This window comes from Mauremys mutica, chromosome 2 (assembly GCF_020497125.1).
Source record: "Mauremys mutica isolate MM-2020 ecotype Southern chromosome 2, ASM2049712v1, whole genome shotgun sequence".
NCBI classification, from domain to species: Eukaryota; Metazoa; Chordata; order Testudines; family Geoemydidae; genus Mauremys; species Mauremys mutica.
In genome coordinates, this window is record NC_059073.1 from 236,435,890 (window position 1) to 236,568,772 (window position 132,883).

General features: G+C 44.5%; 1 protein-coding gene, 1 long non-coding RNA gene and 1 pseudogene across 2 annotated transcripts; all 3 read right to left on the bottom strand.

The window, feature by feature from the left end:
- Window positions 1–1,818: 1,818 nt before the first annotated feature.
- Window positions 1,819–65,801, bottom strand: LOC123363991 (ATP-dependent translocase ABCB1-like). Its single transcript, XM_045005672.1, is given in 26 exon segments — window positions 1,819–3,601; window positions 5,095–5,241; window positions 7,959–8,165; window positions 9,041–9,238; window positions 11,473–11,629; window positions 12,130–12,270; window positions 14,230–14,330; window positions 21,256–21,459; window positions 29,875–29,958; window positions 35,226–35,303; window positions 36,214–36,318; window positions 37,272–37,418; window positions 38,879–39,118; window positions 40,041–40,202; window positions 43,710–43,880; window positions 44,745–44,948; window positions 46,969–47,094; window positions 49,499–49,609; window positions 56,845–56,958; window positions 58,856–59,033; window positions 61,157–61,281; window positions 62,026–62,197; window positions 63,283–63,474; window positions 63,670–63,736; window positions 64,984–65,137; window positions 65,671–65,801. Coding segments are annotated over 25 exon segments (3,750 nt in total). The 5' UTR covers window positions 65,105–65,137; window positions 65,671–65,801; the 3' UTR covers window positions 1,819–3,403.
- Window positions 65,802–66,159: 358 nt separating this feature from the next.
- LOC123364005 lies at window positions 66,160–74,006 on the bottom strand. Its single transcript, XR_006576968.1, has 3 exons — window positions 73,908–74,006; window positions 67,658–67,764; window positions 66,160–66,208 (listed from the first exon to the last, which is right to left on the bottom strand). It is a non-coding gene; the product is annotated as an uncharacterized LOC123364005 (long non-coding RNA).
- Window positions 74,007–99,929: 25,923 nt separating this feature from the next.
- Window positions 99,930–132,883, bottom strand: part of LOC123363990 — a 184,822-nt pseudogene continuing 151,868 nt past the window's right edge.

Below are 132,883 nucleotides of genomic sequence, written 5' to 3' on the forward strand. Positions count from 1 at the left end.
CCTGTCGACTCCAGAACTCCACCAACGCGAACGGTGGTAGCGGAGTTGACATGGGGAGCCGCGGACGTCGATCCCACACCGTGAGGACGGTAGGTAATTCAAGCTAAGGTACTTCGACTTCAGCTACACTATTCACCTAGCTGAAGTTGCGTATCTTAGATTGATCCCGCCCCCCCAGCGTAGACCAGCCCTAACGCTATGTCTACACAGCAACTAGACACCCTCGGCTGGTCCATGCCAGCCAATTCAGGCTTGTAGGACACGGGCTTCGGGGCTCTTTCACCCTCCAGCAATGTCAGGTGAATAGACCTTAACGATTCTGAAGAGTATTTTTGTGGTTCCCCTAACTGGGAAAAGTCATATCCCATTAACATTTAAAAAGGCCAGCTCTTGAGTGAGAAGAATTTTCCTAATTACTGGTATGACATAAGACTGAAAAGCTCTCCATTAGCCAGACATATTCACAATTATAAATACATAAGTACAAAAGTCATTGGTACAATATATGTCGATTATAGCCAAAAATAGACAGATTATTTATTGCCTGTCATTGCGTTCAATGATGATGCTGATCTTATGTGTGGAGAAAAGACACGCCTCTGTGGCTGCACTTCACTTCTTAAAAAATGAATCTGGAAAACCTCTCACTGTATACATCTGGCCTCTTCACTTGCATTTTGAAGGAGGAAATTTAACAGGAAAATGGCAAATACGATGAAGATAACATGGGTCGGTTCACTTCATCTTCCACAATTCTACACCTCCACTACTTCAAAGAACCAATATTTATTTATTGGTTCTGTGTCACATTAATTTCATAAACTCGTGCAGAATTTAAATTAGACTCATAAAGCTAATCCCTGGAAAACAAAGACACACTGAATTAGCATTTCAGCTGAATTGAATAAACTCATTATTTTTTCATTTCCCTAAATTATAGCAAATCTGTTTTTAACAGGGAGAAAGTTTCTAAGGATATGAGGGTTGCAAATGGTGAGTCCAATGAAATTCTTCCTTATCCCCATAAGGCCGTCATGAAGTAGCTTCTTTATGGAGTTATACAATCCTCTGCAGTTTTGAGATTGGTGTGAATATTAGTTTTATAGACTGTAGAGGAGGTGAAACATTTGAGAAGGAAACGATGCTAAATGTTAAATTCAGCTACCGCTCTGGAAATTGTTTGCCTGACAACCTGGTGACAGGTAATCCAAAAGTGTGGATATCAGGGGAATGAGGAACTTCAGCACCCATTGGGATTGTCCTACACTAACACAAATAAGAATACAAGGACATTTAACTCCTTAACACCAGCAGAATTGGCAGTTTGTCTAAGTATTTATACTATGCTCCTCACCATGGCTGCAGTTTGAATTCGCATGTATGGCTGCAGAGCGGCAAAGATGCTGCCCAGTGTAGCAGCTGTGGCCAGGCAGAAGCAGGTGGGGCTAAAATGCCATTTTAGCCTACAGGTCCTCCGGCGTGGCTCCTCTGTCTTGTACCAGTTGTTGCCTGTTGGGTCCAGAATTTGGTAGCTGCAAAGGTGGCAAACTTCAAGCATAGACTAAAATACACTAACTAGCAAGAGCCAGTTGTTCTGGCCCCAGCAACTTCTAATCCCACAATATTTTAAAGAATGATCTGACACTTGACCCCTCCAGGCCTTTTATTTCAAAACGATTTTTCCAGCAATACAGATTGATTGAATTTGGCTGGCTATTGCCACAGAAGAATGCACTGATGAACAATGTTAAGCAACATGCCAAGAATGGTATATGTACAATCATCTTCCTGTACATCATATGTAATGGATGTGGCAGCTCATATGTATTGATGGTGACCGAAGCAAAGCCTTTTTCTAAACCTTTAATGTCCAATTGTGCATGTCCCCTCAAACGTTTTGCCCAGCTCTATTAAAACAAGATCAAAGTTATCAAATTGGAAGCAGATTGAGTAGTGAAGCACTTTGGCCTCTACTCTACATTATCTGTGTTGATGTGACTATGAGATCTCATTAACTAGCTACAGATGTTCTATAGTTCATACATCGCCTGGCCTTAAAATAAACTAAGTTTGGCAATCCTCTCCGTGTAATATTTGAATGATTTTCCACATTCTTTATTATAAGCTTCACCTTTACAGTAAACAGACTTAACAATTGGTTCCAGTGTAAAAACAAAACCAGACAAAGGGACACATTTGATTCCAGTTTGGTTAATGGGGAAATACTGTGAGAACAGCCATTGATTTCTCTATAACCAGAAGTGAAAAGTCACTTTCTTGGCCACATCATGGTGGTGCCAGCAGAAACTGACCAGCCCTTCCCAATGTGTCTACAGAGGCTCAATGGCCCATAGTGGGAGCAGCCCTTCCTGATAGCTGCTGGGAAAAGCTGATTGGGGATGCGGATGAATGGGGAACAGTGACCACATGTATTTTGGCGAGGGTGAGAGCAAAGTTTGTATGTTTTTTATATTTTGTTTCTCATCATAGACCAAGAAGCAGGGAAAGAAAGGGGCAAAAGACATTATAATTATTTTTAATTTCTGTCTGTCACAAGTAAGCAGAGGCATCTGAAAGTGTGAAATATTCCAAGCTCCTGTAGGGTGTAAATACTAAACAAAAACCAAAGGTGGTTTTGATTTTGTCCTTGGCAAACCAAAAGGTGAGTTTGCCAGAAGCAAACCCAAAACAGGGCTGCTCCACTCTGTCTCTCTCTCTCTCTTAATAAGTAGATGAAATATGTTCCTCAACTGTTGTTTAAGCATGATGGTTGACTATATTAAGGGAAAAACACTCTGATAATAAAATATTATAACAGAGCTGTGTAAACCACTATGACGATAGATGGATCGATCAATATTTTTAAAACTCCATTGAAAAAGCTGAAAAAATTGTTTAAATCTAATTTCATATGGTAACCCCCCCCCCACACACACAGTTGTTTGTTAAATAGCTATTTACATGGCTGACATTAATCAGCTCCAAAAGGAGCCATCATTGTCATTGGGCCAATAATAATTATTTTTAAATCTTTTGGAAATAGCCTTAATGGATTCCAAAGAACCAGTAAGTTCTGTTAGGTCAATAATACAGGTTTTAACAATACTTTATAAACAAACAGTTTGTGATCTATTTTGTCAATATATATTTTCATGAAAGGCTTGTAATCATTAATATAAAAGCAGTTTAAAATTAACCAACACGCCCCAAAGGATTATACCTATAGGATTAAGTAACACTAAAGCTGTGACACGAGGAAAAAATAAATGTCTCTTCTCTGTTTTTTACTACGTGCCTGTGTTTTTAACCTGCAGACATCTCAGTAAGGATGCACCTCATTAATATTATTTATCTGTGGTTTGCGTGTGTATTTATATAAATAGATTAGTTTGTAACATTAATGTTAATGAGAAACTTGTGCATTTACAAGTACATAGTAATGCCCTTCCTTTGCCAGCAGCTGGCTGTGAGTCCCTTGTTCCACTACTTTTCCATTATGAATCACTGCTATGACATCAGCGTTCTGGACGGTCGTCAAGCGGTGAGCAATAATAATGCAGGTTCAACCCTTCCTGGCATCGTCCAAGGCTTTCTGGACAATCTGCAGACAGATGCAGTGAAAAACTTGCTATTACTTGGAGAATCTTCCCTTTCATAGGTAACACCTTTGCCTTTATAGTTCACATTATCACTTGGGTGTTCCTCACTGTGGTTTAGGAGTCAGTCCTTCCCATGCATGAAGGAGGCCTCAAACACAAGGGCCTGATATTACAACCTTTATTTGTGTGAGTAATTCCACTGAAGTCACTGAGACTACTCTCATGAACAAAGGCTAGCAGAATGAGGTCCATAAGGATATAGTTTGGACCAACACAACTAATTTGCAGGGGTCTAATGAATTGTCTGTGATAGTGGCTGCTTACCAAATGTGTGTATTATATTTGATACTGCATGCTGTCTGTTTCCAACTACACGCCAAATTTAGAGAAACTAACAACCTCTGTCCTCCTGCCATATGCCCTTGTCCAGGTGTTTGTCAGTTAGACATGCCCAGTACTTAGATCAGTTTGGAGAAAGCAGACCAGCCAAATACATAGACATGACTAAAACTTGCACGTTCATTGATAGTAACAGCAATGCCAGACACTTCTTGTTAGCCATAAAAATCCAAAATTCAGGATCCTGACATCTGGCTCACAATTGGATGGTGGTTTGCATGGTGGCATTTTTCACTTCTACTGCATCCCCATCCAAATGAACAGTTCCCTATGGAGTCTCCCCCCTCTCCTGGAGATGGTGGATGGAGTGAGGAAGCTCAGCCAGCTGAGCAGCAGAGGATAGCTTAATTACTCTCTCTTCCCTGCACAACATCTCCTGAGAGGTAGGAGGTGTTGCTGAAGCCTTTTTTCCAAGCCAGCTGCTCCTGCATGTCATCTCTTACCCTCTGAATGCAGATGGATCAAAGGACTGGGAAGCGGACAGAGGCTTCTTCATTGTTCCATTCTGTCCTGACAGCCAGCAGTTCTACTGGCAGAGTGGATCCCTCTCGGTTTCTGTAGCAACACCTGTTCCCCCAGATAGAGCAGGAAATAGTGCAGAAAGAGACCCACTTTGCTGCTAGTGCTGCTGGCTGAAGGAAAGAGGAAGGAGCTGGTGACTTTCCTTACAAGGCCTCCTCTAGTAGATCACAGTCTACTGTTTGAAGACACCTGTCTCAAACTCAAAGTGGCTAATTATGAATGGGATTTTCCAAAGTGCTCAGCACTGGCCTAACTGTGAATCCATTAAAAAAGTCCCACTGACTTCATAACGGACTTTGAAGGAACTTAGGCAGGCCAAAAATGAGGAGTTCTGAAAATCCCACTTTGTCTCCAGCCCCAAGTGTTGCTGACTACCATCAGCTCCCAATTTAGACACCAGGAATTGAAGGCACTCTACACCTTGCAAAAGCAGGCTGTAGACAGAGTGAGCTAAGGATTGTTCTGTGGAACTTTCAAAATTGTATTGTACATGGAGCGCCTGTGTTCTTGCAGTGAAGCGTTCGAACCCCGTAATTTTGTGTGTATTACAAATGGTAGAATGCATATTACTAACCTTTTCACTTTCCGTGTCAAGAGCAGATGTGGCTTCATCCAGAAGCAGAACTGCTGGCTTACGAACTAGAGCACGAGCAATTGCTATTCTTTGTTTCTGACCTTCAGAAAGTTGTGCTCCTTTGTCACCCACTTGGGTATTATACTTCTGTATAAGTATATATTCATTGTGAAGGAAAGTTAGAAACAGAAAGTTATAGTTTTAAAGCAGATAATGTACTATATTAAGCATTTCCACCATGAAAGAAAAAATAATAATGTAATTGTTTTTAATAAAAAATAAGATGTTATAAGATTTTATTAAATGTTTGAATCAAAATGCTTTTGTATAGCTACACGTATTGATAACTGCTCTGTAATGAAAATTCATTTCAGCATTAGAAAAAGATTAACTCCCAAGTGATGCAACCACTGATGTGTCTAGTCAAAGACACCTTACTTAAACATATAGATTTCAAGAGACTTTTATAATTTCAAGGCCCTAGAGACCCACACTCAAGACGTGATCCTTTATTTCTTACACATCCAAAACTTTCCCAACGTGGGCCCCCCATCCCAGGGCAGACGCATATGTGACCAGGGTCAAGGTGGGTTGAGGGGGGTGGAACAGCACCCTGGCACCCACCATGCGAGGATCCAGGCACCATCGGAGGGAGTCGAGTGTGCGCATCGGGACCATGAGGACCATTTCCAGGCTGTCATGTCCCGGTTGATAGTCAGAGGCCAGCCACGTCTGTAGAGGCCTCAGCCTCAGCCTGGCATGTTGTACCACGTAGGTACCGGATGTCATGTGACCCAGCAACCTGAGGCACTGTCTTGCTGTGGTGGTGGGAAATTTGCAGAGGCTGGTAATTATGCTTGCCATAGCCAAGCGCCGTGCCTCCTGAAAGAAAGCCCTTGTCTGGTTTGTGTCCAGGAGTGTACCTATAAACTCTATTGTTTGAGTAGGGGAGAGGACAGATTTGCTGACGTTCAGCATGATGCCCAGGCGAGTGAACGTGTCCGTGGCCATTTGTACCTGAGACTGGACATGTTGATGACACTGACCCCATATAAGCCAGTCATCGAGGTATGGGAAGACATGCACGTGGTGACGGCGAAGGAAGGCTGCCATGACCGCCATGCACTTGGTAAAGACACGAGGGGCTGTGCACATGTCAAATGGAAGGACCATGAACTGATAGTGCATGTTGTTCACCATGAAGTGGAGGAAATGTCTGTGACGGAATAATCTAAATATGAAAGTACGTGTCTTTCATATCAAGGGTGACATACCAGTCTCCCAGATCCAGCGAGGGAATGATAGTGGCTAAGGAGACCATATGGAACTTCAGGTTGACGATGTGCTTGTTGAGATCCCTGAGGTCCAGAATGGGCCATAGGCCTCCTTTTTCCTTGGGGGCAAGGAAATAACGGGAGAAGAAACCCATGCCCCTGAGCTCCTGATGCACTTCCTCCACTGCCCCTAGGGCAAGGAGGGATTGTACCTGCTGGACGAGGAGTTGCTCGTGAGAAGGATCCCTGAAGAGGGACGGGGAAGGAGGGAGGGAGGGCGGGATGGAACAGAAATGGATAGAATCTCCCATCTGCACCGTGCGCCGGACCCAATGGTCCAAGGTAATATGGGACCAGGCATGGTAGAAATGGGATAGACGGTTCAGGAACGGGTAATAGTCCAGAATGAGAGCTCAGGCGCACCTTCAAAACGGGCGCTTAGGGCCTGAGGGAGGCTTAGACTGTCCTCGACCCTGTCCAGAGGGGGTGCGAGATGGTCTATGTTGGGAGTATCTGTTTCTCCGATGAGAAAAGTCCTGCCTAGGTCTAGGCGGGAAGGCGCACTGCTGGGTGGTCTGGTGTTTAAATGGCTTTCATTGGTTAGCGGGGGAATGCATACCTAAAGATTTGATAGTGTTTCTCGTATCCTTTAAGGTATGGAAGCAGGAATCAAACAAGCCCTGACCAAAGGGGAGATCTTGGATGGTGGTTTGGACCTGAGGATTGCAGTCGCATGACAATGCCAGAAGCCAGAGTGCGCGCAGCTGCTTCCGCAGCATCGAGGGGACCCTGGAGGGAGGTCCAGGCAACCAATTTACCTTCCTCAGCAATGGCCCCGAGTTCCGTACGAGCCTCTGCTGGGAGAAAAACACTTAACACTAACTATTAACAATTAACTAACAACGATTGTGATAAGCTAGGAATAAGTGGAGCACTTGAGAAACCAAGAGACCACTGTTCCAACAACCATCACGGGCGGTAAGAAGGAACTGAAGGGGGGGTCGGGCCGGCAGGGTCTTATAGAGAACGCCATATCAACGCCACTCCAGAGGGCTCCCCAGATGGCCCGACGGGTAGCTGCTACGGAAAAAGTTTCTGACTTCCGTGGACGCGGTGCACACACACACCTAACTGGAATTGATATGAGCAATTACTCAAAGAAGAACATAAAGGTTAAAATGTACTTGAAACATTTTACCTTTCAGATAAGACTAAAACTGGAGAAAGTTTCAGCAAAAAAAGGAAAAAGAATTGGCAAAGTTTATGAGGAAATGAAAATAAAGGTTTAGAATCAAACGTGTCCTTTATAGTTGTTATATAACATTACTGTGGTAGAGGAGAACAAGAAAACTGGAGCTCAGATTTTGCATTTGAATTAGCTAATTATGACTGCGTCTGTGTTAATACATATTGCAAGTTACATTTTTAAACATCAGCTTCCTATTTTCCTCTTTGAGAATTGTATCCACAAGAAAATGAGCTTTTTTAAAAAAAACAAAAAGCATATTGTTTTGCATTAATGGGAGTTGCTTAGATAGGTCACAGTGAATATTTACCCCACACTGAGAATGGAAAGACACTTTCATTTACCTCTGGGAGATTTTCTATGAAGATGTGAATATTTGCTGCTTTAGCTGCCTCTTCAACTTCCTCCTGACTGACAACCCGACTGTTGTCTCTGTACTGGATATTTTCAGCAATGCTGCAGTCAAACAAAATAGGCTCCTGGGACACAATACCCAATCTGGACCTTAACCATTGCAAATGCAAAGACTTGGTATCTAACCCATCTGCAAACTAGAAACAGAAAAAGGGAAAAATCACTCCCTGCAGAACACTTGAGGAGGAGTATTGCATACAATGTAAATGTGAAACACGAATCTGTAAAAATTCTCTGACCTGTGTTAGAGTTACAGTAAAAGTAAAGTGAACCACTTCTGATCAAATAATACATGACCAGATCTTTCATCCAAAATTGAACTGAACCAAAACTCTGAAAATTCAAAAGAAGCTCAGATAACCTTTTCCTCTCAGAAATATTTTTTTTGTGGACGTCTGCTCTGGTAGCTTCCGTAATAGATGTGGAATTGCCAATCTATAACGAGTTGTGCCCACAGAATGTCCATCTTTACTGATGATGGCAGGGACCAGAGATGTCATGAGAAAGTCTGTTCATGAGCTTCTTAGACTGAGACGGTTAAAGAGCTCCAATAAGAATCCACCTTTTGGGGCATTTATTCAAACATCCTTTGACTCACCATCTCTAGGCTATTCTTCTTGGAGCTCCCATCATCATTAAAAGGACTTGCATCAAAAGTCTCATCAAGTGATGAATTAGAGCTCAGATTGTGTCATGTTAACATGACTACAGGACTAGTGACAAGGGTTACATTATGGGAAGTATATTCTAATGCCCCCTCTAATATATCAAGTAAATCAACAAAGAGAAGCAATCTAGTGATCTACAGCCTGGATGGGGAGTCAGAAGATCCAAAGTTCTACTCCTGGCTCTACCTTAAGCAAGTCTCAAGTCTTCTCTGCAGTACCCGGTCCTGTAACAACACCTATACACCTCAAAGGGGTGTTTTGCTGATGATTAAATGTTTATAAAATACTTTGAAGAACAGTTCTATAAGCTCTAAGTGATAACAGCTTTATAAATCACTTCTTACCACTTGTCCTGCCATAGGGTCATAAAATCTCTCCAGCAGCTGAATGGATGTGCTTTTGCCACAACCACTGCTCCCCACCAAGGCTAGGGTCTGTCCTTTATTAACCTTCACACTGAGTCCTTGCAAAACTTGAGCTTCTGGTCTTGTAGGGTATACAAAATGGATGTCCCTGAATTCAATGTTGCCAGCAAACTGACTCTGGAAATGGTAGAAAATATAAATGTATGACAGAAGACCTGTCTATCTTGTACAGAAGCATCAAACACAACTCACTATGGTCATTTAAACAAAGGTGTTGACAAGTCAGTTGGAAATGGTATGGTATTGTCAAACCCAGAGCATTTTTGTCAGTTTATTATTGCTTAAATATGCAGTGACATTGGATTGGTATCTTGTGTACAGGATCTCCTTCTGTAGTGGTTCTTTTCTTCATCTCTCTCTCTCATTTATATCATTCCTTTTCAGCCTGGTTCACAAGGACTAGCATTACTTTAGGTAAGTAAACAACCTTAATACCTCTCTTTTATGTCATCCTTGCATATAATCCAGACACTATCATTGTGTGTGGAAAACATAGTTCCTGCCCCTGGAAGTTCACTCTCTAAATAGTGTAATTTCAACACACAGTACACAGGATGAACATAGTACAAGGTGAACATCAGATCTCAGATTGGGTTAGACAGTTTTACTTTGGTGGATTATTCATAGTTTTCAAGGACAACTATGTTTTCAGTGTAGGTTTGAATAAGGAAAGGGTAGCTGATTGGCTCTTTTATGTAGGAAGGGAGCTCCGTGTATAAGAGGTAGCAAGGAAGAAGACTTGAAGACAAGGGTGAGTGAAGGAGATGTTAGGAGAGACTGAGGGAGCCTCCTCTGATGCCTGGGGGACGGGACAGCTCCAGGACCACAATACCAGCACTGTCAGTACAATGGACTCTTACAGCACCTAGAGAACTGGACTTCCAAGGTTTAAACTCTTTGGGCCAAATCTTAGCTTCACTGAAGTCAAAGGCAGCTGCTTCACTGGCATCAGGATTTGGCCCAGAGTGGTTTCACTTTCAATTAACATCTTTATCCACAAGAAGATATTTCCCCGGGAGCATTAGCAGTCTGGGCATGTGGAGCTGATTCTGGAAAGTAGTCAAGCACATGTGTGACTTAAAGTTGTGCACATGACTTACTGGCATGCTTACAGTATGTGCCTGAGTCCTTTTCTGAACTGAGGCCACTATCCAAAAGCTAGAATTCTAAAGCAATTTCAAGTTTCTGAAAGGCTGGTTCTGCTTGTAAAAGCATTTATGGAAAGCACCAAGAGACAATATGAAATGTGTTCAGTTTACAAATACAGAGATGAGTTTCTAACTGTCAACAATGGACTTTGAGAGACAAGCTGGGTTCTTTCCATCTCAGGTATAATCACCAGGAACAAAAGGTTCTGCAGGCCAAATTATGTCCTCATTAATACTTGTGGAACCCCTTTGACTTGAATGAGGTTACTCAAATGTTGTGTGCAGTGTTGTTACAGCTGCATCGGTCCCAGGATATTAGAGAGTCAACGTGGGTGAAGTAATATCTTTATTGGACCAACTTCTGTTGGTGAGAGAGAGAAGCTTTCGCGCTTATACAGAACTGAAGAAGAGCTCTGTGTAAGCTCGACAGCTTGTCTCTCTCACCAACAGAATTTGGACCAATGAAAGATAGTAACTCACCCACCTTGACTCTCTGTTACACAGATGAACTGACTGGAACTTAGCAAACAAATCTGCTGATGATGCACAAGAAGGAATAGAATCTAACTCACTCTCCGCCACAGCTGCATAGTTTACAGGAGTAAAAAGCAGTGAAAACATACTTGTATTGCTAAAGAAAGCAGTTTAACTCTGGGCTTGTCTTCACTACCAGGGAGATCAACACTGCTGTAATTGATTCAGCAGGTGTCGATAGCAGAGTGCTCTCTGATCGACTCTGGTACTCCACCGGAACGAGAACAGTAAGGTTAGTCGATGGGAGAGCATCTCCATCAGTGCAGCACAGTGAAGACACCACGGTAAGTCGACCTAAGCTACATCAAACCAAGTTACATTATTCACATAGCTGCAGTAGCGCAACTTTGGTTGACTTTCCCCGGTAGTGTAGACAAGGCCTCAGAATACACCCAACGGACAGAACAGGTGAATGAAATGTCATTCTTCCAGTCATTTTTCAGAACAGAAACGCTCTTAAAAGTATTCTGTTGATTTCTCAAGCAAAAAGGTGTTAAACGGCACTGGGCAAATATAAAATTACTTAGTTATTGCTGTTAAAAATTACCCTACCTGTCTGGTCCTGTCTTTTGTGACATTGCAAAAGGCAATTTAACAAGATTAATACAATTAAGGACAATACAGTACCACCAGGTTTGTCAGTTTCAAGGACTTTCTGAATGGCCTTACCAGTTTTGTACCCTCTTCACTATAGCTGTCAATTAAGGGTTTCCAATCCAAAAGCTGAAAGATTCGTTGGGCAGAAACTTTAGCTTTGCCGAAATCTGGTGCCGAAGAAGTGGATTTCCCAACATTTATAGCACCAAATACAACTGAAAAAAAGGCTCTGAAAACCAAACACAAAACATCTTTCAGTTCATCTAAAGAGACTTTTTATTATTGTTCAGAAATTACAAATATTGTTTTCCTTATTTAAAACAAACAGACTTAACACTATCTATAAATCTGAGAACTGTGACTTTTTAGAACTTTATGGTTTAGAAAAATTACACACAAAGGATTAGAAACAGAGGTTTACAACTATCAATATTTTTATGGGTGACTAATGGAATGTAATTTCTCCCCGCAGAAGCATTTCACAAAGCCCGTTGTCTGCAATGAAGTGTCAGCAGCAAAAGTTTCTCCATAAGGAATAAACTGAGCCAGGCTCCATACATGCCGACACACCTGTGTCAAGCTTCCTCTCCCAGAAATAACCCTTCTGCCTGAATTGAACTCCTGACCAGATTCTACACTGCTGGACTTCTTGCACTATTGCCTCAGTAACTAGACTATACACAATTAGCATGTGTAGAAATCACTGCCTTTGGACTGATGTGTACTCACATAAATACATTTTCAAAGTTTGTATAACAATTAACAATGAGCCATCCCCCGAATCTGAAGATTGTTGCCTCAAGAAAGTAGGTTGCACATTGGGCTATTCCATAGGTAAGTCCATATAGGGGGGCATTTGTTAGAGAGTCCCTGATAAAAGAAAAGATTTATGTTGAAGGAAAAAAATGTCATGAAATGCCACGAGCAGAGACTGGTTGGGAGAAGGTCAGGCCTTTGGCTTAGGGGTGGCAAACCCTATACCTCACTCACTCAAATAATAAATAATAATAATTAATAAAGCTGTATGCTAGGGCCTCCATGAAGGTGCCTCTGGAGAGAACTTATGGCAAATGAGATCCCTTCATCCCAACTAGCTGTTTGTTGGATAGGACCTTATGGTAAAATTACCTTTTATACGCAAAACATTTTAACACTTGCATGCTGGTTTCCAGAATAAATGTTTATGGATGGCCAAAGCAATCGGACACAAAGCAAATTGATAATTTGAATAAGTCTCTTATGATCTTTGAATGCTTGAATTTTTGGAGAATTTGGATAAATGTAGTGGTCACCATAGAAAAGTCAATGTCTACAACACAGCATAACTGAAGCACTGCAGATATTGCCTATTCTGAGTACAAGAGTGGGAAAAGTAACAACTCAGAGCCCACTTTACACTGGTAACTTATAAATGGTGACCAATGTTGTTGTGTGGGATGGTAAAACTGGATCACCTTAATTATGTGCAGACCTTGCTGTGACAAAGAATCTGGTCCTAGTTCTGACAAAATGATTTTTCAACAGAAAATGCAATTTCTGCACATTTGAAATTTTCCATTGGGAAAAAAGTAACAAAATATTTTATTCTGGGTTGGTTTGACCTGAATTGAAATATTTCTGCTTTGCACCCACAGCCATGGGACCCTGATAATGCATTATGCCACTCAGTCAGAGGGGAGACCACACTGCATCATGGGAGATGTAATCCAACCAGGGAGCCCGGCCCATAAGAGAGGCAATGTTCCAAAACAGGGAAATGCAGTTTGATGTTGAACTAGATAGAAACAAAACATTTCAGATCAGTTAAACAAAAGAAAAATTAAATATTTCAGTTATTTGGGAATACAAAAATATTTTGTTTGGAGGAAAAAAATGCAAAAATGGAATGATTTGCCATTTCTACATTGAAATTTTTCTAAAAAACTTTTTCTGTGAAAAAATGTGATATATTTTCACATTTTATCCCACTTCAGAGTAAAACAGAGGTTGAAATATTAGAATTTCCCACAGAAAAGAAATTCAGATTTTCACTCATCTCTAGTGCTCATATATTTTTAAAATGTTTTCCAAAATAGTTTCACTATAAATCATAATATTGTATTATGTGACCTGGGACTAGAGACAAGGGCTAAAGCTGGAAATCCCATTTCTCCAATGAAATATAGATTTTTTTTCTCATACTGATGATGGTTTATCGAATATTGAATCATAAAACTGTCATTGGCAGCGGACTGTCATTTTTCAATCCCTGCTTTTACTTAAAACATACTTAAGGGGAAAGAAACAAAATGGATGGTAGATCATTTCATTTAAATAAAATGGAGATTAGGAAAATGTCGGACATATTTGGATATTAGAAATTAGCCCCTGCAGTGGTTAGCTTGTAGAGTGTGACTGAAAAGGCCAAAGGGAAAAAAGAAATATACCTTATTTCAAGACCGGCAAGTCCTTACTTGTAATACAAGTCATAATACACGGTGACGTTATGTAGTATAAAGTCTTTGCCACTTGACCTATGAAACTCATTCTGCTGCAGTACTTGTGAAGAAGTAAACATCCCATATTCATGTTAATAAAAACTTTATACCAGGTCATTACATTCTCTCTCACACACAAATATTACATCGCACACAATAGAATCTAAGAACATATTTTAAAGAAACTGAGTAAATACATTTTACTCTGCCAAAATCTTTTCAAATCATGTATGTGTTTAATATTTTCAGTCTGCAAATGAATGTAATATGAATAAATCTGGTGTTGTTTTAAATTAAGAAAATATTTATTCATTGCTTTTAAAAAACAGAATTGTTTGAGAGCAAATCCTACCTGTATGGACCATTCAAACTTGCATTATATCTCTCATAGAATGCATCTTCACTACTTAATGAAGCCACAGTTCTTATATTTTCAACCACTTCCGTTGAAATCTAAATGGGGAGACAAGACAAATATGAAATATTCTCTTATGTCTGAGTCTACTCCCACCACTATGTAGTTAGCACATCTCTAGCACTTTTCATCTTTCACTCTCCAAGTGTTTTTCTTTTAAAAAAAAGGAGATTAAGTATCATTCTCAGGGAAACTGAGGCACAACTATTAAATTATTTGCCTAAGGTCACACAGTGGTTTACTACTACACCAACATGGCTGCTATGTGATTCCTAAGTACTCCTCCCCCACCTGTAAATTTTGTTGTACAGCAGCATTAGCTGGCACTATAGAAGCCATTAAAAGGTAAGAAGTTGCTCCTTGCTCTGAGTACACATATCCCAGGCAGCTGATCACTGGAGGGCTGCATGCTACCTTGGTTATGCAGCCTGAGCGCCACATTGAGCTGGGTGAACCCCACACTCCTACTACCCACCCCCAGTGGGGACTCCTGTTTCTGCTTCTGCCAGGCTTCCCCAGCTAAGTGCCAGTCCTACCCTGTGTACCCCTCCTCCAAAGCAGGCCCTTCCCCCACACACTTTGGCCAGCACTCCCACTGGGCTGAAGTGTATCTTAACTTCTCATTTTCTGGATTTCAGATGTTTAAATGTGCATGATCTTTAGCCCCCCCAGATCCTGGCTTCTCTGGGGGGCAAGGTGAGAGGCTCAGACACTCCAAGAAGAGCAGGGTCCCTAGATCCCAGTTCACATGGAGGAGCAGGGCTCTCCCCAGATCCAAGCACACACAGAAGGGGAGAATTCAGTGCTGACAGCCCACCCCCAAATCCTCAGCTTCCTCTGTCACCCCTCACATTCCCCATCCTCTCCCCTCACATTCCCCCAATCCCCACCCTCCCCCTTATTTGAGCCCCCAACTCTTCTTCCCACCCTACCACTCATCCTCATTTATCCCCCTGCTCATGTGCTGGCGTCCTCCTTTCCCCAGGGGTGCCCAAACTCCCACTCAGCTACAGGCCCTGCCCCCACTCCACCCCTTCCCCCAAAGCCCCACCCCCATCTTCCCACCCAGTTCCTCCCCCAAGCGCACCTCATCCCCACTGCTTCCTCTTTCCCCCCAGCACCTCCTGCACACTGCGGAACAGCAGATTGTGGTGGGCAGGAAGCACTGGGAGGGAAGGGGAAGGAGTTGGGCCGGAGGTGCTGGGGGAGAAGGCAGGGAGCTGGCTGCCAGTGGGTGCTAAGCACCCACCAATTTTTTTCCACCCTAAGAGTCAGCACCTATGCCCCCATCCCTTGCTCTAGACCCAAAACAGCTCCTTCTTCCCACTTATTTCTTACACTGCAATCACCCCTTGTAATTAATTTTCTTTTCAAACACAGTTTGAGAGCCTGTGCTCAGAGTCAATTTCTCCAAATTAAAACAAAACAAAAGTTTACATTTCATTTTCAGATTTCTGCTCAGGGTGGGTGTAGAACTTCAAAGCTTCTAGAATCTGTGAACTTAATTTTTTCCCCTGGAGGCTGAGGGGAACCCCATACTCAAATGACCCCATCTTTGGATCACTCACCCTACCCTACGCTTTCATGACACATAGCAAATTTCAAGACAATCTGTGTAAACACACAGATTTTAGCATGCTTAGTAGTCATCCTTTAAATAGGAAGGGCTTCCCCACCTTAGCCACAGCAGAGCTGGTGCTCAGTTATAATGCTGTATACAATTAGAAGGCCAATGGAGCAGAGGAGCTCCACACATCCATCAGCATCATAATAGTCTTAGAGAGCTGTGAAGTGGCCCATTCATCTCAATGGGATGTTCTCAGCTGAAAGTGAACATCCAGCCTGAATTCAGCCAGAATCTAGCTCTGAGGAGGGTGACCAGATAGCAAGTGTGAAAAATCAGGACGGGGTTGGGAGTAATAGGCACCTATATAAGACAAAGCCCCGAATATCGGGACAGTCCCTATAAAATTGAGACACCTGGTCACCTAGCTCTGAGACATATGAACTACTCCATTCATGCCAGTGGGTTTTCCCATTCCCCCTCCCCAGGACTGTAGAGTTTCTGACATGCCCATTCTCAGCTCCTCACCCCTCTCTCAGCAGTGTGTTCTTGGGCCATGCTCTGAGCATGCCTGTTCTAAGCTTCCCACTCTGAGGACCCGCACTTCTCTGATCCAAGCTCACATGGGGAGAGGCAGAGAGAGGGGGCCAGACTCCCTTAGAGGGACAAAGCATCCCAGATTCCAGTTCATGTGAGGAGGTAGGGAGAGGGGCTTAGATGTCCCCAGAAAGCAATGCCTACTGCAGACCCTGGCTCACAGGAGAGGGGACATGGAAGGCAGATAGATCCCCACGGCTGGGCAAGGCAGCTTCAGAGCCTGGCGAACAGAGCGGGGTCTGGTGCAGGGCTCAGTCACCCCCAGAGAGGCAAGTGCCCCCCCCCAAAATTCTACCTCACATGCAGGGGGTGGGGAGAGGGGCTAAGACTCCCCTAGAGAGCTAGGGGGTCCCCCAGATTCAAGCACACACACAAAGGGGACAGACAGGAAGAATGTGGAGCTGCCCCTATTCCCCCCAGACACTCTGCAACAAACCCTCATGTCTGCTTCCCAGAATCCATTCCCCAAACCCAACCTCCTCTACCACCCATCCCCATTTATCTCCCTCCCCATAATCCCCCCTTTTCTCCATGCAGCCCCAAACCCCTCTCACCCCATTCCCCTAACTCCTCCATCCCCTAAAATGCTCCTCTCTTGCCAGCAAGCATTTGCACGCCTATTTATTTTAAAACAAAAATACTTTGATGACATTACACCCCCCTCCAAAATAAAAGCCTGATAGTAACAGATTTTAGCAACATGCCAGCCAAGCTTTCCCAGGTTTTCAGCAAAGGGGGGCCTTGAACTGTCACTAGCTGGGGGAGTTCAGGAACAAACACTGTGCGTCTCTTCAGTCTATCCAGCAGCTTTGACCATATTCTATCTACAAATCCTTTGGGGTTCGCTTTACATACGTGCTCAATGTAACTTGTGGAGTGCTTGACCTTTACTCAAGAGCCTAAGTGGATGGCCAAACTCTCTTGCTAATAATGCTCTGAATCTTGCTTCCCCCAAGTGGCTAGTGGATGCCATGTATTCTCTGGGGGGAACCCTCAAGTGAGTGAGACCCTTGTGCCAGGATCAGACCCATGGTCTGATCTCTAGATGTGGGCAAAAAACCATTACTAGAACGAACCTTTAGAAAAGCTGATTATTGGGTGGGAAATGGCATCTCGTGAACCCGTTGGTCAAATAACTCCAAATTTGGATCACTACACGTATCTTGCACCCCACAAGGTTCACCAATTTATAGTGGTGCACCTCAGGAGATGGCAGGGTAGGGTTAGTGACCCAAACCTGACATCTGTTGAGCCAGACGTTCTGGAGTTATAAGGCCTAAAACAGCCATTTAAAAAAAAACGTTTCTAGGTGGTGGGTGTTTAAAAAAAAAAACAGAGCTAGAACTGTAGAGCTAGAGTTCATAGGTAGATACTAAGGACTGGAAGATGAATCACAAACCACTGGATGGCTGCGAACTCACCCTTCAATTAACACTGCTAAAGATAAGTTAATTACACACACACATACACATGATTCAAAAGGAATTTTGAACTTGCTACAATGTGAGAGTCATAGGAGCTGATTTCATTTTGGGAGAAATGCAATCAGAGCATTTGGGTGGAAAATTGGATGTGTAAACTTTCTGGGAAATACGGTTGCCAAACCTCCAGGATTGTCCTGGAGTCTCCAGAAATTAAAGTATCAGAGGAGTAGCCATGTTAGTCTGTATCCACAAATCCACCAGACTCCTCGTTATTTTTCAGGAATTAAAGATTAATCTTTAAAGATTGTGGCATGTCATGAAACCTCCAGGAATAGGTTCAATCAATATTGGCAACCCTGCTGGGAGGGGGGATTGGGGTAACTAGGAATGTGTGGTAGGAGAGGTAAGAGATTCAGGTGATGAAGGTATGTGACCCCCCAGCTCTGCCAGTGCACCCCAGCCCTGCACCGCAACTCGCTGTGTCCTCTCTGCCAATAAACAAACCATCCTGCACCTCAACCTTCCTGCACCCCAACCCCCAGCTTGGTCTTGGCATCCTAACCCTCTGCATCCCACATCTGTCTTTGCACCCCAACCCCTCATGCACCCCAACTTTCCTGCAGCCCCAGCCCTTCCAGTGTACCCCAACCTTCCTATACCCCAGTTCTACCAATGCACCTGACCCGTTGCATTTCCCAGCTCTGTCAATGCACCCCAACACTACAGGAAAGCTACTGGATACACATTGATGGGGAAATTGGAGGGTTCATGGCTGACCAGAAACCATTACAAGCTCTGACACCTCACTGTTCTTGGAGATGGGGTACATCTATCGGAAAGGGGTCAGAGGATTTTTCTCTCAAACATAAAATTGTCTGTGTTTTGGAACACAAACCCTATCTGGGATTTCTCCCACCAGCCTGCTATAAACTCCACCCTCTAGCCATTCTGAAACACGACCAGGAACACTATGCCACTGGAACACAGCTGTCCTTCACCCCAGGCACTGCATGGGAGTCAGATTAGAGAAGGGAGGAAGTGACAGGAATAGAAAAGTTAGTACACAGGGAGTGAACATTTCAGGGAGATGTGTTCCCTGCTTCTAGTAGGGAGGCCTCTGTATGGTTGTGGGTACGGGGGAATGCAGTGAATGGGTCAGAGGCATGGCGGGGGGGGGGGTTTGCTGAAGGAGGCCTGGTGAGGCACAGCTGATGAATGTGTGTGTCAGGGGGTGCAGCTGGCTCAGTATGCTAATTGTGGAACACTATATGTACGACTGCCTATACGGCCATTACCTCCTAACACCACCAGAGCTTTTCCTGTTTAAAAAAAACCTTGGAAATTCCATGGCAAAGATCAATGTTAAATGCAGAGTTAAGGTTGCTTGGGGGTATTGTACCCCTGCAGAATGCTGTGTGGAACAAAATTCAAACTACTGATAACCAGGAGATGCACAAGTCAGGTTGTGCATCCAAGCTTACCTCTGTCCTCTTTCCGCAGTGCCCAGTTAACACACATACCTTTGCTCTGCCAACCCCGCAGCTGCTGACATGCACAAGGTCTTCACCTCCTTTTACAGCCCATTCACTCTCACCCACAGGATTCCATCTAACAATATTACAGGACAAGAAAGAAAAGAAAAAGAAAAAAAAGGCTGCCCACCCCATGTTCCATCTGTTCCATAGAGCTGGCAGTAGCCAATGGGAATTATTTGCATATACTCCAGTTGCAATCAGGATGCTAGGTGTGCCTACACTAAATGGTGGAGACAGTAGATGGGCCTGCTTGGTAAGTGTGTTGGTGATGTGAGGACGTGTGGATCACTCTGAGGTATGTGAGAGAGCAGAGCAGAGCTTAGGACAGGAGGAACTCTGTGTTTGCCCCCCTCCGATGTCTGAACAAAGGGAGGAGCTAGGTATGTACCTCCAGGATCCTGTGTGCATCAGTCCAGTGCAGAATTGCGTACCTTATATCATTAGCAGGGCACGGGGGCTCTATTAGAAAGAGTATTTTCAGTAGCGAGCTGCCATATGAGCAAGCTAAATATTTATTATCTATGCACACTCCAGGCAAAGTGAGTGAGCTCAGTGGCAGATGGACCTGTACTGAAGAGCAGAGGAAGTAGTTAGCTCTGCTTGGTAGGTGTGTTAGCGAGATCTGTGGATGACTTGGAGATGTGTGACAGGGCTGTGGCTGGGATATGAGGAGATCTGTGTATGTGTGTGTGTGTGTGTGTGTGTGTGTGTGTGTGTGTGCGGAAAGGCAGGAGGTGCAGGTGTGCAGGATGAAGTATGTCTCAGTTATGTCAGTAACAGGGCATGGGGCTTTAGTTACAAACAATATTGCCAGCTGTGAAGTGGAATCTGAAAGGATTCTAATGTTTTCAGGATGGCTAGTGAAAGTGTAGGTTGAGATGGTATCCTGTATGTAACAGTAGCCCTACACTTAAGATGGGAGGTGAGAGTCCCAGCTCGCATAGATGCCACCCGAACTATGCACAGTGGGTACATGAGCAGTGGCTTGAGCTAGCCGCATGAGTACAAACCCACCCAGACCCCCTGGGCACATACTACTTGTGAGGCTTGCCCAAGCCACCATCCTGGCTACACTGCTCTTCTTAGTGCACTAGCTCAAGCAGAGCTAGCATGGGTATGTCTATGAGACCTGGGAATCACCTCCCAGCTGAGATGTACCAACAGGACATGGGAGCTATAAAGGCTGTGAAGCGGTTCTCACACTGTACATCTGATATTCTTTCTGGGGAGTTGGTAAGTGTACACCACAATCTGGAACCTTCTGAATTCTTAGGGTCACTGAGAGTACATGCACAGTGAGGCATAGCTGAAAGAGGCTAGAGGGAACCTAGTGTGGTCAACCTTCCCCTACCCATTCTTGTCCTTTCATAGATGGAATCCTGTGGGTGATATTGAATGGACTGGAGAAGAAAGTGAAGAGCTTGAACATTTCAGCAACTGTGGGGTTGGCAGAGTAAAGGTATGTGTGTTAACAGGGAGCACTGGGGAATTATTGAAAGCATTGGGGAATTCCTGATGTTCAGAAGTTTGAGTTTTGCTCAACTCAAGATTCACCAAGGGGACGACCTGCCACCAAGCAACCTTAACTTTGTGTTAACATAATTGTTTTGCCATTGAATTTCAAGGCAATATAAGTAACTGTGTGAATTTTAAAGCAATAAGAAAAGTCATCCTCAACCTTAACTAGAGTGGAGCTAGCATCCCAATATAATAGAATGTCTCTCTTTATCACTGTTTTATTTAATGTATTTTCAGAGTAATTTCTGTAGAAAATCATCACTGACAATGTTGTCCTTAAAACGATATAACATTATACCCATTTAGTTTATATTGGAGATCTTACTCTTCCGGCCTCTTCCAAAGCGTTTTGATCTTTTGATGCATGACCAGCCACAGAGATCAGTCGAATAGCACTTGCAGAAATAAAGAAAGGAACGCAGGCCAGAATAAGCAAAGTTAATCGCCAGTCATATACAAAGGCAATAATGATGGCGGACAGAAGGGTAGAGGCGTTCTTAGTGAACAAGCCAAGTCGGCAACCAGTAGCCTATTAAAAGCAAAATAGTCCAAAGTTAGAGTTAATTCTTGACACACAAAGTAGAGATCAAATGTATGAAATCATTGTTCACTCAGGATCAAATATTCAGATGGAGAAGAATCATAAATGTTGTGCATTTAAAATGGACTGTTGTACATGCAAAAACCCATACGGACAATTAAATATGCAAATATCTCTAGCTGTGTGTTAGGTTCTGGAAGCCTGATGAAAATGTGGCCACATGGGCTCAATTTGACAAAAAAATATCAGGGTCCTCCTGTGCCACAACAAGGCACAGAAATCATGAAGAGCCAACAGCCTCTAATTTGGGGCATTTCAGTTATTTGGTGCTCAGCTTAAGGCACCTAGGGCCTGATTTTCATAGGTGCTGTACATCAGCTGAAGATAATGGAAGCTGCAGGTTCCTTTAATTAGGCACTTTGTTTTCAGCAGTGTTAGCAGCAGGAAATGAGCGTTCACACCAAAGAGCTCTTCTCTCCCTGAGGATCTGCATATCCATGTCATCAAGAAATGTAAAAGTGATGATTGGCACATGGGATCCGTGTAAACTGTGACAATACTCATGGCTCAGCTGAGCAAACAGCGGATTTTCCAGCTGGGGGCCAAACTGGAAAATCGGGCCGGGGGGGGGGATTGATTTGATTAGATCTAAAACTATTTTTTGGAGCGGGGGCAGTCGAATAAAAAATAATAATTTCAAATTGACCAAAACATTTTGGTTGACTAAAAACTGACCCTGCTCTTCCCCACACAATTTTTTTGTATTGATTTGGCCATTTTGCAGTGTTTTTCTCCTCTTTTTTATTTGAGGAAATTAGAAAATGAAATGCCATTTCAAAACAAAAGTAACAATAGCATATTTTAAATGTTTCATTTTGACCATTTATGACTTAAAACAAATCTCCCTTCCTATCTCTTTTGACTATTAGTCATATTATACCTGAATTAATGAATAGATTTGGGGCCCCTAAAAATACATATTTCAGCAAAAGTACCATTCACTGAAAACATGTTGGCCAGCTCTACTCATGCCTGCAGATGAAATGGAAAGTTTTTTGGAAACAATCCATCTTTCAAATATCGCACTGTGGACAAACCAAGAAAACCTTGGGTGGGAAGTATGATACTTTCTTTGCTAGCTAGAGGTTTTCCTGCCCTCAGAGACTTTTGTGTTTATAATAAAATTATAAAACCAAAGCAATGACAAGATGAATTATTGCCATATACTCTGGGGCTTACACATAAAGATCACTTTGAGACTTCAACTAGCACAAAACATGGCTGCCCATTTACTTAGCAGTAGCCGTGTTGGTTCCAGGCTATTGGAGAGAGAAGGTAGGTGAGGTAATATCTTTTATTCGACCAACTTCTCCAGGTGAAGAAGACCTAAAGAAGAGCTCTGTGTGAGCTCGAAAGCTTCTCTCTCTCACCAACAGAAGTTTATCCAATACAAGATATTACCTCACCCACCTTGTTTCTCACTCACTGATATTTCTTCGTTCTCCAGAGCAGGGGTTCTCACCCTTTTTCTTTCTGAGCCTCCCCCGTCCCTCAACATGCTATAGAAACTTCATGGCCCATCTGTGCCACAATAACTGGTTTTCTGAATATAAAAGCCAGGGCCAGCATTACGGGGTAGCAAGCAGGGCAATTGCCTGGGGCCTCACATCACAGGGCCCTCCATGAAGCTACATTGTTTAGGTTTTGGCTTCATCCCCATGTGGTGGGGCTCAGGGCCCTGGGCGTCAGCCCCATGAGGTGGGGCTTTGGTTTTCTGCCTTTGGCCCCAGAGAGTCTAATACTGGCCCTGCTTGGCGGACCCCCTTAAACCTGCTCGTAGCCGGTTGAGAACCACTGCTCTGGAGAATGCAGTGTTCTCATGTTCATTTTGATCTATTAAGCTTTTTTATAGTTTAGATCCCATGCACCTGTTTTACCTTGACAGCTGGGATGATGGACCTTATCCTCAAGAATTAAGTTGCAGTTTTTAAAGATTCAAGTAATTGTACATTCAGTCAAATATTTCATTGATTCCCACTCTGTGCTGGGCAGTAAAGAGGAGATGGGAGGGAGCATGAAATCTAGTGAGTCTGAGGATCTAGTGTATTTGTGGCATCTTAGGCCTGGTCTACACTAGGAGTTTATGTCGAATTTAGCAGCGTTAATTCGATTTAACCGTGCACCCGTCCACACCAGGAAGCTAATTAGTTTGACCTAGAGGGCTCTTTAGTTCGAATTCGGTACTCCACCCCGACAAGGGGAGTAGCGCTAAATTCGACATGGCTATGTCGAGTAAGCCTATGTGTGGACGGAAATCGACCTTAGTAGCTCCGGGAGCTATCCCACAGTGCACCACTGTGTTGACGCTCTGGACAGCAGTACGAGCTCGGATGCTCTGACCAGCCACACAGGAAAAGCCCCGGGAAAATTTGAATTCCTTTTCCTGTCTGGCCATTTTTAATCTCAGTTCCTGGTTGGACATCGGGACGAGCTCAGCAGCACCGGCAGCAATGCAGAGCTCTCCAGCAGAGGGGTCCATGCAATCTCAGAGTAGAAAGAGGGCCCCAGCATGGACTGACCGGGAAGTCTTGGATCTGATCACTGTGTGGGGCGATGAGTCTATGCTTTCGGAGCTGCGCTCCAAAAAATGGAATGCAAAGACCTACGAGAAGGTCTCCAAAGCCATGGCACTCAGAGGATACAGCTGGGATGCAACGCAGTGCCGTGTGAAAATCAAGGACCTGAGACAAGGCTACCAAAAAATCAAAGCGGCAAACGGACGCTCCGGAGCCTAGCCCCAGACATGCCGCTTCTACGAGGCACTGCATGCCATTCTCGGTGGGTCTGCCACCACTGCCCCACCAGTGACCGTGGACTCTGAGGATGGGATAGTGTCGAGGGGCAGTTTCTCGGCGATGTTCGCGGATGGGGAAGATGAGGAAGGGTTTGTGGAGGACGAGGCAGGCGACAGCGCTTACAATACTGATTTTCCCGACAGCCAGGATCTCTTCATCACCCTCACAGAGATCCCCTACCAACCCTCCCCGGCCGTTAACCCGGACTCTGAATCAGGGGAAGGATCAGTCGGTAAGTGCTATAAACATATAAACATTTATTTTTTTAAAATCAGGAATAAAAACTATACGAAAAGAAGGTCAATACATATAGCGATCGAATAGAAATCCTCCTGGGACACTTCCACGAAGCTCTCGTACAGGTACTCGAAAAGCCTACGCAGGAGGTTCCTGGGGAGAGGTGCCTTATTGGGTGCTCCATGGAAGCACACTCTTCCGCGCCAGGCCATCCTGAGGTACAGTGGGAGCATTGCCTCCACCAGCATGGCAGCATAGGGCCCTGGTCTGTGCAGGGATTCACGCAGCATTCGCTCTCTGTCTGTCCTAGTGACCCGCCTCAGGGTGATCTCGCTCGGCGACTGCTGCATCTAATTAGGGGAATTAATGTAATGTTACTATTGTGAATGCTTGACTTTTCCTTTGCATAACAATGACCGTCGTTTAACAGCCACGTGTTGGAGGCTGCAGAGGGAAAGCATACAGGGATCTTTCCCGGGGACAGCCGCAAGGGGCTGGAACAGGGTCAGACTTTATGCTTTCCAGATTGCCTGCAGCAGGAGGCCACTGCTATCCATTAACTTTTAAGCAGCCTAAAGTTTACGGCTTACCAGGCCTGGCTGCTACACAGATTCTGCTGTCCTGCCCCGCTTGTCCAATCTCCAGTGCAAGACCCCAGGCAATGAAAGCAAATGCTGAAAATTCGAACTTGTCCTGAGAGCACATGAGATAGGTGCCCTGTATGGTCTTGTTCACAGAAACCGAGTAGACTGTGTTCAGTGTTCGCAAACATGTATCTTTGCAAGGAAATCACTTCCTTTTTCCCATCACACAGCTGCGGCTGTTTCCTGAACTGCCCCGGCATCCCCCTCACAGAGGCTGGCGCAGATTAGGCGGTGAAAGAAAAAGACTCGGGACGAGATGTTCGCTGAACTGATGGCCTGCTCCAGAGCCGAGGCGGCCCAGCAGAGCCAGTGGAGGGAGACCCTCTCTCAGCAGCAGCGCTCACACAGCAAACGGGAGGACAGGTGGCGGCAGGAAGACCAGCAGGCGACTCAAACGCTGCTTGGACTAATGAGGGAGCAAACGGACACGCTCCGGCGCCTTGTGGATGTTCTGCAGGACCGCAGGCAGGAGCAGAGAGCCCCCCTGCACTGTATCTGCAACCGCCCTCCCCCGCCACAAAGTCCTGTCCCCCCCTCACCCAAAATCACAAGACGGAGAGGCGCTAGGGGCCGTGAAAACTGTCACTCCACCCCAGCAGAGCGCTCATGTACCAAACAGCTCTCATTCCCTAAAGTATGAGAATTGCTTCCCTTCCTGGCTCACCCGATCCAAAATCCCAGTTTCATCCCCCAACTGTGTAGCTGAGTATTAAAAATAGTTTGCTGTTCATTACTGTTTCCGTCATGTTTCTTTGCAGAAGACTTTGTGTGAAGGGGAGATAGGGGTTTGTTAATTGCATAGGACAGCCACCATTACCAGGGTACAGACATGGGGGCAGGATCAACAGCAGGTCACACACAGAGTGCAGTCACTAGGCACCCGGGTCACTCTGGGAGGTGTCTGCTGCCCCAGGTCAGTCTGGGAGGTGTATGCTGCCCCAGGGTCCGAGCGCCTGGCATCCACAAATGGCAAGGCAGGCTGCCCTTACCATGCCCTTCCACCCTAGCCATGAACCTCTCCGATGCCCTGAGCCCCACCCAGAGCCATCATCCCCCTACACCTACTCACCCTTCCCACACACCCCTCACCCCTTCCTGCAAACCCACCCCTTCCTGCACACCCTCCTGTAACCGTCCTCCCCCCAGAGACCGCTGTAGGAGCAGGAGCCTGTCAGTCCTCGAGTGTAGAAGCGGTCTGTACATCACTGCACACCGTACCCACCACAGTCTGCGTCCCTGTTTGAACCCTTTAACGCAAATTCGTTAGTAAAGAAAACTTTGTGAATTAAAAATGTTCCAATAACTTTATTTTTAAACGTCTGTTGGAAGGGGGGAAACCTGGTGAACGGGGTATGTAACTGCTGAAAAAAGTCAATAGTAACTGAAACAGGGGCAGGTTCAGCTTCTCTGTAAAGAGACTGGACAGTCATAGGTTACCCTGCTCTCTGAGGAACCTAGCTTTCAAAGCCTCCCGGATGCACAGCGCTTCCCGCTGGGCTCTTCTAATCGCACGGCTGTCTGGCTGAGCGTAATCAGCAGCCAGGCGATTTGCCTCAACCTCCCATCCCGCCATAAAGGTCTCCCCCTTGCTCTCACAGAGATTGTGGAGCACACAGCAAGCTGCAATAACAATGGGGATATTGGTTTCGCTGAGATCCGAGTGAGTCAGTAAGCTCCTCCATCTCCCCTTGAGACGTCCGAAAGCACACTCCACCACCATTCTGCACTTGCTCAGCCGGTAGTTGAAGAGCTCCTTGTCACTGTCCAGGGCACCTGTATAGGGCTTCATGAGCCAGGACATTAGCGGGTAGGCTGGGTCCCCAAGGATCACTGTAGGCATCTCCACATCCCCAACAGTTATTTTGTGGTTCGGGAAGAAACTACCTTCCTGCAGGCGCCTAAACAGAGCAGAGTTCCTGAAAACACGCGCGTCATGAACCTTGCCCGACCACCCAACATAGATGTTGGTAAAACGTCCCCTATGGTCCACCAGTGCTTGCAGCACCATTGAAAAGTAGCCCTTTCGGTTAATATACTGGCTGGTCTGGTGGGCCGGTCCCAGGATAGGGATGTGAGTCCCATCTATAGCCCCACCGCAGTTTGGGAATCCCATCGCGGCAAAGCCATCTATGACGACCTGGACGTTTCCCAGGGTCACTACCTTTGAGAGCAGTAGGTCAACGATTGCGTGGGCTACTTGCATCACAGCAACCCCCACGGTAGATTTGCCCACGCCAAAGTGGTTCGCTACTGACCGGTAGCTGTCTGGCATTGCAAGTTTCCAGAGGGCTATGGCCACTCGCTTCTGCACACTCAGGGCTGCTCGCATGCGGGTGTCCTGGCGCTTCAGGGCAGGGGCCAGCAAGTCACACAGTTCAAGGAAAGTGCCCTTACGCATCCTGAAGTTTCGCAGCCACTGTGATTCATCCCAGACCTGCAGCACTATGCGGTCCCACCAGTCCGTGCTTGTTTCCCGGGCCCAGAATCGCCGTCCCATAGCATGAACGTGACCCATTGCCACCATGATCTCCGCGGCGCGGGATCCCGTGCTTTGTGAGAGGTCTGTGCCACTCTCACACTTCATGTCCTCACCGCGCTGCCGGAGCCTCCTCTCTCTATTTCTCAGCAGCTGACTGTGGAAGAGGTGGACGATAAGGTGCGAGGAGTTGACAACATCCATAAGTGCAGAGATGATCGAAGCGGGCTCCATGCTCGCAGTGCTGTGGCGTCCGCGCTGTCACTGACCAGAAAAGTGCGCGAACAGATTTCCCGCCGGCGCTTTCAGGGAGGGAGGGCGGGAGTGACGGTTGAATGACGGCAGTTACCCAAAACCACCCTCGACACATTTTTCCCCCAGCAGGCATTGGGGGCTCTACCCAGCATTCCAATGGGAAGCGGGGACTGCGGGAACTGTGGGATAGCTGCCCAGAATGCACCGCTTCCAATGTCGACGCTTGCCCCGTTAGTGTGGACTCACAAAGTCGAATTAGTATCCTTAGTGTGGATACACAAATTCGACTTCATAAGGTCGAATCCACAAATTCGACCTAAGTTAAATCGAACTACTCTTGTAGTGTAGACATACCCTTAGAGACTAACAAATTTATTTGAACATAAGCTTTCGTGGGCTAAAGCCCACTTCATCGGATGCACAGACTGGAACATACAGTAAGAAGATATTTATATATACAGAGAACATGAAAAGGTGGAAGTAGCCATACCAACTGTAAGAGGCCAATCAATTGAGATGAGCTATCACAGTGGTTCTTAAACTTCTGTCCTGGTGACCCCTTTCACGTAGCAAGTCTCTGAGTGTAACCTCCATTATAAATTAAAAACACCATTATAAATGCTGGAGACAAAACGGGGTTTGGGGTGGAGAGTGACAGCTCGCAACCCTCCATGTAATAATCTTGTGACCCCCCCTGAGGGGTCCTGACCCCCAGTTTGAGAACCCCTGAGGTATCATCAGCGGGAGAAAAAAAAAAAGAAAAACTTACAGTTGGTATGGATGCTTCCACCATTTCATGTTCTCTGTATGTATAAATATCTTCTTGCTGTAAGTTCCATTCTATGCATCCAATGAAGTGGGCTTTAGCCCACTAAAACTTATGCTCAAATAAATTTGTTAGTCTCTAAGGTGCCACAAGGACTCCTGTTCTTTTTGTGGATACAGACTAACACGGCTGCTACTCTGAAACCTGAGGATGTAGTTAGTCTAGTGAATCCGGGAGCTGAGGAAGGATTTTTTTTCCAGACAAGTGAAGTAGAAATTTAATTTTATTTTAAACTATTGAATAAGTTAGGAAACTTATTACTCTTTGCTCATGAGCGAATTTAAAAAAGTATGGCTGATTTTTTTCTTCAGAATTTTTTAGACGGGGTTGTGCAGTGGGGAGGAAAGGGGAGACTGGCAAATTCTGCAGAATTTGCCACTTACCTGCAGGATTTTCAGTGGCTCCTATCCTACCCCACTCCCCAAAGTCACACAGTCCCTCGTGATTCTGCCATCACTGATACTCTGTATTAATGACAACTCACTTCACCCCAGAAAGCCCACATAAACAGGCTTCCTGTGTATGAAGTGCAGTGGACAGAGCTGGGAAGAAGAAATCTACCCATGTTAACATGAGGTCAGGGTATTGACTGCAATGCAATTCTCCCACACTACACAACGTTCTGTACATACTCCTCCCTCCTGTGCTCAGATCTAATCACTTCCTGTACACAGCTCCTCCTAAAGTCCTATTTACTCTCATTTGACCTGAAACGACTATGAGACCTTTTCATCATAGGAAGATTCTATTCTCCAAGCAACCGAAGTGGGGCTTTAGGGCCACTTGATACACTGACGACTTTGCTCTGTCAGGCAGTTTAAGTGGTGCAGAAGTGCTTACACTGGCCCTTGGACATGGCTTATTTTTAAAGTTAATAAGTTGTTTACTTAACCGCTTACAGCAAGGAAATGGAATATGTAAGAATATCTGCCGAAGCTTTAATAATTGTCATAAATTGGGACCAGTGAAACTGTTTCCAAGACTATTTAAATGTGTCAGAGAGCCTCTAGAGTAGATTTACCAACTCGTTTTTCAAAATAACTTCATCGCCCCTTGCCAACACTGCAATTCATAGTTGTAAGCAAAACGTAAAAACAAAAACAAACATACCCCTTTGATCTGTGAAGCGTCTGTAGCTAGTCTGGTTAACAAAACCCCTGTGGCATTTTTAGGATCGTCGTACCAGCCAATCTCCTGCAAGGGAACAGACGGTTCCGTTATTTTTGCTTTTGCAAGTGAAATGTTCTTACCATAACTCAGAGTGGTCAGGGTCATTAGTACAATATATGGACATTTAAAGCTTGACTAGCACGTGTGCATGGGGGAGAGAGAGAGCCAACATAAGCACTAAGATACTCACTCTTCTTCTGTGATGAGCAACATTTGTCAGATAAACTGAAAACGATCTTAAAATAAATTTTTCTTACCCGCAGAACATTTGGGTTTTTTGGTAGTTTTCCCTCTCCTTCCCTATCCCCTTAGAATGCTCCTGTGCATATGCAGAACCCTGTGATACCAAGTGCTACCAATGGGTGTGGAGGGTGCCTAAGGCCTGGTCTACACTAGGCGTTTAAATCGGTTTTAGGAGCCTAAAACCGATTTAACGCCACAACCGTCCACACTAGGAGGCACCTTATATCGATTTTAATGGCTCTTTAAATCGGTTTCTGTACTCCTGCCCGACGAGAGGAGTAGCGCTAATATCGGTATTAACATATCGGAATAGGGTTAGTGTGGCCGCAATTGACGGTATTGGCCTCCGGGAGCTATCCCACAGTGCACCACTGACCGCTCTGGACAGCATTCTCAACTCGGATGCACTGGCCAGGTAGACAGGAAAAGCCCCGCGAACTTTTGAAATTCATTTCCTGCTTCGACAGCGTGGAGAGCTCATCATCACAGGTGACCACGCACAGCTCATCAGCACAGTTAACAATGCAGTCTCCTGAGAATCGAAAAAGAGCCCCAGCATGGACCGCTCGGGAGGTAATGGATCTGATCACTATATGGGGAGAGGATTCAGTGCTAACAGAACTGCGTTCCAAAAGACGAAATGAAAAAGTATTTGAAAGAATTTCTAAGTCTATGACGGATAAAGGCCACAGCAGGGACTCCGTGCAGTGCAGAGTGAAAGTTAAGGAGCTCAGACAAGCCTACCAGAAAACCAAAGAAGCAAACGGAAGGTCCGGGGCAGGTCGAAAAACATGCCGCTTCTATGATGACCTGCATGCAATTTTAGGGGGCTGCGCCACAAGTACCCCACCCCTGACCGTGGATTCCGAGGTGGGGGTTGTAATCTCTGCCATGTCAGACGGGGAAGATGAAGAGGAAGAAGAAGAGGAAGACCTCGCAGAGAGCACACAGCACTCCGTGACCCCCAGCAGCCAGGAGCTTTTTATCACCCTGACGGAATTACCCTGCTCCCAGGCCTCACAAGCAACTATTCCAGAGAATGACGCCATGGAAGGGAGCTCTGGTGAGTGTACCTTTGCAAATAGCAAACAGTGTTTTTTAAGCAAGCCTTTTTTAATGATTGATTTGCCCTGAGGACTTGGGACGCATTCGCAGACAGTATAGTTACTTAGAAAAGTTTGTTAACATGTCCGGGGATTGAGAGGAAATCCTCCAGGGACATCTCGATGAAGCGCTCCTGTAGGTACTCCAGAAGCCTTTGCAGAAGGTTTCTGGGCAAGGCATCCTTGTTCCGCCCACCATGGTAGGACACTTTACCATGCCATGCATGTAGCAAGTAATCAGGTATCATTGCGTGGCAAAGCATAGCGGCGTATGGTCCCGGTGACTGCTGGCATTCAAGAAGCATGCGCTCTTTATCTTGTTCTGTTATCCTCAGCAAAGTGATATCGTTCAGGATAACCTGGTTAGAAATCAGGAATTTAAGTAAGGGGGGGTGGCCATTTTTCTACTGGGTTCGTGGAATGCAGCATCTTAAAAAAAACACTTTCCTGCACGTAGCGAAGCGGGGGGAGGGGAGGAGTGAAATGCCGATGATCTTTTCTGTTTGGTCACCGGCGAGGCGATCTTCCCCAAGCTACCGGACAAGCAGTGGGTGGGGGGGAGGGGGAAGGTTGTTGATTAGCAGGGAGCTAGCGTGGTATTAGCCATGCGTTGGGGGGGAGGGGTAAATCACTGAGACAGTGGCTTACCATGGCCGCATGCAAGCTGAATTCTGATGCCTGGACCTGTGTCTGAGATCTGTAACCCAAGAGTTGCAAGCAGGCACTATTAAGATGAAAAATGCGACCTTGTAGGGAAATCACATGTGCTATGTAAGGTGAATAGTGCTTTTCACTGTGAAAGAGTATAACCATTGTTCTGTAAAATGTATCTTTCTAAATATTTATCTCCCTCATGCAGCTGCAAATATTTCAAGCGTCCCTCCTCCATCCCAAAGGCTAGCACAGATAAGGCGGAGGAAAAAGAAGACGCGAGATGAGATGTTCTCGGATATTATGGAAGTTACACGCAATGAAAGAGCTCATCTGAATGAGTGGAAGGACGTGGTTTCAAATTACAGGAAAGAGGCCAGTGAACGTGAGGACAGGAGGGATGAACGTGAGGACAGGAGGGACAACCGAGATGAGAGGTGGCGGCAGGAAGACCGGCAGGAAAATCAGCGGTGGCGGCAGGAAGATCAGCGGTGGCGGGATGCAACTCTGGGGCTGCTGCGTGATCAAACTGACATGCTCCGGCGTCTTGTGGAGCTTCAGGAACGGCAGCAGGATCACAGAGTGCCGCTGCAGCCCCTGTATAACCACCCTCCCCCCTCACCATGTTCCTTAGCCTCCTCACCCAGACGTGTAAGAACGCGTGGGGGGAGGCTCCGTGCACCCGCCCACTCCACCCCCGTGGACAGCCCAACCAGAAGGATGTCGTTACTCTGAATTTTATTTTTTTAATGGCCTTCTCCATCCCTCCTTTCCTCCTCCCAAAGCACACCCTTACTTCTCTCCCTCTTTTTATAATGAATCAATAAAGAATTCATGCTTTTTAAATGAGAGTGACTTTATTTGCATAAGTAAGCTGTACTCGAAGGGGGAGGGGGAGTTGCTTACAGGGACTGAGTCAATCAAGGGGGTTGGGTGTTCATCAACAAACACAGCAGTCACACTGTACCCTGGCCATTGATGAAGCTCGTTTTCAAAGCTTCTCTGATGCGCACCGCTTCCTGGTGTGCTCTTCTAATCTCCCTGGTGTCTGGCTGCGCGTAATCAGCGGCCAGGTGATTTGCCTCAGCCTCCCACCCCGCCATAAAGGTCTCCCCCTTACTCTCACAGAGATTGTGGAGAATACAGCAAGCAGCAATAACATAGGGGACATTGGTTTGGCTGAGGTCTGAGCGAGTCAGTAATGTGCGCCAGCGCGCCTTTAAACGGCCAAATGCACATTCCACCACCATTCTGCACTTGCTCAGCCTGTAATTGAACAGATCCTGACCACTGTCCAGGCTGCCTGTGTATGGCTTCATGAGCCATGGCATCAAGGGGTAGGCTGGGTCCCCCAGGATAACGACAGGCATTTCAACATCCCCAACTGTTATTTTCTGGTCTGGGAAGTAAGTCCCTTGCTGCAGCCGTTTAAACAGAGTAGTGCTTCTGAATATGCGAGCGTCATGAACCCTCCCTGGCCATCCCGCGTGGATGTTTGTGAAACGTCCCTTGTGATCCACCAGTGCTTGCAGCACCATTGAAAAGTACCCCTTCCGGTTTACGTACTGGGTGCCCTGGTGCTGCGGTGCCAAGATAGGGATATGGGTTCCATCTATCGCCCCCCCACAGTTAGGGAATCCCATTGCAGCAAAGCCATCCACTATGGCCTGCACGTTTCCCAGAGTCACAACCTTTCGTAGCAGCAGCTTAGTGATTGCTTTGGCTACTTGCATCACAGCAGCCCCCACAGTAGATTTTCCAACTCCAAATTGATTCCCGACTGACCGGTAGCTGTCTGGCGTTGCAAGCTTCCACAGGGCTATCGCCACTCGCTTCTCTACTGTGAGGGCTGCTCTCATCTTGGTATTATGGCGTTTCAGGGCAGGGGCAAGCAAGTCACAAAGTTCCATGAAAGTGCCCTTACGCATGCGAAAGTTTCGCAGCCACTGGGAATCGTCCCACACCTGCAACACAATGCGGTCCCACCAGTCAGTGCTTGTTTCCCGGGCCCAAAATCGGCGTTCAATGGATAGAATCTGCCCCATTACCATCAGGATCTCCAAAGCGCCGGGGCCCGCGGTTTGAGATAATTCTGTGTCCACGTCCTCATCACTGTCATCGCCGCGCTGCCGTATCCGCCTCTTACTCGCCTCGGTTCGAAGGTCCTGGTTCAGCATATACTGCACGAGAGTGCGCGAGGTGTTTAAAACATCCACGATTGCGGTATGGAGCTGAGCAGGGTCCATGCTTGCTGTGCTATGGCGTCTGCACGGTTCACCAAGCAAAAAAGGCGCGAAACGGTTGTCTGCCGCTGTCAGGGAGGGAGGGAGGGGTGAGGCTGTACCCAGAACCACCCGCGAAAATGATTTTTGCCCCATCAGGCACTGGGATCTCAACCCGGAAATGCCAAGGGGCGGGGGAGGCTGCGGGAACTATGGGATAGCTACGGGATAGCTACCCACAGTGCAACGCTCCAGAAATCGACGCTAGCCTCGGACCATGGACGCACACCACCGTTTTAATGTGTTTAGTGTGGCCGCGCACACTCGATTTTATAAAATCTGTTTTACAAAACCGGTTTATGCAAATTCGGAATAGTCCCGTAGTGTAGACGTACCCTAAGTGTTCACCCACAGAGAATCCTCAGCAAGGAAGAAAGAGAGGTGTGTCCTTTCCCAGGGATCCATCAGGAGGGAGTATCCAAGGACAGTCATGTTGCAATAGTATTATTGTAAATCAGTCCTGATCCAGCTGGTCATCTTGACTAGAGAAACCACTCTAGTGAGCAAAGATGATGCTTTGAGAACCTACACCTGTTATGATATGGTCCGTTTGCTATGGAGTTGGATGCAAACAGACCTAAACCTATTTATCTACACATTTATATCATGAACATCAGGGTCAGATACAGATTTATCTTCTGTTTTGCTAATCTTTGCAAATATACCAATGCACTCAGATACATGCATGTTTTATACACTCTTCAGTATGGTCAATATTGAAAGAGATGGCATCAAAATTAGACTGCTCTCCTACCAGCACTGAGTTAATTTGTACATGCTTTTGCTTTATTTTGTTTCGCTCACAGACTTGCCACTTGCGCAGTGTTGAAGTGTCACTAAAAGGATGGGTTCTCTCGAAGCCATGTTGGAGGGAGGCTCTACACAGACTGCAGGGAACCAGGAATTTTCATGGTGTTATACAAATATCACCCCACAAAAGCCACCTGGTTCACATGGCAGGAGTGCTGCATATTTGCTGTCTATCGCTCTGACCCAGAAATGAGGCCCGTACCTGCTGAAGCAATGCTTTGAATGACAAAGATCGCAATCTCTTGGTCAGAACTTCCCCAGACTTTCCAAACATGAATCCCTGAAATGGGAGAATGGGAAATACAACAGTTGAATTGTATGTGCTGGGCTGTACAGTCATATTTAGAACAACCTGCTGTAAATGTGATGATATTTCAACCGTTCAGCCACACAGTTTACAGAACCTACATAGTGTTTTGGGAGATGGTTTCAGATGTTAGTTTAAAGCTGGTGAAAGGTACCACACACATTCCTGGAAACTGAAGTTTCATCGTACACCCCACCCACATGCTTCCGCAGTCAGCTGTAGAGGTCAGCAGTGGAGTCACCTTCCCTGCTTACTCATTCCTTAGCCTCACTACTCACACTGCTATCTAACAGTGCCGACTGGGACGGTGTTTTTTGTAGCGTACACAGCAATGTAGTGGAACTGGGCTGTGCCCAAACGCATTTCCCCTAGGACACAGAACGGTCAGCAGCATCTTTCAGGCATTGCTGCCTTGGGCTGCTTTGTAACTAGCAATCGGGAAGGGTAAGGCTCTGTATTCCATACCAGCCACTTGAGCCATTCAGTGGCTTGACTCTGGAACAGTTTATAAGAAACATAGTGAATCATGGCTGGGGGGGGGGGCGGGGAAGTGGGGCAATTAGCCCCAGGCCTCGGGCCCCACAGGGGCCCCCATGAGAGTTTTTTGGGGGCCCTGGAGCGGGGTCCTTCACTTGCTCCGGGGACCCCAGAAAACTCTCGCTTCTTTCACTCCGGGTCACAGGCAATTTGGCGGCGGTGGGGTCCTTCTGCTCCGGGACCCGCCGCTGAAGACCCCAGACCCCCTGAATCCTCTGGGCAGCCCTGTAGTGAATACAAAGATGCATTATGTCCCCAACATTCCTCTCAACGAGATCTGAAAATCTGGACCATAATGTATGTGACCAGATACTCAGCTTTGACTTTTCAATGTAGTGAAGTTTACCTGGATGATGTGTGTTACTAAGCTGATCACTGCCAGGACAAGAAACATTAGAGAAAGCAACGTGGTGTTTTTGCTCCTTTTTTCAGGATCTGTTTCTTGAAAAGCCTAAGTAAGAAAAGCACAAAGTGACCACCAGTTACAATAGCTCAGGAAACACTGTAGAAACTATTGAACTTCACCTTCTCTCAGCTCTTCTTCAGCACCTGACTTCTGCCACCCCTCAGCTTTCTGTTGCTGGCCAGGAGGTCACTCCACCTCTCCCAGCTGACCTGCCTCTCATCAGCTGCTCCTTCTCTAACCCTCCACCAGACCGTCCCCTCATTTGCCTGTGAGCTGCAGTTCCACTAAACCCTGCCTCCAGGCTGCCACTTCACCAGCTCTCATCTGCCTTCCACTGAATGCTGTCACTCCGTCAGACCATCCACCACCCCTCCAGCTGACTACAACACCCCTCTTCTCTTGCTGAAGATAAAAGATTCCCTTAACATCTTGCTCCAACCATTCTCCCTGGCTGCTGCTCCAACTCCCAGCAGCTTCCAACAATCATATACTGGAATCCAAAGGAAGACTCCATTTCTTCCCTGCAATGATTCAGGAATCAAGGGGTTAATTATTCAGACAGTTCCATGGATGTCCCTGGTACTTACAAACACGTTGGAATGCAAGGTACCTTGAAGGAGCTTACTGTCCAAAGAGAACGGGTACAATGCAAAAAGCAGGGTCAGGTACAAGGCAGGGAGCCTGCACAACAGTGGAGCAGGGTAAATGAAAACTGAGTTTCATAAGGGAAGGTGATTTGCTTCTCTGGAAAGGTGAAGTCATTCCAAATATGGGGCTAGAAAATAGGCAAGAAGTCCCAAGTGGGGAGAGGAGATCAAGGGCTTGATCAAGTTCCTACTGAAGTCAATGGAAAGACTCCAGTAGAGTTCAGTGACAGTGGGAGCAGAAGGAGGCTCTAAGGCATCACCAAAGAGGACTAGCTGGAGGGATGGGCAGGATTTAAAGTTCTGCATTTGTGCCTGGTTCAAGTTAGTTTACCATACAGTTTTGATACTTACCCCAATGATTTTTCCATATATAACAGAAAATGCAGGGTGGACGCCACCAGAGAAGGCAGCAGCAATCACGCCAAAGAATATATGCAGCCACTCAGGTTTGTTCAGAGCCAGAATACTGGAATAAGGCACAGCAGGGAGATTTTCCCCCTACATAAGAGATAAAATTCAGCTGTTCACTGAAAGTTGTGGAACATGACAATTTCCTCAGCTAGGGGGTAAATCAGTAAACTGTCCTAGCAACTGTTCACAGATAATTCACCCCAGCCTGCAATGTACACACTGAATGAGCAAACGTACTGAAGATTTGCCGCTCTGTAATTTAAGGTCTTAAAACTGCAATTGTAAATAAAAAAAAAACTGCAGGCATCAATTTAACAAAAGGCTAACTGGGGGGTGGGTGGGATGGGGACTATATAGTTCAGTGAAATGTCAGATAAAGTTGCAGTCCATGGTCACTGACCCTAACACATGAATCATTATAATGACCTAAAAAGTCTCACTGTTCTGAGCACAAAAAAATCAGTCTAGTTCAGCCTTTGCTAAATGCTAGTGGGTTTGCAGTAATACAATTGCGTTGACTTATGTCAGGTAGTCTGTTTTGTCTTTTACAAAATACAGACCATGAATCAATACCAGATGCATGGAAAACACATATGAAACAGTGATTTAGGCTTCATCTCCCTTGAAAAACACATGGCAGCTCAATTCAGCTTCACTGAGCTATTCAAAATGTCCATACATTTGTTGAGGAAGTTGTGGAAAATGACATGAAAACATAAGAACTGGTACAAATTATTAAATGAGGTTCTGAGCCAGTTGTGATGGCCTCGCCTGATTATCTTTGCCTGTGTTACAGATACTGGAAAAGCCTGCCCACACTTTAACCATACAAGCCTGCTGAACTTTGTGACATCAATAATTTCATGTCTTTCAATCTGATTTCTTCACTTTACTGCAAACAGTATGAATTCTGAAGCCATGTATCTTGCCATCTACCGTATTTCCTCTGACAAGGCCCAAATGCAACAGTTATGAATTGACAAAAAAAGTGTGTTCTGGACTTCTGGGCGATACATTGTAAGAATGGATCCAGTTGCTGCTTATTGTTCGCATCATGTTCTACCAGTAGACTGTACTATAATATAAAAAGAGCTCCTAGAAGAGGGTTTCTTCACTGGTGGGTTGTGACCCAAAATTGGGTCATCTGAATGTGTTGAAGGATCACAGGGCTGGCTGGGCTCAGCTTCCCATTCTGGGCTTTCTGACCAGATGCACATGGTCACAACACCACTCTCACAAATTTGGCCAATCAGGGGAGCCAGGCCAAATCTGAGCAGTGCTGCAACCTCTGTGGAGTAGGGAGCCAAGCCCAGCTAGTCCTGCGGGACAGGAGCTAGGATCTGTCTCAAGACTGATTTGTTTACACCTGTGTTTTCCCTGAAGATTCCCAATTCAAGTATTCGCCCAGGTCAATGCTGCATATGACAGAATCATAGCAAAGGTGACATGGATTAAGATCTGTTTAAAAAAGAAAATAGAATGACCTTTGTTGCTATTCTCACAAACTATCACTAAACTTTAGGATTAAACTGAATTGTAACACTAACCTCTTTCTCCTTTGTTTTCTTCTTTTCAGACGACGTTTTCTTAGAAGAGGTCTTTCTGCTTGTATGCCTTCCGGATCTCTTAGGAATGCTTCCCATCTCAGTGATTCCTGGTTTTTCAAAACCACCAAGATCAGTCAGATTCTCCATCCTGAGATCATCTAAATCCTCTTCCTCATAGTCTTCATCTTCTGTCTCTTCATCGCTTTCTGACATCTCATTTTGAGTGTTTCCACCATGACCCTAGTGACAAGCAAGGAATAGTGATACACAGTCATAAGACAGTTTGTAGCAAGGGAAAGGAACATGTACTTGGTATGGAAACAAACAAAACCACCACCACTTTGGTTACATTGTCACTTTCATATGGTAGTTTGTATAGGCCAAGTATTCTGCCAGTATAAGTTGGTGCAGTTGCAACTTACACCAGCAGAGAATTTGGCTCTGTATGCCCCCCCGCACTATCTATATAGTTCTGTGATGATGTCATCCACCTCTTTTGCTCAGTTATGTTTGACTCATTACACTGTGTAAATGTGAAGCTACCGGTGAAAAACAACCACTTCCAACTCAGAAACAAGATTGACTGATCAACTTTCACTAAACTAGAAAATATGCAGAAACTGCAAAGCGAAAATGGCCCAGCTTTTTCAGTGCAGAACTTGCATGTGTCAGCAATAGTATCAGTGAGATCATAGGCGCCAACACTGTGGGTGCTCAGTGGCTCAAGCAGCCACCAAAAAAAATAGGGGGTGTTCAGCACTTGCAGGGCTGGATAATCTTTTGTGGGCCCCAGCGCCTGGACTGTGGCCCTTCCCCAGTGGCCCACCCACCACTCCGCACCAAGGCCCCTCCCCCGATTGGCCTCTTCCTCCCCAAGGCCCCATCGCACTCAAACAAGAGGCCCCGCTGTTGCTCAGCCTCTTCCCCGAGGCTCGCCTGTGCTCTGCCCAGAGGTGCCACCCCTGCTCAGCCTCCCTCCCTCCCACCCCCGAAGCCCTGCCCACAGGTCACAAGAGAGGGGGAGGGGGACGGAGAGGAGCACCCTCCAGCAAATTCAAAAATCAGCACCTGTGAGTGAGATATGCAGATAATTTTCTGGAGTAGAGAGATGGCCAGTAAATCTGAAGCATTTAGTCAGGAGTGCTCTATCACATCTCATTACCTGCTGCATCACAAGAGAATAGTAGACACCCTTCTGTGTCATGAGTTCATTGTGTGCTCCCTGTTCAACAACAACACCGTTGTGAAATCCAGCGATAATGTCAGCTGTTCGGATTGTGGAGAGCCGGTGAGCTATCACAATGGTGGTACGTCCAGTCCTAGCCTTACCGGGGGAAAAAACAGAGAGATTTGTTTTAAAATGTGGTGAACCCCCCACCCCAGAAAATCCCTACCTAACAGTGTGGAAAATACAAGCGTAAAAGCCCTGGTGATCCTCTATAGCTGATCAATATTTCCATGCCTGCTGTCTGATTTAACAACCAAAGGACACTTCTGATTACAAAATCCACATTTATAATAATGACAGGGGAAAGTGGATTAATTTTATAGGCTGTGCAGGTACTCACTGCCTATAGCTAAGGTTGCCTGACACTTCCAATTGTAAGACCTGTTGTCAGATGCTTATAACTTTGCCAAGATTTAATTATTTGGGATGAAACTTTCCATGCTGATATCTGCCTCACCTTCTTCTCCTCCCCCCCCACCTATTTTAGCAAAAATGGTTCAATGATTTCTCAAAATGAGGTTAGAGAAAAATAATGTTGTTTTGCCCATATTAAAAAATTCTTATAACTGTTTAATTGAGAAGCTTTATCACCTAAATGCTTGAGAGCAGGGATATGAAATTTGGAGGAGATGAGCATGGCTCACTGGTATCAGGGATGTGCCTTTTACCATTCCCATGAAAATCTGCCCAAATTTTGGGGGCCGAGATATGAGGCTCTGAACATCTCAATTTGCATGTGCTCAGTAGAGACTTATTAGAGTTCAGCAGCTAAATTCCCCAAAGAAACAGTCTGAGCTCACTGCATTGTATGACAGGAGTGCACATGCACCATCCCCACACAGTGACTAAGCATGTTCCTGCCCAGGATTGTAGGGGCTGAGCAGGACTTTCCCTACAATTTCTCCTCCCTATAGTCAGGGGGAGTTGTGGTCCCCAGTGTGACAATCTACCTGGAGTGTCAGGTGATCAGGCTGACGCAGCAGGATTAATAAAATAAAATACAGCAGAGAGTGCTGGGAATGCTCCCACGTCGCTCAGGGGAAGAGAGAAAGCATTAGGGCCCCAAGCCCTAACCCACCTTCATACTCACACAAGCAGTACCCAAAGCAGGCCAGGCCTGGGTGTAACGTAAGAAGAAGAGGGGACGGGGTGGACGGGAGTTCTTGCCCTGGGTCCAGGTCGTCCCAGGGATCCACTGTAATCTCCAAGTTGCCCCAGCTTTCAGGAGGGTCCTGGGCTTCTTTCGGGGGGGGTTTCAGTCAGGGTCCTCTATTCCTGGTGCTCTTTGTACCAGTTCAAACAGGCTTGATATGGTTTCTTTCCCTTTCCCAAAGCATCCCAGCTCCAGGGACGCCTGTCTGGCTCCCACTCATGTTGTCTCGTCTGTGTTTTCAGCCTCTGCAGCCCTGGGCTTTGTTTTCCTCTTTGCTGGTTTTGCTGTCCTGCAGGTGCAGGTCTGTGTAGTTGGTTTTTCACGGCCGCTTGGGCAATTTTCAGGCCCCCGTCTTTCTCGGCTGTCAGCCAAGTCTTGGCTGCGAGCAGTGTCGTTGGGCGGAGGACAGTGTTTTATCTTCAATCTGAGCTTGTTAATTGCAGTGTTGAATTAACCTGTTCTCTGCTCTTTTCTTTTTCTTCTCCCCCTCTTCGGCCTCTTGTGACCTAAAAAACCCCTTCCACTCTCCACTCACACACCTTTAATCCTCCCCAAAATGCTTTGTCATGCTTGCAACAGCATTAGCAATATACAGTGCTAATCTGCCTTCCCAGGGACCTCCCTAAGGGGAGGGGGCCATTGGGTTGTGACACCAGCACAGGAAACAAGAGATGGGAGAGCAGAATGAACAGTGATTATGGAAGGAATCAAAGTTATGCAGTAAAGGATGCTCTTGTCTGCAGGAAACCTGCCTTATTTGTTGCAGAAGTTGTAAGGCAGGGCCGCCCAGAGGATTCCGGGGGACTGGGGTCTTCGGCAGTGGGGGGTCCTTGCTTCGGCAGTAATTCGGAGGCGGGGGGTCCTTCCACTCTGGGACCTGCCGCCGAAGTGCCCCGAAGACCCGCAGTGGGGGCCGCCCACCACCAAATTACCACTGAAGCGGGATCCGCCGCCGAAGTGCAGCCGGGTCTTCGGGGCACTTCGGCGGCGGGTCCCAGAACGGAAGGACTCCCCACCGCCGAACTACCGCCGAAGCAGGATCCACCGCCGAAGTGCAGCCGGGTCTTCGGGGCACTTCGGCGGCGGGTCCCAGAACGGAAGGACTCCCCACCGCCGAACTACCGCCGAAGCAGGATCCACCGCCGAAGTGCAGCCAAGTCTTCGGGGCACTTTGGCGGCGGGTCCCAGAGCGGAGGGACCCGCTACCAGTGAAGACCAGGAGCAGAAGAAGCTCCGGGGGCCCGGGCTCCATGAGAGTTTTCCGAGCCCCCAGAGTGAGCGAAGGACCCCACTCCAGGGGCCCTGAAAAACTCTCAAATTGACCCACTTTCCCCCACCTCTGGGAGGCCCTGTTGTAAGGTGTGTAGTTAATGAGACAGGGGATTGCAGGAAAAGAAAGGATGGTCTCATTATTGTTGCAGCAGCTGAATACTGCCCTAGAGAATTAGATTCTAGCCCTGTCTCTGTGCTGAGCATTCATGGCTGCAACTGAAGTCAATGGGAGATGTGCTTTTAACATATCTAGCGCTGTATAATGCAAAATTCTCTGAAATATTGAGTCCTGGGCATCACAGATCATGCACCCAAAAGTAGTATGCACTTTCAACACTAATGTCTCCATTCCTCAGTTCCCCTTCTCTAATATGGGAGTAATACTACCACCTTACCTGTTGGGAGTGTTGTGAAGATAAATTCATTAGTGTTTATGAAGCACTCAGATACTAGAGTGATGAGAGGTATAGAAAAGCCCATGAGGAAGTTAATAATTTTGTTTTCACAGCAGAGTGTGAATGGCATGGGGCCATCCACTGAATGCTGAGGATGAAAAGAAATATTGACTAGCACTGAATGTTGAATAGCACCATCCTCTGCACTGAATGAAGCAGGGGGTCTTGTGGAAAAAATAGTATGGGATCATGTAACTGACGACTGTCCCCTAATGCAGACACACAAGGGGACCAAATTAATGTTGACCAGGAAACTTTAATTCTGTCATTCCCTACATTTTGAGGGCTTGACTTTGGAACCTTAATGTTCTTTTCATGTAGAGTGACTCTGTGTGTGTGTGTGTGTGTAATTCAGTATAAATATTGATATTATCTATGTAGAATATAAGGCTCAGCACCCTGAAATTGCTTAATGGAGTTTTGATTAAATATTACAGGGTCATATCATGACACCAAAATTTGAGGATGCATCCAATTGGTCCTGCTAGTGAAGGCAGGGGGCTGGACTAGATGACCTTTCAAGGTCCCTTCCCGTTCTAGGAGATTGGTATATCTCCAATTATTACCTATTACCTATCCCTATTGATTTCAATGCCCTCCTCGAAACCAGCGGAGAGCTGTGCTTAAAAACAGATGGCATGCTATAGCCTTTAATGTCAAGCTTGCCATATGGTTGTTGTGCTTCTTAATACTGATTGATAACTCTAGCAACAGGATTCCTACCTTATTAAGAGCTGCTTGCACAATAGATTCACTCTGAGTGTCCAGAGCAGACGTGGCTTCATCCAGCTGCAGAATCCTGGGATTCCTTGCCAGGGCACGGGCAATAGCAATTAGCTGTTTCTGCACTCCGCTCAGCTGAGCTCCCCTTTCCCCCACCATGGTGTTAAGTTTCTGAGAGAGGAGTATCGAGATTACAGAAGGGGTCAGTTGAAATCCTTTTACACCCCCACCCCTGTCTTACTGTTACTATCACATACAGAAATTCCCTCTTTTAAAAGTTTTATGATGGATGATCCAATAAACGCTTTAAAAATAATTACTTCTAAAGAAGTGTCTTGGCCAATTACATTCAGTGTTTTTTTCCCCCTTGAGGCAGAGGACAGTTTAAAATTCCTAATGATTGGTTTACAGTTTTGTCTCTGTCTCACCTTCTAGTTGGCTAGGAATTAGTATGTGGTGTGATGGTTTTCTATTAGCTTAAAGAAGGTACTCTAAAATTAGATTTTTCAATTATTATAAAAAGCAGCAATTGAAGTGAAAAAAAACAGGCAAACTAGAACTGGCTGAAGGAATCCAGCCATTTGATTGGCTAACAATACTAAACAGTGACTACTCAGGACACAAAGCAATTTTGTTTGCCAAGCAAAACCAGTTTAAAAAACAAAAAACAAAAACAAAAAAACCAAAAAAGATGGGAATATTGGAAGTGGGAAAAGATAGATAATACCTAGCAGAAGAAAACAGAATAAAAACAATCTGATAAATTGAAAAAAAATCTCTCATTGTCCATAGAAATTCCTTATCCACCCTATTAAAAAATGTTGCCACATGACATACAGTTAGTATTGTAAATTAAGAACACTGTGGGTGAAATTGTCAATTGGAATAAATGACAAAACATCAGTGAAAAGCTAGTAAAGCACCATCTATTTGCACCAGCAGAGAATTTGGGCCACAAAAATTCAGAAGAACTGAGAGAGAGAGAAACCAAAGAATTTGTCACAGTTATATGGTGCTCAAATTACATCAACTCACATCAGGCAGTCTGGATATAAAATCAAAAGCATTGGCTTCTTTAGCTGCTTTCTCAATTTCAGAATCAGTAATATCCTCTCTGCCACAGCGAATGTTCACAGCTATTGTTGTAGCAAACAAAATAGGCTCCTGGCTTTCAAGGCCAATACGTTCTCTTAGCCACTTTATATTAAGTGTCCGAATATCTCGTCCATCTAAGGTAATCTGAGTGGAAAGGCATAAATGAAGAGTTAGAGGAAATGTATTATGTTTCAAATAATTAGTTGTTATAATGATATAATAATAATAATAATGATACACCACTACCCCGATTTAACGAGACCCGATATAATAGGAATATGGATAAAACGTGGTAAAGCAGTGCTGCGGGGGAGTGGGGCTGCACACTCCGGTGGATTAAAGCAAGTTCGATATAACGCGGTTTCACCTATAACGCGGTAAGATTTTTTGGCTCCCGAGGACAGTGTTATATCGAGGTAGAGATGTATAATAATTGTCTTCAATATTTGTTTAGCAGCTTTTCACATAGAATAAAGCAATAACATTTAAACAAAATGACCAGGAAAAATTAAAACTATATCTTCACAATCACCTCAGACTAGAAGAATGAAAGGAGAAGGTTAAACAAACAGGATATTGTAGGATCAGTGTTTTATAATTGTACTATGAGAATTAATGTATGATTTGATTTCATCCTGCCAGCCACCCTTTTTGAATAGCAGAAAGGAATGACAGACCAGAACAATCCTTATGACTGATTATGGTCACCCTTTTGTTTTTGGATAAGTTATAATGTCTACTATAGTTTCCTATATGTATTACAAATTAGGGACTCTAGTTAAATATACATTTCTTTGTTTTAAGGTTATAGTAAGTAAGAGACAGGATCTTGTATTGTATCTATGTTAAGGAGATTAGAGAGATGTTGAGGGCCTGAAGCACCAATGGGAATTGTTTAAGTTATAAGATTTAGCTAGGCTTGATTTATAATGTATTGTGCTGAATATAAAATACTGCTGTCTCTATACCTTTGAAGGTTTCTGTAAGAGATTGTTTGTGTGAATGAGGAATGCATGCATCAGGAAAAGATAAGGTGTCAAAGAAAGCCATGACAAAGGTCCAGATGGTCAAGAAAAAGTGAGAGACTTGGAAAGACCAGGAGACAGTCAGAAAACAGCCATTGTATCCAATGCTAAACATGTTAGCAGCATTGACAACCTCTAAGGTGAGGCAGGCACCTCAGAAAGTGAGACAACAAATAGGAGATAACAATGGGAAGCCTGACAATAACCATCAAATGATAATAGCAGAAAACCCCAAGATTAACACCACTTAAGGACAGGATGACATTGCAAAATGCATGGACTCAAATAGGAATTTACAACTGCAAAGCTGGGTTGTTGTGCCACAGAACTCTGGGTTCAGTCCTGCAAAGCCTAGGAGCATCGGATCGAGACTCATGCTCAATCTAACTGGCCGTTAGATTGACTCGAGCTACAACAAACTGGTAACTATAAACATCAACTGGCAGGAGAGAGAGAGAGAGAGTGTGTGTGTGAGAGAGATACTAAAAAGCATATGCTAACTGTTGTATTTTCAATAAATGTGACGCATTTGCCTTTTCTCCCTGAATATTTATATACAAATTTTGACTTCCCTTAATGTCAGTAAAGTCCTATCTAAGTTTTTAGAATATTCTCATCCTCATGGCATACAAGTAATGAAAAATCTGTTTTAGAATTTCTTTGGATGCTACGTATCTTTTGCAGGGGTAGCTCTAGACATTTCGCCGCCCTAAGCACAGCGGCATGCCGCAGGGGGCGCTCTGCCGGTCGCCGGTCCCGCTGGTCCGGTGGACCTCCCGCAGGCGTGCCTGTGGAGGGTCCGCTGGTCCCACGGCTTCAGTGGAACCGCAGGACCAGCGGACCCTCAGCAGGCACGCCTGCGGGAGGTCCACTGGAGCCGCGGGACCAGCGGACCCTCTGCAGGCATGCCGCCGAAGGCTGCCTGCCTGCTGCCCTCCCGGCGACCGGCAGAGCGCCCCTCTGCGGCATTCCACCCCAATCACGTGCTTGGCGTGCTGGGGCCTGGAGCCTTCCCTGATCTTTTGTTATTTTAAGAATCCAATTTGGTGTAATATCCTTTTAAAGTATAGGTGTAATCTAGTCAGGAAATTAATCTTCATCCTAGTAGCCAGGAATATCCACAGTTCATCCAAACTAACCTCTCCTTGGACTGGATCATAGAATCTCTGTAGCAGCTGTATAGCAGTACTTTTGCCACAGCCACTGGAGCCAACCAGAGCGATGGTCTTCCCCGATTGAACTTTCAGGTTCAGGCCCTTGAGAATCTGGAAATATCATCTTTATATGTTAGTCCAATAAATATAGAGCTGCTTAAATAAGTGGTTTGTTTAGAAAAAGATCTATTAAGATGCTTGGCATCATGATCAAGCCAATAATGAGAGGTCTGGTCTAACAGTGTATTGAACTCCCAGGCCTGCTTTCAGTCCTTTGTTCCAATCCGGGTTGGAAAGCACTTTGAAGATGACAAGAAAAAGTTTTTTTTATTAATAACAATCTTGCTTTGTTCTATTCTTATTCTATAAAGACTGCCCTAAGAAAAACCCTTTGGCTCTGAAAACAAAGTGGGTGTTGTAATATCCCCAATGGAATGAAGAGTCAGGATTCGACAATCTCTGGAATTTACTAGGGAGGAATTAGTTATGGAGTAATGACACTTTTGTTGCTATGTTCACATTTAGGAACATTTTACTTCAGTCTGTTTATCCCATCTTATGAATGTCTAATATTGTTAGTGACCAAATATTTGTCTCCTATGGGAACTTTTATGTATATTTAGGCTGATTTATGACTACACATTTTTTTGTAATAGAAGATAAAAACAGTAATATTGTTCTTGTCTCCTTATACTATACCAGAAGAGCTCCAGTTTTTCAGTAAACTAATAGCGGATAAGCTTTGGTGTTTGCTTGACCAAGCAAGAGCATCATTCTCCACCCGTTTAACATCATTTCTCATCACGACCATCCCAGCTCTAATCTCCCTTTTTAGGTAAGGCAGGAAAGGGTATGTCAAGGTAACGCTGACAATAACTAGAGTCTTCAGCTCTTTGTGACCCGGTTCATTCCAAATTTAGGTACTAAATGACAATTGCCTTGATCTTTGGCTGGTGATTGATGAGAACCAGGTATCCAGGATGATTCTTTTAGCTTTGCCAGCTACCTCTGATACCATTGATAATGAGCCACTGCTGACACAGGGTGAACTCTGGAAGGGATGGATGGAATCATTCTTGAATGGCTCCATCCCATTCCAGCCACTGCCCCAAACTGTGGCTCATTCTGCCCAGGATTTCTCTTGTGTAGAGTGATGTGGGATTCTGTCTTGTCACCCTCCTGCTCAATTTGTATGCAAGACCATTAGGGGAAGACAGTAAGACACTACAGTCTACACTGACTTCAGTATTCAGATAATATAGCTCTAGGTCTCTGTTTCATCAGACCCAGCTGGGAGAAGTTGACTGGCTTAGCAGCAAGTTACAGGGTGGGTTTGAGGCAGGCAAGTCAGCTGTGACTCACCTCAGAGATAACTGAGTTTATGGTTGTAGGTTGGAGGAACCCATCAGAAGAAATGGTAGAGCTAACAGCAGCACACTCAAGTGAGTTCGTAACCTGTTGGATCCAGAGCTGCTTTTGCATGCAGGAAGCAGTAGCGGCTAATAGCATTTTGTTTGTCTTTTACACTTGGCCAGAAGGTTCTGAACTTTCAGTTCTGGTACAGATGTCAATCCAGAGAGAAATATTGGATTACTGCAAAGTACCATACATGGGACTGTACAACAAGATGCCTCCCCTCACAAACTTCAGCCGGTGGAGAGCATGGCAGTCTGTTTCTTAGAGGGCATTTTCTGTAGGGAGAATCTTGCCTCCATGCTCTGTGATCTGCACTGGCTTCCATTTCATTGTCTGGAGTGATTTAGAATAATGGCTTTAACCAATAGGCCTTAAAATAGGTTGAGTCCTGGCTATCTCCAAGATTACCTCTCCCCACATGGGATATCACAGCAGCTGAGATCTTCTGAAGCGTGGACACAAACAGCTTTCTGGGTTTAACCACATGAGGGCTGGAGGTGAGGCATTGTTGGTGAGTGAGCTTGAATGAAGAATTTGCTTCTGATTCAATTCACCACAGGCCAAATTTACTCACCTTCAGGTTATGCTGTAAGCCCCATTTGTTCTCCCTTACTTTTTCCAGCAAGTGAAAATGAAAAAAAAGTGGATGATGGTGGTGAAGACAAAGCTTTAGTTTTGGGAGGACATTCATCCTTCTTTATTGTTGTATTTTTATAACTAGTATAATAACATTTAGCTCTTACATAGTACTTTTCTTCCATATATCTCAAAGCACTTTAAAGAGGAGGTCAGTATTACTATCCCCATTTTACAGATGGGGAAAATGGAGGAAGAGAGAGGTGAAGTGACTTGCCAAGTGTTACTTTGCAGGACAATGGCAGAGCTGGGAATAGAATCCTGGTTTCTTGAGTCCTCACCCAATGTTCTTTCAACTAGACTACACTGTGCTACATAAATACCCAGAGTACAGGATGGGCACTTTAAAAATACTGTTTTAAAATAAATACATTAAATTGATAAAATATCAGTTGTCTTTTTGGTCACACAGATAATGGCAGCAGCTCTTCACTGCAAAGATGAATTTAAAAAGATCACTTACTTTAACATCAGGTCTGGATGGGTAACTGAAATGGATGTTTTTGAATTCAATTTCTCCTTTGAGCTTGTCTGGTCTGTATCCTTCCTTGGCACTGCTATCTAGAAGACGGTGCTGGAGAGAGATTTTGAAAAGGTATTACACATTTCTGTGATTTTACAGTTGTGTCTTTTGATAGATAAGTTGTTTAGGACAGTAAAAGAAACACTGCAACACTACATAGCAGTTTAACTGATCAATGGTTGCTGTATTTCACCCCAGAGGATTCTGCCTATCAGTGAAATGCAATCCTTGTGTATATCCTGCAAAGCATTTTGGGATACGGGACAAGGAAAGAACAGGAGTAACTAGAATAATAAATCATCTATTATACCTTAAATCATCCATCTCTCAACATTTACAGTGGGCCCAAATCCCTTAGCTCCCTCCCAGCATCTGCCTAGGCAGAATGTGGGTTGAGAATCAGTTCTTGGAGGAGTGATGCTGCCTGTAATTGTTGGTTGGCTTAAAATGCACAAGCAAAATAAACAAACTGGGAATTTATTACAAAGTCTTCATCTCTTAAAAAAGATACCATCATCCTGAGGCTCCCTGGTCTGAAGTCCAATGGAAAATTAGCCTGGCGCTAAATAGCCTGACCTGCAATTGCTCCTCCACTTCCCATGTTGCTGATCTCTGCTGGACTGACACTTTTCAATGACCCAGTAACCACCAGCAGAGTTCAAAATTTCTCTTTGGAGTAGAAATGGGAAGTTTAAAGGGGACCCCGTAGGCTCTCTCTGCTCCACTCTAAGACCAGTAAAACCAAAAATAAAACCAAACCCTTTGTCTCAGAGTTCTGTTTTCTGGTAGTAGCTCCCAGATTGTTCTATCTCCATCCAGGACTCTAGACAATCTGGGAAACAGAGTTCTGAGTCTCTATAGCCATTGTTGCTGTAGTCTGAGGCGAGTCCCCTAATGACTTGCTTAGTGTAATAGGTCAGGAACAACCAACACAGAGTCTGATCACCCTTAATTCAGTTTCTCTGGGCAAAATTCCACCCTTTGTTATATTCACACAACCTCACTGACACCCATCAGCATTTATTGCCATAACAGAGGACAAAATTCAGCCCTTTGTTCTAACCTAATATGAATCTGGGACTTCAGATATATAACAAACTGCTGTACAAAATTCTAAGAGTTAGTTACTGAAAGTGTGGCATCCCTCTTCCCCAGCAACAGTATTACCAGAGCTTTCAACAGCATGCATTGTCATGCATCTGACAAAGTGGGTATTCACCCACGAACGCTCATGCTCCAAAACGTCTGTTAGTCTATAAGGTGCCACAGGACTCTTTGGCCTGGTCTACACTAGGACTTTAAGTCGAATTTAGCAGCCTTAATTCGAACTAACCGCTCAACCGTCCACACCAGGAAGCCATTTAATTCGAACTAGAGGGCTCTTTAGTTCGAATTTGGTACTCCACCCCGACAGGTGGAGTAGCGCTAAATTCAACATGGCTAGCTCGAATTAGGCTAGGTGTGGATGCTAATCGAACTTAGTAGCTCCGGGAGCTATCCCACACTGCACCATTCTGTTGACGCTCTGGACAGCAGTCCGAGCTTGGATGCTCTGACCAGCCACACAGGAAACGACCCGGGAAAATTTGAATTCCTTTTCCTGTCTGGGCACTTTGAATCTGACGTCCTGGTTGGACATCGGGGCGAGCTCCGCAGCACCTGCAACGATGCAGAGCTCTCCAGCAGAGGAGTCCGGGCAATCCAAGAATAGAAAGAGGTCCCCAGCATGGTCTGACCGGGAAGTCATGGATCTGATCGCTGTGTGGGGCGAGGAGTCTGTGCTCTCGGAGCTGCGTTCCAACAGGCGGAATGCAAAGACCTTCGAGAAGGTCTCCAGAGCCATGATAGACAAAGGATACAGCCGGGATGCGATGCAGTGCCGCGTGAAAGTCAAGGACCTGAGACAAGGTTACCAAAATGTCAGAGCGGCAAACGGACGCTCCGGAGCACAGCCCCAGACATGCCGCTTCTACGAGGCACTGCATGCCATTGTCGGTGGGTCTGCCACCACTGCCCCACCAGTGACCGTGGACTCTGAGGATGGCATAGTGTACCTGGACAGTTCCTCGGCGATGTTCGCCGATGGGGAAGATGAGGAAGGGTTTGTGGAGGACGGTGCAGGCGACAGCGAACACAATACCGCTTGCCCTGACAGCCAGGATCTCTTCATCACCCTCACAGAGATCCCCTACCAACCGTCCCCGCCCGTTAACCCGGACTCAGAATCAGGGGAAGGATCAGGCGGTAAGTGCTATAAACATGGAAACATTTATTTTTTTAAAAACAGGTATAGAAAAAATAGAAATACTATATAAAAAATTTTAAATGTCAAACTATATAAATAGTAGGTCCACACATATAGGGATTGAACAATAATCCTCTTGGGACAGTTCAACAAAGCTCTCAGAGAGCTGCTCGAAAAGCCTCCGCAGGAGGTTCCTGGGGAGAGGTGCCTTATTGGGTGCTCCGTGGAATCACACTCTTCCGTGCCAGGACATCCTAATGTAGAGAGGAATCATCGCCTCCACCAGCATTGCTGCATATGGTCCTGGTCTGTGCAGGGCTTCCCTTAGCATCCGCTCTCTCTGACTCCGAGTGACCCGCCTCAGGGTGATGTCGTTCTGGACAGGCTGCATCTAAGTAGGGCAATTAGTGTATTGTTACTATTGTTAATGGTTTAAAATTAGGTTGCATAACAACGACCCTCGCTTAACAGCCACGTGCTGGAGGCCACAGAGAACAAGCATACATTGATCTTTCCCGTGCACTGGCGGGAGGGGCTGGAAAAGGCTCAGCCTTTCTGCTTTCCAGATTGCCTTTAGCAGGAGAGCACAGCTATCCACTAACTGATAAGCATTATCTACTTTAAGGCTTACCAGGACTGTCTGCAAGACGGATTCAGCTGTCTCTCCCCGCTTGTCCGCTCTCCTGTGCAATGGCGCCGCCAATGAGAGCGTATTCTGAAATCTCGAACTTGTCCTGAGATCTCGTGGAACTTGGTGCCCTCTATGGTCTTGTTCAGAGAAACGGACTAGACTGTGTTCACTGTTCGCAAACATGTATCTGTTCAAGGAAATCACTTACTGTTTCCCATCACACAGCTTCTGCTCTTTCCCGGACTGCCCCGGCATCCCCCTCACAGAGGCTGGCTCAGATTAGGCGGTGAAAGAAAAAGACTCGGGACGAGATGTTCGCGGAACTGATGGCCTGCTCCAGAGCCGAGGCGGCCCAGCAGAGCCAGTGGAGGGAGACCCTCTCTCAGCAGCAGCGCTCACACAGCGAACGGGAGGACAGGTGGCGGCAGGAAGACCAGCAGGCGACTCAAACGCTGCTTGGGCTAATGAGGGAGCAAACGGACACGCTCCGGCGCCTTGTTGATGTTCTGCAGGACCGCAGGCAGGAGGAGAGAGCCCCCCTGCACTGTATCTGCAACCACCCTCCAACGCCAGAAGTCCTGTCCCTCCCTCACCGAAAATTACAAGATGGAGGGGCGGTAGGGGCCGTGAGAACTGTCACTGCACCACAGCTGAGCACTCATGTACCACACACCTCTGACGCTATAACTGTGTAGAAGCGCTTCCCTTACAGGATCACCCAGTCCCAAATCCAAGTTTCATCACCCCACTATGTAGTAGATTAATAAAAGCTGTTTGCTGTTGTTCACTCTTTCCGTCACGTCTTTCGTGTCAGAAGACTGTGTATGTGGGGGGGGGCAGGGGATTTATAATTGCACGGGATAGCCTACATTAGCAGGGTACAGACTATCGGGGGCAGGATCAACTGCAGGGCACACACAGACTGCAGTCAGTAGTCACCAGGGTCACTCTGTGTGGTGTATGCTGCCCCTGGTCATTCTGTGATGTGTACGCTTGTCCACGGTCCTAGCGCCTGCCACCCCCTAATGTTAAGGCATGCTGCCCTTACCATGCACTTCCACCGTAGGCACGATCCTCTCCGCTGCCCTGAGCCCCAACAAGAGCCCTCATCCACGGACAGATACTCACCCTTCCCCCACACCCCTCACCCCTTCCTACGCCCAAACCCACAGCCCAGAGCCTGCATCCAAATCCCTATCCAAAGACGGCACCACTCGCCCCTTCCTGCAAACCCACCCCTACATGCACAACCACTTGAAACCGTCCCCCACCCCAGAGACCTATGTAGGAGCAGGAGGCTGTCCGTCCTGTATTGTACAAGCGGTCTGTACATCAGTGCACACCGTACCCAGCACAGTATGCGTCCATGTTTCAAACCCTGAACAGAAATGCAAAGTAAAAGAAAGATTTATTAACAATAACTGTTCCGTTTAATTTGTTTTAAAACGTGTTTTGGAAGTGGGGGAAACTTGGAGAACGGGGTATGTAACCGCAGATCTCACTCAACACATAGAGACACAGGCCCAGGATCAGCTTCTCTTAAAATCAAGTGGAGAGTCATAGGTTACCCTGCTCTCCGAGGAAACTTGCTTTCAAAGCCTCCCGGATACACAGCGCTTCCCGCTGGGATACTCTTTCGGCATGGGTGTCTGGCTGAGCGTAAACAGCAGCCAGGCGATTTGCCTCAACCTCCCATCCGGCCAAAAAGGTCTCGCCCTTGCTCTCACAGATATTGTGGAGCACACAGCAAGCAGCAATAACTACGGGGATATTCTTTTCGCTGATGTCCGAGCGAGTCAGTAAGCTCCGCCACCTCCCCTTAAGACGTCCGAAAGCACACTCCACCACCATTCTGCACTTGCTCAGCCGGTAGTTGAAGAGTTCCTTCTCACTGTCCAGGGCGCCTGTATAGGGCTTCATGAGCCAGGGCATTAGCGGGTAGGCTGGGTCCCCGAGGATCACTGTAGGCATCTGCACATCCCCAACCGTTATTTTGTGGTCCGGGAAGAAAGTTCCTGCCTGGAGGCGTCTAAACAGACCAGAGTTCCTGAACACACGTGCGTCATGAACCTTGCCCGCCCACCCGACGAAGATGTTGGTAAAACGTCCCCTATGGTCCACCAGTGCTTGCAGCACCATTGAAAAGTAGCCCTTTCGGTTAATATACTGGCTGGCCTGGTGGGCTGGTGCCAGGATAGGGATGTGAGTCCCATCTATAGCCCCACCGCAGTTTGGGAATCCCATCGCGGCGAAGCCATCTATGACGACCTGGACGTTTCCCAGAGTCACTACCTTTGAGAGCAGTTGCTCAACGATTGCGTGGGCTACTTGAATCACAGCAACCCCCACGGTAGATTTGCCCACGCCAAAGTGGTTCGCTACTGACCGGTAGCTGTCTGGCGTTGCAAGTTTCCAGAGGGCTATGGCCACTCACTTCTGCACAGTCAGGGCTGCTCGCATCCGTGTGTCCTGGCACTTCAGGGCAGGGGCCAGCAAGTCACAGAGTTCAAGGAAAGTGCCCTTACGCATCCTGAAGTTTCGCAGCCACTGTGATTCATCCCAGACCTGCAGCACTATGCGGTCCCACCAGTCCGTGCTTGTTTCCCAGGCCCAGAATCGCCGTTCCACACCATGAACTTGACCCATTGCCACCATGATCTCCACTGCGCGGCGTACCCTGCTTTGTGAGAGGTCTGCACCACTCTCCTCACCGCGCTGCCGGAGCCTCCTCGCCCGATTTCTCAGCAGCTGACTGTGGAAGAGGTGGACGATAAGGTGCGAGGAGTTGACAACGGCCATAAGTGCAGCGATGATCGCAGCGGGCTCCATGCTCGCAGTGCTGTGGCGTCCGCGCTGTAACCGACCAGAAAAGTGCGCGAACAGATTTCCCGCCGGCGCTTTCATGGAGGGAGGGCGTGATTGACGGTTCGATGACGACAGTTACCCAAAATCACCCTCGACACATTTTTTCCCCCAGCAGGCATTGGGAGCTCTACCCAGCATTCCAATGGGCAGCGGGGACTGCGGGAACTGTGGGATAGCTTCCCACAGTGCACCGCTTCGAAAGTCGATGCCGGCCCTGTTAATGTGGACTCGGAAATTCGAATTAGTATATTTACTGTGGATACACAAATTCGACTTCATAAGGTCGAATCCACAAATTCGACTTAAGTAGATTCAAAATAGTCTTGTAGTGTAGACAAGGCCTTTGTTCCTTTTTACAGATCCAGACTAACACGGCTACCCCTCTGATACTTCAACAGCACTGTTAATCACCAAATGAAAAGCAGTTGAACTGAAATCATGTCCACTCCACATACTTGTGTTTTAAAGAGCAATGTCATTTCACTTAGCTCTTCACCACTTACTCTAAAAAAATAAATAAATGAGGGAGTGACAAACCTAACAGGAAAGAGGGCCCCAATCTGTAAGGTTGAGCTATAGATCTCAGTTTCCCCCAAGTTTGAAATAAGCTCATTTAGGGCTTTGTTTAAGGCTCGTCTCTCCTTAATATGAAGAAAAATGTCATCTTACTTTTGTTTTCAGTGGTCTGAGTCTATGCAGTTCGTTCACTTTTTGAATTTTTTGAGAAATAAATCAGAAATTTCAGGCTGCTAGAAAAGTGACATTAAATGACAAAGTTCCTCATCTGCCTTGATGGGTCCTGCGCTTATAGGCGTTATAGGCGGATGTGCTTGCCTCAGAGATTCATGGCAGCCCTCAGTTTGGCTACTTTTGATAATGCTCAAACCTGCTGTCCACTCACCTAACCTCACCAGTGGCCAGCATGGGGGAAACCTAGTGGCTTGGGGACAGGCCAGATCCCTTTCCAATTTAGACCTTCCCTTCTGGTGTTTCTCACAGACCAAGTCAACTCCTCCTGTGTCCTATGAGGAGTTGGGGGGATGGGGGAAACCCAGGCCCAACCTCTACACGGGGTTCAAGCCCAGGGCCCTATGGATAGCAGCTGTCTATAATGGTCCCTGTATCAGCTGCATGACAGCTACAACTCCCTTGGCTACTTCCTCATGGCCTTCCCCAGCACCTTCTTTATCCTCACTGCAGGATCTTCCTCCTGAAGCCTGATCATGCTTGAACTCTCCACTCCTCCAGCAGCACGGCTTCTCGCTCCCTGCTCCGTGAACACACCCCTACTAACTGATGGGAGGTCCTCTTTAAAGCAGGTGTCCTGATTAGCCCGCCTGCCATAATTGATTCTAGAAAGTTCTTAATTGGCTCCAGGTGTCTTGATTAGCTTGCTGGTCTTATTTAGTTCTAGCAGGTTCCTGATTGCTGTAGGGCAGCCCCTGCTCTGGTCACTCAGGGAACAGAAAATTGTTCATCCAGTGGCCAGTATATTTGCCTTCTACCAGACTCTTGTACCCCACTGGTCTGGGTCTGTCACAGTACCTTACTGATGACCTTGTACACTTCATAGGCAGCACCTCGAGCACTGGCAACACATTCCAAGTGTGGGGAGCCCTGGCCGAGAAAGAATGCGCCACGGACCACAGAGAGTAATACCTACAGGGAAACAAAACAGGAGCTAGTGTACAGTGGTTCCAGACCTGCAGTTTCCTTAGTGTTAAATATCATGGTAATCCTGGTGGTTCTGTAAGAGCTTTTCCAGAAAAAAAATATAAAAAAGAAAATCAAAACTAAGGTTTCAGGCTGCATTTTTCCAGCTCCCCCAGTTTTTATTCTTTCGCTGGATTTGACACAGGACGTGGTGAATGTAGCTATTGTGTGCACCCACATGCCCTTTAACAGTTGGATTAGCTTTTTTTATTGCTCCTGCTTTTATTAACTCCCATTAAGAGAATAAATAATGAAATTAGACATCTCTCCATCTCTTTGCAATAATAAAAACCTCAGCGTCCTCAAAGAGAGTTAATCCACAGTTTCCTGAGGCCCCAATCCTTCAAAGTGCACACGTAACATTATGCCTTGTGACTAGTTCCACTGAAGCCAAGTTCTCATCAGAAGTCAGTGGGGCTACTCACAGTGCATAACACACATACCTAAGTCTTTGCAGGATCAGGGCATTATTCCTTTCCAAAGGAAAAATAATCTAAAAATTTTGATAAAGTACAATAATCCCTTGCAGGGATTTAAAAAAATGAAAGACGGTCCCATGGCTGTGACACTAGCAGACCAGGCGCCAGCTCATGCCAAAGCTCCAGACCTCACTCAGTGATTACAGATGCATAGCTGGAAGCCAGGCCAATTCACATGTGTATTAGTATAGAGCAAAGTTATTGTTACATGTATAAGAATGTATTTGGTGTTTAAACTTCATGAAAACTAATGGGATGTTAATGCACTGAAAACAATGCATTAGTTAAACACTTATCTGGATCCCGTTATAATGCTGTAGCAAACATTCACATAGTGTATGCCCCTGTCAGTAAATAATCCATCAAATGAGAAAGAAGTCTTGTGGAATGCAAATGAAGAATTTAACAGAAAAGTGTTAATTTCAAAGCAAGTGGTCATTGTGTGTGATGATCAAAGGTCAAAGACTCCAAATGTATTCCTCACTCTCTGCCATCAAAGGAAAAGCCCACATGGGTATTGACCCTGTCAGCTTGTTTTCTTTGAGAAGAAAACTATGAGTATGGATTCAGGGAAAAATCCTTCATCTCTGCACTGTTTGGATTCTAACAGGGCAAAATAAATGAACATAGAGATGGAGATTCCCTGAACACTGAGAGACTTTTGCAAAACTGGCAGATCACTACATTTCTGCTATCATTTGAAATTATAAACTGACTCATTTGTACATATATTTTATCTGCTTTAATCTCTCAATAACTCGTATTACCTTTTTTTAGCTAATAAATCTTTAGTTAGTTTACTACAGAATTGTCTACCAGCATTGTCTTTGGTATAAAATCTAGGATACCAATTGATCTGGGGTAAGTGATTAGTCTCTGGGACTGGAAGCAACCTGAATGTGGTGTGATTTTTGGTGTAAATGACCTTTTATCACAAAGTCAGGTTTGTCTGTGTGGCAAGATAGATGGAGAGTCTGTCTGTGACCTCATGGTAAGACTGGTGTAATGATCCAGGAAATCACATTTGTTACTGGCTTGGTGAAATCTAATTATAGAACACAGCACCAGTTTAGGGTGTCTACCCTGTTTTCTGACAGCCTGCCCTGAGGTAGGCACTCATGGTCGTGAATCACTCCAGACAGCATGACAGTGACCAAATGAGATATTTGTTTAGGAACTTTGAGGTCTTAAGTATGTAGATTCAACATTTCTGTTGATTTATATTAAAACATGTTTTAAGACTTAGTCTGATAGGTATGTTGTGCCTCAGCAGAAATTATAGATCTTTTTATGCAGTACTTAATTTATAGACCATTTTTAAAAAGTTTGCCTCAGTTAATCAGACTATACTGTGCTGTACTTACAATTAGCACATGTCCGATGTCATAATTCTCTTTCTCCTCCACTGTGAGTTTGATTCCGTACCAAAATGCAAGAGCAAAGGCTCCAAATGAAATAAACTCTGTGAAACCCAAAGATGTGTATGTGGTAATGGATTTTTTTACTCCAACTTTCCTAGCATTCTCCAGGTTAACATCATATCTGAAAACAGATGATAAATGTTAAATTTGGTATGTACCCAGATGACATTCAGTTCCCTAGCTTCCTCTCATGCTTCCAGGGTTTTCTGCCATAAAAATCAATTATCCAGATTCTTAGATGGTGTGAATCAACACAGCTTCATTGATTTTACATCAACAGAGGATCTGGCCCATGGCTGCTCTGAGTGAATTATCAGGCACACATGATATGTTGGGGAACAGTCAACAAAACTTTGTAAATGGAAATTGTGCCTCACCAATCTATTAAAATTCTTTGAAAGTTTCAGCAAGCGTGTGGACATGGGTGATCCAGTTCAGAAAGTCCACACCAAGGTCCTAAACAAAGGCTCTTAAGCAAAGACTTGGGATAAGAATGATAGGAAACAAAGGGTAGGAATAAATGGTCAGTTTTCACAGCTGGGAGAGAAAAATTATAGATCCTTTGGGGACCCTGTACAGAGTCCTGTGCTGTTCACATATTCATAAATTATATGAAAAAAGAGGGTGAACAATGAGGTGCAAAAATTACAGATGATACAAAATTATTCAACATAGTTAAGTCCAGAGCTGACTGCAAAGAGCTACAAAGGCATCTCACAAAACTGTGTGACTGGGCAACAAAATGGCAGATGAAATTCAATGCTGATAAATGCAAAGTAATGCACATTGGAAAACAATCCCAACTATACATAAAGAACGATCGGGCCTAATTTAACTGATACAATTAAAGAAAGATCTTGTAGACATCATGGACAATTCTCTGAAAACATTTGCTCAATGTCCAGCAGCTGTCTAAAAAGCTAACAGAATGTTAGGAACCATTAGGAAAGGGATCACTAATAAGAGAGAAAATATCATAATGCCACTGTGTAAATCCATGATATGCCCACACCTCAGATAATGTGTGCAGTTCTGGTTGCTCCATCTCAAATAAGATATACTAGAATTAGAAAAGGTACAGAGAAGGGCAACAAAAATTATTAGTGGTTTGGAACAACTTCCACCTGAGGAGAGATTAAAAAGACTGGACTGTTCATCTTAGAAAAGAGATGACTAAGAGAGGATATGATAGAGGTCTAGAAAATGAATGAAGGGAAAGTGAATAGGAAATTCTTATTTACCCCTTCATGTAATCTAAGAACCAGGGATACCCAATGAAATTAATAGGTAGTAGGTTTAAAACTTACAGAATGAAGTACTTCTTCACATAATGCAGACAACAACTCATTGCCAGGCCAAAAGTATAACTTTTTGCTTGTGATTCCTTTACAAGCTTATGGTTTTCCATCAATCAATAGCAGCTTCTGTTCACTCATTAGCTATCTAATCCCCTTTAGCTTCTGAAGGGCATTATAGAAAGCACCGCTCAGCCCAGCAGTGTTCCCAGAACATTTCAGGAGGACATGCATATCATTTTATTGTTCAATGACATGCTCAGAAGCTTTGTAGGAACCTCTTGACACATATATTATGTACAAAAATGCCCTGACCAAAAGTGGGAAGGCCCAAAATGAATGGCACAGTTTACGCAGTAGTGAAGGGATCCTAAAATGATGTGCAATTAATTTTTTCCACATAAACTGCTCAGATATCATTGGTGCTGTTCAGATTAGAGCAAGAGGAGGATTATTTGCAAAGCACTAAGCACGTACTTAATTTTAAGCATGTGGGTAGCCCCCTTGAAGTCGATGACATAGGAAAGTGATAGGGAATCTTACCTAAGCTCATGATCCAGTAAAGCATGAACTTAACTGTAAACACTTTAATGAATGATTTCAGTGTGCGTGTGCATGTGCTTAAAGTATTTGCATAAGTGCTTTGTTGAACTGGAGCCTTAGAGAAGATTGCATTTTCTGTAGCCTCAGCTTCCAAATTCAACTTTAGGTTAGTGTCAGAGGGAAATTGGACCTTACAATGCTCCTCCATAATGTAGGTCAATTGAGTGATTGCAAATATTCATGAGTGACAGAAAACATCTCCTTCCATATGCTCATATTTATCTTCATCTGAATTTCTCAGCTGTCTGGGGGATAAACTGACTGATCATCTTTGATTTTTTTTTAAATAACCACATCACTTTCCCAAATATTATGTACAATCAATAATTAGTTAAAAAAAACTCACTTTGCTAATGCCTTCATCTGTCCATTGAAAGCAACAACTGTTCTGATAGAAGTCAAAATTTCTTCTGCCACAGCTCCTGCTCTAGCATAAGCAGTCAGCTCTTTTGTAGTGAATGATGCCAGGAACTGGAAAATTGGGAGGGTGGGGGGAAGGGGAAAGTATTTTATGAAAATCTATTTAAATGGTGTAAATTATGTACTGATACAAAGGGTGATCAAGCATTTAGCAAAAGAGCCTAGAATTTAGCAAATCTGGGTTCAAGTCCCCACTCCAATACACTTTTCCTGGGCAAGCTTGGGTAAGTAATTTTTCACCGTTTTTCACTTCTCCATGTATAACATGAGAATCCCCTCTCTTGCATGGTGTTGTGAGGCTAAACATGATGAAGCTTGCGTGGCACTCAGAAACTATAGTAATGGAGGCCATGTAAATAACTTAGCTATCTTAATTACAGGTCACAATCCTGTTTCTTCCTCCACCATTTTCAGTGCTTAGGTGGGGGAAAGGGGGAGTGAAAACCAACACAATCTATACATGGAAACATTTTGTAAATTTTTCTGTGCATTACAAGCAATATCTACTAATGTGCTCACAGTTGATGAATGCTGATCATCCTCTTCCCATGTGGTGAGTGGTGTTAGCTGGAAGCAGTCCAGGCCTCCATGGCATGCCAATGCCTGCCCGCTGATGCTCAGTGTAGACAGAGCTCTGCAAATTTTGGGGCAGGAGCCAGTGGAGTAGGAGAAGGGCTGCTTTCCATGCTCTCCAAACTTTGGGGTCATATTGCTTTGGGGTGCAGTATGACACTACATACCCTCTGAATCTGTTTTTAGAGGTAAAATTCTTATTTGTTTTTCTTCAGCACTTACAAATGATCCAGCTGCTACTGCTGCAACAAGGAGAGGGCTAACTGACAACATCACCAAAGTCAGTTTCCATCCGTAGACGAATCCTATAACAATCCCTGTCAGAAACGTGGAAAAGAATTGTACAAATATACAGAACTTGTCTCCAATGCCTTCGTGGATGGTGTTAATGTCTCTGTTAATTAAAAAGAGATTTGTTAACTTTGATGAATGCCTCCTCCTCACACATTTTTCTGTTTTGCTGGAGAGAAGCTTCTCAGAAGTTTTACTGTTCAAATCATTGGGTAGTAGGAATTTTGGACGTGGATACTGAACAGCAGCAATGGCTCTTTGTGGGGCTAGGAACTAGCAGAGCACAACTCATTGTTTGTGATGTAACCTCTAGACAGACTTCTGCCATTGCTACCCCTGCTCATTCACACGTGACCCAATTCATTCATGCAATAGCCAAAAGGAATAATCCATTAAAAAAAAATCATCCCAAAACCTTTACATTACTTTTTTCTCTAAGTTCCCCTATGTATCCAATCATCTTCAATTTTGTTATTAGATTTTATGATCTTTGAGGCAAGAAATATCTCCTTTTTCCATCCTATACAGTGACAAGTACAGTGTTAGTAAATTATTAATTGAAAAATCATTGTGTGTCATGCTAATTTTCTCTTGTTATTTATATATGTGGGAACTAGGATTAGTGAAATTCAAGCCTCTCTCATTCCCTTCAGGATTCACATCTTCCAAAAACTGGGCATATCCCTCCCTGCAAACATTAAATCTGGAGAAACTCTGCATACCCTGATCATACCTTCCTCTGAATCTCTGCACATGGGACCTGATCCAAAGATTCCTAATGATTTTAACTGGTTTTGGATCAGGTTCAAAATGATAACAGTTCCTATAACTATGAGTGCAGTTTCATTTCATACAATGTCAGGGTTTTCAGTGTTTGTAAACTAGCTGGAGACAGCAGAGCTGTTTATCTACAGTAGTTTGCATAATAGCTCATAGACACTACAAAGCCAATGTTAGAGGAATAAGATATTGCATTTCACAGCATAAGCCCTCGCAGTGGAAATGTCACTGAAACCCTGAAAGTGAAGTGAAAACTGGTAACGAATTCCTCCCTCACAAAGAAGAAATATTTTGGGTCTTAGTTAAAAAGGTTTCCTGGAAATTCCCTGTAGCTAATTCTATAAAGGTAAACATCAGACTTCTTTTTGGTTCAGGTTTCTGGTGCATAGATAAATAAACCCTTCTCACTCCGTCAGTCGGGTGTTCAACGTTCCAATCTTGCTGATATCAAACCAAGCTATTTCCTGGTGAAGTACTGCAAAAAAAAACTTTTGACGGATTCTTGCTGTCTGTCTTGCAGCTGAGGTCAGAAATGTCCAGAGTTGGATGGTGCTCAGTATCACTACAGCAAAGCCAATACCCGCATAGTAGTAGGCAAACCTGTAGTAAATAGTAAAAGTCCATAAGGTCAATTGCATCTTGCAAGATAAGTTAGACACATCAGGTCACATTCAGCCCTGCTGAAGCCAATGGGATGTAATTGAGGGCCAAATTTGGCTTACAGTCTAATGGACAAAAAAAAATATAGAAACTACACTGTGCTATTCTTATGAAAATAATTGCAGAGGTTCTTACCTGGTCATTTCAGTTTCTATATCCAAACCTGGCATTACTGGACAAGTAGAGCTACTATTCATCACAGCTGAAAGATTAATTATAACAAAGAAAAATATTCAGTTTTATTAGAACAGGCATAAAACAAATCATGGCGGTTTTAGGCCATAATCTTATGGGTGTTTTGCATGACACTACATTCCCTGCAACAGCTCGGTAGATTTATAACTTTCATGGTGGCCATCATCCTTCCAGTGGAGGATTAAACAGGGCAAACTTCTGAGTCAGCTCAGAGGGTTACTGTAGAGTGATGTCATGGGTTTAGCTCACTACGTCAAAGGGCACTGGTCAGATCATAGCTTCATCTGATCTCACCTTCAGATTCGAACAGTGGCCAATATCTGATTTTTCAGAAGTTGATAACTCCCCCTTCTACCTCATATAAGGCAAAATTCATCCATGCAGACACCATAAGGCCGACTTTTATGCACCACTTAGGTTCCACCCCAGCCTCAAAACTGGACCCAAATAGGGTCCAAGTGGTGGCTCAGCGTTTTGCTGGCTGTCTGCAAAAACGGTAAATTTCACTACTAATGCACCTAACTGAATGTGCAGAACTTTTCAGACCTGGGAGAAATAGCAGACCCCTTCCAGGTGTCAGCACATATATTTTAGGGTAAGTTATGATTGCCCTTCTCATAAGCTTAGCTCATATAGAGGAAAAATAGAATTAACGGTCATGTTTTGTTGTTTTAAAAATCCAATCACAGAATTTGATTTTGTGACCTCGTTGGGCAGTGAATTCCATGGATTAACTATAAGCTATAGAAAGTAGTAAATAGTTTTACAGTTATCAAATGTACTGCTCTGTAATTTATCAAGTGTCTGTTTTGCTACTGTACTATACAGCAGGGTAAAAAGGAAGGATTGCTCAGAATTCACTCTGCTCTTCATGGTTTTTAACACCACAGCAGCACTCCATCCTGAACCTCTGCCAATCCAGTAAATAAGGGTACGTCTTCACTACCCTCCATATCGGCAGGTAGCAATCGATTTCTCAGGGATCGATATATCGCATCTCATCTAGACGCGATATATCGATCCCCGAACGCGCTCCTGTCGACTCCGTAACTCCAGCAACCCGAACGGCGGTAGCGGAGTCGACATGGGGCGCCGCGGACATCGATCCCGCGCCGTGAGGACGGTAGGTAATTCGATATAAGATAATTCGACTTCAGCTACGTTGCATATCTTATATCGATTTTCCCGCGTAGTGTAGACCTGCCCTAAGAGATCCTAACAAATATTTTCAGAAGTTGAACAAATTTTATTTACCTGAAGACATATTTACTGCTTGGCCAATTGTCACAAAGCTGTTTGTCATCTCTCCAGCAACAACAATAATAAGTGGCATCCCTGTTCCATTTGCAACAGCTGCAATCAAGCCTATTATCATCAAAATGATATCCAGCCAATCGGCATACGCAAACTATATGAATATAAAGAAAAAGGAATTAATTGAAGGTTGACATATTCACATAATTGTGACAATATCCTACTAAGACACACAGAATAGGATTTGTTTTTACATAGCACCATTTGCAATTTGGGTATCCCAAAGCACTTTATGAAGCAATGAATTAGATAGTATGAAGGCAAACACAACACATGGGATACACTTAGAAAAAGCTTACACACCATTTTAGGCCAGTTTTTATTTAGGACACGATGGCAGGATGAATCCCCTAATCTGCAGAAAAAAGAATGTATCTAACATCACCTGTGCAACTCACTGCCTCCCTGGGTGCATTCTACTACAGCACATATTTACTCAGTGTAAGTGTTACTTAGCACAGGTAAGTAACAAACATTTGGCTGCTGCCTACCAACAGAAATGGGTATGTAGCAGTTATTACATTTAAGAAAAACAGGGCACTTGTTTCCCTGGATAATTCATAAGACATTGTGCATGAATGGTAAAATTATCTCCAGTTGAGAGACACAGGGCAAGGCCCTACTTACCGCACATGCTTCACATCAGTCCTTAACATGGGTGAATTTCACTCCGTCATGGTGGTAGTGCTGAAACATCGTCAAGCACTGGCAGTTAGCTGTGGGGGGAACTTTGCTCAACAGGCCGTATTTTTAAAGAGTGGAGCCTGAGATCAATGCACAAAATGGCTGTGCGGCAATACTAAGTTTTGCACAGACCTCTTTCTTCCCTTTCGAAATGCAGTATTGTGGATGCACATTCGTCTGTCAACATAATGTACAACAGGCAAAGAAAAGGAACAATGAGAACTATAAATCAAACCAGTAAACTATGCACTAACCAATTTCAAAATGCCAACCATCTTTTCCTTTGCCTCCTCATTTTTCTTTCTAAAGAGATTAATGAAAAATTAATCCAGACCCTTTCTTGAAAGGCAAGGCAAGAAATTTAACAGCATGTTAAGATCAAGGAACCCCTACTTTTTCTTGTTCTTCTGTAACTCGTTATTCTGCTCTGGTTTTTCATCATGTTGGAAAGCAGGATTGTAATAGCCATTACTTGCAGATTCTGTGGAGGGGAAGGTAGGTTTTGCTTTCACAAATAGTAAGGTCTTTTAAGTCAGATTCTATTGAAGCACAATAAATCCCTTTCTGAATTATTGGAGCACCAAAACTGTTGATTTTTTTAAAGCAGGAAAACCACATTTGTCTCATGCTCTTGAAACAGGTCAGTAACTTTCAATTTTTTCCTCCCCAAAGATCACATGCAAGCTGAGAACAAACATTATTTTCAGCTCAAAAAAATAATTTTAAGGGAAGTCATTAAAGATTAACTTGGACCTCAGCCTTGCAAAAACTGAGGGAATGCCTAAGTGTATGTCTACACTAGAAATGCGACAGTGGCACAGCTGCAGCTATGCTCTCTGTAGCATATACACTTACTACAATGGTGGAAGGGATTAGTGAATCCACCTGCTACGTTGCTGGAAGAGTTCTTCTGTCAACCTAATGGTGTCTACATTGGGGCTTAGGCCGGCTTACCTATGTCTCGCAAGAGCATGAATTTTTCACACCTCTGAGAAATGTAGCTAGGTGGACTTAACTTTTAGGTGTAGACCAGGCTTTTGTCTTTGCAGGATTGGGGCCTTAGAGTGGAACAGGCAGACATATTTGTTGGCATTTCAGTACTACCTACAGGCCTCAACCCTACTGTGCTATGGCTGCACAAACAAGCAAAAAAAGAGGATCTCCACCCAAAAGAGTTTGTAATCAAGGAATAAGATGAGAAATAACAAGTGGATGAAAGAAACAGGCAGAGGAATCAGAACAGAATAGTGTTCTAGCTGTCTATCCTCTCTCAACCTGAACTATAACTACTGTGTTTTCCATCACTAGTTTTTAGAACATCTTTGTAGAGACTTACAGGACACTATTATTTTTGTTATGATTATATAAAATACTTCAAATGCAGTAAACTGGTTCCTGACTCACATAGTGGAGCATTTGCACACTTAGGCCCCATTGCTGATGCATGTCAATAACTTTATGCATGTGAACGGCCACATTGAAACTCAATGGGACTACTCATGTGCATAAATGCTTGCAGGATGGAAGACGTAGTTATTTTCAAACTAGAGTGACTCACTAGGTACACCAGGGTCACTTAAGTTGGTAGAAAGGCCACACAGAGCTACGCCCAGCCTGTGCTGTGATTAAGTTAAAAGAGAATACGTGTATTCAGTGCTTGCTATGAATATTTTCTGAATGCTGTTTCCTCCACACAGATCCCCAAGAAGGGTCCATACTCGCTGGGTAAAGACGCCACAGAAGAAAGCTTAATAGCCAGGGCAGCATGATTTGTGGAGGACGATGGGAGGGCTGATCTGTTTTTCCATAGAAATCCCTCATGGCTACCAGACAAGATTCAAAATGTGGATTAGTTTCGTGGCAATGGAGTACATCCTTCCAACAACTAGCCTAACATTCAAAAGAAGAAACAACTAACCGAAAAACTTACTGGGACTAAGTGGTTCCTTTTCTGTGTAATGTATGAAATCATCCTTCATTGTGTTATTCTGTTGTATGGTTATTAGACTTGCAGAAGTAGATCACTTTGTGTAAAATCTGCATACACAAGAAAACAGCACAACCTTTCAGAGACAATAGCCATTCAAAGAGTTCACATTAAGATATGTTTATGTTTCTTTATTAATTATTTGTTTCCTTTCAACAACTTTTCCCAGGGAAGAAAAAATATTTATCATTACATACTATTTTTACATCAGGGTAAATTACTTTTCTAAAGAACTATGTTCATTTTTAAAAATTAGGACAACAATGTGGCCTGCTTCCTGGGGGTACCCAGGGCTGTGGCCACCTGCCCTTAGCAGGAGAAAGTCTTGTCTGTGCCTGATGGGGGTCAGCTCCTCAACTCCAGTGGCCACAGGCAACACAAGCACTCCCCTTTAGGCCTAGGCAGGCCCTGCTGTCTCTTTACAGGTTAGCGATAGGCACATTCCAACCCCTGAGCTCTCCGAGCATCTCCCTGCTCCACTGCAAACTCACAGCATTTACAGATTTGCTGTTTGGAAAGGAACAGCACACCCCAGCTTACCAGTTCCAGCTCAGATCACCTCTTTGCTTAACACACGACACTTAGATACGTTTATAGTGAAAACGAGCAAAAGTTTATTTAACAAAGTAGAGATGTAACCCCCCTGTCAGTGCTGGCTTAGTACGTGAATGCAGTGCAAACAGGAGAGGGGTACCTCACCGCTTTTGGACAGTTCCAAAGTTTTGGTCACCCTGGGCTCAGTTGTGTGAGCTGCTGGTAGGTGCCTGCCTCCCCACCCTGGCATGCTAAAGGATCAAGCTACTTGGTGGTGCTTCCAGTAAGACAAGGGATAACCACACTAAGGCTGTGGCTACAGCACTTGAACTCACAAATAATTCAAACTCACATAAGCAAACACATTATAAAAAATAACTATAAACTTTATATAAGGACATGACCAAAGAGAAATAGACAATCAGTGAAAATATTAAATGATTAAAATGATTAGAGATCAATAATGCTTTGTAATTACTAAAGGCTCTGCCAAGAGGCATGCTAGGTCACGTGACCACATACTCTCTGAATTTTCCTAAACTAAAGTGTCTCTTCCCACTCCCACCCCCAGTTCTGTCTGTTCCCTGCATCTCAGGTGGTGCATGTAGAGACATGTTGCAGGCCTGTAAGAAAATACTGTTAGAAACACACTTTATTATACTGGGAATGGGCAGTGCAGGTCTTGATGATCCAGGTAGATCAAAATCCTTCCGCAGATGAAATGTGCCTTCATGGTGCAAAATTACAACTTAACTGCCCATATAACTCTAAGGGCTTGGCTACACTTGTGAATTAGAGTGCATGAAACCAGGCACGGGCGCCCTAGCTCACTACTTGTCCCCACTGGCAAGGCATGTAGAGCGTTCTGACTCCGCAACTAGACCTGGTACTCCACCTCGGCGTGTGGAATAACGTTTGATGCGCCTCCGCTGGAATGCTGCAGCACCAGTGTGAACAGGGTGTTGCATTACTGCGCTCTGATCGGCCTGCAGAAACATCCCATAATCCCCTTAAGTCAAGTGGCCACTCTTGTCATTGTTTTGGAATCACTGCATGAATGCGGATATGCCCTTTCAAAGCTCCATTTCTGACAACCGGCATGCTTATCTGCTCCGAGACAAAGCAACCATTACTGCAGAATGCTGCGGGTGGGGATCTGCTGCTGTCTGAATGCACAAGACATCATGTTGACATGCTCTCAGCCCCCCAAAAACCCACTCTCTGCCTCCCGCAACACATACACACAACACTCTCCCTCTCACACTCCACTCCACACACCCCAATTTGAAAAGCACGTTGCAGTCACTTGCATGCTGGGATAGCTGCTCCCAGTGTTGCTGCAAGTGCTGCAAATGTGGCCATGCCCGTGCGCTTGAAGCTGTCAGTGTGGACAGTATGCAGCACTTTCCCTGCTGCGCTCTCCAAAGGCTGGTTTAATTCAAAGCTCTCTACATCTGCAAGTGTAGCCATGTCCTAATGCCGGATACTCCCTCAGGTTCTATTTCTGGCTGAGTGGTCAGGAGACTGATTCGGGCAAGCAGGTCCTGCCTAGCGATCACTGGAAATGGACTAACCGCCCACTCCCTTCTGAAACAGTGCTGACAGTCTTTAAAGCTTGGAACCCCTGGGTTCTAAAACCCCAGATCTGGTGTGGGCTGGCTGCAGGGCAGACAGGCTGGAAGCAGTGAAAGCCTGTCTCTCCTGCCATCTCCTCTGGTTGCTGGCAGGCAGCGACAGGTGGATTGTCCTCTCCTGGGGCTTTTCTGCAGGCTGGGGTTACAAGTTAGGCCAGTTGCTGGGCCTGGAAGTGCTGTGCTGGCAGACTGCAGGCAGACCTGTTCCTCCCTCTGCTTCCCAACTGGTCTCTCCCACATGGTGGGAAAGCCAAGCTATTCATAGCCTACCGCCTGCTTTCCCAGGGCTCTGGGGGTGAATTAAAGGGCCAGTGGCTCCTGGCTGCCCACTGCTACCGCCCAGGGCCCTTTAAATCACTGCCTGAGCCCCGCTGCGAGTGTAGTGTAATAAAGTGCTCTCCGTAGTAATGTCCTACTTATGCTCAGTTAATCTGCTGAAGTCACTGCACTTCACCGTGCCCTTATTAGCCACAGGATCCTGCAGACTGCTTTTGAGAGGGGTTAAAAAGTGGCAAAGGGGGCAAATTGGAAGAGGAGGGTGGCCAGGGTCTGAGCAGGGGGTGGAAATTTACTGGTCGGGGGGGTCAATCAGCTGGAGGCATCATTAGGAGAGGGGCTAAAGAGAAAAATCAGGGATTGGGGGGGGAGGAGATGGAGTTAAGCCCAGGAGTGAGGCATTGGCAGAGGGTGACAGAGGGCAAAGCCCTGGCACAAGCAGGGGCAGAGGGGGTAGCAGTTATCCCAGTGGCACTGAGACACCAGTGTTTGCAAAAAATAGCTTGTTGAGGGGACAAGAGGCTTTTTTATTTGGGCAAAGTGGCTTTCTTGTATGGTCACATGAACTGAGCATGCTCAGTAACATCTGCTGAAGCCATTGCCCTTCACCCTGCCCTTATTAGCCGCATAAATCTGCTGACTGCTATCTGCAGGGGTTAAAAAGGGGCAAAGGCTGCAAATTGGAGCTGTGGGGGGGGTAGTGTGGCCAGAGTCTGAGCAGGGGGCGGAAATTGACTGGTTCGGAGGTCAAGGAGCTGGAGGCAGCACTAGGCTAAAGGGCAAAATCAGGGCTCGGGGGGTGGAGCAGGATTTAAGCTCAAGGTGAGGTGCTGGCAGAGGATGACAGAGGGCAAAACCTGCCACAGGCAGGGGCACAGGCAGGGCTGGCTCCAGGCACCAGCAAAGGAAGCAGGTGCCTGGGGTGGCCAATAGAAAGGGGAGGCAGACCATCCATTGTTGGGGCGGCACATCCAGGTCAGCGGTGGCAGTTCAGCGGCGGCTCACTCGGTCAGCTTCAGTGTTCGGCAGCAATTCGGCGGCGGGTCCTTCACTCCGTCTTCCTCTTCAGCGGCACTTTGGCAGCAGCTCAACCAGGTTTTTCTTTCTTTCTTTCTTTTTTTTCCCGCCACTTGGGATGGCAAAAAAGCTGGAGCCAGCCCTGGGCACAGGGGGTAACAGTTACCCCAGTGGCATTGAGACACCCGTGTTTGCAAAAATGGTGGGGGGCAAAGGGGCTTTTTTTAATTTCTCCTCTCACAGACAGCACCTCTCAGCATCCGCTTCCCAGGGCTGGGTTCTTAAAGGCACAGGCATTCCCATGCCTAGTCAATGCAACTCTTCTTTGTCTGATCTAACCTACTAAGGCTATGTCTACACTACAAAGTTCAAAGCGCTGCCGTGGGTGCCCGTGCTCCTGGTAATCCACCTCAATGAGGGGATTAGCTCCAAGCACTGGGAGCCGAGCCCAGGGGCAGCTCTGTGTATTTTGCCGCCCCAAGCACGGCAGTGAGGCAGCCTTTGGCGGCATGCCTGCAGGAGGTCCGCTGGTAACGTGGATTCGGCGGCATGCCTGCGGGAGGTCCGCTGGTCCTGCGCCTTCGGCGTACCTGCTGCCAAATTGCCGCCGAAGCCAGGGGACCATCGGATCTCCTGCAGAAATGCCACTGAAGGCAGCTTGACTGCTGTCCTCACAGCGACCAGCAGGCCATCCCCCACGGCTTGCTGCCCCTGGCATGCGCTTGGTGGGCTGGTGCTTGGAGCCACCCCTGGCCGAGCCTGTCCACAATAGTGCTTTAAAGCACTCAAACTTGCTGCGATGTGTGTGTGTGTGTGTGTGTGTGTGTGTGTGTGTGTGATATTTCACACCCCTGAGCCAGCAAGTTAGAGCGCTTTAACTTGCCAGTGTAGATAATCCTTGAGATTTACTTCAGTGAAACATGAGTTATACACCCCTGAGTCAAGAAATTTTAATAAATAAATGATTTTTTTATGTGCCTCTTTGTTCCTGAGCCTGTAGGGTGCAGTAAGGCCAGTTCCAGTGCCTTGAGCCTAAACCCCTGAATGACTCTTAGACTACACTCATACAGTTCCTGTTACCTCTCCCAAACATTTCATATGCCTAGGGCCATATCTACACTTTATGTGTGGGTTAACTCAACTTATGTCAGCATAGAGTCACTATGCCACTTGTGTGCATGCCTCCTGGACTCCTTGTCTCAGCACTCCGGGTACTCACCAGAAGCACTTTTACAGATTTAGAGTGAGGTGCACCATGAATAGATATCCCACTGTATTTTGGGAAGCTTTGGTTTGGCAGTATACGCTGGGTAGCACATCCCTACAGAGTGCAGTGTGTGAGAAAATGCTACCAGTAGGACTGGGCTACCTGCAGCAGCGACAGGTCCTACTATGCTAAAAAGGGCAATCTGACATAGCTAACTGCTACAGATAGCAGTCTCACATATCTAGGGTGTGAGAAACTGCTATCTGTAGGAATTAGCTTCATCAGATTGCAGTGTTACAGGTAGCACATCCCTACACATTGCATTTTCTCTCTCACACACACACATAAGAAACTGCAAGCTGTAGGACTGGGCTACCTACAGCAGCGACAGGTTTTACTATGCTAAAAAAGGCCTGATGTAGCTAATTCAAGTAGTCTCACGTGTAAAACCAAACTGATAGCTTTCTTTAACAGTGTAACAAGCCTTGTGGATGGTAGGGAAGTGGTTGACATGGTCTATCTTGCCTTTAGTAAGGCTTTTGATACAGTCTCCCATGATCATAGAATCATAGATTATCAGGGTTGAAAGAGACGTCAGGAGATCATCTAGTCCAATGCCCTGCTCAACGCAGAGCCAATCCCCTAATCCCTAAAGGGTCCCATCAAGGATTGAACTCACAACCCCTGGTTTAGCAGGCCAATTCTCAAACCAGGACGCCCCCCGCCAAATTACCGCTGAAGCTGGACAGCCGCTGTGTCCAGTTCTGGGTGCCACATTTCAGGATAGATGTGGTCAAGTTGAAGAGAGTCCAGAGAAGAGAAAAAAATAAGGTCTAGAACATGAGCTATGAGAGAAGCAGCATCTTTTTACAAAAGCTGTTTCTTACAATCTACACTATAAACGACTGCTACAGGTAGCACATTTCTACACGTAGCAATTTCACATGGACCGTAGTGCAAGAAACTGCTACCTGTAGGCATCTGCTACAGCCGGGAGCAGTTTACTCCATTAGCAGTTTCTCACATTAGGTACCGGTAACTGCTGCCAGTAGCACATTCCTGCCCAGAGCACTTTAACACACTACACACGCCTGGCGCCGCCAGGCTCGGACCCGCTGACTGTCCCCTCCGCCCCCTGCAGTGCCCGCGAGCCCTTTGCTGTCAGTCCCGGCGGCAGGCAGGGCTCCCCTGGCGCGGGTCACGCCGAGCTGCCATTGGCCACGGAGCGAGCAGCCCCCAGAGACGCGGCCCCGCTCCTGCCGGGGAAGGGGCCCCGCTGCCCGCGTGCGCCGCTGAGCCCCCGCGGGAGGGGAGCGGGGAGGGGCTGGGCCAGGGGGTCGCTCGGACACGCCGCTGGCGCCAGGGGGGCTGGAGCGTCCCCATCGCTCAGCCCTGGGCCGAGCCCCGGCGGCCTCCTGCCCGGGGCGGGGGGTGGCGGTGGGGGCAGGTAGGGGAAGCCGGGCTCGGGGCTGGGAGAGATTCCTCAGCAGGAGACTGGCCCCGTCCCAGCGGTTCTGAGCCTCACCTGCCCGCTGCTCCCTGCGCTGCTCCCAGCCCGGCTGTGACTGCGGAGCGCCCGCACCTGCCTCCGCGCCCTGCCCCAGGCAGCCTCCCCGCTGTGGTGTGTCCCAGACGCTGCTCTGCCTAAACCTCCGTGCCCGCTTCCCCCTGCCCTTTATAAACAGCAGGCTGCTGCCGGCCGCCCACTTTTCAGCTACCTTGTTTCCCTCCCGCCACATCCCGGGGGATCAGGTTTCAAGGTAACGCTCTGGGGCCCCCTTTCCACATCTCCTGGCAGTGACTCCTTCCCCACAGGTACCCCCGCCCAAAGCAAGAAAACCATTTCCGGTGAAGACGAGCTGCTGTGGGGACCAGAAATGGGTAAAAGGACTAAAGCCTCCCATTGTGGTTCTTTCCTGCTTAAATGAGTTTAAATGTCTCCTAAAAAAGTTCAGAGGGTCGATTCAGAAAAACACCCCGAAGCTCAGTTTCTTCACCACACTTGTAGGGACGTCTCTCAGTTACTCTGGGAAAACTTATGCAGACTTTACAGAACCCTGTGGCTCCCCACCCCTTTCCACTGTGCAAAAACAAAATCCCATAATTATCTTCCCCTCCATCTGGGTGCTGATATCATCCTCATCATGCTGGAATCTGAGTGCCCAAGGGTTTTGGAAAGTCAGGGAAAGCAGTGGTAGTTTTGCCTAATTAAGGAGTTTAAGCCTGGGCCCCATATGATGATTCCTCTTTTCATCCTCCACCCCCCCAAGGTTCAGGGTAAAATGATATAATTCCCTTTGAAAGAAAAGGCAACATTTCCCATCGCTTTCTTCACCACCACCACCACTACTTTTTACTTTACAGCTGGACTTCGATATTGCTCAAAACCCTACACCGCAAGTCTGTTTATTTCTAGGGCCCCACGCTCTCATTACCATAACATTATTTTTTGTTCTCAAGTTTATTACAGGACTCAACTTCAGTCCCCATTATGCTAGGCATTGTACAGAACACATTGGGACAGGGACTGACTCTTCCTAAGAGTTTATAAACTCCTTGGCTTCCATAGCTCAGAAGTCTGTGTCTGTAGATTAGCAGGGAGAAAGGTGAGAAGCACAAATACATGATTGTCCCAAACCCCAAACTGTGTTAATACCAATGGAGTCAATGGGATATTTGCCATTTCAGTGGGAACAGGAACAACTCCTGCATCCACACTTGGAGCGTTTTGCTGGTGTAGTAGACTGGTATAGCTTTACTGGCAAAGACTTTTCAAGAGTAGACCTGGCCATAGGCTTAGTGGTGGTCGTGGTTGATCTCAGATACCATAGCAAGGAATGCCATCTAAGAATATAAGAAGAATTAAATAGGAAAGTCTTGACAAGAAGTTTGAAGATGCTAAGCACCCACAACTCTTATTTGAACTCTCGAGGAGTTGCTGGGTGCTTGGCACATCAGAAAATCAGGCCATTTTACTATTACAGTAGAACCTTGATTTTATGACCACCAATCTGACGAACAACCAGTGACAGGAATCATCCCCCCCCCTCCAATTGGGGGAAGGAAGTAGAAAATCACAGCATGAATGTGATCTGATGAAGAACAAGTTGACATCCCTTCCCATTTGGAGGCCTTCAGTGTGTTGGAAAATGTTTTGCTGTGGTTTGAAGGACAAGGAGAAAGTGATGCAGTGCACCATGCTGCAACTCGCACTGTACCTACTGCTATTTCGAGATATTCAATTTTATGAACTTTTCAATGTTATGAACTCCTCAGTCCCCAATTAGTTTGTAAAACAGAGGTTCTGCTCTTTTTGTGTGTAGATAACCCAGCCAAGACTGGAGCCACATCGTGCTAAACATTGTAAATACATGTTGTTTAGCATTATCAAAATGCTTTCCCCCCCAAAATAAAATTTTGTCAGGGTTGACACAGCCCCACAGAAAGTTTAGATTTCGATGAAATGGCATTTTATGATGGGAAAATGTTCTATCTGAAAATTTTTGACCAGTTGTAATGTTAATAAGCAACTTTAAAAAGTAAAAACCAGGGAAGCAAAGGGAAAGTGAGAGGAGGAGAAAGGGAAGAGTTGGCAAATAATTCCTGCAGTAACCCAGTGAGATATAAGGCCCCACTTATCACTTGGTAGAAGACCAGGGAAAGTCAAAGAAAATTGCATTTTTTTTTTAAACCTCCTTTATAAGTAAAAGATGACCACAATTATTTAAAAGTTGAACAGAACGGAGAGCAGTGGACTGAAATAAATGTGTTGGTAACTTAGAATGGACATAAGCTTATAAATAAAGCTTCAGTATTTAACTGTTGTGGAAGAAACAAACTTTATTTTTTGGTTGGAAGCAATAAAATTAGAGACAGCTTTATTGAGGACATGCAATTGTAAGGGAAGAACATAGCTGACAGAGAGCATTTTTGTTTTAGTTTTTTTAAAGTACAAGCAACATTACACAAGCATTTATATATTTTAGTGTCATGTATTAATTTAAAACATTTGTAGTTTGTTTATGTTATGTTTTGCTTATTTTTGTAATTTTCATTTTTGTTTTTAAATATTGCTATTTTAAGGTTGAGTTACATTGACTATTTTACTGTTTTTATTTGCTTTTGATGTGAGCTTTGCTTTTATACGTTCCACAATATTAGGCTAAGACTTAGCTTAACAGTTCCTTTTTTTTTTGATACTTAAATGGCAACTTAAACCCTCTTTTTTGTTGTTGTTGTTGTTGTTTTTTTTGCTTTTACACTCCTCCCTTTGTGCTTTTTTTAGCATAACTAACATTTTAAAATTTTTAATTGCATTAAGCTTTCTATTTTTGTTTTTAGCTTAGGAGGATTAGAATTAGCCTTATAAGTGTTAACTGGATATAACAATAATGCATGATGAGTATGAACATGAAAGACAATTTTGTTATTACATTTATTACAACAACAACATATTTTTAGAGTCAATAAAAGCAATACACGCATTAATGTTTTTATTGTAATAATATGCTGGGGTTGTTTTACTGCCTTAGTTATATAGCACATTACATTATAATTAGTACATAGACACTTTATAGGCTGTATGAAAAGCATGTCTTTTAATTTAATATATATTTTGAAGCACATGGATTTGACCCTGAATGTTAGAAAATTTTTGAACCTTTGGTAGGAGTAAGCGCAAATTTTGAAATTGGTTAGGTATTAAAGTGGTTCAATTAAAATAATTTGATATCTAAGGTTTGATTGTAGGGCTTGTTTGCAGGCCAAAAAATAATGTGATTTTTTGTGGTTATGGTGAAATTTACATGCATATTTAGTAACGAGGTGGCCTTAATGTATATGCAGCTATTATTAGCTTGGAAGAGTAATTATTTTGTTAGAATATTTTATTAAATATTGTGACAATTTTTTTTGCTTTAATTTTTTTACATATTAAAGCTATGGGGGTTTTAAGGGCCAAAATGTTTACTGATTTTTTTATTGCAATTTAAATATTAGCTGTTATTTTAGAAGCACTGAGAACAAATTGGCTAGACATTACTAGGTGGTTTAATTTTTTAGATATTACAGTGAATTATTTAATTGTACATGCATTTTTTTATGTCCTTGGCAGGATTTGGTATGTGGGAGCCCACACCTCTCCTATCGGCCCATATGCTTGGAAGGAGCACTGCGAGAACTTGCACATTTATTTTGAAAATTTTTAAGTATGTTTTTATGGCCACAAATTAGATGACATTTTTGAAGCACTAGTAAGGGCAGTGGAATAAACCCCAAAATTTAATTAATACCACATTCTCAAGCATGAGTTTTACAAGTATTTTTTTCCCCAGTGTATAATTTTTTTGTTTTTTTAATTAGGGTTAGTTAATATTTTTTGTAGTTAGGAATTTTTGGACTTCGGCAATTTTAGCGGAGCGAGGGGTTTTTTTGTTCTTCTTTTTGGGGTTTTTTTGGAAGCAATTGTGGCTTAACATTATACCGAGGAGAGGTTACCAGCACATCACCCTGTAGTGCTTTGGTTTTTGTAGCAAATACTGAATTCAGGTTAGCTTTGTCAGTGGACAAGGGAGAGGTTACTAGCACTTTACCTTGTTTTTTTCTTTTGCTGTTTAGAAGGAGGAAAAGAAATACTAGAAGGCTGGTTAATAGTAGGAGTGGAATTATTTTGAGGCGGAGGGGTTTTTTTTGCAGTGAGAAGCATGGGTCCAGGCAGTTAGTTTTTGGAACTTTACAGCGGTGTTGATAGTTAGCAGGACTTGGTAAGGGCCTTTTTAGCGTGGAACCAAAGCAGTTTTTTGTTGGTGGACCTTTACATAGATCCAGTTTTTTGGTTTTAAGAAGTGGCAAGGCTGCTAGGGTTTTGGGGTAGCGCTTTTTTTATTTGTGAGAAAAGAAACCTAACACATTTTATTAATGCTTGGCAGTGTTTGGCAGATTTTACAGCTGTTTGGGCATATTTAAGTCCCCTTTTTTTTGGTTGTTAGCCAAGTTTTAGCTGTGAGCAGCATATTTGAACAGGCCAGTGTTTTATTTTTGAACCAAAATAAGCTATGCCAGTGTTTTTTTTATAACTTGCTAGCTATGGTTTCTTGTTTGTTTGATTGATTGTTTGTTTTTGTTTTTTGTTTTTTATTTTTGGCTTTTTTTAATTTATAAAGGAAATTTTTACCACGCAGCATCAGGTTTTTTTCCTCTCTCTCTCTCTTTTTTTTTTAACCTGAGGGCTTTACCACAACCCCTTTGTCCGGACTGCACACACCTGTGTTATTTTTTCAGGGATTTACCACAACCCCTCAACTCAATAGGTCTGACCTAAGCCACACATTGGCTTACCCTGGGGCAACAACACATTTCCCAGCCGCGCATATGCATATTATTGACCTTACATGGGGCAACCAATTCTCCAACACCGTTCTGCGTCTGATCTTGTTGCATAAGCAAAAGTTTGCATGGCGTGAGCCCAAAGGGACAGACGGCTCCACGGTCAGTCCTCCTCTGACACCGCTTGGTCTCTTATCTCTGGCTTGGCACCTGGGGTTCGAAGGGAATGGTCTGTAGTAGCGGTCACTGCTCAGCCGGGCGTAGCCATCTGAGTCTCACGGCACCAAATATTGTTGAAGAAACAGACTTTACTTTTAGGCTGGAAGCAACAAAATTAGAGACAGCTTTGTTTAGGACATGCAATTGCAAGGAAAGAACACAACTGACAGAGAGCATCTTTGACTTAGTTTTTTTAAAGTACAAACAATATTACACAAGCATTTATACATTTTACTGTCATGCATTAATTAAAAACATTTGTAGTTTGTTTATGTTATGTTTTGCTTATTTTTGTATTTTTTATTTTTGTTTTTAAATATTGCTATTTTAAGGTAGGGTCACTTACTATTTTGCTGTTTTTATTTGCTTTTGATGTAAGCCCCCTGCATTTACAGGTTCTGCGATATTAGGCTAAGACTTAGTTTAACAGCTGCTTTGTTTTTTATACTTAAATGGCAACTTAAACCTTTTTTTTTCTTTTACACTGTCATGATCCACAACACTATAGTTTACAATAATGTCTCTACAGTATTTTGAGTCATTACTGTAGAATACTGAAGACTGTTTTGTTTATGATTTAAGGAAAGTGTGCGCTTTGGAAGGAAGAATGCCATTTCCCTTTTTAGGAGTTCTATTTTATGAAACCACTCAATTAATTTTAAAAATCATCTTTGGTTTGAAATAGACAATCTTCAGGTCCAAATGTCAGACTTTGAGGCCAGAAGCGACAAACAGATCACCTAGTCTGACCTGCTGTATATCACAGGCCTCCAACACCCAGGCATTAAATCCAACAACTGAAATTAGACCAAAGTATTAAATCCCTCAGGAGATTAAACTGTCACAGGCAGAGAATAGGAGGTGCGGAGGTGCACCGGGCATGGCAAGGAATTGAGTTAATAAGATATACCCTGATGATTCTAACACAAGAACTGCACCACATGCTGCAGAGGAAGACAACCCCCTCACGCCCCCAGCTCACTGCCAATCTGACTTGGGGAAGATGCCTTCCCAACTCCACACATGGTGGTCAGTTAGACCCTGAGCACATGAGCAAGAGCCAGCTAAGCACATAAGAAAATTCTCAGTAACACCTGAGAGCAGCAGCCCACCTCATCCAGTGTCCCACCTCCAGCCATGGCCATCTCTGATGCTTTAGAGGAAGGAGATAAACACCAGAATACAATGGCGGGGGGAATCCCTGCAGGTGACCAGCTGAATCCCTTAAGCATGATATTTCAGGAACATAAAACATGAACCAAAAGGGACGCTCAGGGCTGTGAAGCCAGCTCCCCTAACCAACCACATCATACAATCCCACTCAGAAATTTGTCCAGCTCTCTTAAAATTAAGTTGCTTGTCCCTGCAACTCCTATTGTGAGGCTGTTCCAGCACTTCACTGTATTTGATTGCCCTTCCGAGAGGCAGCTGCTAATGGGAAGGGCCTAATAACTACAGTGCAGCATCAGTCAAGTTGAGTTAACTAGGATCAGTCCTAACTGGCTAGATTGGAGGGTGGTATCTGCTTAAAGGAAATACTGGTTACAGCTGGAATATACCCACTATAGCATTCATAAAAAACAAGCTACACTTTGTTTTCCTGACGTGATTGAGCTGGAAATACCCCAATCTGTGGCAACTCTCAGATTAATATATCTGCATGTGGCAATGGTAAAATAATAGATACTGTTTTCGGCTTAACTCCCCCACCCCTGATATAGTAGGCAAATACTAGGAAGACAGAATTCCTTTCTTGGGTGCCTCTCACAGCAGTACCCAGACCTGGTTGGTGTTGGACAACTGTTACAGGGTTAAGAGTTTGGTGACTAAATCCTATCTTCAGTTACAACCATGCAACCCGTGTGGGGTTAGAGTAGTGTCACTGAGGGCAGAATTTAGGCCATTGTACCAATTCTAGTTGATAGTGTAAGCTACTACATTTTAAATACAGACATAATTAGTACTCCCTCACCACCACAACCAACAAAAAATCCTTCTGCTCCAATATTTGTGAAAAATCAGGAGCTAAAGAGGAAACTGATGGCACGACACTCTGAAGTTTCCTAGGTCACCTTCACAATCCCAGCATCCCCCCTCTGTCACACGCACCTTCCCTAGTTCTAGGGCATTATTGTGAAACATAAAACACAACTTTTATTATGACATTTACAGTCTGCAGCTAGCACCTCAAGGCCCCAAACAGAGAACATGGCCTCATTGCGCTAAATACTGCACACAGATATAATTAAAGATGGTCCCTCACAAACAGCTCATCGTCACAAGCTTTTCATTAAAAATGTTGATCAATACATAATGATAGATACGTAGATGTGGATACATGACTGATTTTTCACTGATAATTTTTTATATGTACTTTATTAATTTTCTGGCAATTTAGATTAAAGATGGATACTGTAGCGAAGGCAATTCTGCCTGACGTTAGTTTACTTTAAAAAACTGTTTCCCAGTTATTGGCCATCTCCTCCAGGTTGTGTTATATAAGCAGCAATGGTGGGTGTCCATGGCGTATTGAAGGGCCTAAATTTCAGCCTGGGAACAGCTCTGGGTTGATGCCCCAGTTACAGTATAAGATTCTTTCCCTCTTAGCCCAACCCCTGCCTCAGTCACCTGTGTTAAACCAGTTCACCTTGATCACTTCACCTTGATCACATCTGCGTAAGGAAGAAAAACAAAGAAATGACATTCTAATTGCCTCCTGAAAAGTTTGTACATCTGCTCTAGGCCCTAGGAGAAATTTAATTAAATGCAAAGAATCTGGCAGATCTCTCAGATCACCTCTTACTCAAAAGGGGCAGGACATAGTCTTGGGGCTTTTTTAGGTCAATGTAGTTTATCCGTTACTATAAAAGGGGAGAAGAGGAAACACCCTGTGTGTGGTGAGAAAATAAGGTCTTTACCTGACTGTACAGCATGCCTGAATGGAGCAATGGGTAGGTGCAGCACCATACACTGGGGAGATCATATGTTTTATATTTCCTCTAAAGACAACCTGCCAAATTCACACAGGGTCTGTGCCAGTTTAGCTGGCACCAGTCTCGGCATGGACTTCTGTGTGTGAAAGTGGGGAGGTTGCAGCAATAGAAAACAGCACTTGTAAAGGTGCCAAAAATGAGAGTTCTTATTAGGCAGAGTGTGTGACCACCGGGGGTGGCTGTGATGAACTGACTCAAAACATCCCTTCAGCAGCCTCCACCAGCATGGCTCCTATAGAACCTCTGGCAAACTTTAAATTTGCCATTCTGCAGCATGAGTTATAACCCTGGAGTGGGTGGCACATGGTCCCCAGGGTGACTCCCTCCTGGGGCAACAGCAAGGCTGAATCTGGACCCACATCAAGAAAGAAGCAGAAAGTTAACTCTTCAGCAGTATTAGACCAGGCTAGCTGATCATATTGGTATGACGAGTGTGCATTGCCAAAAGAAGCACATACCTAGGCCTTGTCTACACTTAAAAGTTTTGTCACTTTAACTGTGTGAGCATAGTTAAAGCAGCAAAAGCGCCCCAGTACTGACATAGTTATAGGGTGCATAAACCAGTATAGCTCATTCTCATTTGGGGAACCAAAATAAGCTATGCCAGGATTAAATGGCTAACCTAGTGAGGAGGGCTTTAAACAAGGTTCACCAGGGGAAAGAGACCAAAGCCCTAAGGTAAGTGGGGAAATGGGATACTGGGAGGAAACACAAGCAGGACAGTGCAAGAGGGGAGGACGCCTGTCTCAGACCGAGAAAGCGGGACGATCAGCGAGTTATCTTGAGTGCCTATACACAAATGCAAGAAGCTTGGGAAACAAGCAGGGAGAACTGGAATTCCTGGCACAGTCAAGGAACTATGATGTGATTAGAATAACAGAGACTTGGTGGGATAACTCACATGACTGGAGTACTGTCATGGATGGATATAAACTGTTCAGGAAGGACAGGCAGGGCAGAAAAGGTAGGGGAGTTGCATTGTATGTTAGAGAGCAGTATGACTGATCAGAGCTCCGGTATGAAACTGAAGAAAAACCTGAGAGTCTCTGGATTAAGTTTAGAAGTGTGAGCAACAAGGGTAATGTCGTGGTGGGAGTCTGCTATAGACAACCAGACCAGGGGGATGAGGTGGACGAGGCTTTCTTCTGGCAACTAGCAGAAGTTACTAGATTGCAGACCCTGGTTCTCATGGGAGACTTTAATCACCCTGATATCTGCTGGGAGAGCAATACAGCGGTGCACAGACAATCCAGGAAGTTTTTGGAAAGTGTAGGACCAATTTCCTGGTCCAAGTGCTGGAGGAACCAACTAGGGGCAGAGCTCTTCTTGACCTGCTGCTCACAAACAGAGAAGAGTTAGTAGGGGAAGCAAAAGTGGATGGGAACCTGGGAGGCAGTGACCATGAGATAGTTGAGTTCAGGATCCTGACACAAGGAAGAAAGGAGAGTAGCAGAATACAGACCCTGGACTTCAGAAAAGCAGACTTTGACTCCCTCAAGGAGCTGATGGGCAGGATCCCCTGGGAAAATAACATGAGGGGGAAAGGAGTCCAGTAGAGCTGGCTGTATTTTAAAGAATCCTTATTGAGGTTGCAGGAAAAAAACATCCCGATGTGTAGGAAGAATAGTAAATATGGCAGGCAACCAGCTTGGCTTACCAGTGTAATCCTTGCTGATCTTAAACACAAAAAAGAAGCTTACAAGAAGTGGAACCTTGGACAAATGACCAGGAAGGAGTATAAAAATATTGCTCAGGCATGCAGGACTGAAATCAGGAAGGCCAAATCACACTTGGAGTTGCAGCTAGCAAGAGATGTTAAGAATAACAAGAAGGGTTTCTTCAGGTACGTTAGCAACAAGAAGAAAGTCAAGGAAAGTGTGGGCCCCTTACTGAATGAGGGAGGCAACCTAATGACAGAGATATGGAAAAAGCTAATGTACTCAATGCTTTTTTTGCCTCTGTCTTCACAAACAAGGTCAGCTCCCAGATGGCTGCACTGGGCAGCACAGTATGGGGAGAAGGTGACCAGCCCTCTGTGGAGAAAGAAGTGGTTTGGGACTGTTTAGAAAAACTGGACGAGCACAAGTCCATGGGGCCGGATGCGCTGCATCCGAGGGTGCTAAAGGAGTTGGCAGATGTGATTGCAGAGCCATTAGCCATTATCTTTGAAAACTCATGGCGAATGGGGGAGGTCCCGGATGACTGGAAAAAGGCTAATGTAGTGCCCATCTTTAAAAAAGGGAAGAAGGAGGATCCGGGGAACTACAGGCCAGTCAGCCTCACCTCAGTCCCTGGAAAAATCATGGAGCAGGTCCTCAAGAAATCAATTCTGAAGCACTTGGAGGAGAGGAAAGTGATCAGGAACAGTCAGCATGGATTCACCAAGGGCAAGTCATGCCTGACTAACCTAACTGCCTTCTATGAGGAGATAACTGGCTCTGTGGATGAGGGGAAAGCAGTGGATGTGTTATTCCTTGACTTTAGCAAAGCTTTGGACACGGTCTTCCACAGTATTCTTGCCAGCAAGTTAAAGAAGTATGGGCTGGATGATAAGGTGGATAGAAAGCTGGCTAGATCGGGCTCAACGGGTAGTGATCAACGGCTCCATGTCTAGTTGGCAACCAGTTTTAAGTGGAGTGCCTCAAGGGTCAGTCCTGGGGCTGGTTTTGTTCAATATCTTCATTAATGATCTGGAGGATGGTGTGGACTGCACTCTCAGCAAGTTTGCAGATGACACTAAACTTGGAGGAGTGATAGATACACTGGAGGATAGGGATAGGATACAGAGGGACCTAGACAAATTAGAGGACTGGGCCAAAAGAAACCTGATGAGGTTCAACAAGGACAAGTGCAGAGTTCTGCACTTAGGATGGAAGAATCCCATACACTGTTACAGACTAGGGACCGAATGGCTAGGAAGCAGTTCTGCAGAAAAGGACCTAGGGGTTACAGTGGACGAGAAGCTGGATATGAGTCAACAGTGTGCCCTTGTTGCCAAGAAGGCTAATGGCATTTTGGGCTGTATAAGTAGGGTGTTGTGGAAAATTAACCACACCGTTGATTTTTGGATCAGACAGCCTGAGGCACCTTTATTAGAGTACGAATATGCATACAAGGAAGGTCAGCATGGCCCCACGCAAGGGGTTAGCTGCCTGCCTTTGGACCTCTGCTTGCGGTTTCTTCTGCAAAAGCTCTTGCTAGACTCTGCATATTACAGCTGGGCTCCTTAGGGCCGCTTGGCTCCTCTTTTCTGCTTTACTTCCTGGTGCCCTTTATACAGACAAACACATTTTGCAGAAGTATTAAACCCATTGCTTATATATGCTAGTAGGGCAAGGGGTTAAGGCCTACAAATTACACCAAGCATCAACCGGGGGGGGGGGGGGGTTAAGGTACGCTTAAAAGTCTAGGCCTATAAGCGGGGTGGCGGGATATTTTTCCTATCAAGGGGCACTGACAGAAGATCGAGGGATGTGATCATACCCCTCTATTCAACATTGGTGAGGCCTCATCTGGAGTACTGTATCCAGTTTTGGGCCCCACACTAAAAGAAGGATGTGGAAAAATTGGAAAGAGTCCAGCGGGGGCAACAAAAATGATTTGGGGTCTGGAGCACATGACTTATGAGGAGAGGCTGAGGGAACTGGGATTGTTTAGTCTGCAGAAGAGAAGGATGAGGGGGGATTTGATAGCTGCTTTCAACTACCTGAAAGGGGGTTCCAAAGAGGATGGATCTAAACTGTTCTCAGTGGTAGAAGATGACAGAACAAGGAGTAATGGTCTCAAGTTGCAGTGGGGGAGGTTTAGGTTGGATATTAGGAAAAACTTTTTCACTCAGAGACTGGTGAAGCACTGGAATGGGATACCTAGGGAGGTGGTGAATCTCCTTCCTTAGAGGTTTTTAAGGTCAGGCTTGACAAAGCCCTGGCTGGGATGATTTAGTTGGGAATTGGTCCTGCTTTGAGCAGCGGGTTGGACTAGATGACCTCCTGAGGTCCCTTCCAACCCTGATATTCTATGATTCTATGAAATGCCTTACAGTGGTACAAGTGCAATGCATTTTCCTTACATACTTGAAAAATGTCTTACTAGTTATCTTTTTATTTTGGCTCTATACAATACATATATGGTCCCCAATAGTGTAATAATTCATCACCTCAACAAAATCTTTAATGCATTTATCCCAACAATACTTTTGTGAGGTAAAGAAGGACTATTACCCCCATTTTACAAATGGGGAATTGAAACAGACTAAAGATTCAGGAAGCCTTTGACAGAGCAGGGAATTAAACCTGGGTTTTTCTTAGGCTAAACTAGCACACTAGTCAGTAGTCTACCCTTCCTCTCTAGCCCTATTTTCTCAAATTATTGCTTCAAACAGTGCCTTCCCAACTGACTGAGGCTCCTCTGAAACTTGTATGGACCAGCTCTCAGCACGACTCTGGTAGACAGAATAGGAAACACTTGGAGGGGAGTTGAATGACATATGTATATGCTCTCAGGAATCAGAGCTTCAAGTTGGGTGACCAGATGTCTCGATATTATTGGGACCATCCCAATATTAGGGGCTTTGTCTTATATAGTCAACTATGACCAGGATCCTAGTGGGGAGTCAACTGTGGTCACTCAATTAGGGTGGAAAGAATGGGGCAGACAAACCCCAAAAAGTTGGTGGATATTCCAATACTTAGATTTACCAAACCAGCATAAAACAACTTCTTTATTACCTTACTGGTTATTCAGAAGTCCAAACAACACAGTTCCCATTTAGTGATTCAGCCTCAGGCCTCCATCCAGGTACCCATGTCAAATATGATGAAAACTTCTGTAAATCTTATTTCATCATATAAAAGAAAAGATTCTACCAATCCCAAAGAATCAGACACATTAGCTCCCAGGTTAATGAATGTTTCATATCTTATCCAAATATACTCTACAACCAATTCTTATTAACTAGACTAAAATTTATTAAAAAACAAAAGAGACAGTATGGTTAAAAGATCAATATACATGAGTTCAATTAATTGAGGTGCAGATTCAGAGCAGAGATGGTGAGCTTTGTAGTTGCAAAGAGTTCTTTCAGAAATAGTTCATAGGTTATAGTCCAATGTCCAAAAAACATATTCAGGGCATGCCAGCATAACTGGGACCTCAGTCTTGCGACTCAAAATTCTCCTGATGAAGTCCAAGTAGATCTGACATGACAGAATCAGGACCCAAGGATCTTTTATACAATTTCATGTCTTTTGACAAGTTGGAGTTCCTCAGGGAACAAAAGGTAATTAGGATGACTTTGAAGGAAGTCCATCACTGGTACTTAGCTATACGAATTAACATATGGCCATTTGCTTGTTCCTCCACCATCCACAGTACATTTCAAAGAGAGATGAATACCAAGATATCCCATGTTTACAATTCATTTAAATGATAGGATGTTCTTTTGATCTCTGAATTATCAGAATACACCATAGACAAGGGACTGTTGATTACATTGTCAACCCTACTCATACATATATAAACACACAAAAACACAAACATTATCTCCCCACCTCTTTTGAGGGTTATTTATTTGCAGGATATTTAACCCTTTCTAGCCATGCATCACAGCACCTATATCCCCACCCGAGAAAAAAAAGTGTTCCAATTTTTCACACTTGTTATCTGGTTACACTAGCTTCAAGTCCCTTTCATCCAGGGGGATCCCAGTATAAAATCCAAGTGTGTTTAAGATGTCCTTATGTGCATCATGAATCTCACAATCATGTCACTGAATCAAATTGCTGCCTTGCAAGAATGGAATGGATTTCTATTTTCTGTGAGGATGGCCACGGGCATTAACTTTCAGTCAATGTCTAATATTTAATCTAGGTTGGGGAATGGCAGAATAAGAGACTAAAAATAATAGTACTTGGCATTTACGGAACACCTTTCGTCAGAGGCACTCATACTGTTCAAATACAGGAGTGGTAAGTTTAGCTCATACATACCTAAGAAACCCAAAGGAAATGTAAAAATAAGTTAGCTATCTTGGTAATCTTTATGGGTACTTACTGGCTGTGTTAGTCTCTTTGGAGGACAAATGCCTTGGTACTGCAGACAGTTGCAATGGTTTCATGCCCAAAATGCATTTTCATCCTTAGGCTGCAGTTTTTATAATAGCTCATCTTCATTTCAGAGTCCATAGAACTCAATTCTGATTCAGATCCTTTACATGCATCTGACGAAGTGGGCATTCACCCACGAAAGCTTATGCTCCAGTACATCTGTTAGTCTATAAGGTGCCACAGGACTCTTTGTTGCTTTTTACAGATCCAGACTAACACGGCTACCCCTCTGATACAGATCCTGAAGAGTTACTGGACAGATGGATGTAGTAGAAGAGGAAGAGAGATCTATCTGATTAGTCCTTAGCAAAATGGGGGAGGGATAGCTCAGTGGTTTGCACCTTGACCTACTAAACCCAGGGTTAGAAATTCAATTCTCAAGGGGAGCCACTTAGGGTTCTGGGGCAAAAATATTTCTGGAGATCGGTGTTGCTTTGATCAGGGGAGTGTACTAGATGACCCCCTGAGGTCTCTTCCAACCCTGATATTCTATGATTCTAAGAGGTCAGAGATAGGTTAATATCAAGAATTCCCTGCTCAGGTGATAACATATCTGCATTTTCCATAAGCATCCTGGGCCACATCCTCAGCTGGTATAAATGAGTTCCTTTTCTCCAGTACAAACTTTAACAAGCCAAGAATCATTTTTGTTTGTTAGGGTTAAATGAACATTCCATGAACTCTGCAATTATGCAGATTGCAGCAGAGCAGGCACACCATTTGGGTTGCCTCTCTCCCCTCACAGTGCTTCATACCACATGTTATTTTTATGAATGATACATATAACTAAAATATGTAATTTGTTTTCCTGCTACTTCTAGTTTACAATTTCCCCAGCCTGTTCCTACTAATCCCACAAATCCACCAACCCAAACTGTTAGCATCAGGAAAAGAGTTGCCCACTCCAATTTCCAAAGCATTCCCTCAGGACAGTACCAAGGCTGAACAACAAACGGTTGCGGGCACTGTATTTTCCATCACCCTCCTCCTGGTAAATCAAAAACCTTGTGTGTCATTGGCAATTTATTTTACTCTGGCAATGAATTGGTGACAAAATTGGTCACAGAAGTTTAGCTAATTTCTTAATAAGTGCTTCACAGACAATATCTCAAAGTTTGTTATCAGTGTTTGTGTCTGGTTAGGATTCATAATGTGATAGGAGAGTTAAAAAAGTTTAAATTGCCCGTTAATATTTCTGTATAAGGAAACATTCAGTGCATTCAGATTAAAGCACCACATATTCCAGAAGGACGTGCTGTCGTGGTAAAAGATAGCATGGTTAGGCTTAGGCAAATAGCAGGTTCTGGTAGGATGAGGATTTCGTGGATCACGAGATTGATTGAAGGTGAGATGTTGGCTAGAGAATGGTGTCTCATAGACTCCTAGACTTTAAGGCCAGAAGGGACCATCATGATCATCTAGTCTGACCTCCTGCATATTACAGGCCACAAAACCTAGGGTTACAATACGTCTGTATTTTCCCTGACATGTCCGGCTTTTTAGTTCTTAAATCGCCATCCAGGAGGAATTTTTAAATATTTAAAAACGTCCAGGAAAATATGGAGGTATGGTAACCCACCTGCTTGCAAGTGCCAGCAGCAGGCAGAGAGCCCTGAACCCAGCCTCCCAACCCAACCCTAGGAGCCAGAGGTACCCTAATAGCCCTCTGGCAATTAGGGTCTGGTTGGGTGAGGTTGGGCAGGGGGGCGGAGGGCTCTCTGCACGCTGCCGGCGCCAGCCAGGCCCACTCCACGGCTCTGGCAGCTCCCATTGGCACTTTTCCCAGCCAATGGGAGCCAAGGAGCTCATGCTTGTGGCGAGCGCAGCAAGTGGAGACCCCTCAGCTGCCCCTGATCCTAGGAGCCAGAGGGATCTGCGGCAGGAGGGGTGAAGACGCGAGAGGTGAGCCAGCGGCGGGCGGGGGGCTGTGAAGAGGCGAGTGGCCAGGGAGCCAGCAGTGGGTGGGACGGTGAGAAGGTGGGTGGTGAGCCAGTGGCAGGCGGGGGTTCTCGGGGCAGGCATGGGGGTTTCTGGCAGGGGAGTGGGAAGGTGAGTGGCAGATGGGAGGAGGCGAGCAGAGGGTGGGGGACTGAGGAGGGATGCATGCAGCAAGCCAGCAGTGGGTGGGACGGTGAGGAGGTGGGTGGCGAGCCAGTGGCAGGCGGGGGTTCTCGGGGCAGGCATGGGGGTTTCTGGCAGGGGAGTGGGAAGATGAGTGGCAGATGGGAGGAGGCGAGCAGTGGGTGGGGGACTGAGGAGGGATGCATGCAGCAAGCCAGCGGTTGGCCAGGGGATGAGGAGGGGTGCGATGGCAGGGTCAAGCAGGAGGGTGGGGGTGGGACCTGAGGCAAAGTGGGGGCAGAGCATGGGAAGAGCGGGGGTGGACTGTGGGCAGGACTGACAGCACCCCAATGTGTCCCAATATTTTACTGTTGTGATCTGGTCGCCCCACGGGTACATTCCCAGCCACGTCCCCTGTGGCAGCAGCCCAGAGTGGAGTGACTTAAGATCCACTCCCAGGACTCTACCAGCCAAGGAAGAGGAATCCCTCAGTCGCCAGCTTAACTGGCTGTTTCACTAGCACAAAGTGGTCTAAACATGCTGCAGAATTAGGCCCCATATTTAAGCATTGTTAATTTGTCTCATTTTTCCATAGTGGCAATTATTCCATAGTGGCAACGTTGACAATTTCAGTGTCTTTTCTGAGTTTGTACCATGCATGGTAGTGTTTCCTCAAGAGCTCTTTATTTGATATTTTATTTTACTACCCCAAACTGTAGAGCAATTTGTTGATCATGCAAAGCCAGTGGACAAAGGAAAGGAACAACTTGAATGTTGAGTCGTTGAAAGGAATTCTACTCGTACAGTACAACTTCAGACAAACTTCTTGTAAAGACTTTCATGGCTTCTTAAAGAGCAATCAACCACTGCTGAGAAAAATGCGACCTACAGAGAAGTATGTGTGGGCACATGAGGAGAAAGAAAACTGGTGAAAGGAAAGGACTCACTACATATAAAGAAGTACAGTAAACTTTAAATAATTAAACTTCACTTTTGAGGCCACATCACTTTTTCTTATATATACTCAATATAGACAACATGTAGTGCACAGCATATAGAACAGTATAACAACACATTAATACAACGCCAGTTGGTAGATACTGGTGCAAATACCCTCCTCCTCCCCATGGAGTGTCCTCATTTTTGAATGTTCAAATATGGTAATCCTAACAGAACCTCACCCTCACACTCCTGTAATAGATCCATAATCCCTGGCTGAGTTACTGAAATCCTCAAATCATGATATAAGATTTCAAGTTACAGAGAATCCACCAATCCTCCTAACCCTGCAGCCCCAGCCGGGCCAGACTAGGTCAAGGCAGCAGGGTCGCGAGTTGCTGGAGGCACCGACGCTATTGCTCTCAGTGCTGGGCCCCCAGCTCCAGGAGTAACTGCTGCTGCTGCACCCCCGGCTGCTGCACCAGTTGCTGTAGCTGCTGCTGGCTCTCAGCCAGATATTTAATGAGCTTCTCAAACTCCATTTACACCCCTCCCCTCTTTTTTTTTCTTTTAGGGCTGAAAGACAAACATGGTTTCAGAGCCCAGACCTGGGCAGGGCAGGGCAGCACAGAGGCTCTGGCTCAGACCTGCACTCAGACTGCTCAGCAAAACAGTCGGGCCTCCTAACTCTAGCGCAGGGCCGACAAGCGCAGGCGTCTTGCGTAAGAGAGGGGGAGATGCCACCCGCGGATTGGGGTAGCAGGAGGGACGCAGGCCCATTCACTCCGCTAGGTCCTGGCTCAGGGCCCTAGCAGTGCCAGAGCGGTCTGCCACTGGTCAGCGGGGATCCTGACTGCAACACACTGACTCACTTCCTGGCAGCGTTGCAGCCAGACAGGGGTCGGCTACCTCTGGGCCAACTCTCCCTCAGGGCATACCTGGCTCTGTAGAGGGTCATCCTGGTTGTCGGGTAAGAGGGCCTCTGTCAGGGCTTGCAGCTTCTCCGTGCTCAGGTGTCTAAATGGCCCTGGCCAGTCCTCAGCTCCTTCAGGGTCTGTGGCAGCCTCCCAGTTTGGAAGCTTGCAGGAACGGTCTGGCTCCACCACCAACTGGGCCTCAACTGAGTTTTCCGGCCCACCTTTTGTACTTCCTGTCCCGCCCACTGACTTCTGGCTGGAGGGTTGAGCGTGGAGTGACTCTGCCCACCAGGGTTCAGTGAGGGGCCCCTCCCCATCTGGGTCTGTGGGTGGCCAATCCTCCTCACTACTGTCGGTCAGTTGAGAGTGATATGTTTTTGTTTTTGTTTTAGGATATAAATGGTGCAAGACTTCCACTTCAGAAAATTCGTTGTAAATCTAATAACAGCTGTTTTTGCACTGCCAAGGACCAACTAGAGAGACTGAATAATTTTTGAAAAATTAAGAACCTCAGCAAAAAGGAATAGATCTGCAAATTTTGAACAGTGCTTCAGAAGAACTGCAAAATTAAATCCGGAATTTATCTAGTTCCTTGGAGTTAGTAGCAAGCAATATTCCTGCTTCTGAAAAAATGAAATCATCTGAAAGCAAATGGAAGGAGTTATGTGAGGATGCTGAAAACATAGCCAAGGAACCTGAAATTGCCTTTTCCCCTCAGGCAGTAGCAAAAGTTGATCTCAGCACTGCAAACCAGCAAGGCCACAAAGAACAAACAAAATATACTCCAAGCTGGCACAGCTCTTTGTTTCTGGCACACAGGATCAGTTGTCTGCATATAATGTTCTGAAGAGCGGTCAACAAAATATAAAAACCAGTTTCTACTATCCTGTGCTGGATGAATTCTTGCTGAGCTTGGCGGATGATTCACCTCTAACTCTAGTTAGTTGTCTGATTTTTTTACATTTTATACTTCACAACAATCCAAGAGTTTATAGTGGCCTAAGTGGCTCCTGGGCCCTTGCTCAAAGCTGGGCTCCCCCACCTCTACTGAAATCTGAAATGTCACCCCTGCAGCAGATTGCCACTTCAGTAAAGATTGCTTAGAATGGTGTTAATAGTGCAAACGCTAACATGGTCTGTAAAGCTGTATTCTAAAAACTGGAATATTGATAAAATACATGTTCTGAAAAAGAACTAATTTGACAACAGTTAACCACATATGAACAAGAAGACTATACTTCCACTACAGTCAATTCAATTTTTAATCTTTCCGGAATAAAAATCAGTTTTATGTAGGGTGACCAGATGCCCCAATTTTATAGGGACAGTCCCGATTTTTGTGTCTTTTTCTTATAGAGGCTCCTATTACCCACCACCGTCTGCCCCAATTTTTCACATTTGCTATCTGGTCACCCTAGTTTTATTCAGGAATACTACTGCACTTCCAGAATGGAGTAACTATTCCAGAATAAGGTGATTTTTATTCTGGAATGCAGTGTTCATGCAGGGAACTGTTCCGGAATAGCTATTGCAGAACAGCTTATTCCCATCAATTACTCCACGCTGACAAACAAGCCTTCAGGCAAACTGAGTAAGGGCTGTGCAACCAGGTGCTTAATGATCATCCTTGAAATAATAACACATGATGCACTTGCACTTCCCTGTGTGGTGTATGTTTCATATAATATCAATATTTTTATTGTAAATAATGAGTGAATAAGACCATTGACTGTGGTATTTAAAAAAGAAAATAGAAGTGGGTAGAGACCTTAGGAGTCATTCTTGAAAGTTTGGGTTTTTCTTTGAATCAATCAGCCCCCCAAAAATATAGTATGTTGAAAGTCCAAAATAGAAAGAATAAGAGAAGCATTCACAAAATCTCATTGAAAAATGTCTCAGGACTGTATTATTCTTAGTTATTTTGGATTCTACCTTACACCCAATAAGGGAGGCACAATTGGGACCAAAATACCTATAATCCTTCATTGTTACATATCCAGGTCCATTTCTACTGCAGTGCCCCAGAATTCAACATTCAGAGACATCACAGTTACCAGAACTTCTAAGGCTGCGAGAGAATGGATCCACCTTGCAGGTGCTAAGGTAAGATGAAGGTTTTTAAAAATATTTTTAAAAACCTATTATTTGCATCTGGATATTTTTCTTCATATGTAAAAACATGTTTTAAAAATCTGACACTGGTGTACAGCAGAGAGTAGCAGCTCTAAAAGTGTGGTGACTGTCTATTCGGTGAATGTGATACATTCTACAATTTGCAAGGTGAATTTACATTCGGAGAAGTCACTTGGTTTATTCAGTCAATGCTCCTACAAATTCAAAGAAATTATTACAAATTCCTAAACCTGTTAACCATTTGGGAGCATGGTAACCAGACTCCTGGTGTGGATCTCCCTGCCAGAGGTGAGAAGCCCGGGCTCTCAGCCCCCCACAGTGCCCCTCTTCAGTCGGTGGAAGTGCTCCTGTTGAGGACATGCACCTTTGACAGAAGGAAGGTAGTGTGGACATCAGCCACCACAGTAATTTCTCCAGCGGCTGTAAGGCCTGGTCTACACTCCGCGTTTATACCAATTTTAGCAGCGTTAAACCAAATTAATCCTGAACCCGTCCACACAACGAAGCCCTTTCTATTGATATAAAGGGTTCTTAATACCGATATCTGTAATCCTCTCCGACAAGGGGAGTAGTGCTGAAATCGGTATTGCCATGTTGGATTAGGGTTAATGTGGCCGCAATTCGACGGTATTGGCCTCCGGGCGCTATCCCACAGTGTACCATTGTGACCGCTCTGGACAGCAATCTGAACTCAGATGCACTGGCCAGGTAGACAGGAAAAGCCCTGCAAACTTTTGAATTTCATTTCCTGTTTGCCCAGTGTGGAGCGCCGATCAGCACGGGTGACCATGCAGTCCCAAATCCAAAAAGAGCTCCAGCATTGACCGTACGGGAGATACTGGATCTGATTGCTGTATGGGGAGAAAAATCTGTTCTATCAAAGCTCCATTCCAGAAGACGAAATGCCAAAGCATTTGAAAAAATCTCCATGCTATGATAGAGGCCACAACAGGGACTCAACACAGTGCTGCGTGACAAGCGTAATGGAAAGCCAAAGAATCTAATGGATGCTCATGGAGGCAGGGAGGGGGAACTGAGGACTTGAGCTATCCCACAGTTCCCGCAGTCTACGAAAAGCATTTGCATTCTTGGCTGAGCTCCCAATGCCTGAAGGGTCAAAAACATTGTCGCGGGTGGTTCAGGGTATATGTCGTCAATTTACCCCCCTCCCTCCCCATGAAAGAAAAGGGAAAAAAATGATTTCTCACCTTTTTTCAATGTCACCGCATGTCTACTGGATGCTGCTAGTAGACGGGGTGCTGCAGCGCTAAACAACAGCATTCCCTCCGCTCCCCTCCCCGATGGCAGACGGTCCAATAGGACTGATAACCATCATCATCATCCCGTGAGTGCTCCTGGCTGGCCTCGTTGAGGTCAGCCGGGGGCACCTGGGCAAAAATGGGAATGACTCCCGGTCATTCTCTTCTTTAAGCTTTGTCTCCTGGAGATTCAGTCCTGGCTGGAATACCATAGCAGCTGGAGGCTGCGCTCCTCTCCCGCTGCCCCCTTTCATGTCTAATGGGAGATTCTGTCCTGCCTGGACTATCATAGCAGACACGTGTCCATACATTCAACTAAACGAAACTGAGTCCTCCCTACAGAAACTAGGACTGTTCATGTGAGAGACAAGTCAAATTTGAACAATGTTAATGTTTAATGTAATATGTCTTTAGTATTCTATAAATACATTAGGAGCAAGAGGAACACACAGAAAAGTGTAGGTCCACTGCTTAGCAGGGAAGGAGAGTTAATAACAGATGACCTCAAGAAGCCTTGAGAAGTTTAATGCCTGTTTTGCTTCAGTCTTCACTAAAAAGGGTAACTGTGACCAGAGGCTTAACATAATTAATATTAACAATCGGGGGAAGGAACACGAGCCAGAATAGTGAAAGAACAGGTTAAAGAATATTTAGAGAGGTCAGATGTATTCAAGTCAGCAGGGCCTGATGAAATTCACCCTAGGATATACTTAAGGGACTAACTGAAGCAATCTAGGAACCCTGAGCAATGTCTTCAAGAACTCATGGACAATGGGTGAGTTCCCAGAGGGCTGGAGAGGGCAAACATAGTACCTAGCTCTAAAAGGGGAACAAAGAGGACCTGGAGAATTACAGATCAGTGACCCTAACTTTGATACCTATAAAAATACTGGAACAAATTATTTAACAATCACTTTGTAAGCACCTGGAAGATAATAGGGTGTTAAGTAATAGTCTGCATGGATTTGCTAAGAGAACAATCATATCAGGCCAACCTAATTTTCTTTTTTGACAAGATTACTGGCCTACTGAATAGGGAGGAAGCAGTAAATATAATTAATCTTGATTATAGTAAGGCTTTTGACACTGTCCCATATGACAGTCTGATAAGCAAACTAGGGAAATGTGGGCTCTATGACATTACTATAAGGCAGATGCGGAATTGATTGAAAAAAAACCTCAAAAAGTAATTATCAATGGTTCACAGTCAAACTGAGAGGATTTATCTAACACATGAGAGGATTTATCTGTACTAGGGTCAGTACAATTCAACATTTTAGTTAACAACATGAATAATGGAATGGAGAGTATGCTTATAACATTTGTGAATGACACCAAGCTGAGAAGGGTTGCAAGCACTTTGAAGAACAAGATAAGAATTCAAAACGACCTTGACAAAGTGGACAACTGATCTGAAATCAACAAGATGAAATTCAATAAAGACAAGTGGAAAGTCACTTACAAAGGAAAAATCAAATATACAACTTCACAATGTAAAGGCAGCCATACTACGGAAAAGGGTCTGAGAGTTATAGTGGATCACAAATTGAATATGAGCAAACAATTTCTTCCCGTTAGGAAAAAAACCACACAGTTTCTTGCAGCCCCAGAGCCCCCATGGAGTCAGCGCCTATGATCGGCTGTGACTACTAGAGACTATGGATGGTTTAGTGACTAGGAACTCTACCTGGGATTTAGAAGACCTGGGTTTAAGTCCCTGCTCTGTTACAGACTTCCTGTGTGATCTTGGGCCCGGCACTTGGCCTCTCTGTGTCACAGGTCCCCACTTATAAAATGCAGATAACAACACCTCCCTACCTCACAGACATTGTGACGATAAACACTGCAGTCTTTACACACTGATATAATAATCTTGGAACAAAGTATGTCTTGTGAGATATCATTTGAAAGCTAATTAATCCTGATCATTAACATTCTTGTGTGATGTGTGTCTGCAATGTGTATTGAGAGTTATGATTATATGCTGGAATTATGGTTAAAGTGTGTCAGGGGAGTTTACAGCAAGACAGCAGAGGGAGGAGATGGCAGGAAATGGAACAATTTGCATTTCAGCAAACACAATTGAGGGAAGAAAGAGCATGTACCTCCATGTTGCCTTCCTCATAACCTGAACAAACTTCACTTTGAGGGGTAACCTTCAGAAGAATCCATTTTAAAGGTCTGCTGGTGTAGAAACATAGGCGGTGGAACCTCAAGTAATAAGCAATTGAATCAATGGATTGTATACAATATTACTGTATTATAAGAGTGTATAGACTAAGGTCTTTTCTGAAAGCTAATGACACACTAGTGATAATATCATTATGAAATGTATCTATTACCGCTATCTAAGGACATATGGATACTTAATGATGTTATGTTTTAAATTCTGCAGGCAAACAGGGAGAAACAGTTTCCCTCCCATACAGGAGAGGAGGCAACTATTTACCTGTCTCCTGTGTAAATTAAGCATGCTGGAATCAAAACAATGGAAACTCCAGTTACATATAGGGGGATGGGAAGCCCATAGGAAGCAAAGAACAACATGAGGTCATCCTGCCTCTTGAAACAAAGTCACTGAACTTTGGAAGATATGAGCATAGAAAGAAGCCTTCTTTGGCATCCATCACTAGACACACAAAGGAACCGAGCTCTTGCAAGCTAAGAAAGAGGGGTCCTTCAACCAAGGGTGGGGAGGGGGTGAAGTCTTTGGAACTGAATATAGATGAGAAACCTGCTTTGGCAAAGATCTTTCAGCCTAAGAAGACAAGGAAAGCCAGCACCTTGTACTTTTGTGGAAGGTCCTGATTGAAGGAAAGTCAGCCATGGCAGGGAAGAAGAATGAGAAACCATCTTGAACAAAGCCTGTAACTTGCTAGATTAAGGTTTAGACTTTTAGAAGCATGTTTTCACTTTGATTTGCTGCTAACCCTTTCTAACTTTATTCCTTTTAGTTGGCATCACTTGACCTATGTCCTATTGTTAATAAAATTTCTTTTATTTTTATTATAAACCAACTCCATGGTGTGTTAACTGGAGTAAGTACACCCTTCCCTTTAAAGTTAATAAGCTGTGATATGCTTTTGGGTCTTTAGAAGAACAAATGGACCTTTTTAATTCTCTGAACTCTCCAGGAGAGGTCTGGATAATAGAGAGCACACCGTTTTGGAAAAATTCGGGACCAGGAGTGTGTTGCGGTGATCTTGCTGGTTGTAACCAAGGCTGCTGGAAGTCTGAGTGGGGCTGTGGGATGGTAGACAGGGTGCTGGGGTCAGAGCTGATGAGTTAGGGTTGCCTAGTGCACAGACACTTCAGGGTGTGACCTGCATGCTTGTAGGCTGGTTGTGAGCATCCCAGGATGGGAACTACAGTAGCAAAACACTATAAGGTACCCAGGGTTGTAGGACACATGGTGACAACCTCTCTCTGGTCAGCATAGCACCCCAGATTCCATCTCAGAGGTGTTGTGAAGATAAATAAATTAAAGTTTGTGAAGCAATCAGGTACTATGGTAATGTGGGTCCTATAAGCATCTTAGATTAGATAGACTATTGTGATTAATAATATAAAATAACTTGCCTATACAGCTACTTTGTACTTCCCTGTTTGTCTATTTAGTCATCTGGTGTATATTGTCAGACTGCGCTCTCTGGGGCAGGGCGTCTCTGTGTTATTTGTTAGTACAATGGGGCCCTCATCCCTCTTGGAGGTCCATAGTCTTTACCATGATAGAAATAGTAAATAATAACAGGAACCAATGAAATTTTTTCTATTAGCTCATCGGACTACTGGAGTCTATACATGGCTCATTTGATGGGGTTAATTTGGCCTCGGCTCTCCAGTGAGGTAGCAATACTTTTTGGATCGGGAAACTGAAGCACAGAGGTTAATGGATTTTGTGGGCATTACACAACATAGCAGTAGTCCTTTCCTCACCTTCACTCAGCTTTTTTTTTTAAATGTCTCCCTAACATTGACTTCATACGACATGCAGCACAGTTTTTCAGTGTCCTTTTGGTGTGTCAGATACACTGTTCTCGGCTTTTTCAAAACTACCTTATCTTACCAACCACTTCCAGAAATCAAAAGCATTATCTGAATTACTCACAGATGTTACCTTGAATATTTATAGGTTCATGTTAAATATTTTCAGCAGGTAAAAAACCCATCCACTAGGAATAGGTGTGTTGAAGGACCCATCTTTCTTAGCTTGCAAGAGCTCGGTTCCCTTGTGTATTTAGTGATGGATGCCAAAGATGGCTTCTGTCTATGCTCATATCTTCCAAAATTCAATGGGAATGGCAGGGGAATAGTTCAGTGGTTTGAGCATTGGCCTGCTAAACCCAGGGTTTTGGGCTCAATCCTTGAGGGGGCCCTTTAGGGATCTGGGGCAAAAATCTGTCTGGGGATTGGTCCTGCTTTGAGCAGTAGGTTGGACTAGATGACTTTCTGAGGTCCCCTCCAACCCTGATATTCTGTGATTAACCACGAGATCTTGCATGATCTAAAAAATAAAAAGGAGTCATATAAAAAATGGAAACCAGGTCAGATTACAAAGGATGAATATAGGCAAACAACACAGGAATGCAGGGGCAAGGTTAGAAAGGCAAAAGCACAAAATGAGCTCAAACTAGCTATGGGAATAAAGGGAAACAAGAAATCTTTTTGTCAATACATTAGAAGCAAGAGGAAGACCAAGGACAGGGTAGGGCCACTGCTTAGTGAGGAGAGAGAAACAGTAACATGAAACTTAGAAATGGCAGAGATGCTTAATGACTTCTTTGTTTCGGTCTTCACCGAGAAGTCTGAAGGAATGCCTAACATAGTGAATGCTTATGGGAAGGGGGTAGATTTAGAAGATAAAATAAAAAAAGAACAATTAACCAACACGCCCCAAAGGATTTTACCAATAGGATTAAGTAACACTAAAGCTGTGAGACAACGAAGAAATTAATGTCTCTGCTCTGTTTTTTACTACGTGTTTTAAACCTGCAGACATCTCAGTAAAGATGCACCTCATTCAAGGGCGGCCATAGCCATTTCGCCGCCCCAAGCACGGCGGCACACCGCGGGGGGCGCTGTGCCGGTCGCCGGTCCCGCGAGTCTGGTGGACCTCCCGCAGGCGTGCCTGCGGATGCTCCACCGGAGCCGCTGGACCAGCAGACCCTCCACAGGCACGCCTGCGGGAGGTCCACCGGAGCTGCCTGCTGCCCTCCCGGCGACCGGCAGAGCGTCCCCCACGGCATGCCGCCCCAAGCATGCGCTTGGCGTGCTGGGGCCTGGAGCCGCCCCTGACCTCATTAATATTATTTATCTGTGGGTTGTGTGTGTATTTATATAAATAGATTAGTTTGTAACATTAATGTTAATGAGAAACTTGTGCATTTACAAGTGCATAGTAATGTCCTTCCTTTGCCAGCAGCTGGCTGTGCGTCCCTTGTTCCACTACTTTTCCGTTATGAATCACTGCTATGACATCAGCGTTCTGGACGGTCGTCAAGCGGTGAGCAATAATAATGCAGGTTCGACCCTTCCTGGCATCGTCCAAGGCTTTCTGGACAATCTGCAGACAGATGCAGTGAAAAACTTGCTATTACTTGGAGAATCTTCCCTTTCATAGGTAACACCTTTGCCTTTATAGTTCACGTTATCGCTTGGGTGTTCCTCACTGGGGTTTAGGAGTTAGGACTTCCCATGCATGAAGGAGGCCTCAAACACAGGGGCCTGATATTACAACCTTTATTTGTGTGAGTGATTCCACTGAAGTCATTGAGACTACACTCATGAACAAAGGCTAGCAGAATGAGGTCCATAAGGATCTAGTTTGGACCAACACAACTAATTTGCAGAGGTGTAATGAATTGTCTGTAATAGCGGATGCTTACCAAATGTGTGTGTTATATTTGATACTGCATGCTGTCTGTTTCCAACTACATGCCAGATTTAGAGAAACTAACCACCTCTGTCCTCCCCGCCATATGCATTTGTCCAGGTGTTTGTCAGTTAGACATGCACAGTACTTAGATCAGTTTGGAGAAAGCAGACCAGCCAAATACATAGACATGACTAAAACTTGCATGTTCATTGATAGTAACAGCAATGCCAGACACTTCTTGTTAGCCATAAAAATCCAAAATTCAGGATCCTGACATCTGGCTCACAACTGGATGGTGGTTTGCATGGTGGCATTTTTCACTTCCACTGCATCCCCATCCAAATGAACAGTTTATTCGTCCCTATGGAGTCTGCCCCCTCTCCTGGAGATGGTGGATGCAGTGAGAAAGCTCAGCCAGCTGAGCAGCAGAGGATAGCTTAATTACTTTCTCTTCCCTTCACAACATCTCCTGAGAGGTAAGAGGTGTTGCTGAAGCCTTTTTTCCAAGCCAGCTGCTCCTACATGTCACCTCTTACCCTCTGAATGCAGATGGATCAAAGGACTGGGAAGCGGACAGAGGCTTCCTCATTGTTCCATTCTGTCCTGACAGCCAGCAGTTCTACTGGCAGAGTGGATCCCTCTCGGTTTCTGTAGCAACACCTGTTTCCCCAGACAGAGCAGGAAATAGTGCAGAAAGAGACCCACTTTGCTGCTAGTGCTGCTGGCTGAAGGAAAGAGGAAGGAGCTGGTGACTTGCCTTACAAGGCCTCCTCTAGTAGATCACAGTCAACTGTTTGAAGACACCTGTCTCAAACTCAAAGTTGCTAATTATGAATGGGATTTTCCAAAGTGCTCAGCATTGGTCTAACTGTGAACCCATTCAAAAAGTGCCATTGACTTCATAACTGACTTTGAAGGAACTGAGGCAGGCCAAAAATGAGGAGTTCTGAAAATCCCACTTTCTCTCCAGCCCCAAGTGTTGCTGACTACCATCAGCTCCCAATTTAGACAGCAGGAGTTGAAGGCACTCTACACCTTGCAAAAGCAGGCCGTAGACAGAGAGGGATCTAAGGGTTGTTCTGTGGAACTTTCAAAATTGTATTGTAGATGGAGCGCCTGTGTTCTTGCAGTGAAGAATTCGAACCAGGTATTTTGTGTGTATTACAAATGGTAGAATGCATATTACTAACCTTTTCGCTTTCTGTGTCAAGAGCAGATGTGGCTTCATCTAGAAGCAGAACTGCTGGCTTACGAACTAGAGCACGAGCAATTGCTATTCTTTGTTTCTGACCTCCAGAAAGTTGTGCTCCTTTGTCACCCACTTGGGTATTATACTTCTGTATAAGTAAATATTCATTGTCAAGGAAAGTTAGAAACAGTAAGTTATATTTTAATAGCAGATAATGTACTATATTAAGCATTTCCATTATGAAGGATAAATAATAATGTAATTGTTTTTAATAATAAAATCTTATAACAATTTTAACTGTTTGAATCAAAATGCATATATACAGCTACATATATTGATAAATGCTCTGTAATGAAAATTCATTTCAGCATTAGAAAAAGACTAATTCCCAAGTGGTGCAACCACTGATGTGTCTAGTCAAAGACACCTGTACTTAAAAATATAGATCTCAAGAGACTTTTATAATTTCAAGGCCCTAGAGACCCACACTCAGGAGGTGAACCTTTAATTCTTACACGTCCAAAACATTCTTCTCAGTACATTTTCAAAAACTAGGTGGTAATGAAAAAGAAATATTGGTTTTTCTCCATTTTCAATTGTCTTCAATTCCATGTAACTTTACAGGAAGCCCAATTTCTTTGGGCTTTTCCAAGGTCTTTCTCCATTTTGAGAACTAAGTCCATGGCAAACATGAAGGTTAAAATGTACTTGAAACATTTTACCTTTCAGATAAGACTAAAACTACAGAAAGTTTCAGCCAAAAAAAGGAAAAAGAATTGGCAAAGTTAAGAATTGAATGTCTCTTTTATAGTTGTTATATAACATCACTGTGATAGAGGAAAATAAGAAAACTGGAGCTCAGATTTTGCATTTGAATTAGCTAATTACGACCGCATATGTGTTAATACCTATTGCAAGTTACATTTTTAAACACCAGCTTCCTATTTTCCTCTTTGAGAACAGTAAACATAAGAAAATAAACGAAAAAGCATATTGTTTTGCATCAATGGGAGTTGCTTAGATAGGTCATTGTGAATATTTACCCCCCACTGAGAATGGAAAGACATTTTCTCTTACCTCTGGGAGATTTTCTATGAAGGTGTGAATATTTGCTGCTTTAGCTGCCTCTTCAACTTCCTCCTGACTGACAACCCTACTGTTGTCTCCGTACTGGATATTTTCAGCAATGCTGCAGTCAAACAAAATAGGCTCCTGGGACACAATACCCAATTTGGACCTTAACCATTGCAAGTGCAAAGACTTAGTATCTAACCCATCTGCAAACTAGAAAGAGAAAAAGAGAAAAATCATTCCCTGCAGAATGCAATACTCCTCCTCAGGTGTACAATATAAATGTGAAAGACGAATCTGTGAAAATCCTCTGACCTGTGTTAGAGCTGCAGTAAATGTAAAGTGGTCAGTAAACCACTTCTGATCAAATAATAGATCAGATCTTTCATCCAAAACTCTGAAAATTCAAAAGAAGCTCAGATAACCTTTTCTTCTCAGAATTTTTTTTTTTTGCACATCTACTCTTCTAGCTTCCATAATAGATGTGGAATTGCCAATCTATAATGAGTTGTGCCCACAGAATTTCCATCTTTACTGATGATGTCAGGTACCAGAGATCTCATGAGAAAGTCTGTTCATGGTCTTCTTAGACCTAGACGGTTGAAGAGCTCCAACAAGAATCCACATCTTTGGGCATTTATTCAAACATCCTTTGACTCACCATCTCTAGGCTATTCTTCTTGGAGCTCCCATCATCATTAATAGGACTTGCATCAAAAGTCTCATCAAGTGATGAATTAGACCTCAAATTGTGTCATGTTAACATGACTAGAGGACTAGTGACAAGGGTTACATTATGGAAAGTATATTCTAATGTCCCCTCCAATATATCAAGTAAATCAATAAAGAGATGCAATCTAGTGATCTAGAGCCAGGATGTGGAGTCAGAAGATCCAAAGTTCTTCTCCCAGCTCTACCTTAAGCAAGACCCAAGTCTTTTCTCCAGTACCCGGACCTGTAACAACACTTATCCACCTCAAAGCGGTGTTGTGCGGATGATTTAATGTTTGTAAAATACTTTGAAGAACAGTTTTATAAGCCCTAAGCGTTAACAGCTTCACACATCTCTTCTTACCACTTGTCCTGCCATAGGGTCATAAAATCTCTCCAGCAGCTGAATGGATGTGCTTTTGCCACAACCACTGCTCCCCACCAAGGCTAGCGTCTGGCCTTTATTAACCTTCACGTTGAGTCCTTGCAAAACTTGAACTTCTGGTCTTGTAGGGTATACAAAATGGATGTCCCTGAATTCAATGTTGCCATCAAACTGACTCTGGAAATAGTAGAAAATATAAATGTATGACAGAAGACCAGTCTATCTTGTACAGAAGCATCAAACACAACTCAGTATGGTCATTTAAATGAAGGCGTTGACAAGTCAGTTGGAGATGGTATGGCATTTTCAAACCCAGAGCATTTTTGTCAATTTATTGTTGCTTAAATATGCAGTGAAATTGGATTGGTATCTTCTGTGTACAGGACCTCCTTGCTGAGTGGTTCTTTTCTGCATCTCTCTCTCTCATTTATATCATTCCTTTTCAGCCTGGTTCGCAAGGACTATCATTACTTTAGGTAAGTAAACAACCCTAATACCTATCTTTGATGTCATCAATGCATATAATCCAGACACTATCATTGTGTGTGGAAAACATAGTTCCTGCCCCTGGGAGTTCACTCTCTAAATAGTGTAAGTTCAACACACAGTACACAGGATGAACATAGTACAAGGTGAACATCAGATCTCAGATTGGGTTAAACATTTTTACTTTGGTGGATTATTCATAGTTTTCAAGGACAACTATGTTTTAAGTGTAGGTTTGAATAGGGAAAGGGTAGCTGATTGGCTCTTTCATGTAGGAAGGGAGCTCCGTGTATAAGAGGTAGCAAGGAGGAAGACTTGAAGACAAGGGTGAGTGAAGGAGATGTTAGGAGAGACTGTGGGAGCCTCCTCTGATGCCTGGGGGACGGGACAGTTCCAGGACCACAATACCAGCACTGTCAGTAAAATGGGCTCTTACAGCACCCAGAGAACTGGACTTCCAAGGTTTAAATTCTTTGGGCCAAATCTTAGCTTCACTGAAGTCAAAGGCAGCTGCTTCACTGGCATCAGGATTTGGCCCAGAGTGGTTTCACTTTCAATGAACGTCTTTCTCTGCAAGCAGATATTTCCCCGGGAGCATTAGCAGTCTGGGCATGTGGAGCTGATTCAGGAAAGTAGTCAAGCACATGTGTGACTTAAAGTTGTGCACATGAGTTACTGGCATGCTTACAGTATGTGCCTGAGTCCTTTTCTGAATCAAGGCTACTATCTAAAAGCTAGAATTTCAAGTTTCTGAAAAGCTGGTTCTGCTTGTAAAAGCATTTATGGAAAGCACTGAGAGACAATATGAAATGTGTTCAGTTTACAAATACAAAGATAGTTTCTAACTGTCAACACTGGACTTTGAGAGACAAGCTGGGTTCTTTCCATCTCATGTATAATCACCAGGAACAAAAGGTTCTGTACGCCAAATTACATCCTCATTAATACTTGTGCAACCCCTTTGACTTGAATGAGGTTACTCTAATGTTGTATGCAGTGTTGTTATACCTGTGCTGGTCCTAGGATATTAGAGAGTCAACATGGGTGAGTTAATATCTTTTATTGGACCAACTTCTGTTGGTGAGAGAGTGAAGCTTTCGAGCTTATACAGAACTGAAGAAGAGCTCTATGTAAGCTTGACAGCTTGTCTCTCTCACCAACTGAATTTGGTCCAATGAAAGATATCAACTCACCCACCTTGACTCTCTGTTACACAGATGTAACTGACTGGAACTTAGCAAACAAGTCTGCTGATGATGCACAAGAAGGAACAGAATCTAACTCACTCTCCCCCACAGCTGCCTAGTTTACAGAAGTAAAAAGCAGTGAAAACATACTTGTGTTGCTAAAGAAAGCAGTTATAACTCTGGGCTTGTCTTCACTACCAGGAAGATTGATACTGCTGCAATTAATTCAGCAGGTGTTGATAGCAGAGTGCTCTCTGATCAACTCTGGTACTCCACCGGAACGTGAAGAGTAAGGTAAGTCGATGGGAGAGGATCTCCTGTCAACACAGCACAGTGAAGACACAGCGGTAAATCAACCTAAGCTACATAGAACCCAGTTACAATATTCACGTAGCTGGAGTAGAGTAACTAGGTCGACTTACCCTGGTAGTGTAGAAAAGGCCTCACAATACACCCAACGGACAGAACCGGTGAATGAAATGTCATTCTTCCAGTCATTTTTCAAAACAGAACTGCACTTAAAAGTATTCTGTTAATTTCTCAAGCAAAAAGGTATTAAATGGTACTGGGCAAATATAAAATTATTTAGTTATTGCTGTTAAATTTTACCCTACTTGTCTGGTCCTGTCTTCTGTGACATTGCAAAAGGCAATTGAACAAGATTAATACAATTAAGGACAATACAGTACCACCAGGTTTGTTAGTTTCGAGGACTTTCTGAATGGCCTTACCAGTTTTGTACCCTCTTCACTATAGCTGTCAATTAATGGTTTCCGATTCAAAAGCTGAAAGGTTCGTTGGGCAGAAACTTTAGCTTTGCCGAAATCTGGTGCCAAAGAAGTGGACAGGCCAACATTTAAAACACCATATAGAACTGAAAAAAGGGCTCTGAAAACCAAACACAAAACATCTTTCAGTTCATCTAAAGAGAGACTTTTTATTATTGTTCAGACATTACAAATATTGTTTTCCTTATTTAAAACAAACAGACCTAACACTATCTATAAATCTGAGAATTGTGACATTTTTAGAACTTTGTCTTAGTAAAATTACACACACAGGATTAGAAACAGATGTTTACAGCTATCAATATTTTTATGGGTGACTAATGGTATGTAATTTCTCCACACAGAAGCATTTCACAAAGCCCGTTGTCTGCAATGAACTATCAGCAGTAAAAGTTTCTCCATAGTAAATAAACTGAGCCAGGCTCCATACATGCCAACACGCCTGTCTCAAGCTTCCTCTCCCAGAAATAACTCTTCTGCCTGAATTGAACTCCTCACCAGGTTCTAAACTGTTGGACCTCTAGTACTATTGCCTCAGTAACTAGACTATACACAATAACCATGTGTTGAAATCACTGCCTTTGGACTGATGTGTACTCACATAAATACATTTTCAAAGTTTGTATAACAATTAGCAATGAGCCATCCCCCAAACCTGAAGACTGCTGCCTCAAGAAAGTAGATTGCACATAGGGCTATTCCATAGGTAAGTCCATATAGGGGGGCTTTTGTTAGAGAGTCCCTGATAAAAGAAAAGATTTATGTTAAAGGAAAAAATTCTCATGAAATGCCAAGAGCAGAGACTGGCTGGGAGAAGGTCAGACCTTTGGATTAGGGGAGGCAAACCCTATACCTCACTCACTCAAATAATACATAATAATAATTAATAAAGCTGCATGCTAGGACCTCCATGAAGGTGCCGCTGGAGAGAACTTATGGCAAATGAGATCCCTTCATCCCAACTAGCTTCTTTGTTGGATAGGAACTTTTGATAAAGTTACCTTTAATACTCAAAACATTTTAACACTTGAATGCTGGTTTCCAGAATAAATGTTTATGGATGGCCAAAGCAAGCTGACACAAAACAAATTGATAATTTCCATAAGTCTCTTATGATCTCTGAATGTTTGGATTTTTGGACAACTTGTATAAATGTAGTGGTCACCAGGGAAAAGTCAATGTCTACAACACAGCATAACCGAAGCACTGCAGATATTGCCTGCTCTGAGTACAGGAGGGGAAAAAGTAGCAACTCAGACCCCATTGTACAGTGGTGACTTTTAAATGGTGACCAATGTTGTTGTGTGGGATGGTAAAACTAAATCACTCTAATTATGTGCAGACCTTGCTGTGACAGACTCTGGTACTAGTTCTGACAAAATGATTTTTGAACAGAAAATGCAATTTCTGCACATTTCAAATTTTCCATTGGGAAAAAAGTAACAAAATATTTTATTCTGGGTTGGTTTGATCTGAATATTTCTGCTTTGCGCCCATAGCTATGGGACTCCGATAATGCATTATGCCACTCAGTCAGAGGGGAGATCACACTGCATCATGGGAGATGTAGTCCAACCAGGGAGCCCGTCCCGTAAGAGAGGCAATGTTCCAAAACAGGGATATGCAGTTTGATGTTGAACTAGATAAAAACAAAAACTTTCAGATCAGTTAAACAAAAGAAAAATTAAATATTTCAATTATTTGAGAATATAAACATATTTTGTATGGAGAAAAAATGCAAAAATGGAATGATTTGCCATTTCTACATTGAAATTTTTCAAAAACTTTTCTTTCTGTGAAAAAAAATTGATATATTTTCACATTTTATCCTACTTCAGAGCAAAACAGAGGTTGAAATATTAGAATTTCCCACAGGATAGAAATTCAGATTTTCACTCATCTCTAGTGCTCATACATTTTTAAAATGTTTATCAAAATAGTTTCTCTATAATTCATAATATTGTGATACAATGACCTGCCAGGACTTGAGATAAGTGCTAAATCTAATAATCCTATTCCTCCAATTAAATATAGATTTTTTTCCCCTCATACTGATGGTCTATATAATATTGAGCCATAAAACTGTCATTGGCAGCGGACTGTCATTTTTCAATCCCTGCTTTTACTTAAAACATATTTAAGGGGAAAGAAACAAAATGGATGGTAGATCATTTCATTTAAATAAAATGGAGACTAGGAAAATGTCTGACATTTTGGATATTAGAAATTAGCCACTGCAGTGGTTAGCTTGTCAAGTGTGACTGAAAAGGCCAAAGGGGAAAAAGAAATGCATCTTATTTCAAGACCTGCAAATCCTTACTTGTAGTACAAGTCATAATACACGGTGACGTTATGTAGTATAAAGTCTTTGCCACTTGACCTATGAAACTCATTCTGCTGCAGTACTTGTGAAGCAAGTAAACATCCCATATTCATGTTAAAACAAACTTTAAACCAGGTCATTACATTCTCTCTCTCACACAAATATTACATCACTCACAATAGCGTCTAAGACGATATTTTAAATAAACTGAGTAAATACATTTTACTCTGCCAAAATCTTTTCAAATCATTTATGTGTTTAATATTTTCAGTCTGCAAATGAATGTAATATGAATAAATCCTGAGTTGTTTTAAATTAAGAAAATATGTATTCATTGCTTTTAAAAAACAGAATTGTTTGAGAGCAAATCCTACCTGTATGGACCATTCAAACTTGCATTATATTTCTCATAGAATGCATCTTCACAAGTTAATGAAGCCACAGTTCTTATATTTTCTACTGCTTCCACTGAAATCTAAATGGGGAGACAAGACGGATATGAAATATTCTCTTATGTTTGAGTCTACTCCTACCACTACGTAGTTAGCACATCTCTAGCACTTTTCATCTTTCACTCTCCAAGTGTTTTTCTTTTTAAAAAAAATGCGATTAAGTATCATTCTCAGGGAAACCGGGGCACAACCATTAAATTATTTGCCTAAGGTCACACCGTGGTCTTTCTGCTAAGCTAACATGGCTGCTATGTGATTCCTAAGTACTCCTCCCGCATCTGTACATTTTGTTGTACAGCAGCATTAGCTGGCACTATAGAAGGCATTAAAAGGTAAGAAGTTGCTCCTTGCTCTGAGTACCCATATCCCAGGAAGCAGCTCACTGGAGGGCTGCATGCTACCTTGGTTATGCAGCCTGAGCGGCACATGGAACTGGGTGAGCCCCACACTCCTACTACCCACCCCCAGTGGGGACTCCTGTTCCTGCTTCTGCCAGGCTTCCCCAGCCATGTGCCAGGCCCACCCAGTCCACCCCTTCTCCAAACCAGGCCCTTCCCCCACACGCTTTGACCAGCACTCCCACAGGGGCGACGTGTATCTTAACTTCAAATTTTCTGGATTTCAGATATTTAAATTTGCATGTGCCAGCTTCCTCCTTTCCCCAGGGGTGCTCAACCCCCCTGCTCATCTCCAGGCCCTGCCCCCACTCCACCCCTTCCCCCAAAGTCCCACCTGCGTCCTGCCTCTTCCCACCCCACTTCCTCCCGCCCAGTTCCTCCCCCTCCCCCAAGCGCACCTCATCCCCACTGCTTCCCCTTTCCCCCAGCACCTCCTGCACACCACGGAACAGCAGATTGTGGTCGGGAGGAAGCACTGGGAGGGAGGGGGAAGGAGTTGATCTGTGGGGCCACCAGTGGGTGGGAGGCGCTGTGGGGAAGGGAGGGAGCTGGCTGCCAGTGGGTGCTAAGCAACCATCAATTTTTTTCCACCCACAGAGTCAGCACCTATGCCCCCATTCCTTGCTCTAGACCCAAAACAACTCCCTTCTTCCCATTTACTCTTACACTGCAATCACCCCTTGTAATTAATTTTCTTTTCAAACACAGTTTGAGAGCCTTTTTAATTATCGGCTGTGCTCAGAGTCCATTTCTCCAAATTAAAACAAAACAAAAGTTTACATTTCGTTTTCAGATTTCTGCTCAGGGTGGGCGTAGAACTTCAAAGCTGCTAGAATCTGTGAACTTAATTTTTTTCCCCTCGAGGCTGTGGGGAACCTCATACTCAAATGACCCCATCTTTGGATCACTCACCCTACCCTACGCTTTCATGACACATAGCAAATTTCAAGACAATCTGTGTAAACACACAGATTTTAGCATACTTAGTAGTCATCCTTTAAACAGGAGGGGCTTCCCCACCTTAGCCAGAGCAGAGCTGGTGCTCAGTTATACTGCTGTATACAATTAGAAGGCCAATGGAGCAGAGTCGGACTACCAAAAGGAGGTGAACATGAACAGGTCGGACTACCAAAAGGAGGCTGCCAGACAACTCTCCAATACCAAATTTTACAAGCTACTTCCCTCAGATCCCACTGAGAAATACACTAAGAAACTGCACCATCTACTCAGGACACTCCCTACAGTAACACCGGAACAAATCAACATACCCTTAGAGCCCCGACCAGGGTTATTCTATCTACTACCCAAGATCCACAAACCCGGAAATCCTGGACGCCCCATCATCTCGGGCATTGGAACTCTCACTGAAGGACTGTCTGGATATGTAGACCCTCTACTCAGACCCTATGTTACCAGCACTCCCAGCTATCTCCGTGACACCACTGATTTCCTGAGGAAACTACAATGCATTGGTGACCTTCCAGAAAACACCATCCTAGCCACCATGGATGTAGAGGCTCTCTACACAAACATCCCACACACTGATGGAATACAAGCTGTCAGGAACAGTATCCCTGATGATGCCACAGCACAACTGGTTGCTGAGCTCTGTGCCTTTATCCTCACACACAACTATTTCAAATTTAATGACAATATATATCTCCAGATCAGTGGCACCGCTATGGGCACCCGCATGGCCCCACAATATGCCAATATTTTTATGGCTGACCTGGAACAACGCTTCCTCAGCTCCCATCCACTCATGCCCCTTCTCTACCTACGCTACATTGATGACATCTTCATCATCTGGACCCATGGGAAGGAGACTCTGGAAAAATTCCACCATGATTTCAACAGCTTCCACCCCTCCATCAACCTCAGCCTGGACCAATCTACACGGGAGGTCCACTTCCTAGACACCACAGTGCAAATAAGTGATGGTCACATTAACACCACCCTATACCGAAAACCTACCGACCGCTATGCCTACCTTCATGCCTCCAGCTTCCATCCCGGACACACCACAAGATCCATTGTCTACAGCCAAGCACTGAGGTACAACCGCATCTGCTCTAACCCCGCAGACAGAGACCAACACCTAGAAAATCTCCACCAAGCATTCTCAAGACTACAGTACCCACACGAGGAAATAAAGAAACAGATCAACAGAGCCAGACGTGTACCCAGAAGCCTCCTACTGCAAGACAAGCCCAAGAAAGAAACCAACAGGACTCCACTGGCCATCACATACAGTCCCCAGCTAAAACCCCTCCAACGCATCATCAGGGATCTACAGCCCATCCTGGACAATGATCCCACACTTTCACAGGCCTTGGGTGGCAGGCCAGTCCTCGCCCGCAGACAACCTGCCAACCTGAAGCATATTCTCACCAGCAACTGCACACCACACCATAGTAACTCCAGCTCAGGAACCAATCCATGCAACAAACCTCGATGCCAACTCTGCCCACATATCTACACCAGCAACACCATCACAGGACCTAACCAGATCAGCCACACCATCACCGGTTCATTCACCTGCACATCCACCAATGTAATATATGCCATCATATGCCAGCAATGCCCCTCTGCTATGTACATCGGCCAAACTGGACAGTCTCTAAGGAAAAGGATAAATGGACACAAATCAGACATTAGGAATGGCAATATACAAAAACCTGTAGGAGAACACTTCAACCTCCCTGGCCACACAATAGCAGACCTTAAGGTGGCCATCCTGCAGCAAAAAAACTTTAGAACCAGACTTCAAAGAGAAACTGCTGAGCTCCAGTTCATCTGCAAATTTGACACCATCAGCTCAGGACTAAACAAAGACTGTGAATGGCTTGCCAATTACAGAACCAGTTTCTCCTCCCTTGGTTTTCACACCTCAACTGCTAGAACAGGGCCTCATCCTCCCTGATTGATCTAACCTCCTTATCTCTAGCTTGCTTCTTGCTTGCTTATATTTACCTGCCCCTGGAAATTTCCACTACTTGCATCCGAAGAAGTGGGTATTCACCCACGAAAGCTCATGCTGGAAAAACATCTGTTAGTCTATAAGGTGCCACAGGATTCTTTGCTGCTTCAATGGAGCAGAGGTGCTCCACACATCCATCAGCATCATAATAGTCTCAGAGAGCTGTGAAGTGGCCCATTCATCTCAATGGGATGTTCTCAGCTGAAAGTGAACACCCAGCCTGAATTCAGCCAGAATCTAGCTCTGAGGAGGGTGACCAGACAGCAAGTGTGAAAAATCAGGACGGGGTGGGGAGTAATAGGCTCCTATATAAGACAAAGCCCCGAATATCAGGACAGTCCCTATAAAATTGAGACACCTGGTCACCTAGCTCTGAGACATATGAACTGCTCCATTCATGCCAGTGGGTTTTCCCATTCCCCCTCCCCAGGACTGTAGAGTTTCTGACATGCCCATTCTCAGCTCCTCACCCGTCTCTCAGCAGTGTGTTCTTGGGCCATGCTCTGAGCATGCCTGTTCTAAGCTTCCCATTCAGAGGACCCGCACTTCCCTGATCCTGGGGAGAGGCAGAGAGAGGGGGCCAGACTCCGGTAGAGGGACAAAGCATCCCAGATTCCAGTTCATGTGAGGAGGTAGGGAGAGGGGCTTAGATGTCCCCAGAAAGCAATGCCTACTGCAGACCCTGGCTGACACGAGAAGGGACATGGAAGGCAGATAGATCCCCACGGCTGGGGAAGGCAGCTTCAGAGCCTGGCAAACAGAGGGGGGTCAGGTGCAGGGGTCAGACACCCCCAGAGAGGCAAGTGCCCCCCCCCAAAAATTCCACCTCACATGCAGGGGGTGGGGAGAGGGGCGAAGACTCCCCTAGAGAGCTCGGGGGTCCCCCAGATTCAAGCACACACACACAAAAGGGCCAGAAGGGGAGAATGTGGAGCTGCCCCTATTACCCCCAGACCCTGTGCAACAAACCCCCATGTCTGCTTCCCAGTATCCATTCCCCAAACCCAACTCTTCTACCACCTGTCCCCATTTATCTCCCTCCCCATAATCCCCCCTCTTCTCTGTGCAGCCCCAAACCCCTCTCACCCCATTCCCCTAACTCCTCCATCCCATAAAATGCTCCTCTTTTGCCAGCAAGCATTTGCACGCCTATTTTTTTTAAACAAAAATACTTTGATGACATTACACCCCCCCTCCAAAATAAAAGCCTGATAGTACCAGATTTTAGCAACATGCCAGCCAAGATTTCCCAGGTTTTCAGCAAAGGGCACCGTGAACTGTCAGTAGCTGGGGGAGTTCAGGAACAAACACTTACTGTACATCTCTTCAGTCTATCCAGCCACTTTGACCATATTCTACCTGCAAATCCTTTGGGTTTCACTTTACATATGTGTTCAATGTAACTTGTGGAGTGCTTGACCTTTACTCAAGAGCCTAAGTGGATGGCCAAACTCTCTTGCTAATAATGTTCTGAATCTTGCTTCCCCCAAGTGGCTAGTGGATGCCATGCATTCTCTGGGGGTAACCCTCAAGTGAGTGAGACCCTTGTGCCAGGATCAGACCCATGGTCTGATCTCTAGATGTGCACAAAAAAAACATTACTAGAACGAACCTTTAGAAAAGCTGATTATTTGGTGGGAAATGGCATCTCATGAACTCGTTGGTCAAATAACCCCAAATTTGGATCACTACACATATCTTGCACCCCCATAAGGTTCACCAATTTATAGTGGTGCAATTGAGGAGATGGCAGGGCAGGTTTAATGACCCAAACTTGACATCTGTTGAGCCAGACATTCTGGAGATACAAGCCCTAAAACAGTCATTTTTTTAAAAAAACTTTCTAGGTGGTAGATGTTTTTAAAAAAATAACAAAAACAAAAACTTAGAGCTAGAACTGTAGAGCTAGAGTTCATAGGTAGATACTAAGGACTGGAAGATGAATCACAAACCACTGGATGGCTGTGAACTCACCCTTCAATTAACACTGCTAAAGATAAGTTAATTACACACACACACACTCTCAAGTCAAAAGGAATTTTGAACTGAGTGGCTGGAGATTGCTACAATGTGAGAGTCATAGGAGGTGATTTCATTTTGGGAGAAATGCAATAAAAGCATTTGGGTGGAAAATTGGATGTGTAAAGTTTCTGGGAAATAGGGTTGCCAAACCTCCAGGATTGTCCTGGAGTCTCCAGGAATTAAAGTATCAGAGGAGTAGCCATGTTAGTCTGTATCCACAAATCCACCAGACTCCTTGTTGTTTTTCAGGAATTAAAGATTAATCTTCAAAGATTGTGTCATGTGATGAAACCTCCAGGAATAGGTTCAACCAAAATTGGCAACCGTGCTGGGAAGGGGGATTGGGGTAAATAGGAATAGGTGGTAGGGGAGGTAAGAGGTTCAGGTGATGGTGGCACATGACCCCCAGCTCTGGCAGTGCACCCCAGCCCTGCACCGCAACCCGCTGTGCCCTCTCTGCCAATAAACAAGCCATGCTGCACCTCAACCTTCCTGCACCCCAACCCCCAGCTTGGTCTTGGCATCCTAACCCTCTGCATCCCACAGCTGTCTTTGCACCCCAACCTCTCATGCACCCCAACTTTCCTGCAGCCCCAGCCCTTCCAGTGTACCCCAACCTTCCTATACCCCAGTTCTACCAATGCACCTGACCCGTTGCACGTCCCAGCTCTGTTAATGCACCCCAACACTACAGGAAAGCTATTGGATGCACATTCATGGGGAAATTGGAGGGTTCGTGGCTGACCAGAAACCATTACAAGCTCTGACACCTCACTGTTCTTGGAGATGGGGTACATCTATCGGAAAGGGGTCAGAGGATTTTTCTCTCAAACATAAAATTGTCAGTGTTTTGGAACACAAACCCTATCTGGGATTTCTCCCACCAGCCTGCTACAAACTCCACCCTCTAGCCATTCTGAAACACGACCAGGAACACTATGCCACTGGAACACAGCTGTCCTTCACCCCAGGCACTGCATGGGAGTCAGATTAGAGAAGGGAAGAAGTGACAGCAATGGAAAAGTCAGTATACAGGGAGTGAAAACTTCAGGGAGATGTGTTCCCTGCTTGCAGTAGGGAGGCCTCAGTATGGTAGTGGGGACGGGGGAATGCAATGAATGGGTCAGAGGTATGGCGGGGGAGGTTTGCTGAAGCAGGGCCCGTGAGGCACAGCTGATGAATGTGTGTGTCAGGGGGGTGCAGCTGGCTCAGTATGCTAATTGTAGAACACTGTATGTACAACTGCCGTTAAATGCAGAGTTAAGGTTGCTTGGGGGTATCGTACCCCTGCAGAATGCTGTGTGGAACAAAACTCAAAGTACCAAAAACCAGGAGATGCACAAGTCAGGTTGTGCATGCAAGCTTACCTCTGCCCTCTTTCCGCAGTGCCCAATTAACACACATACCTTTGCTCTGCCAACCCCGCAGCTGCTGACATGCACAAGGTTTTCACCTTGTTTTACAGCCCATTCTCTGTCACCCACAGGATTCCATCTAACAATATTACAGGACAAGAAAGAAAGAAAAAAAAACCCAAAGGCTGCCCACCCCACCTTCCATCTGTTACATAGAGCTGGCAGTAGCGAATGGGAATTATTTACATATACTCCAGTTGCAATCAGGATTCTAGGTGTACCTACATTAAATAGTGGAAACAGTAGCTGGGCCTGCTTGGTAAGTGTCTTGGTGATGTGAGGATGTGTGGATCACTCTGAGGTATGTGAGAGAGCAAAGCAGAGCTTAGGAAACCAGGTCAGATTACAAAGGATGAATATAGGCAAACAACACAGGAATGCAGGGGCAAGGTTAGAAAGGTAAAGGCACAAAATGAGCTCAAACTAGCTATGGGAATAAAGGGAAACAAGAAGACTTTTTATCAATACATTAGAAGCAAGAGGAAGACCAATGACAGGGTAGGCCCACTGCTCAGTGAGGAGGGAGAAACAGTAACAGGAAACTTGGAAATGGCAGAGATGCTTAATGACTTCTTTGTTTCGGTCTTCACAGAGAAGTCTGAAGGAATGCCTAACATAGTGAATGCCAATAGGAAGGGGGTAGATTTAGAAGATAAAATAAAAAAAGAAGAAGTTAAAAATCACTTAGAAAAGTTAGATGCCTGCAAGTCACCAGGGCCTGATGAAATGCATCCTAGAATACTCAAGGAGCTAACAGAGGAGGTATCTGAGCCTTTAGCTATTATCTTTAGAAAACCATGGGAGACGGGAGAGATTCCAGAAGACAGGAAAAGGGCAAATATAGTGCCCATCTATAAAAAGGGAAATAAAAACAACCCAGGAAACTACAGACCAGTTAGTTTAACTTCTGTGCCAGGGAAGATAATGGAGCAAGTAATTAAGGAAATCATCTGCAAACACTTGGAAGGTGGTAAGGTGATAGGGAATAGCCAGCATGGATTTGTAAAGAACAAATCATGTCAAACCAATCTGATAGCTTTCTTTGATAGGATAACGAGTCTTGTGGATAAGGGAGAAGCGGTGGATGTGGTATACCTAGACTTTAGTAAGGCATTTGATACGGTCTCGCACGATAGTCTTATCGATAAACTAAGCAAATACAATTTAGATGCGGCTACTATAAGGTGGGTGCATAACTGGCTAGATAACCGTACTCAGAGAGTAGTTATTAATGGTTCCAATCCTGCTGGAAAAGTATAACGAGTGGGGTTCCGCAGGGGTCTGTTTTGAGACGGGCTCTGTTCAATATCTTCATCAACGACTTAGATGTTGGCATAGAAAGTACGCTTATTAAGTTTGCAGATGATACCAAACTGGGAGGGATTGCAACTGCTTTGGAGGACAGGGTCATAATTCAAAATGATCTGGACAAATTGGAGAAATGGTCTGAGGTAAACTGGATGAAGTTTAATAAAGACAAATGTAAAGTGCTCCACTGAGGAAGGAACAATCAGTTTCACACATACAGAATGGGAAGAGACTGTCTAGGAAGGAGTATGGCAGAAAGGGATCTAGAGGTTATAGTGGACCACAAGCTCAATATGAGTCAACAGTGTGATGCCATTGCAAAAAAAGCAAATGTGATTCTGGGATGCATTAACAGGTGTTTTGTGAGCAAGACACGAGAAGTCATTCTTCCACTCTACTCTGCGCTGGTTAGGCCTCAACTGGAGTATTGTGTCCAGTTCTGGGCACCGCATTTCAAGAAAGATGTGGAGAAATTGGAGAGGGTCCAGAGAAGAGCAACAAGAATGATTAAAGGTCTTGAGAACATGACCTACGAAGGAAGGCTGAAAGAATTGGGTTTGTTTAGTTTGGAAAAGAGAAGACTGAGAAGGGACATGATAGCAGTTTTCAGGTATCTAAAAGGGTGTCATCAGGAGGAGGGAAAAAACTTGTTCACTTTAGCCTCTATTGATAGAACAAGAAGCAATGGGCTTAAACTGCAGCAAGGGAGATTTAGGTTGGACATTAGGAAAAAGTTCCTAACTGTCAGGGTGGTTAAACACTGGAATAAATTGCCTACGGAGGTTGTGGAATCTCCGTCACTGGAGATATTTAAGAGTAGGTTAGATAAATGTCTATCAGGGATGGTCTAGACAGTATTTCGTCCTCCCATGAGGGCAGGGGACTGGACTCGATGACCTCTCAAGGTCCCTTCCAGTCCTAGAATCAATGAATCTATTAATCTATGTACCTCCAGGATCCTGTGTGCAACAGAACAGTGCAGAATTGCGTACCTTATATCATTAGCAGGGCACAGGGTATTTTCAGTAGCGAGCTGCCATATGAGCAATCTAAGCATTTATTATCTATGCACACTCCAGGAAAAGTGAGTGTGCTCAGTGACAAATGAAACTGTACTGAAGAGTGGAGGATGTAGTTAGCTCTGCTTGGTGTGTTAGCGAGATCTCTGGATGACTTGGAGATGTGTGACAGAGCTGTGACTGAGATATGAGGAGATCTATGTGTGTGTGTGGAAAGGCAGGAGGTGCAGGTGTGCAGAATGAAGTATGTCTGAGTTCTATGTGGAATTGTGTGGGTTATGTCAGTAACAGGGCACGGGGCTTTAATTACAAAGGATATTGCCAGCTGTGAGGTGGAATTTGAAAGGATTCTAATGCTTTCAGGATGGCTAAAGGAAAGTGTAGGTTGAGATGGTATCCTGTATGTAACAGTAGCCCTACCCTTAAGCTGGGAGGTGCGAGTCCCAGCTTGCATAGATGTACCCACTGTGCATAGCCAGGGTGGCACGAGCAGTGGCTTGAGCTAGCCGCATGAGTACAAACCCATCCAGACCCCCTGGGCACATACTACCTGTGAGGCTCGCCCAAGCCACCATCCTGGCTACACTGCTCTTTTTAGTGCACTAGCTCAAGCAGAGCTAGCATGGGTATGTCTATGAGACCTGGGAATCACCTCCCAGCTGAGACGTACCATCAGGGCATGGGAGCTATAAAAGGCTATAAAGCGGTTCTCACATTGTACGTCTGATATTCTTTCTGGGGAGTTGGTAAGTGTACACCACAATCTGGAACCTTCTGAATTTTCAAAGTGACAAAAGTACATGCACAGTGAGGCATAGCTGAAAGAGGCTAGAGGGAAGCTAGCATGGTCAACCTTCCCCTACCCATTCTTGTCCTTTCATATTGTTAGCTGGAATCCTGTGGGTGACATTGAATGGACTGGAGAAGAAAGTGAAGAGCTTGAACATTTCAGCAACTGTGGGGTTGGCAGAGTAAAGGTATGTGTGTTAACAGGGAGCATTGGGGAATTATTGAAAGCATTGGGGAATTCCTGATGTTCAGAAGTTTGAGTTTTGCTCAACTCAAGGTTCACCAAGGGGACAACCTGCCACCAAGCAACCTTAACTTTGTGTTAACATAATTGTTTTGCCATTGAATTTCAAGGCAATATGAGTAACTGTGTGGATTTTAAAGCAATAAGAAAGGTCATCCTCAACCTTAACTAGAGTGGAGCTAGCATCCCACTATAATAGAATGTCTCTCTTTATCACTGTTTTATTTAATATATTTTCAGAGTAATTTCTGTAGACACTCATCACTGACCATGTTGTCCTCAAAACGATATAACATTATACCCATTTAGTTTATATTGGAGATCTTACTCTTCCGGCCTCTTCAAAAGCTTTTTGATCTTTTGACGCACGACCAGCCACAGAGCTCAATCGAATAGCACTTGCAGCAATAATGAAAGGAATGCAAGCCAGGATAAGCAAAGTTAATCGCCAATCATATACAAAAGCAATAATGATGGCGGACAGAAGGGTAGAGGCAGTCTTAGTGAACAAGCCAAGTCGGCTTCCAGTAGCCTATTAAAAGCAAAAGAGTCCGAAGTTAGAGTTAATTCTTGACACACTAAATAGAGATCAAATGTATGAAATCATTGTTCACTCAGGATCAAATATTCAGTGGGAGAACAATCATAAATGTTGTGCATTTAAAATGGACTGTTGTACATGCAAAAACCCATATGGACAATTACATATGCAAATACCCCTAGCTGTGGGTGAGGTTCAGGCAGCCTGATGAAAATGTGGCCACATGGGCTCAATTCAACAAAAAATATCAGGGTCCTCCTGTGCCACAACAAGGCACAGAAATCATGAAGAGCCAACAGCCTCTAATTTGGGGCGTTTCAGTTATTGGGAGCCCAGCTTAAGGCACCTAGGGCCTGATTTTCATAGGTGCTGTACATCAGCTGAAGATAATGGAAGCTGCAGGTTCCTTTAATTAGGCACTTTGTTTTCAGCAGTGTTAGCAGCAGGAAATGAGCGTTCACACCAAAGAGCTCTTCTCTCCCTGAGGATCTGCACATCCATGTCATCAAGAAATGTAAAAGTGATGATTGGCACACGGGATCCGTGTAAACTGCGACAATACTCATGGCTCAGCTGAGCAAATAGTGGATTTTCTAGCTGGGGGCCAAACTGAAAACTCGAGGGGGAAAATTGATTTGATTAGATCTGAAATCATTTTTTGGGTGTGGGGTGGGGGGGTCAAATAAAAAATAATAATTTCAAATTGACCAAAACATTTTGGTTGACTAAAAACTCCCCCCGTTCCTCCCCACAGAATTATTTTTGTATTGGTTTGGCCATTTTGCAGTGTTTTTCTCTTCTTTTTTATTTGGTCAAATTTGAAAATGAAATGACATTTCAAAACAAAAGTAGAAATGGCTTATTTTAAATGTTCAAAATGAAACATTTAGACTTAAAACAAATCTCCCTTCTTATCTCTTTTGACTATTAGTCAAATTCATGAATAGATTTGGGGTTCCTAAAAACTGATTTGGCCAGCTCTACTCATGCCTGCAGATGAAATGGAAAGTTTTGTGGAAACAATCCATCTTTCAAATATCGTATTGTGGACAAACCAAAATAAACCTTGGGTGGGAAGTATGGTTCCTTCTTTGCTAGCCAGAGGACTTTTGTGTTCAATAAAATTGTAAAATCAAAGCAATGCCAAGATGAATTATTGCCATATACTCTGGGGCTTACACATAAAGATCACTTTGAGACTTCAGTTAGCACAACATACGGTTGCCCACTTACTTAGCAGTAGCTGTGTTGGTTCCAGGCTATAGGAGAGAGAAGGTAGGTGAGGTAATATCTTTTATTGGACCAACTTCTCTTGGTGAAGAAGGCCTAAAGAAGAGCTCTGTGCGAGCTTGAAAGCTTCTCTCTCTCACCAACAGAAGTTTGTCCAATACAAGATATTACCTCACCCACCTTGTTTCTCGTTCACTGATATTTATTTGTTCTCCAGAGCAGGGGTTCTCACCCCTTTTCTTTCTGAGGCCCCCACACATGCTGTAAAAACTTCATGGCCCATCTGTGCCACAATAACTGGTTTTCTGCATATAAAAGCCAGGGCCAGCATTACGGGTAGCAAGCAGGGCAATTGCCTGGGGCCCCAGGTCACAGGGCCCCCCATGAAGCTACATTGTTCAGGTTTTGGCTTCATCCCCATGTGGTGGGGCTCAGGGCCCTGGGCGTCAGCCCCATGAGGTGGGGCTTTGGTTTTCTGCCCTTGGCCCCAGCGAGTCTAATGCTGGCCCTGCTTGGCGGACCCCCTGAAACCTGCTCGCAGCCGGTTGAGAACCACTGCTCCGGGGAATGCAGTGTTCTCATGTTCATTTTGATCTATTAAGCTTTTTCATAGTTTGGATCCCATGCACCTGTTTTACCTTGACAGCTGGGATGATGGACCTTATCCTCAAGAATTAAGTTGCAGCTTTTAAAGATTCAAATAATTGTACGTTCAGTCAAATCTTTGATTGATTCCCACTCTGTGTTGGGCAGTAAAGAGGAGATGGGAGGGAGTATGAAATCTACTGAGTCTGAGGATCTAGTGTACTTGTGTCACCTTAGAGACTAACAAATTTATTTGAGCATAAGCTTTCGTGGGCTAAAGCCCACTTCATCGGATGCACAGACTGGAACATACAGTAAGAAGATATTTATATACACAGAGAACATGAAAAGGTGGAAGTAGCCATACCAACTGTAAGAGGCCAATCAATTGAGATGAGCTATCACAGTGGTTCTGAAACTTTTGTCCTGGTGACCCCTTTCACATAGCAAGTTTCTGAGTGCAACCCCCATTATAAATTAAAAACACCTTTTTATATATTTAACACCATTGTAAATGCTAGAGGCACAACGGGGTTAGGGGTAGAGGTTACAGGTCCCAATTCCCCATGTAATACCCTTGTGACCCCCTGAGGGGTCCTGACCCCCAGTTTGAGAAACCCTGAGCTATCATCAGCAGGAGAAAAAAAGACTTACAGTTGGTATGGATACTTCCACCTTTTCATGTTCTCTGTATGTATAAACATCTTCTTGCTGTATGTTCCAGTCTGTGCATCCGATGAAGTGGGCTGTAGCCCACAAAAGCTTATGCTCAAATAAATCTCTTACTCTCTAAGGTGCCACAAGGACTCCTGATCTTTTTGTGGATACAGACTAACACGGCTGCTACTCTGAAACCAGAGGATCTAGTGAGTCTAGTGAATCCGGGAGCTAAGGTTTTTTTTTTTTTTTAAGACAAGTGATGTAGAAATTAAATTTTATTTTAAACTATTGAATAAATCAGGAAACTTATTACTCTTTGCTCATGAGCGAATTTATTTTAAAAAGTATGACTGATTTTTTTCTTCAGAATTTTTTTGATGGGGTCGTGTGGTGGGGAGGAAAGGGGAGATTGGCCAGTTCTGCAGAATTTGCCACTTACATGCAGGATTTTAAGTGGCTCCTATCCTACCCCACTTCCCAAAGTCACACAGTTCCTTGTGCTTCTGCCATCACTGATACTCTGTATTAATGACAACTCACTTCACCCCAGAAAGCCCACATAAACAGGCTTCCTGTGTATGAAGCGTAGTGGACAGAGCTGGGAAGAAAAATCTACCCACATCAACATGAGCTCAGGGCATTGACTGCAATGCAATTCTCCCACAACTACAGCCTCTCCAAGCAACCGAAGTGGGACTTTAGGGCCACTTGATACACTGAAGACTTTGATCCATCAGGCAGTTTAAGTGGTGCAGAAGTGATTACACTGGCCCTTGGACATGGCTTACTTTTAAAGTTACTAAGTTGTTTACTTAGTCGCTTACAGCAAGGAAATGGAAGGTGTAAGAACATCTGCCGAAGCTTTAGTAATCGTCATTAATTGGGACCAGTGAAACTGTTTCCAAGACTATTTAAATGTGTCAGAGATCCTCTAGAGTAGATTTACCAACTCGTTTTCCAAAATAACTTCATCGTCCCTTGCCAACACTGCATTTCATAGTTGTAAGCAAAACGTAAAAACAAAAACACACATACCCCTTTGACTTGTGAAGCGTCTGTAGCTAGTCTGGTTAACAAAACCCCTATGGCATTTTTAGGATCGTCGTACCAGCCAATCTCCTGCAAGGGAACAGACGGTTCCGTTATTTTTGCTTTTGCAAGTGAAATCTTCTTACCGTAACTCAGACTGGTCAGGGTCATTAGTACAATATATGGACATTTAAAGCTTGACTAGCACGTGTGCGTGGGGGAGAGAGAGAGCCAACATAAGCACTAAGATACTCACTCTTCTTCTGTGATGAGCAACATTTGTCAGATAAACTGATAACGATCTTAAAATAAACTATTCTTACCCGCAGAACATTTGGGTTTATGGTAATTTTCCCTCTCCTCCCCTATCCCCTTAGAATGCTCCTGTGCATATGCAGAACCCTGTGATACCAAGCGCTACCAATGGGTGTGCAGGGTGCCTAAGTGTTCACCCACAGAGAATCCTCAGCAAGGAACAAAGAGAGGTGTGTCCTTTCCCAGGGATCCATCAGGAGGGAGTATCCAAGGACAGTCATGTTGCAATAGTATTATTGTACATCAGTCCTGATCCAGCTGGTCATCTTGACTAGAGAAACCACTCTAGTGAGCAAAGATAATGCTTTGAGAACCTACACCTGTTATGATATGGTCTGTTTGCTATGGAGTTGGATGCAAACAGACCTAAACCTATTTATCTACACATTTATATCATGACCATCAGGGTCAGATACAGATTTATCTTCTGTTTTGTTAATCTTTGCAAATATACCAATGCACTCAGATACATGCATGTTTTATACACTCTTCAGCATGGTCAATATTGAAAGAGATGGCATCAAAATTAGACAGCTCTCCTACCAGCACTGAGTTAATTTGTACATGCTTTTGCTATATTTTGTTTTGCACGTGTGCTCAGAGACTTGCTGCTTGTGCATTGTTAAAGTTTCACTAAAAGGATGGGTTCTCTCAAAGCCATGTTGGAGGGAGGCTCTACACAGGCCACAGGGAACCAGAAATTTTCATGGTGTTATACAAATATCACCCCACAAAAAGCCACCTGGCTAACGTGGCAGGAGTGCTGCATATTTGCTGTCTATTGCTCTGACCCAGAAACGAGGCCCGTACCTGCTGAAGCAATGCTTTGAATGACAAAGATCGCAATCTCTTGGTGAGAACTTCCCCAGACTTTCCAAACATGAATCCCTGAAAAGGGAGAATGGGAAATACAACAGTTGAATTGTATGTGCTGGGCTGTACAGTCATATTTAGAACAACCTGCTGTAAATGTGATGATATTTCAACCGTTCAGCTACAGAATTTACAGAACTACACAGTGTTTTGGGAGATGGTTTCAGATGTTAGTTGAAAGCTGGTGAAAGGTACCACACACATTCCTGGAAACTGAAGTTTCATCGTACTGCCCCACCCACATGCTTCCGCAGCCAGCTGCAGAGGTCAGCAGTGGAGTGACCTTCCCTGCTTACTCATTCCTTAGCCTCACTACTCACTCTGCTATCTAACAGTGCCGACTGGGATGGTGTTTTTTGTAACATACACACCAATGTAGTGGAACTGAGCTGTGCCCAAACGCATTCCCCCTAGGACACAGAACGGTCAGCAGCATCTTTCAGGCATTGCTGTCCTGGGCTGCTTTGTAACTAGCAATCGGGAAGGGAAGGCTCTGTATTCCATATCAGCCACTTCAGCTATTCAGTGGCTTGGCTCTGGAACAGTTTCTAAGAAACACAGTGAATACAAAGTTGCATTATGTCCCCAACATACCTCTCAACGACAGGGCCGCCCAGAGAGGGAGGCACGTGGGGCACTTTGTCTCAGTCCCCGGGCTCCGCAGGGGCCCCCACGAGAATGGCTGAGGCTCCCTCCCCAGCCCCAGCCTGACCCGACCCCGTCTCTGCCCCTCTCCCAGAGCCTCAGCAGTTCAGGGTGGCTGTGGCTGGGCCCCTGAGCTCCGCCCCCCGCAGAACTGTGTGGTTAGGGGGCGGAGCGACAAGCTTCAGGCGTAGCTCAGCTCCCACCGCACAGCCGGGTGCTCAAATCCTCGCCCCCACCCCACGCGGCTTTTGAGCGGGCCGGAGCTCAGGGGCCCTGTCGGAGCCACGCTACCCGCTGTCGAGCGAAGCTCCTGGATACGCTGAGGCTCCAGGTGAGGGGGGAGCTGGGGGAGGGGGTTGGCTAAGGGGCAGGGAGTCCTGGGGATAGGGAGGGGGCAGAGGTTGGGGAAACAGTCAGGGGACAGGGAATGGGGGGGTTGGCTCATGGGCATTCCGGGGGTCTTTCAGGACTCAGCGGGGGGGGGTGGATAGGGGTTGGGGCGGTCAGGGGACAGGGAGCGGGGGGGCGGTCCCAGGGTGGTGGTTGGGAAGGGTCTCTGGGGGACAGTGAGGGGACAAAGAGCAGGATGGGTCGAGGATTCTAGGGGGGGTGGGCAGTCGGGGGGCAGGAAGCGGGTGGGGGTCAGATAGGGGTCAGGGCCAGGCTGTTTGGGAGGCACAGCCTTCCCTACCCTAAAGCTCATTCAGCAGTTTGAGGCTTGCAGAAGAGCCAAGCTGTTAGCTTTTCCATTAGAGCTACCATCCCTTTCACTTCTCAAATGCCAAATTATAGTCTATATTTAATTTCAGTGCCATAGGGAGATTCATGTCAGGGGAGGGTAGCTTCATTTAAAATTAGCCATTGGGGGAGGGATCACATGAGAAGAGCAATATCCTTCCCAACCCTACCAAGGGAGACCCCCCTCCCCTGCATTCCCTGAGGCTTCAGAGGGGTTAATTCAGTGGTTCTCAAACTTTTATACTGGTGACCCCTTTCACATAGCAAACCTCTGAGTGCGACACCCCCCCTTATAAATTAAAAATACTTTTTTATATATTTAACACTATTATAAATGCTGGAGGCAAAGTGTGGTTTGAGGTGGAGGCTGACAGCTCACGACCCCCAGTAATAACCTAATGACCCCCTGAGGGGTCCTGACCCCCAGTTTGAGAACCTCTGGGTTAATTTAATTTTAGCACCTGTGTCCATTCACAGGCATGTGCTATTTTGAGCATTTCAGTTTTCACAACATAGGCTCATCCCAGATTCTGGAACAAGCTCAAATGCTCAGTTCGTGGAGTATGTACATAAGCTATACTAAAAGACAAACCCACAGTAACCATCTCCAGTTTGTGAGGGACCCCATGGAGCCAGTCTCTAGGAAACAGATACATACATGGAGGTTAAGTCCATTAATGGCTATTAGCCAGGATGGGTAAGGAATGGTGTCCCTAGCCTCTGTTTGTCAGAGGGTGGAGATGGATGGCAGAAGAGAGATCACTTGATCAATACCTGTTAGGTTTACTCCCTCTGGGGCACTTGGCATTGGCCATTGTCGATAGACAGGATGACTGGGCTGGATGGACCTTTGGTTTGACCCAGTATGGCTGTTCTTATGTTCTAAACCTAAAATTAACCCAAAGTCATGGAGACAGATATGAGTCAAGGAAACCAGCAGAGTATCAGAAACCTGGAAAAATCTCTGACTGGATGGGCTCAGGTGTTGGTCAAAAGCTGAGGTGGTTCAAAAGTTTTGGATTTTTTTTAAGCAGGATTTTTTTTATTGTTTCTTTAAACAATCAAACACAGCAAGCAGCAAATATTTGGCCACACACTTCTGAAACCCCAAACCATATTCATGTTTTGGCAGACTAATTTTAGCTTTTCAATTAAAAAAAAAAACCACAACAAATTTTGAAGGAAAGCAGACATTGTCCATGTTTCTTTTCGCCTTTTTAAAAAAACCTTATTTTTTCGATCCAGGAAAAGTTTTGATGGAAAATATTTGTCCAACGCTTTTAATGAGCTTTAGTGCCTTTTAGCACAAGCAGATGCTGAGAACCAGTGATATCTTGTAAAGAAGTTTTCTCAAAACTGGGTTTGTGCCGAGATGCAGAAGGTTTATTTTTCCCAGGGCCGCCCGTGAGGCAATTCGCAAGGGCCACCACGAGAATATAGTATTGTATAGTATTGCAAATTTTTTTATGGACGGGGCCCCTAAAATTGCTTTGCCTCAGGCCCCCTGAATCCTCTGGGCGGCCCTGCTCAACGAGATCTGAAAATCTGGACCATAATGTATATGACCAGATACTCAGCTTTCACTTTTCAATGTAGTGAAGTTGACCTGGATGATGTGTGTTACTAAGCTGATCACTGCCAGGACAAGAAACATTAGAGAAAGTGATGTGGTGTTTTTGCTCCTTTTTTCAGACTCTGTTTCTTGAAAAGCCTATGTAAGAAAAGCACAAAGTAAGAATCAATTACAATAGCTCAGGAAATACTGTAGAAACTATTGAACTTCACTTTCTCTCAGCTCTTCCCCAGCACCTGAACTCTGCTACCTCTCAGCTTTCTGCTGCTGGCCAGGAGGTCACTCCACCTCTCCCAGCTGACCTGCTCTCATCAGCTGCTCCTTCTCCAACCCTCCACCAGACCCTCCCCTCATTTGCCTGTGAGCTGCAGTTCCACTAAACCCTGCCTCCAGGGCTGCCACTTTAACCAGCTCTTATCTGCCCTTCCACTGAATGCTGTCACTCCGTCAGACCATCCCACCAGCCCCTCCAACTGACACAACACCCCTCTTCTCTTGCCTGAAGATAAAAGATTCCCTCAACATCTCGCTCCAACCATTCTCCCTGGCTGCTGCTCCAACTCCCAGCAGCTTCCAACAATCATATACTGGAATCCAAAGGAAGACTCCATTTCTTTCCTGCAATAATTCATGAATGAAGGGGTTAATTATTCAGCCAGTCCCATGGATGTCCTTGGTAACTTACAAACACAAGGCTTGGATAATAGGCAAGAAGTCCCAAGTGGGGAGAGGAGATTAAGAGCTTGATCAAGTTCCTACTGAAGTCAATGGAAAGACTCCAGTAGAGTTTAGTGACAGTGGGAGTAGAAGGAGGCTCTAAGGCATCACCAGAGAGGACTAGCTGGAGGGTCGGGCAGGATTTAAAGTTCTGCATTTGTGCCTGGTTCAAGTTAGTTTACCATACAGTTCTGAACTTACCCCAATGATTTTTCCATATATATCAGAAAATGCAGGGTAGATGCCACCAGAGAAGGCAGCAGCAATCACGCCAAAGAATAATATGCAGCCACTCAGGTTTGTTGAGAGCCAGAATTCTGGAATAAGGCACAGCAGGGAGATTTTCCCCCTACATAAGAGATAAAATTCAGCTGTTCACTGAAAGTTGTGGAACATGACAATTTCTTCAGGTTGGTGGTAAATCAGTAAACTGTCGCTAAGCAACTGTTCACAGATAACTCACCCCAGCCTGCAATGTACACACTGAATGAAGCAAACATATTGAAGATTTGCGACGCTGTAATTTAAGGTCTTAAAACTGAAATTGTAAGTCAAAAAAAAATCTGCAGGCATAAATTTAACGAAAGACTCACTGGCAGGTGGGTGGGATGGGGTCTATGTAATTCAATGAAATGTCAAATAGGGTCAGTGACCATGGACTGCAACTTTAACACATGAATCATTAGAACGACCTAAAAGTCTCACTGTTCTGAGCACAAAAAGATGAGTCTAGTTCAGCCTCTGCTAAATGCTAGTGGGTTGGCAGTAATAGAATTGGGTCAACTTACGTCAGTTAGTCTGTTTTGTCTTTTACAAAATAGAGACCAAGAATCATTACCAGATACATGGAAAAGGCATATGAAACAGTGATTTAGGCTTCATCTCCCTTCAAAAACACATGGCAGCTCAATTCAGCTTCACTGAACTATTCAAAAAGTCCATACATTTGTTGAGGAAGTTGTGGAAAATGAAAAGAAAACATAGGAACAGGTACAAATTATTAGATGAGGTTTTGAGCCAGTTGTCATGGTCTCACCTGGTTATCTTTGCCTGTGTTTCAGATACTGGAAAAGCCTGCCCATGCTTCAATCATACAAGCCTGCTGAACTTTGTGACATCAATAATTTCATGTCTTCCCATCTGATTCCTTCACGTTACTGCAAACAGTATGAATTCTGAAGCCATGTATCTTGCCATCTATTTCCTCTGACAAGGCCCAAACGCAACAGTTATGAATAGATAAAAAGTGTGTTCTGGACTTCTGGGCAATACATTGTAAGAATGAATCCAGTTTGCTGCTTATTGTTTGCATCATGTTCTACCAGTAGACTGTACTATAATATAAAAAGAGCTCCTAGAACAGGGTTACTTCACTGGTGGGTTGCGACCTAAAATTGGGTCATCTGAATGTGTTGAAGGATCACAGGGCTGGCTGGGCTCAGCTTCCCACTCTGGGCTTTCTGACCAGGTGCACATGGTCACAACGCCACTCTCACAAATTTGGCCCAGTTGCCCCCCTCATCAGGGGGGCCAGGCAAAAACTGAGCAGTGCTGCAACCTCTGAGGTTGCAACACCCAGAGTAGGGAGCCAAGCCCAGCTAGCCCTGCGGGACAGGATCCTAGGATCTGTCTCAAGACTCATTTGTTTACACCTGTGTTTTCCCTGAAGATTCCCCAATTCAAGTATTTGCCCAGTCAATGCAACATATGACAGGATCATAGCAAAGGTGACATGGATTAAGATCTGTTTAAAAAAGAAAATAGAATGACCTTTGTTCCTATTCTCACAAGCTATCACTAAACTTTAGGATTAAACTGAATTGTAACACTAACCTCTTTCTCCTTTGTTTTCTTCTTTTCAGGCAACTTTTTCTTAGAAGAGGTCTTTCTGCTTGTATGCCTTCTGGATCTCTTAGGAATGCTTCCCATCTTAGTGATTCCTAGCTCTTCAAAACCACCAAGATCAGTCAGATTCTCCATCCAGAAATCACCTAGATCCTCTTCCTCATAGTCTTCATCTTCTGTCTCTTCATTGCTTTCTGACATCATCATTTTGAGTGTTTCCACCATGACCCTAGTGACAAGCAAGGAACAGTGATACACAGTCACAAGACAGTTTGCAGCAAGGGGAAGGAACAGTATGCTTGGTATGGAAACAAACAAAAATAACAACACTTTGGTTACATTGTCACTTTTCATATCTTAGTTTGTATAGGCCAAGTATTCTGCCAGTATAAATTGGTGCAGCTGCAACTTACATCAGCAGAGAATTTGGCTCGGTATTTCCCCCCGCACTATCTATATAGTTCTGTGATGATGTCATCCACCTCTTTTGCTCAGTTATGTTATTTGACTCATTACATTGGGTAAGATGTGGAAGCCCTGCTACAGGTGAAAAAACAAACCACATTCCAAACTCAGAAACAAGATTGACTGATCAACTTTCACTATAACTAGAAAACATACATAAAAGAAAACATGCAAAGTGAAAAATGGCCCCAGCTGTTTTCAGCTGCAGAACCTGCATAAGGCGTGTCAGCAATAGTTATCAGTGAGATCATAGGTGCCGATAGCTGTGGGTGCTCGTGTGGCTAAAGCAAGCTACCAAAACAAATAAGGGGGTGTTCAGCCACTTGCAGGGCTGGATAATCTTTTGAGAGGCCCCAGCACCTGGGAACTGTGGCCCTTCCCCAATGGCCCACACACCACTCTGCCCCCAAGGCCCCTACCCCCGATTGGCCTACTTCCTTCCCAAGGCCCCATCGCACTCGATCACTAAGAGGCCCCGCAGTTGCTCAGCGCCTCTTCCCCGAGGCTCGCCTGTGCTGCTGATCCCAGAGGTGCCACCCCTTGCTTAGCTTCCCTCCCTCCCACACCCGAATGCCATTCCCACAGGTCACAAGACGATGAGGAGTGGGACGGAGAGGAGCACCTCCTCCAGCAAATACAAAAATCAGCACCTGTGAATGAGATATGCAGATAATTTTCTGGAGCAGAGAGATGGCCAGTAAATCTGGAAGCATTTAGTCAGAGAGTGCTCTAATTCACATCTCATTACCTGCTGCATCACAAGAGAATCAGTAGAACACCCTTTCTGTGTCATGAAGTTCACTGTGTGTTCCCTGTTCAACAGACAACACCGTTGTGAAATCCAGCGATAATGTACACAGCTGTTCGGATTGTGGAGAGTGGAGAGCCGGTGTGCTATCACAAAGGTGGTACGTCCAGACCCTAGCCTTCATGGGGGAACAAAAAAGAGGATGTACTTTAAAATGTGGTGAAAAAAACCCCCAGAAAATCCCTACCTAACAGTAGGGATACTACAAGCGTAAAAGCCCTGCTGACCCTTTATAGCTGATCATTATTTCCATGCCTGCTGTCTGATTTAACAATCAAAGGACACTTCTGATTACAAAATCCACATTTATAATAATGACAGGGGAAAGTGGATTAATTTTATAGGCTGTGCAGGTACTCACTGCCTATAGCTAAGGTTGCCTGACACTTCCAATTGTAAGACCTGTTGTCAGATGTTTATAACTTTGCCAAGATTTAATTATTTGGGCTGAAACTTTCCATGCTGGTATCTGCCTCACCTTATCCCCCCTCCCCCGGCCCCGCAAATTTCAGCAAAAGTGGTTCAATGATTTCTCAGAATGAGGTTAGAGAAAAATAATGTTGTTTTGCCCATATTAAAAAATTCTTCTAACTGTTTAATTGAGAAGCTTTATCACCTAAATGCTTGAGAGCAGGGACTTGAAATTTGGAGGAGATAATAATAATAGGAGATATACCAATCTCCTAGAACTGGAAGGGACCTTGAAAGGTCATTGAGTCCAGCAGCCTGCCTTCACTAACAGGACCAATTTTCACCCAGATCCCTAAGCAGCCTCCTTAAGGATTGAACTCACAACCCTGGATTTAGTAGGCCAATGCTCAAACCACTGAGCTATCCCTCCCTTTTACCGTTCCCATGAAAATCTGCCCAAATTTGGGGGCCGAGT